Source organism: Panicum hallii, chromosome 4 (genome assembly GCF_002211085.1).
Source record: "Panicum hallii strain FIL2 chromosome 4, PHallii_v3.1, whole genome shotgun sequence".
Lineage (NCBI taxonomy): Eukaryota > Viridiplantae > Streptophyta > Magnoliopsida > Poales > Poaceae > Panicum > Panicum hallii.
The window spans coordinates 44559408-44701182 of record NC_038045.1 but is presented as its reverse complement, the minus strand read 5'-3'; the positions used below and the strand labels follow the sequence as shown (position 1 = coordinate 44701182).

The 141775-nt window shown below is 45.3% G+C and overlaps 9 protein-coding genes and 1 long non-coding RNA gene across 15 annotated transcripts; 6 read left to right on the top strand and 4 right to left on the bottom strand.

Moving 5' to 3' along the window:
- Nucleotides 1–14183: 14183 nt before the first annotated feature.
- On the bottom strand, nt 14184–17615 carry LOC112890530 (proline-rich receptor-like protein kinase PERK12). The gene is made up of 8 exons (XM_025957408.1): nt 16628–17615; nt 16059–16523; nt 15401–15487; nt 15231–15301; nt 15059–15135; nt 14798–14942; nt 14540–14701; nt 14184–14405 (listed from the first exon to the last, which is right to left on the bottom strand). Exons 1-8 carry the CDS (start codon nt 17613–17615, stop codon nt 14184–14186), a joined length of 2217 nt encoding a protein of 738 aa, XP_025813193.1.
- Nucleotides 17616–22959: 5344 nt separating this feature from the next.
- LOC112889219 (serine/threonine-protein kinase BLUS1) lies at nt 22960–33791 on the bottom strand. Of its 4 annotated transcripts, none has more exons than XR_003228048.1 (21): nt 33395–33791; nt 32248–32702; nt 30775–31029; nt 29406–29530; nt 29247–29291; nt 29055–29136; nt 28905–28973; nt 28660–28830; nt 28521–28586; nt 27995–28063; nt 27736–27873; nt 27561–27637; nt 26659–26919; nt 25647–25738; nt 25344–25444; nt 24600–24727; nt 24479–24521; nt 24358–24392; nt 24098–24159; nt 23976–24027; nt 22960–23535 (listed from the first exon to the last, which is right to left on the bottom strand). XR_003228048.1 is itself a non-coding variant. In XM_025955734.1 (21 exons), exons 2-21 carry the CDS (start codon nt 32416–32418, stop codon nt 23467–23469), a joined length of 2115 nt encoding a protein of 704 aa, XP_025811519.1. In that variant the 5' UTR covers nt 32419–32702; nt 33395–33788; the 3' UTR covers nt 22960–23466. The 4 variants fall into 4 exon arrangements, 2 of the variants coding, with proteins under 2 accessions (XP_025811519.1, XP_025811520.1); XR_003228049.1 differs by having other exon boundaries at nt 25344–25426; nt 33395–33788; XM_025955734.1 differs by having other exon boundaries at nt 24600–24731; nt 33395–33788.
- Nucleotides 33792–52470: 18679 nt separating this feature from the next.
- Nucleotides 52471–53811, top strand: LOC112890112. The gene is made up of 2 exons (XR_003228258.1): nt 52471–53022; nt 53438–53811. It is a non-coding gene; the product is annotated as an uncharacterized LOC112890112 (long non-coding RNA).
- Nucleotides 53812–80535: 26724 nt separating this feature from the next.
- On the top strand, nt 80536–84232 carry LOC112889888 (formate dehydrogenase 1, mitochondrial). Its single transcript, XM_025956677.1, has 6 exons — nt 80536–80702; nt 81063–81234; nt 81987–82527; nt 82609–82733; nt 83137–83249; nt 83861–84232. Exons 1-6 carry the CDS (start codon nt 80637–80639, stop codon nt 83972–83974), a joined length of 1131 nt encoding a protein of 376 aa, XP_025812462.1. The 5' UTR covers nt 80536–80636; the 3' UTR covers nt 83975–84232.
- A 1069-nt stretch (nt 84233–85301) lies between these two features.
- Nucleotides 85302–88570, top strand: LOC112890529. The gene is made up of 4 exons (XM_025957407.1): nt 85302–85316; nt 86347–86875; nt 87025–87100; nt 88326–88570. Exons 1-4 carry the CDS (start codon nt 85302–85304, stop codon nt 88378–88380), a joined length of 675 nt encoding a protein of 224 aa, XP_025813192.1. The 3' UTR covers nt 88381–88570.
- A 3267-nt stretch (nt 88571–91837) lies between these two features.
- LOC112890528 lies at nt 91838–94772 on the top strand. Its single transcript, XM_025957406.1, has 2 exons — nt 91838–91889; nt 94312–94772. The coding sequence occupies exons 1-2, from the start codon at nt 91838–91840 to the stop codon at nt 94770–94772; spliced, it is 513 nt and encodes a 170-aa protein (XP_025813191.1).
- Nucleotides 94773–94939: 167 nt separating this feature from the next.
- On the bottom strand, nt 94940–110010 carry LOC112889086 (ubiquitin-like-specific protease 1D). Of its 2 annotated transcripts, none has more exons than XM_025955576.1 (15): nt 109645–110010; nt 109052–109103; nt 108236–108295; nt 107959–108032; nt 107639–107892; nt 106928–106976; nt 105030–105097; nt 104678–104707; nt 104501–104596; nt 99891–100002; nt 98523–98617; nt 96755–96877; nt 96393–96507; nt 95653–95760; nt 94940–95552 (listed from the first exon to the last, which is right to left on the bottom strand). In XM_025955576.1, exons 1-15 carry the CDS (start codon nt 109912–109914, stop codon nt 95313–95315), a joined length of 1746 nt encoding a protein of 581 aa, XP_025811361.1. In that variant the 5' UTR covers nt 109915–110010; the 3' UTR covers nt 94940–95312. The 2 variants fall into 2 exon arrangements, with proteins under 2 accessions (XP_025811361.1, XP_025811362.1); XM_025955577.1 differs by having other exon boundaries at nt 99891–99990; nt 109645–110008.
- Nucleotides 110011–119133: 9123 nt separating this feature from the next.
- LOC112889620 (proline-rich receptor-like protein kinase PERK8) lies at nt 119134–121293 on the top strand. Its single transcript, XM_025956346.1, has 6 exons — nt 119134–119836; nt 119940–120010; nt 120126–120202; nt 120312–120459; nt 120569–120730; nt 120869–121293. The coding sequence occupies exons 1-6, from the start codon at nt 119134–119136 to the stop codon at nt 121061–121063; spliced, it is 1356 nt and encodes a 451-aa protein (XP_025812131.1). The 3' UTR covers nt 121064–121293.
- Nucleotides 121294–125291: 3998 nt separating this feature from the next.
- Nucleotides 125292–125971, top strand: LOC112888509. Its single transcript, XM_025954733.1, has one exon. It carries the CDS (start codon nt 125407–125409, stop codon nt 125752–125754), a length of 348 nt encoding a protein of 115 aa, XP_025810518.1. The 5' UTR covers nt 125292–125406; the 3' UTR covers nt 125755–125971.
- A 156-nt stretch (nt 125972–126127) lies between these two features.
- On the bottom strand, nt 126128–133242 carry LOC112888508 (putative phospholipid-transporting ATPase 9). Of its 2 annotated transcripts, XM_025954732.1 has the most exons (12): nt 131799–131955; nt 131032–131130; nt 129785–130955; nt 129592–129702; nt 129221–129497; nt 129030–129118; nt 128832–128940; nt 128437–128649; nt 128203–128328; nt 128019–128117; nt 127736–127927; nt 126128–127267 (listed from the first exon to the last, which is right to left on the bottom strand). In XM_025954732.1, the coding sequence occupies exons 2-12, from the start codon at nt 131063–131065 to the stop codon at nt 126620–126622; spliced, it is 3069 nt and encodes a 1022-aa protein (XP_025810517.1). In that variant the 5' UTR covers nt 131066–131130; nt 131799–131955; the 3' UTR covers nt 126128–126619. The 2 variants fall into 2 exon arrangements, with proteins under 2 accessions (XP_025810517.1, XP_025810516.1); XM_025954731.1 differs by having other exon boundaries at nt 129785–131130; nt 131799–133242.
- Nucleotides 133243–141775: the final 8533 nt, after the last annotated feature.

Below are 141775 nucleotides of genomic sequence, written 5' to 3'. Positions count from 1 at the left end.
AAGAAAGTATATGTTTCATGAACAAAAATATCATAGATTTCTTTGTTCAGCCCTCTCGAAAATCTGTTTTCAGTAGCATCTTTGCATTCTACCAAACCACATTGCAATATAAGAATCTGGAGATTTAGATAGTATATTTCAACGGTGTTACTATCTTGTTTCAAACTTTGTAGCTTAGCAAGCAAATCATTAGCATAATATTTAGGAACAAAGTACTCTCTAAAAATAGTTTTCAATGCATTCCATATTTTAGGTACCTTATCATGTCTACACAAGCGTTTCTAAACAGCCAAAGCATAATCAATAAGAACTCCAGCAGTAGCTAGAATTTTTCGCTCTTCTGACAAATCATGTTTGCAAAATTCTAAATGTACTGCTAATTCCCATTTAACATATCCTTTAGGATCAAACTTACCATCATATAACGGCAAGTGTTGAATGACATCCTGAATCTGAAGGTGTAGTTTTATTAGCTCAAAAATATCCATATCACCTACCATGATTAGTAGAAAATAAGAAACACAAAAATAATATGTATTCTCCTGTCAACTATTAGGATGTGTCGGTTGTAAAACTCTCAAACTCATCTTATTTAAAACAAGCTCTTACAAATTCTTACCAAGCCAAAACAGGACGGGTCGGCAACTAACAAGTCAAGCATCTGGAAAGAAGTGTATCAGTACTGCAGCAACAACATCTATTGAGCCGTAGTCGGATATGTGGAGCTGTAGGTGGGCTAAAAAATAGAAAGCACAAGGAAATACTAGCACTACATTAGTCACAAAAGCAAGCTGAGTAATCATCCAACAGTGGTAGTATGCTGGTTCTAGACTAGACCGTGCTAGAGGCGCGAGCCTAGACACAAAAGAAATCACAACACATCACCAGAATCAAAATAGAAACACAAAGAACAACCCCTTTCCTTTTCCTTTTCTCTTCTTTGTTTCTTTTCTTTTCTTTTTTTCTTCTTTTCTTTTTTTCTCTTTTTTTCAGGGGACTAAAATCTTTTGTTTGACAACCAAAAAAAAAGGATTACTACATACAACCTCTACCAACTCAGAATTACAAATTTTGTTTTACACAGCCACACGCGCAAATCTCCGAGTCGATTCTGAAGCGCTCAGATGGAGTTTGTGACCAAGGTCAGATCTGTTGGAAAGAGCATAAGTTAGGCTTTCCAGATTGTATTAAAACTCCCAAATCAGAGACTGAACATAGAAACTACAGCAGTTTTCTTTCCATGCTAAAATGAAACTCCGAAACAAAATGAGGTAACAAGAACTCGAAACTCTAAAGGACTAAACTAAGACCAGCAACTCAACACAACCGATGCAACCGAAGACTCAATAAGCCCTAACTAAGAAGTACTAGTAAAAGTCTCAAAAGGTCTATAGGATTGCAGGCAAACTAATCTACTAAAATTCTTTTTAGCTTTTCTGGATAATAGGGATTAAAAATAGTGAAGGATTGGAAGTCTCTCACTGAATAACCTTGCTTTGATTACCAACTGGTGTGAACCCGCTAGTGTTTATTCCCGATCTTTCGATCAGAGGGGATCGATAACACGATTAATGGAGGAGACAACGTTCACAGCCCGACTACAACCTTCTAAGAACGCTGCGCCTTAGCAACCGATACACCACCTCCAACGGCTGCCGCAATCTTGTGGAGCACAACATCCGTCCACTAGGGCACTCGTTCTGCAAGCAATTGAAGAATAAGAAAGACAAGTAGAACAAGCAACTCAATTGCAAATATGGAGATAACAACCAATCTGAAATCATAAAGGTGGGGTTCTATATCGAGTAGAACGGATGGTCTAGCCGACACACGCGTCTACAAGCAAGTAGCAATGGCTAAACTTTTAACAAAATAAAATCCAATCTATTTATGGCGGCTATGTAGGTATATGAGAGGATAGAGGACAACCAGAACATGGTGGAGGTTGAACCTAAACTATAGGACGTGCTCCTATTGGGCCCCACTTGATATACAGCCCATAGGTGACGCAGCACCGTGGACAGAAAAGATCTCTACAGTAAATCAACAATTACGGCCTTCTCGAAGAAGATATGGACATAATTCTAGATCCATACGAAAGTAAACTTTATAAGCTTTCTGTGAAGTCCAAGAACGCCCCAATCAGATTCCATATGAAGTCGTGGCAGCTGTTACAATTTGGTTCTGTCTTGCAGTCTGAGTCCAACGTTCAAAACGTGTTGGATTTGGACTCTTTCTTTCCTTACACCAAAAGTGATATGGTGACCTGGTGGAGAACATTGGCGATACTTGGGCTTGGTCCCCAATCAATTTTTTTGTCCTCCATGTTTTCCATGTAATTTCCACACACAGCTTTATCCAGTCGAGTAATTCTGAAAATAGGAATGCACAGAAATTATAGTGCAGCATTAATTATTCAAATGTATCAAATTTAATCTTGATATAGAGTTGATTCAACTTTGGACAAGAAGACACTAATATGATCATATCCATGTTAGTGATGTCCTCATCACTACGACCATATTAGTGATGTCCTCGTCATTTTCTTCACAAGCAGCAGCAAATGCATCACCTTCTTGAATTGTTTTTTCCTTCAACTCTGGACGTTCTTCAATGATTGCCTTAAGTTTTTTATGCACAAATGGAATAGTTTAGTTCAATAATTTTCTTTATACTACCATAATAAGCCTTGTTTCCTATGATAATGTTATCATTATTGCCGTTGTCAAAACTTGTTGACTCTGCACATACAACAACCCCACTATTTTGAATAGATCTACCCTCATCATAGGACTCTGTGTGGAAATTGAATCCATTTATGGTATAACTAGTATACTTGTGTGCAATCGTCATTGGAGCCTTAGCTAAAATTTTAATCTCAACTGGTGTTGTCTCATACATTTCTTCCACATGTGATTATGAATTACTACAATTAAAGTAAATGTGAAATCCATATCTGTTGACATGTGCTAAGTTTTTTGTCTTACATGCAACCTGAACCACTCATGAAAGGATTCATGTTGAGTGCGATTGATTTATCATTTATTTCGAAGATCAATGGAGGATAGGTAGTGAGAATGCTTGCTGCAAAGGCAATTTTATTAATTTAGCATGCAAGACAACGTGATCATGTGATGTCAAGAGATTTATATAACATACTCTAGGTAAGATGCAATATTGGCATAGTATGGGCTTGTAGCAATGTCTTGTGGTCTAAGTTGACTATGAACTTTCCTTCTAATCCTCGATCAATGCTACGGAAGAAAGGAGTTGTACTACAATCTTCATCAGCTCTAATTTGATGGCTCAACTGGGTCTCACCGTGTAAATAGCGAGAGCAAAGAGTAAGGCACTCAGTAAACATGGACCACTCCATAATTGATCCCTTAGGGTGACTTTTTGTATGGACAGAGCCTTTCAATCTCATTAAAAACCTATGCACAATAATAGGCACATTTGTAATGTTAGGAAAATAGTAGGTATGTAGCAGTTATTCACTATTCTGCAATATGACCAATCAAGTTACCTCTCAATAGGCCACATGCTGCGAAAATGGACTGGACCAGCTATTTTTGCTTGGGTAGGAAGGAGTACCATCAAGTATACCATAATACCAAAAAAGGATGGAAGAAATATAGTCTCAAGCAGGCTCAAGGTTTCAGCTATATCAGCCTCTAGACTTTCCATATCACTTATTCGAATGACAGGTGAGCTAAGTTTCTTAAAAAAGTTGCATATACGAATCACACCAGCACTGACAGTTTTAGGCAATATTTTTCTCACAGCAAGTGGCAGCAAATGTTGTACAATAATATGGTTCTCATGACTCTTTAAGCCCAAATATCTTTCTCTCATTAACATGTACATCATGTCGTATGTCAAATTAATAACCATCAGGAAACTTGACCCCTTTCAGTCGCTACAAGAAAACAGCGTAATTTTGTCGGCCTAAAACCGACGAAATTAGCCCAAAAGCCGTCGACGGAAAAAAATCGATGAAAATAAACGCGGCAACCGACGAAAATAAGTCTTTTTTCGTCGGCCAAGCAAGCCGACGAAGACAAAGTCATATTTTCGTCAGCTAACCTGGCCGACGAAACTAAACGGGTTTTTTTCATCGGTCCTTGAGGCCGACGAAAATAAACTGATTTTGTTTCGTCGGTCTTTTGAGGCCGACGAAAATAAACTGATTTTGTTTCGTCGGTCTTGAGGCCGACGAAAATAAACTGATTTTGTTTCATCAGTCTTGAGGACGATGAAAATAAACTGATTTTGTTTCGTCGGCTTCAGGCCGATGAAAATACTGGATACGCTCCAGTATTTTCGTCAGTATTCTGGCCGACAAAAATACTGGGCAAAATAGCTGCTCGCTGCACTTTCCATAGTTTTCCAGAATTACGAATAATAGTTTTCCAAAATTACAAATAACAGTTAATTAACATGAAAATAGCCATCCATAAGCACAATCATAAAATATATCATCACATAATCATAAAATACATCCAATACGTGCAATCATGAAATCCATACTCTAAATAACATATATGTGTCAATGAAACGTAAAAGCACATCAATGAGGGGTAGAATTATGTCCGCTGCCGCTGTGACATCCAGAAATGTAACGCGTTGTCGATGCTGGCGTGGACGGGCTGCCAGAAACTCCTCGATGAGGAGTACTCATCGAAACCTGATTATAGACAAAGTTAAATGTGTATATAGTCCTTATGTATAAAAAAAATATGAGCATTGCTAGTTATATGAAAGAATTACCACTTGTGGAGATGGTAGATGGACGTATGGTGCAAAAGTCAGCGGTGTTGGAGGAGGTGAAGGAAGAGGTGGCAAATTAAATTATGATCCAAGGGTAGCCGCTAACATTTTCTAAAGCCGATAATAAATCAGGTATCTTATAGTAATGAGAAAGTGCACAATAACTTAAAAATTACCAAACTTGCATAGTACCTGAAGCTGTCGTTGTTGAGCGAAAAAACCTTGCATGTACTGTTGCCTTGCCATTCCTCTTGCCTCTGCATCGCCTCTCTCTGCTGCCTTATCTCCTCCTGCAATCAACTTTCCCTTTCGTAGCCCCGAGAATTCTGAGAGGACTGAGAATACCTTGCCCCACTCAAAGCACCGCTTGTGTCAATAACGCCATTCAACATGCTGAACCTGTCACGCTTCTTGCCTCCCCCGCTTGAGTATAAGGCACCGACATCCACATCACTCCACCTCCAATTGTACTCCTCCCCATGACGTGCCACCATTTCATCACCATATCTCACCTACCATTCAAACAAGCAACATTAAGATAATATTCGTTTCATCGCTTAATTGAAATCAAGTTGTTGTACTAACCAGAGTCTGTGTGGCATTCTCACTGCAAAACAACTCTGGCTGTGTAGGATTAGCGTCGTGGTGGCCTCGAATGTATGTCTCAATATAGTTTGGGGCCACCCCACTTTGTGCCTCCTGCCAAAGAAGAAATTGTAATATTGCAAATAAGTACATAACAATCAAATTGAAATAATAAACAGCTACCGTTCGATGAGCCAAACGAAGATGTCCATCTGCCCCATATCTTTGTGTAACCCGTGGTCCTGCTTGCCGATTAGCTCTCTTCATTCTAGATGTTTCCACAAAGCTGCATGAAGCCCAATAAGCACAAAGTGCTCGCCAAGCATCTGGACACTTTCTCAGCCAAGGCAAACCGCTAATATCAACTTGAAGATACCCATCCTCTCAGAGATATATCTCAGAAGCGCCCAATTTCTTGTTCATGATAGTGATAAAGTAGTGGCCCCATGTATTGGTTCTTTTGATGACGCAAGCAGATCAAAATATTCTGGGACCTCAGCAGCATTCTCAACCTGCTCGACAAAATCATCCATCATTACCTCCATCCTATCTTCATGTTCCGCAAAGCTATCCACTAGGTTGTATGCCCCCTGCCTTTGTGACTCTCCATGCTCATACCACCTCTCGTAATTCGGTATGAAACCAAACTTGCAGAGGTGACGCTCCATATCAATCTTGACTTGATGAGAATAATTCTGACACTTGTTACATGGACACTTTGCCAAACCACCACCAAGAGACAATAAAAACACATGATCTACAAAAGCTTGTGTGTTGACCATCCACTCTTGCGTAGGCACTCCGTTACTTCTCCAACCATCATACATCCAACTTCGATCATCTCCCATTTTCTCAAACTAGCTACTTCATTAACGAAATTGAGAATGTTACTTTCTTAACGATACTAAGCAAACAAAAATTATCAAGCATATCTAACACAAATCATTTTAGATATCAGTAATGCTACATATTTTCTAAGAAATGAACCAGAAATCTTATAACAATCATAAATTTTATACCAACATAATCACAAATATAGTTACAATAAGACCAACCACATTTCTAATAGTATTAACGAAAAGACAACTACAGTCAACAGGTTAATACCTGAGCTCGAGCAGGGGACAGCCGAGAGGAGCGCGTCGGCAGTGGCTCGGAAGTGTGGGCGGCGGCAGCACGGGGGCAGGTTGGGGGGGGGGGCAGCAGCACGGTCATGGGAGGCGGCGGCGCGGGTTGCCGCGGGCAGGGGCGAGGGGGCGCGGGGCGCGCGCGGGGGTGCCCGGGCAGCGGCACGCGGGGGTGCACGGGCATGGCCGCACGGGGCAGGGGCGCGGGGGCACGGGGCACGCGCGGGGGCGCACGGGCAGGGGCGAGGGGGCGCGGGCCGCACGGGCAGGGGCGCACGGGGCGGCATAGGTAGGGGAGCACGGGCAGGGGCGCGGGGGTGCACGGGGGCGGCGACCGCGGGCAGGTGCGGCATGGGTGTGCGGGGCGGCGGGCACGGCTGGCGGCGGGCGCGGCAGGTCAAGCCCAGGGGCGGCGGTCGAGCGCGGGAATGGGACAGCGGCCGAGCGCGGGGCGGCAAGCGGCGCGGCTGGCGGGGCAGCGAGCGGCGGGCGGAGGGCGCGGTAGGCGGGGCGGCGGGCGCAGGCGCGGCCTCGCGCGGGGCGGCCGGTGGGGCGGCGTGCGCGGGCGCGCGCAGGCCGGCGGGGCGGAGGGCACGGCGGCGGCGCAGGAGGCAGGGAGTGAAAGGAATGAAGTCTTGACGGGCGGCAACGGGCGGCGGCGGCTGATAGGATAAGACCAATTTTGTTAGCCAGGATGCGCCGACGAAAATAACTTTAGTTTCGTCAGCTTAGGTCAAGCCGACGAAACTACTGAACAGTGTAATTTCATCGGCCAACTGGGCCGACAAAAAGAGAGTTACTTTCGTCAGTTGAGACCGACGAAAGTAGGCCATTATTTTCATCAGCCTGGCAGTGGCCGACGAAAGTTGGCCATTATTTTCATGGGCCTGGCAGCGGCCGACGGAAATAATGTATAATTTCGTCGGCCCAGTAAAGCCGACGAAAGTATATATTTATTTTCGTCGGTTTGGTGGGCCGACGAAAATAAATGAGGCCGACGAAAATGATCTGTTTTGGTGTAGTGAGTATTTGATAAAATAATTTCCTCTCATCAGGACTCATTGAGTATGGTGCAGGTGGCAAATAAAATTGTTCTTCAACATAGGGTGAAGATCACTTCTAATACCTAGAGCTTGAATGTCCAGCTGGCAATTCAGATTATCCTTTGATTTCCTATCAGTGCCCATGAATGTATTAACTAAGCTTTCGCTCATATTTTTTCCTATGTGCGTGAAGTCAAAATTATGCCGCAACATTAAATCTTTCCAATATGGAAGTATGAACCAAATAGACATCCTTTTGAAAATGACTAATGGCTGCCCTTCCTTATGTCTCTTGCTTGACAGTTTCTTTCCAGATGGATCCTTACCAAATATTGTATTAAGATCTTTAGTGCACTCTAAAATTTCCTCTCCTGAAAGTGGAGTAGGTGCTGGCCTAAACTTAGTTTTACCAAATTTATCAGCATCAGACCTAAATGGATGATCTTCATGCAAGAATCTTCGATGACCCATATAGCAAGTTTTGCTACCATTACTAAGTTGCATTAAACATGTATAAGAGTGGCAATCAGCACAAGCTGCTTCACCAGCTGTGATAGATCCGGACACATAACCTAGGCTTGGAAAATCTGTAGTAGTCCATAATACTACTGCCCGCAGCTGGAAGAACTCACCTTTCGAAGAATCATAAGTTCGAACTCCATTTTCAAACATATCTAGCAGATCATAAACAAGTGGTTGAAAATATACATCCATATCACTACCAGGACCATGTCAACTAGGAATCAACAAAGAAAGAATGAAATTTGATTGCTTCATGCACATTGAAGGTGGAAAGTTGTAGGGAATACAAATACCAGGCCAAACACTATAGCTAACATTCATGGTCCTAAATGGATTAAAACCATCTATGGCAAATGCTAGATGGATATTCCGACTATCTTCAGCAAACTTTGGATTCTTTTGGTCAAAGTCCTTCCATAGAGGTGAATCTGCAGGATGCCTTAGCAGACCATCATTTTTTCAGCCTTCATCATGCCATCTAGTTAAACTTGTTATTTTAGAGGTCAAGAATAATCTTTGGAGCCTTTTGTTTATTGGAAAATAGCGGAGAACTTTCCTAGGAACCTTGTATACATGCTTTCCATCTAAACTCTTCCTTACTGATTTCCACCATGAAACCTTACATTTTGGACAAGAATTCAATTCTACATTTTTCCTTCCAATAGAGAATGCAATCATTTTCACATGCATGAATATTAGTGTGTCCAATTCCTATAGATTTCACCAATTTCTTAGCTTCATGAAAGTTTCTAGATAGTGCTGACCCCTTAGGGACTGCATCATTAAGTAGATCAAGTAGCAGGTTGAAAGATCTATCAGTCTAACCTCCGAGAAGTTTGATGTGGAGTAATCTAACTAGGAAACGGAGTTGTGTATATTTCTTGCAACTAGGGTACAACTCTTTGCTATTTTCTGCAACCAACTTTGGAATGGCAGCTAACTCAGCACAAGGTTCCAGAATAGAACTGTTGTCATCAAAATCTCCTCTACTATCTAAACCAGCAGCTAAGTCTCTAAGTAAATCAGATATATCATCATCCTCATTAGACTCCTCTAAAACCTCAGCACCATCATAATTCCTATGATTAACTGAAGAGCTAATTTCTCCATGCAATTTCCATATTCTATACCCTTTTAGAATTCCATCACATATCAACTGCTCTCTTACTTCACTTGCCTCTTTCCAGAATGAGTTGACACACTTTCAACAAGGGCATAATATCTTGCTGCCTACTACTGAATTTCTAAATGCAAAAGCTAAGAAACTGTTCACCCCTTGCATGAATACCCTGTTGTGCGTACATGCAATTTTAAGATTAATTACCATTTTAATATAGATAGCACTTTTAGAATTTGTGAAATAATTGTTCTGTAGCTAGCATCATCATTGATCCATGTTTTATCCATCGATCTCTATATGGCTAATCAATCAGCTTGAATTTCAAAATGATCAAACAAAAGAAAAACATCACAGAAGCAATAAGATAGTTGCATACCAATTAGACAATTACCATGTAATCTCCTCACCAATGTTGGCTGACCGGTGGGCCTCAGGGTAAAATTTACGCGCGAGACTAGGCTGGCTACGCGCGCGCGCGCGCGGGGGGGGGGGGGGGGGTTGGTTGGGGGGGGCAGCTCATATGCCGACAAATAGTTCGACAAAATCATTAGGATATCCCAAACGATGGTTCAACAAAATATCTAAATATCTATACCGACTGATGGCCTGATGTGGACTTATACCGACCAATGGTTTAACGGTGATATAGTACTTTTAGCGACAGACGTCTGACGGCAATGTAGGGTTGTGGTATAGTGTATTCTCCCCTCACTATCATGGCCTTGCATGAGTAAAGCTTGTTGTGAAACTGATGACTGGGAACCTGCACAGGTACCACAGTCCTGATCCGAGTGAAACTGGTTTCCTCTAAGGAGGAATTCGTAAAACCATCGATGTGGCTACCTGCTTCAGCTTGATAAGAATCTTGCAGGTGTGTTCAGTTGAGTAAAACTTCATGGCGAGCTCGTCAGTGGCAGTGGAGGAGCGTGAGTAGGGTAGAAGCCATTTATTAGGATTCTATGTTTATTAGATTTTTGGTTAAAAGGTTAAATTGGCTAAGAATTTGTAAAATGCATATAAGATCACAGAAAAATGCTGAAACTGCAAAGTCAATTTTGTTAGCCTGTTAGATCTAAATCTACACAGGAAGAATGCTAGTTTTTGTGAAATGTCCTTTTTACCGCTGCTAGATTTTAGGTTTTGATAAATCAATTTTATTTAATATGAATGTTTCCGTTAATCCAAAAATCATGAAAAATTCACATTAACTTACTTGATGCATGTTTGTGCTTCTGTAAATTGTTCATGTCCACAAAACATAGCTATGAATTGAAATCATTTTATTTCTATGTTAACTTGTTTCTGCCTTAATAAATACTTTCTGTTAATGAAAGTTCTTGGTAAAATCATAAAAAATAGCTCAACGGTAGCTTAACCATAGTAGCTACTGTACATCATCAGAAAGTATTCACATGTTATATAAATGCATTTGTTTAGTTTCTAGCTTTAGATTCATTTTTTTGCAAAAATGCTAACTAATACTTTTCTACATGTTTGAATTCAGTGGCTTGAATTCAGCATGGTAGATCAGTGTATGGTTTACATTTAAATAACTTAAATTTATTTCATGCTAAATCACTTTAAATCATTTGTTAACCATGCTTTGTAAATGAACATGTTTAGTCGGTTTAGTGTGGTTTTGTGAGTTTGTTTTAAGGAGTTAATGAAGGAGAGATACTTCAAGCTAAAACAAATGTAAAACTAAATTCACCACTAACCAACACCAACCACTTTCTTTATGAGTTCCATTATTTTTAATACTTAGTAAAAGATTGCCAGTCAAGTAATTTAATAAAAAAATTGCATTGCATCATGTTAAACTTTTGCATTGTTATCCTTGCACTGATGTCTCTAACGCATCATTTCATTCATATAGACGCATGAACAACTTAGGGCCTGTTTGGCATGGCTCCAACTATGCCTGGAGCAGCTCCACTCCAAAACTCTAAGTGGAGCTAGCTCTAGGTGGAGTTGGAGCTATCTAGATTAGGTGTTTGGCTAGGAGAGTACCCAGGTCCAAAAGAGAGGGTCTTTAAGGTGGATTGCCATTATTACCCCCACTTGGCCTCACATGTCATCCTCTTGATCATCTTTCTTCTTCCTCAGGATGCTCAGGTGGCACAGGACTCACACGACCAGCACGGCAGCGGGTGGCGCGGTGCCGAGCACCGGGCTCGGGAGAATGGTATGGCGCCCGCGCGTTTGTCGCGGTGCATAAGGCGTGCTGGGCCAGCGGGTGCTACAACACCGACATCCTAGCGGCCATGGAGGCCGCGGTGGTGGACGGTGTGGACGTGCTCTCCATCTCCACTGGCGTGGATGGCGGCAACCTCACGGCAAAGAGGGCTGCGGGCGGTGGCGGCAAGGAGGGCTACGGGCGGCGGCGGCGATGGAGACCTGCAGGCGGCGCTCGGCGATGGAGAGCAGCGGCGATGGTAGGTGGCGACGGCGGCCAGGGAAGGAAGCAACGGCCAGGGGAGCGAGGGATTCGCAAGGGGAGGGATGTAGTGGCAGGAAGGAGGGAGTCGCGAGGTTGGGGGCGATGGGGACCCGGAAGAAAAGAAAATGAACCGTTTTTTGTGTAACGGATGGTATTGGTGGGTAATTACCTAGAACTCCACGTCTAGGTCCATATTTGAGGCTCTTGGAACTGCAAAAGAGGTGCTTTAAAATTCCAAGTTTATTTGAACTACAGCTCCAGAGTTTTGGAGCTCCATGGAATTTTGGAGTTAGGGTGTTTGGATAGAAAATTGGTTGGAGTTGGTGGAGTTGAACTCCAGAGCCATGCCAAACAGGCCGGTCTACGAGTTGGTCATTGAGCCAATCCAGGAGCAGCAAGAGGAGGCTCCACAAGAAGTTGCTAACCACTTCTAGATTTTAGGATTTTAGAAATCATAAACTTGTCCATTGTTACCTTTGGAGCTTAGCCGTTCTTGACACTAAAATTTGCACATGAGTACTGCATGCTTTGGAATAGAACAAAGAAAAATACGCGAGCTATATATCCCTAAACTTGTTTGTTCAAGAGTGTCACCTAACTCTTCCTCAAAAAAAGAGTGATCTAAATGTCTCAACTTTTTATTTGCAGATCTAGATTTTCCTTACTTATTAAGTGGTCAATTTAGGTCCAGACCTCTATATTCAGTGTTCATATATCTTCCTACTTGGCATCTTAGGAGGCATCCACATGTCAGCTAATTTTTTCCATATCAATGTTCACCATACATGACAACCAATGAAAGAGAGATAGAAGTTCCATTGCCACCGGCTAACATCTTCACCATCCTCTCTTGGGATTTAGGACAAGAGTTCTAAGTTGGTCATGAAGGATGGAGAGATAGGGCAAGGCACATAGTCAAGCATACGCCAATTAATAATATTGGACCACGTGTCATAATTAACAAGTTTAGGCGTTTAAATCTGTAAATTAATAGTTTGGAACCTAGGTGAGAACCTGAACAAGTTGGAAGCTCTCCGTCACTACTTAAAAAATGATTTGCAAGGGCGCCCCATTTTTTCGAGGGACGGCCCAAAAGGTAACCTGCTCCTACAAATGGAGCAGGGTTACTGTAGCAATTCACCCACCCTTAAAAAGGTATTTTTAGAGGTCGGGTGATGCCATCACCCGCCCCTAAAAATGGGCATCATTTGTAAGGACGCATGATGGCGTCACCTGCCCCTGAAACTGCATTTCTAGGGGTGGGTGATGGGGTCACCCGCCCCTAAAAATAATTTTCAGGGGCGGGTGATGACATGAGCCGTCCTACAAATGGTTCAACACAAATAAATTCATAATTTTTTATATCATCTCTGATGAAGTCAAACTTTATATCAAAATTGTATAGGTTGATGAGATATAAAACTTTTTAGTTGATACCTTTTTATTTAAGATCATTTAATATTATAAGTTCTCTAATTTTAAAATCTAGAAATTTTGATTTTTTTCAAACAATCTCGGATGTAGAGTAGCTCCATATCAAAGTTGTAGTAGTAAGATCTAAAATTTTATAGTTTACACATTATTCATTTAAGACCGTTTAGGATCACAAGATTATTTAATAGTTATTCTTTACACATAGCTATGACTAATATAGTATCTCATACAACTCAAATCATACTTTGAGGTTTCACAATCTTAACTTTTATATACACTGAAATATTCTTGGTATATTTTTTCTATATCTATAGTTCACAATAACCATAGTGTAGAAGTTTTATTTTTTTATTTATTTTGCTATATTTAAAGATTTAAATTAATTTTTGGAATAAAATAGAAAAAATATTTTTAGGGGCGGGTGGTGGCGTCAGCCGCTCTTACAAATTGATTTTAGAGTTAATATAAAATAATGGCATACCTTATATATTATAGAGTCATAAGTGACTTTGTAGTGTGGTGGAGAGTAGGGTGCGCGCGAGACTTGAGGTAAGCGGTTTGAACCCCGGTTAACACAAGTGTGCATATTTTGTAGAGGGGCTTGTGGTGGTGGCCAGTTGACTATGATATTTTTTATTTTGTTGTTTTCAATTTTTTTCTAAATTTTTCTATTTTCTAGAAATAGATTTGTAGGGGTGGGTCCTACAAATAAATTTCTAGGGGTGGACGTATTACCCACCCTTGCAAATAGCTATTTCTAGCCGCTAGAAGTAGAGGCAGGTAAAAACGTATTTCTAGAGATGGGTAGCTAGAAGTAACAAATTTTTGTAGCAGTACGGTACCCCGCCCCTGCTCTCGCAAAATAACTAGTTTTTTGGGGTAAAATAACAAGTTCTGGAACCAGATTTGCAAGGTCCAAAACACCCAAAAAAATCGAAATCTTCTGCTTCTGCGGCACACTCCTTTCCATTTCTGTTTCTTGAATAAACCCGTACGTATATTTCTTACTGCGTGATGACCTAGTACAGCACTGCTATATTCCTCCTAAAATATCTCTACTCCAGATAGCCACATCCCCCTCTTCCACTAATACGGAACCCATAAATAATTAACGTGTCCGGACAGTCGTCGGGTCGTCGTCGTTATCTCCGGTTGATCGGTTGCGTCTCGGAGTAGGCGCCACGGTACTCCCCGGACGATTGCTCAAACTCCCCGGTGTACTGCTCGGAGGGGAAGGCGGTGAGGCGGAGCTGCTGGATGGCGGCCGCCTCCTGCCCGGAGCCGTGGTAGTTCCGGCTCTGCCCCACCTTCACCCCGTTGCTCAGGTCCGACATGCTCCCTTCGTTGTCCAGCGCCCTCATCACCTGGTGACGAGGACACCATTATTATATTTCATGGGGGAGGACAGCATGTTCGTTCGTTGTCTTTCCCGTTGCAAAGATCGACCTCACTAGCTATTGCCTGCTATGTCCGACAGTTATTCGACGGGTTTACCTACCTGCACCATCCGGGGCCGCTTGGGAGCCGAGTGGCGGACGCACGCGGCCGCGGCCTCCACCATCACGATCATCTCGCCCCGGTTGTAGGCGCCCTCGAGCCGGGGGTCGACCACCGCGTCGAGGTCGCCCGTCTCGACGGCGTCGACGAGGACCGGCCGTGCCTGCATGGAGCACCGGCAGGACAAGCAAAGCTAGCTTCAGAGCAATTGGCTACAAATAAAGCAGCTCGAGAAGTTGCAATAATGTGGGTACTCTACCCATTCGACGAGGCTCTCCTCCCCTGGGCGCGTCTGGTCGACGGGCTTCCGCCCGGTGACGAGCTCCAGCAGCACGACGCCGAAGGAGAACACGTCCGACCGGTCCGTCAGCTTCCCGCTCGACGCGTACTCCGGGGCAAGGTACCTGCATTATTAATTTGCAGCATTTGCTTATTAGCTTAATTACTTGTTCCCATATATAGCATGCAGGAAGAGGGAATAATTAATAATCAACAAACAAATTAAACGTGGACGCCGCACCCAAACGTCCCCATGATGCGAGTGGAGACATGCGTGTGCGTGTCGTTGGAGAGCTTGGCCAGACCGAAATCTGCAACCTGCATGATCGACATGGAACCGTCAGTGACCAGCATTTCATTTAACATGTGCTCTGAAGCTGAACCCTAGCTAGCTCGTCGGTCAGTCGTCATGCCTGTGCTTCGAAGGAGTAATCGAGCAGAATGTTGGCGGACTTGATGTCCCTGTGGATGATCCTCGGCTGACCTGGAAGTGGAAAGTAAGCAAGGAAAACATGAGAATTTTATTCATGCCTAGAAGATCGAAACTAATAGTGGCCGCGCGCATTGTATAGATAAAACATACAATCTTCGTGCAGGTACGCCAAACCCTTTGCGGCGCCGATGGCGATCTTGAGCCTTGTTGGCCAGTCCATCACCGGCATGCCACGGCCTGCACCAAGCAAATAAAGATGCATTAATTATTCATCCATGGGAAGAAATCAGAAACTCGCTTTATTGGACAGATTTGCATCAGGATGTGTATACGCAGAAGAGCTACGGCTGTTTGGATGAAGGGTACTAAATTTTAGTCCCGTCATATCGAATATTCGAACACCAACTAAAAGTATTAAATATAGCCTATCTATAAAATCAATTGCATAAATGGAGATTAATTAACGAAATGAATTCATTAAACCTAATTAGTTCATGATTTGACCATGTAGTGTTATAGTAAATATGTGCTAATGATGAATTAATTAAGCTTAATAGATTCGTCTCGTGAATTAGCCTCCATTTATACGATTGGTTTTATAATTAGTTTTTATTTAGTACTTCTAATTGATGTCCAAATATCCGATGTGACGGGACTAAATTTCAGTGTAGAGGATCCAAAAAGCCCCTTAGTCATAGTGTTTGCTGCATAATGTGGAGACACTGGTACAGAAACCTTGTCCTGGTTGGGTAAATCCCGGTTTCCCAACCGGGACCGTCAGGGACTCCGGTGTTTCTTGCATACGTACTGTGTAGATGGTGCTCCAGGGTGCCGTTGGGGACGAACTCGTAGATGAGCATCCGGTGGTGCTGCGCGATGCAGTAGCCGACGAGAGAGACGAGGTGGCGGTGGTGCACGCGGCTGATGATCTCCACCTCCGCCTGGAACTCGCGCTCCCCCTGCCCGCTGCCGGCCTTGAGCTGCTTCACGGCCACGCACTTGCCGTCGGCCAGCCACCCCTTGTACACGCACCCGAACCCGCCCTCGCCGATCACGTTGTCCCGGGAGAAGTTGCTCGTGATGCTCGTCAGCTCCTCATAGCTGAAGGACGACTTGGAGCCCGGCGGCTCCATTCTGCCGGACTGGTAGTACCCTCCGCCGCCGCTGTCCGGGCCCGACGGCGGCGAGAAGCCTGCAGATGCTCCGCCCGGATAGAGCGCGCCCGACGGGTTGGAGACGCCGAACTGACCCGACGGCAAGTTGTTGTTGCCGTCTGCAGCGGCCATGTGCACATTGCTTGCATTGGTTACGAATCAACTAATAACTGGTAATGGCATAATAATTAATATGGTATGATGATGGTTCGATCGAGGTTACCGTTGTGGTAAACTAGTCCGTCCGTCGTCTTCCTCCTCCTCCGCGTGATGAAGAAAACGGCGAGCATGGCAAACATCAAACCGGTGATCGCTGCACCGGCAATGGCCGCAGCTACATGGCTAGTGCCTACTCCTGATGAGCCTAAAGATGACCGGGATGAGCTCCCGGCGGTGCTACCGTTGGTTCCTTGCGACGAAGGCGGCAAGTTGTTAGCAGACGTTAGGGTGCCAACGGCGGCACCAGGTGCAATGGACACTGGACTACTGTTGGACGATACAGGGACAGGAATTATGACAACTGATTGGTTCGTCGGCGGTGGCGGCGATGCAGAAGAAGAAGAAGATGGTGGACTACGCGAAGGTTGGGAATTTGTTGATTGATCATCGTTGCTCTCCTGTGGCAGCGACGGAGGAGATTCTCTCGACGACGATGACGAGGACCTGCCTGATGGGTTGGGAGGGACCTGCTGATTGGAGGACGAAGATGGAGGTTGCGGAAGCGAGGAGCCTTCTGACCGCCGCGGAGGCGACGATGACGATGACCTGCCTGGAGGTGGTGAAGAGTTGGAATTGTCACCGCTGTTTCGAGAAGATTCGGAAGGTGGAGTTGGTGGTGGTGAAGACTTTGAATTGCCGCCGCTCCAAAATGGAGAAGGCGGCGGGCTTGGTGATTGTTCTGACGATGGCGGAGGCGATGAATTTGATGGAGAGCTTCCTGAGGGTGAAGGAGGGCTAGAGGACGGTGAATCTTCTGAATCTGAGGGTGGTGTTGATCTTGAGCTTTCTGAGCTTGGAGATGGAGGTGGGCTAGACCAGCCCTTCGAATTAGGGGATGAGCTAGAGCCCGAGTCTGAACTTGAATCATTGGGTGGAGGAGCTCTGGAATCATTGTCGTTGTTGTTGTCGTCATTGTTGTTGCTGCTACCGCTGCCACTTCTATTTTCTTCACTTGATGATGAAGAACTCGGCGACGGGGCTATATCCGACATGCTTTCTTTCTCAGATGCACCTGCTTTACTAGATGATCCAAGTTGGTATTATGTACCTCTGTTGCGAAAATCATCAAGCTGCTTTTCCGGATCAATTTGTGCCCTTCCTTTGAATCCTTTGCCCTTGGATATGATCTGCAATCTACAAACTTCTTTCTCCCCATTCTCTGTTAGTACAGCTCGGCATCTAACATCTTCTTCAGTGTCTTCACATCTGTAGGGAGAATTGCTATGAGCTAAGCAATGGACCAACAGAAACTCAATTTCAGTCGGTAGCCTAGAAACTCCAGGGAAGAGATTTTGCTATTGAATCAAAAAAAATGAAACGAAAAAAATTGTAACTCTCATCAAGGGGCACGAGAAGATGGGTTCTTGTCATCAAATGCCTAAGAATAGGAAGATCCATGAGAGTTTAGAGCAATAGGACGACCCAACCTAATTAAAGAACAAGTGTTTATTTAGGCATTCCAGTTCTTCAACACCAAGGGACAGAATGGGATGGCTGGAAAGCAGGAGGGAAAATAGCTCCTTGCTATATTTGGCTTACGAGCACGTTTTGCGTATGCCTCCCTCCCCTGAAGTTAAGAGTAGTCAATACACGCCATTGTTCCTTAAATTTTCTTTGCATCGATTTCGATCCGCAATATGAATTCTTTAGGATCCATCCCCCAAAGGAACCGGAGGATTCACCAGGTCATTGATACAGATAATATCCAAATACCAAATACGCTCACTGTGTTAAGAGTAGTCAATACATGCCATTGTTCCTTAATGAGCCAATTTGGCCAATACTACATCTATACTTTAAAGTGACACCTATGTGAAAATGCCACAGCAAAATAAACTCATCTAGCTAAATTCTACTCAAATATGTAATCCACTTTTAAATTTCCATACATATACATATACTTGATACCAGGCACAGATGTATTGATCTTAGCTCAAATTCTAATAGAAATTGCTCTAGTTAATGGCGGTCCGCCACCGCCGCCACCGCGGGGGACACGAGCTGCGCCGGCGAAGGCGCCTGCTGACCGCGACGCTGCCGCTCCCTGCGGCACCGAGTGGGACGCTCCCTCCGTTCAAGATTCGCCGCCGCCGCGCGCCGCTACGAGGGGGCAGCGTGGCGCTTGTCTCCAAGACCCTCCGCCACTTTCGTTCATCTCCGCCTCAGGCTCTCCCTCGCTCCCGCAAACAGGTAAAACTTCAGCTAGCACCGCTTTCAGTTGCGACCTTTGCATATGGACCTGCCTGTGATTTCTTTTATTCAGTGCTTAGCATTTGCATCACTGTCCTGTCTGCAATGTTAACTGCTCCACGTCAGTAGTGGCGATTTGGTTGATATGTTAGCGTCCACAGCTAATACTTCAGGTTTACTTGACCTCTGAGAGATGACGAGCATGATTGATAGAGCAGCAATATTTATTAGTACATTCTGCTTTCTGTCTCTCATCCCCAAGAAGCAGTGTCTTAGTGAAGAATCTCTCTCACTTGCCTAGCTGCAAAACATGTGGTTTACATTTATTTTTCATGCATCGCTTTACGGTTGCATTATTTAGTCAAAACTGACTGCCAGTAAAAAGAAGAGTTGTGGCACAGTAGTTTTCAGGAGCTGTGGTATTCAGATCGTGGGCTACTATCCTGCTCTATGTTTTGATTTTGCCGATAAAATATTATATCAATTCCATCAAATAGGGAATCTAGAATTTTGAACATTCTTATTTGTTCTAATCAGTTGATGATTGGTTGTTATTCTATTCACTGCTCTTGTTTTATAATTATTTTGTGCTATAATAATTGTGTTTCATCCATAGTTCGTACTTATGTGCTGACTTGATTAATTTTTGTTTGTTGTTGCTTCATCTATCCTCATGATATTACCTAAAGGGTTGGATCGGATAAAACATGACCAACGTTTCATGTCTGTGCAGATAATGGATGTGCTACACATTCAAGGAGTTGGAGAAGCACAGTCAAGCAGTGGTACAAAGCGGAAGAGAACTCCTCAACCAACCAGTACTCCAATAGTTGAAGGAGTACATCTCAATACCAAGGCTCCGGAAGTTGTACAAGTGCAGGCCAGCAATGCAGTACAACCAAATGGTGATAGTGAGGTTGTTGGTCATGGCGATGACAACGAGAACATTGGTGATGGAGAGGATCAGGATATTGACTATAGTTGGGAGGATGAGGATTTTGGAGATGGTTGGGAGGATGAGATGGATGAAGAAGATAGGGCTGGATTTGTTGAGGGCCGAATTGAACCAGGAATGGTTAGTAGTTTCTTACATGGGGAGGAAAATAGGCAATTCAGATCCAAGGTTTGGAATAAGTTCAGCAAAATCCGTGTGCCTGGTATTGTTATAAAAGGACAATGTAGTCACTGCAGTGGTGAGATCAGCGCTAAGCGAGGTGTAGGAACCAGTGCTATGTTCACTTATTTGAAGAGATGCAAGGTTAGGAAAAGTGTGACAAATATGGCCTGTCAGCTTAGGTCAACTGACATGTCTCCTGAAGGAGTTTTTTTTGGACAACTGGAGGTTTAGTCAAGAAGTGTCTTGGAAAGAGTTAACCCGGATGACCTCGCTTCACGGGCTACCACTATCCATTGTTGACTATGAAGGCTTTCGACGGTTTGTCTCAAGCCTCAACCCTGTTTTCAGAATGATTTCAAGGAGGACTATTTCAGATGATTGTTTGAAAACTTTTAAAGAGAAAAAAAATACTTCAAGATGTTCTTAAAAGTAACAAAAGTCGAGTTTCTTTAACAATGGACATGTGGACGTCCAACCAGACAATTGGATATATGTGCATCACATGTCACTTTTTGGAGGATGATTGGAAGTTGCACAAGAGGATTGTCAAGTTCGCTTTCATGAAAACACCACACACAGGTGTTGCAATGTTCAATGAAGTCCTCAAGTTCATTCAAGAATGGAACATTGAAGACAAGTTTGCAATAACCTTGGATAATGCTAGCAATAATAATGCAATGGTTAAGCTCTTGAGAAGTAATCTGCTAGAGAAACAAAAGCTATATGGGAAAGGAAAGTTATTTCATCATCGATGTGCTGCCCACGTTCTCAACTTGATATGCAAAGCAGGGTTTGAGATTATCAATCCAATTGTGCACAAAGTTTGGGAAAGTATGAAGTTTATTGAAGGATCTACATCACGGAAGTAAAAGTTTGAAGAGATCATTAGCAGCTAGGGATAGAATACAAAAGGCGCCCTAACCTTGATACACCTACTCGCTGGAATTCTACCTACCTTGTGCTTAACTGTTTCTTGCAATTGAAGAGAGCTTTCGAGTCACTTACACAGCAAGACCAAGAGTGGGAAAAGGCACGAATGGTGTGCGTATTCCTAAAAACTTTCTATGATGCAACTATGGTCATCTCGGGATCATATTATCCAACAGCAAATCTATATTTTGATGAGATCTGGGAAGTTAAGACTGCCTTGGATAATGCAGATCCTAAGGTGAATGCTGACCTCTTTGAGACAATCCAGTATATGCAGAGTAAGTTTAGAAGATATTGGAAATTGACATGGTTGCAAATCTCATTTCCTGTCATTTTGGATCCAAGATTTAAGCTTGGATTCGTCGACTTTCGTTTGAAACAAGCATTTGGGAGTCAAGCTGAGACAAAGATTACTAAAGTGAAAAAGATTTTGCTAGAGCTGTTCAAAGATTACTCAAAAGTGAATATTAGCAATCAAGATATCGCACAACAAACTCCTGCACCTCAAATAGTTACAAATGCAAGTGATAGGTATGCTGATTGTGATCACCACATGAGCCACAATGTGCCCTCAACAAGTGAAATACCATCTGAACTTGAAGCCTATTTAGCGAATCCTCCAATCCCACGAAGTGATACTTTTGATGTACTCGCATGGTGGAAGAGTAACTCGGTTGAGTATCCCACTCTTTCTCGCATAGCTTGTGATGTCTTAGTTGTTCCTGCATCAACGGTCACATCCAAGTCAGCTTTCAATACCGGGAGAAGAATAATATCAGATTTTCGAAGCCGGTTAACTCCAAAAACTGTGGAAGCACTGATATGCTTTCAAGATTGGATGCGGACCTCAGGTACACTCTTTTTCCAGTTCTCAATTTTGTATGATTTAGAGTAGAAAAATATTTTTGAGATCTGACTTCAATCTAACTTTGATAGGTTCATCAAAATTTTGCATGGAAGGGATTGAGGATTTTGTAAAGTTACCTGATCAAGAATGACATGCTTAAAGGTAATAATTTATGAAACACTTTGTGATCATCTATGGGGTTATGGGGGCCTGTGATCAATTTTCTGCTCAGCAATCATGAGAAGCATCTGATTCATTGTTAGGCCTGGCTAGAGTGCTGCAATGTTTGCTGCTGTAACTCATTTCTTTTGTTTCATCCAACTATGTTTGTCTATTTTTGCTCATTGAGACAATCCAGTATACGCTAGAGAATGTCCCTTGATTCTAAACCTTAACGTGCAATATTTCCCTGTCCTGCCTATGTCCAATACAAACCAGAACATAGCATCTAATATTTGGGTCTGCAGTTTTTACTCGTTTTATGTTCATTTTAACTCAGTCTTGCTATAATCTTTCAGACTTTTGGCTTGGATTTCTGTAGCAGATCTGGTAGTTCTTATAATGGGCGTCCAAATCAGAAGGTCGAGACTCCGAATGTGGTGAAGCCGGTAGCATTAAGTCTCACTGAGAGGGTTCTGATTGTTGGATGATGAATTAGCACTCGCTGTGTGATCTTTTCTGAAAGTTAACTAATGCAAGTTTGTGGAAAAAATGCAATTCTGATCCTTGGGATTGTATGCGATTATACGATTTCTGTACAAGTTTGATCATAATTAACATCTTGTAAGAAAGGTCTTTTGTTCAAAGGTTTAACCACGGAGTAAAAATGTCAGCAAATCATATGTTTTATTGTTGGTCTGAAATAGCGTTGCTGCATCACTATACGCTTGCAACACGTGCATGGTGCTGCCGGCTGCTGGCTACATGCATGCGGATCCAGGGTGCTGGCGCAGCTAACTAGCATGTGGATCGATCCACGTGAACCATCGGAGCACCGGGTCATAGTACATAGTATACATTACAAATGGGATCAACCGGTGCTCCACGATTCGATTCCTCGAACAGGTCGATGGAGCCATCTATAAGTACCACGCTATCATACAGTCACCTAAGGAACAGCTAGTCAGCAAGCTGTGTACTACTTTCCAAATCAGATACCAAAACGTAATTGACGGTACTTCAAAGATTGCATACACAGCAGGCGGCTTAATGGCCCTACAAATATCACATAACCGTCACAACATTCTCGGAGTTTATCGAAACTGAACTGAGCCTAGTAAACCGGAGAAATATCACATGAAAATGACACATCTCCACTGCTGCACATCTGACAGTCCAAAAGGAACGCAGCTTGACTATCAGAACAATAAATAGGGAATAAAATTAGCGAGACTAGTTCTGGTTCATGCTATTTTTCCCTATGGCTATGCTCGGGCCCAACACCACTGCGGGGTGCCAGCGCAAGTACTATACTACAACCAACTCCACACAACATAATGCTCGATGCTCAAATGAACTTTCACAAACTATGCGCTAAACATTATCAGCACATTACCTTAAAAGAACGAAAACTGTTCCTCCCCGGTAAACCAAATAAAGCTGTACAAATCAAAATTACTATGATTTCACCTTTGCTAAATACTTACAACTTACAATGATACCGCGACCCTGATTGCAGACCAAAATACAAATAAATTTTCTAAACAAGCGCAAAATTGGGGAATTGAATTATACAGCGGGGGGTAGAAGGGGCATGTCATCATTGTTGGTCATCCTCTGTTTGCGACCTTTCATCATTTTTTGACAATGCACTGATCTGCTGCTCAAGCTGTCATGCAGAGAATCCATGCAACATTTTAGAATCTTTTTTCCGCATATATGTTTGTAAATCAAGGATTTAACATCTAAAGTCAAAGCATAAACACCTTTAGGAGTTAACTTATTTTCAAATATCGGAAAAACTCGCTTGGCCTTTCAAAAAGAAATCCACATATATGTTTGTAAATTAAGTATTTAATATCTAAAGCCAAAGCTCAAACACCTTTAGGACTTACTCAAGTATCAGAAACTCGCTTAGCTTTGCAGAAAAAATCCACGTATATGTTTGTAAATTAAGGATTTAATATCTAAAGTCAAAGCTCAAAAACCCATAAGACTTGAATCATTTTAAAATATCAGAGAAACTTGCTTGTTTCACTTTTTTGCAAATTTATCAACAAAATGCAGCTATTCAAAATCTATTTGCAGTCTTGCAGATAGTTCTGTTACCTGATTGTTTCGGAGCTTTAACCTTTGAACTTCGTCAGTGAGTTCAGTGATACTGCAAATTTTCAAAAAACATGTATCAAGTGTCTGCAAATATGCTGAACCATTATCACAATTTTTCATACCTTCGCTGCAATTGGACAACATACGACTGCAATTCCTTTTCTCTGACAGGCCCTCCAGAAGACTGCGAATAGATCAAACACTTAGTGTGCCCCTGTTTGTGCCACATAAAATAACTTCATGTTTGCTTAACACGAGAATTACAGACACATCATAGGTGTTTTGACTGATCAATGAGTGCTCAGCTCTTTCTAAAGTTCACATGTCAAGCAAAACATGAAAACAAAAGGGGTGATTAAAAGCCACACTCAATGTTACGCACCTGATATGAAACACTTGTACTTGCTTCAGAATCATCTGTTAAACAATAGACCCATGCATAATATTAGTACACATCAAAGTTTTCACTAAGGCACAAAATAAACTATTGTATTCATGCATACCAGATGTTTCCTCAATTGAAGAAATCAGCCTACTTAATACTTCCTGCCAAAACAAAGAATTCTGAAAATGCCGGAAATTCTTCCTTTTTAAAGTTAACTGATAAACATAGTGATTTAATACCTTTTGCATAGTATTTTGCTGCATCAATAATTGCAATGTTGGAAGAATCGCAGACGACTTGAGATTTGAGCGTGTTGCTCCAATTGGTAGATTTGACCTGCTGCTGCTGCTGCTGCAGGCTGATGTAGCTGCCTAAGGAAATTACAGTCAACAAACCAGTGTTAAAAACTACTTGAATCCTACTTACTAAAACCTAGAGTGTAGAGAGGCATTATAAAGAACATTTGGGTGGTTAGTTTTCCACTGGCTGTCCAGTGCCCATGCCTGTTGATCCTCATGTTCAAGCAGTATAAAGCACAATAGAACTGAAGCTAAAATAACACGCACACGAGAATTGTATCAAATACAATAGGAGCATTTTCAAACAATATTTATTATTAGCGTATTCAAAATCAGGGGAAAAACACTCATGGTTGCATAATTGTTACTTCTGGTACAGGAGATGTATGCGATTTGGAAAGGAAGAAAATAAACTATTATTCAGAGCAAGACATACAGAATATAAAGAATTTTCCAGAATCTGGGAAATGCAGGAGTACAATAGAGGGATGTTAAATACAGAACAAATCATTTAACACATTTATTTTCAGAACTTGAGCAATTAAAATTCGAAAGTCAGAATTAATCAACAACTCCAAGCTTTGTCATGTTCACTAGAACCAGTGGATAAAGAAGAAAAAGGAAATACAATAAACAATTTACTATGCTGATCAACTGTGACTTCTCATTTAAATATTTCAGTACCTTTTGAGAAATACTATCTGATGTAACCTGGAAACGCCCCCTTCGACGTATAATTTTTCCTTCTGATGGCTCCTCAGGTGCAACTGCACCCAAAAGTGGGTGTGATAAGCCAAATTGAGCGTCAACATAACTAACAAGTAAAAGCGAGATTATATGCATGCTTGCAGTTAATTCTAAAGTTGAAACCTGCAGAACTGGTTAGTTTCCAGATCATGCATGCTAGATTCGAACAGCCAAACACATGTGAAAACGAACACAGACAAATGAGACAGCAAGGGGTTGTGTAAGTCACAGTCATCTTACCAGATAGATGTGTGCGTGAATCCTTCATTTGGCGGAACAATAAAGGGCCACTACGGTTCCTGATGCTTGGATTTTTCTGACGAAATTCATCCCTTTCATGACAAAAGTGCAAGTGTTACCGGCCTAGAATAGCCATTTTGAAAGGCATAAATGTATATGAAAAACAATATACAGAATAAGGAACACTGCTGCCAAAAGATATATGGATAGATCCATGCTTCTTTATTTTGTTCTTCATTTCCAGATTCACTACAATACCCCAGGGGACTATGATGTACTAACTTTGTTGCCAAAACAAATGTTAAACAGTTTTATTTTGCAATTTCAAAGGGAACTTTGAAAGTGTCTTTGGACTAGGTCAGCGGTTTATTGTTTTAAGGAAGCTACACATAAAGATTTGAGGCTAACAGATCATTACACACAAAACCTGAAGATATGTACCCACATCATTAAATTCAATGCACATGTCCATAGAAAACATAGCTCACACCAAGCAGATGTTGAACCGATATGAAAGTCAGGGCCCAGACTAAAGACTACCTTCCAGTGCTAGCATTTTGCTACAATTTTTATTCTTTATTTCGTTCCGCCACCACCACACAAAAGCATGTATGACCAGCAACCATTCCTCTAAATGTCACATGGTACACCTATACGTGGCGCAGTAGTGATTTTCATAACAGTGCTTTTGGCAAGTGATATAATACAGAGTTAAACTTCCTTTATGGGCAAGTGAATAAAATAAACCAAAACACCCATTATTTTGCATATCAGATGAGAGTATTGCTAGGACAAAATATAAGTCAAACAAGGAAAATACAGAAAAACTATGCAAAACTATATACCCACACACCTAATACTGAGCATGTAGCACTTTCAGAACACAATGTAATACAGATTTAGATTTCTTTTAAACACGCACGAATAGAATCCACTTCAAAAGCCTGTTACAACAGACTAGAAAAAGAAAAATATTTGACGAGGAAAAAGATAAAAGTGAGGAAAAAATTACCTTTCCAAATCTGCATTCATGTAAGGAGAAAGAACTTGCTCAGGTATAAGAGAACCACTTGAATGTTTGTGGTATCCACTATTGCCAAGATTCATGGGTACAGAAACACTTCTTTCCAAACTTTCACCATTGCAGTTGGCACTTTTACAATGCTCAAGTTTTGGGAACGGCAGGGAAGGTACAGATCCGACACTTGGTTGCAATCTCGAATCAGAAGCGGTAGTGCCGGGATCATCAGCACCACAAACATCAAAACAAGATCTGTATCACTAGTTGGTTAAGATCCTTCATAATTCACTACTATTTTTACAATACAAAGCTCAAAACACGGTATAGAATAATAGTGATAGAGCAAAGAAAAAAAGTGAAGATAACGGTCACATTCTAAATTATGTTCCAGAAGGATTTAACATTGAGATTCACGGTCAACATCATTAAATCCTGTATGATAAACTGCAGACACCAATATATTTGCACCCAAATACTTCAAAAGACACTCTAAACAAAATAAGCCAAGACATGTATTCCTCAGTGTTGGGGAAAAAAGATGACTTGTTTCTATAGAATGCGATTTCTATCTTTACTAGATTAAACACTCCAACCAATTGCATACACAGACAACACAAACAGTAATGCAGGTATTTCACAGGTCATCCCCTACTCTAAAAGGGATTCATAGCATCAGAAAAGGTAAATCACCACCCCACCCCACCCCCCCCCAAAACAAAAAAAACAAAAAAAAAACCTCCAAGTTGGTAAACATAATTTAAACAAAAATCCAGGCAGTAACAAGTTGCATACACAAACAAAGCAATTTCGTAAAACAGATAATTGACCAAATCACATGTGGAGGAAAAAGGTATGTTCAACATGACGAGAAAGTTGCAGGGCGAAGAGCTTACTTTAGTGCCTCAAGGGGGCGGCTTGGAAAAGAAGAGGAGAGAGCATCATTCAACTCTTCAACTTCTTGTATCTCATCCTGACAAGTTGGAACCATGAGGCAATTAATGTATAAGTATGAAGTTAGTTTATGCATTGGGTTTCAGTCGGGTAATTATGATGATGAAAACCTAGTACCTCTTCCGGCCTTTCTGAAGCAACATGGTTGACCCTTTCCTGGTAAATATGTTTTGGATCATTGTAAGCATCTTGTGAGTCATCTTTAACTTTGGTATCTCTGACATCTAAATGGCAAGTGCCATTTGAACTGTCTATCTGCCAAAGAATACAGCCTCAATTAGAAAACACATATTCTTGGCAAACAGTTGCTCTCTTCACTGATTTATGTCAACCCTTAGCAGCTAGTAGAATCCAGCATCCAAAATTGAACTCTTACAAGGGCAGCTGCATTTTTCAAGTCCTCTAGATTGAAGTTCCAACCACTAATGCCTCGTATGTACTCTTTCTGAAAGGCAAATAATTGCATGTCAGTAACAACAAAGACACATCTGCATGCTTAGTTCACCTCTCAACCAAGGAAAGTTCAAATAGTAGTTTGTATTCAAAAAGATAAGGAAATTTGATAAACACAACAGGTGGTTGCTAACATCGCAGTTCCAAAAAACAAATCTACAAAAATATTTATGTTGCAGCTTTCAAAAATTCACAAAAGCATCTTTTGAATTGTTTGCCACATGAAAAATGGAATATTTGTTTCATTTCCTATGGAATAAGTCGGACCGACAACTATAAAGAAAAAATATGTTTCTTCCAAGGAGGCAATCTTCAAATAAACAAAGATCACATCCAACTATTTTAACTCAAACCTAAGACCATGGGAAATTCCAGCTGATAGGACAAATACCAATTTCTAGTAATTGTGAAGTTATACGCTATCGCATAACAAAAGAGCAAACTTTAACCTGTGATAGCTGCTCCTTGCTCTCTTGACCAAGCTTGTTATTGAGAAGCAACTCAGCTTCTTTGCTCTACAATGCAAGTAAAACAAAGGTCATACTGGTTACAGCAATGTCATGCCACCTCATAAACATTTATTTGCACCTTCAGTTCCCTAAAGCGTTCACCCAGTGGAGGGAGGCCATCAAGAATACTCCGTGCCAGATATTCAGCTGAGCGAGCATGCTTAAAGAAAGAATGCTTCAAGAGCTTTTCTGAAGGAGGACGCTTGCGTGGATCCTTGACTAAGCATGTCGCTACCAAATCCTTGAAAGACTATTAATAAAAAAAATGTGTATTAATATAAAATCTATACATTACTCAAAAGGAACTCAGTAAATAGAACCAACCTTTGAAAAGCGCTTGTCCCTCTCGTAGTCTAGACCTGGTGGTGCATTTTGCAAGGTCATAAGCAACACCTACAAAGAGAAAAGGTATCACTGTCAGTCTGTAGTCTGGGATAAATTACTGATGCAAAATTGATGTACTTCAGTGCAGACCTTCATTGGGGGGTACTTCGAAAAAGGAGCATGACCATGTGCTAGTTCTAATGCCGTTATCCCAAAGGACCATATGTCAGCTCTGTTTGTAAATCATAAAGACAAAATTAAAAGAAAAGGGGAACATATATAAACAACAGACTAACCAGCACGGACATTATTCAAATTTATAGGTGCTAGCCATGTACTTACTTGTAATCATAACCATGCAATTGTTGCATGACTTCAGGAGCCATCCTGAAGAAGCAAGGGATTACGTAAGATCAACAGTATGTACATTCAAGCAAAGAATGAAAATGACATTACACACCAAAATAATGATATACAAATTAGTAGGTACAAAATATTCACCAGCAAGGCGTCCCTACAAATGTATTTCTTGCCCTTTGCCTATTTCCAGTATCGAACATGCAGGCTGACACTCCAAAGTCTCCTAGCTTCACAGCTCCATTTGTATCTATTAAGATATTTCCAGCCTGTAATAGATTAGTAACGTGGAACATAATTTAGAACATGCACCCAATGATGATCGAAGAAACCAGAGAACTGAAACATACATCATGACATAGCCACATCAGAATATCCAGCAGTGGTGTTTTAGTTAAAACAGATACTTAGGGATGAGAGTAGTATCCTAAGTTTTCTGCCTTCCCCTTAGTGTTTTTCTTTATGCAGTTTAGTGTTCTTGCATTATGAGTTTAGCTGCATGCCACTAAGTTTCTGCTACAGAGGATAGCTTTGTACTACAGAATTTGTGCAAGTGTTGGAATCTGACACGAATGCTCGGCCTGTTGCTGTCCAAATCAGCAAACGGGGGTGAAGGGGTTCTTGAGCTCATCAAATATAGATGATTCTCGAAATATTTTAAATTATCAAGTACTATCTCCAGTCAACAAAGGTAAGGTACCATAAACACGCCTTCGACAACATGTTCAAAATAAATTATCATACTAAAGTATTCTAAAATGAATCTATGAGTGCCATTTTCAAATTACAATTCTAGATGCATATGAAGATATTATGGACACGATGAATTTAAAATTTGCTCACTGCACTCTCTCCAGAACAGTAAATATCACTTTATGTGACTTTAGAGGAGTGCAGTATATACAAACTACCAAAAAAATCTCAAATATCATGCCCCGTTAAAATTTACAGAAGGAAATACTCCAACATCACAGCAACAAAGCACACCATATGTAACGTGAGATATGCAAGCCATTGGCAAACCCTCTCTACTAAACACCTCCCTCCATCCACTAAAAGCCCAAGGAGGGTTCTTCCTGGCTTTCGTTCCTTAATTCATGCAACGACATTGCACAGCAATATGATAGCTACACTTGTGGCAGAAGATTTAATATGCATCATACCACATTGATTGGAGGAAAACCTATCATGGGGGTGTATGCACTGGAGAAAACATATGAACACAATCTGGTTCAGTTTAATGCCACGATAAAACAACCTGCTTTAGCTAAATGTCCCTTGCATCAACTAATTGAAACGGTGTCATCTTTCAGATTATTTTACCAGGAATTTTAAGAAATATCCCTACGCTTCACCCACTGTGTTTTCAGATTTTTTTCCACCCCCAAAATTTGAACAACTTCACCGTTCACAATTTGTAGCTAAATTTCACACAAGTCAATCCAAATTCTGGATGCAATGCTTCTGCTCTAATACATAACTGGAGAATTAAAGAACTACAGAAATATATTACCTTTACATCTCTATGAATATGTCCTTGAGAATGTAGATAGACGAGAGCTTTCAGAACTTCACGCAACAGAGTAGCAATGACAGGCTCATCAAACCCTTCTGGAAAAGAAGTTTTCATAATGTGGAGAGCGGATCCAGCAGCCATGTAAGGCATCACAACCCAAAGCTGATGCCCATTTGTAAATGAGCAATATGCACGAAGAAGGTTTGGGTGGTCAAGCAAACTCATTGTTTGCACTTCCCGTCTTATCCCATCCTAAAGAATGGTAATTCCAAAGGATTAGAAACACAAGTCCCAAAATAAAGAATAGCTCAACAAAGTTTGACATTATCATGCTCATAGAGAAAATAAGAAGAAACTGTCTTAAAAGGATAAAAGATGGATGTAGCTTAAAAGTTATCAAATACAAAGAAACATACACAAAAAAAATGAATTTTGTGGAACCTCCGGCACAAAATGAGGCATTTCCACCAATATTATTATATTACAAAGGATTATTTCACACAATCTTATGGTGTTGCCAGGAATGATGTTTACATTTCCATGGCAGTTCTGCTCAGCAAATGACTGCAGTTAACAAGTCCCCAAGAAAAATGTTGCAAGGTGCCATTTGCACTTTGCATGCAAGCAATACCTTACCGAGGCCTACAACACTGAACACGTTTAAACTTAGAAAATAGCTTTCAAAGTAAGGATCCCGCTTGTCAAGCCAGTTATAATGTTGTTATCCAACTACCAAGCAGTATGCCCTAAATTATTAAGGTAGAAAGGATAGCATAACATTGCATGTCAAGTCTCAACAATGTACTTCAATAAATATGAACACCCTTTTCAATGCCTGCTGGTTTGCATGCCGTATAAGATGATGCATGGACAAGGACAACCACTAAAAATTCGTCCATTGCAAAAAAAAAGATACTGTTTTAGCCTCCTAACACAGAACAAGATGGCAATCAATACATTCACTCATGACATATCTGACTCCTCTTATTGTTCCAACCTTCAATTAATGCCACTCAATCACCATGCGCATTAATGCAAACTCCGTTTTGCAATAGATGGGATCTTTAGCAAACACCACCTTTGAAACCTTAAGAAGAATCTCTTGAATAACAAAAACAAGTTGCTTATACACGTAGTCAACATCTCTAATCTATTTGAAAATTCGTAATATGTGTCTTCTAACCTACTACAAATTCCAGAATCCCATTCCGAAGAACCAGGCATCCAAAACCCTGAGGTCTAAGCCTACCCACATGAACAAACAAATCATCAATGCTCTGCAAGAACTAAAAGGGCCTTACAGTGACATAATTGACCTTTCCGTTTGCCTACATTTTCTTTTGTTGGAAATTACATCAGCTTATGCTACAAGAACCAGAATTTACATTTTTCTCCACAAGTAAGTTTTTGACAAGGAATAACAAATAGCATAACTGAATTAAATGAAATTTGGCACAGAACATAACTTACCAGGTCATTGTTGCATTTCTCAAGGTCCAGAACTTTGATGGCGACCATAATGTCAACTGGGACACAAAGAGCTCGGTATACTGTGGCACTGACACCTTCTCCAATTTCCTCATATAACTTATACTCATTGGGATTAGTTGGAAACCTTCTACTAAGCGGTGCATGCTCCATGGTCCAAATTTAGAGAACACTACAAGTGACATCAGCGCTCTTCAAATTTCCATAGCACAGAAACACAGCAGTAAATGACAAGAACACCATATAGGTGTGCCTGAGAAAAATTTCCAGCATTGTGAAGTTTGATAGGTGAATGCTTGGACCAATATGGGAGCCTTTATTTCATTGGGTTATCTTTGCTCCGGTGGCTTATATTGACAGGCACACAAGAATGAAGTAGATACCAGAAAGCTACCCAACCTTGCTTCACCAATAGTACTGTAGCAGAATAGTATAAGCTGTAAAGCAAAGCATATGAAAGCATCAGCAAGGTGGAGCACCAACGACAGGGAAAGGACATAGCTGCATTAAAAGGTACCCATATCGCAAACAGCATAGCACCATATCCAGACTTAACTAACATGTGCTAAAATTCTCTATGGAAGATACGAAACTGCATTACTCGACAATGCAACATAAATCCCGCATTAGAGTGAGACAGAGATACCTAGTTAGCCATCGTATAAGCTCAACAATTCTCAAAAGAGAAAAAATACAAAAGCATGAGTTGATCTCCTAATAACTAAGCCGTAGTGCCCAGTTACAACCTAACCAGAACTCCGAGTAAAAACCCCAATCTCAACAAAAGCATCAATCAACAGCATAGCTTAGCACTTATCTATCTCCGATCCCGTAGGATAGTGAAGCGCGAAGCTCAATAGGGTCCATGAACTACTAGCGCTTAGCAGGTGTGGCCAACACAGCTTCGATGAGCTCTAAACTCAGTTCATGCTTAAGCAAGCAAGCGGCCCAGCCGCCTCGCAGCAGCAAAGCAATCACTTCGTCCCCGAGCTAAACCCACGATCGCGTCGCACGAACTATCCTAGATGCCCTTCCCAGGGCACCTAAGCCTAAGATCGAGCTATCCGCAAGCTTAGCCGCTGCGCCGCGGCACCACAGCGCGCGATCTCCCCACGGGGAGCAGCGTTACCTGGAGACGGCGCGACGAGGTGCTCCGGGCGGTGGATCGCCACCAGAGAGTGGCTCCGGCGCCGGCGCGACGGTGGCGGATCGACGCAGCGGCGGGGCAGGAGCACCTGCGGATCTGAGGGGGCAACGAGGCGGGAGCCGTGGCCTCGCGGATCTCGACGGAGGAGGAGGAGGATGCCGCAGGCCGGTAGAGGCGAGGGTGCGAGAGCTGAGCAAGGCGCGCGCCGGCGATTGGGAGGCGGTGGCGGAGTCGGGAGGAAGAGGGGGACGGAGCGGAGCAGCTCGGAAGCGGCCCCGGCGGCAGCGTAACGGGCTGGGGAAGACGAAAGCGGAGAAGAGGAGAAGGTGGAGTGGAGGTCTGTCTTCCTTTTTGGGCCCGCTGATTTTCTGTGGCCGCCGCGTGACGGGGCGTCGCTGCCTCGCTGCGCTGCGTCGGACTCGGCCGCGGCAACAATTATAGGGGTTTTTTTATAAACTATAAACTATATGAGGAAAATAGACCCCTTTTCCTTATTCTTGAGGTCCCCTAATGTCGGCGTCTGTAGATTCTCCGTGTGATGATGCACCATACAAATATATACCCACCGAAACACACACCCTGGTTTTTTTATTTTTGTCTTCTACTTTGTTTCAAGACCTTGTACAACTATTATTCCAAACGAAACACGTGATTCTATTCTGTTTCGAAGCTGGAAGTAAAATTAAGCATCACAGTCTGCCTGGGTGCTCGCGTTTTCAAATGATAGTTGTGTTAATGGTAGGGTGAATTCATCAATATCAAGATTAATCTCCAATGTTCAGAGTTGTGTACATTTATATAGATGCGAGTCTCCATATGGTAAGCGTATAGAAATAATCGCGTGAGTAATTGTAACTACCTTTAAAACATAACACTAAAACAAGAAAACTATCAAGTTAGCATGTTATAGATTCAGCCCAACAAACAACCGGTTGAGCCTTGCCGATTGCTATGTACAGGCTTGGGTAGCGAGTTTCTGGCCTAAACATTAGGCACAACCCAAAAACATTATATATCAAGTTAATAACTATTCGATGTGAAATTTAGAGTGCCTAGATTTTTTCAAAAAATTTAGAGTGCCTAGCTCATGGCCTTTGTATTTTACCCACTGGAGTTCAGGACCTAAAATGAACTTGCGAGACCCACCTAACTAAAGTAAAATATATTTGTAACATCGAGTCGCGTCGACACGCATATTCACTAAAAAATATCTGGCTTACTCCCTCCGTCCTAAATTAAAGTATTAGTTATTTTAGTTTTTCTAGATACATAGATTCTATATATCTAGAAAAGCTAGATGTCTGCATAGCAAAATCTATGTATATAGAAAAAACAAAACGACTAATAATTTAGGATGGGAAGGGGAAGTATACAGTACCTAGGACATCTAAAATAGGTTACAAACTCATTAACTGACTTTAAAAAAAGAGAACTATAATGCATCTTCTAATGATTTGTCTTGGACATTATGGTGCATATAAAATGAGAACAAAGGCTGCGACTTGATGTGCTGAGTAGTTCAAGCTTTCCAACAAGTACTCAAACAATCAAAACTGGCTTGCTAGGAATTATGAAATTTCTAACCCATGTCTAATTAATTATGATATGCTGAGTCATAAAGTCTTTGAACCTTTTGGATCAGCGTAAAAGTCCCCGACTACATACAATAAAAGGACATACTCTAGGCTGCCCTATTCCGTGACAAGGTGATACAAAAGGTTACTTTTCAGGTGTGATCTAAATCAAATCGTTGGCCACAATGAGTCAAGATGGAATCTGACCTTCTATCTTAGGAAGAGATTCATCTAAACCCTCTTGTGTAGAAACTCAGTGAAATAAGTTATACATGAAACGAGAAAATAGTAGACTCATCAATGATAACACTCCATTTGCCTTGAACTTGGCTTGATGTTGTGGGGCAAAGGAACATTGTATGGCATGAACCTTTAGGTTCGGTAAGCCTTGATAGAGGCCCGCGTCGTACTTGATCAAAAACTGTTTCTAGGCCATAATTATGCATGAACATTCTACACACTTAAGAAGACTAGAATGTTAAGATACTTGAAGAGTTGATCTAGTACAAGTGAAAGATGGTCAGATCTATACCTAAAATCAACCGTACAAGATCCGCTAGTGAGTTTGGATGGATTTGATCATGTCAAAATATACCACGAGTGTTGAAGGCCTATTATTGATTTCTATTTAAAAGAGGAGGCATGGAGCGTTATCCTAAATGCTAAACAATAAACAGTTGATAATGTATCATTGAGCTATTTATTCGAACTAAGCAGCCATTTGAACGGGCTAAACAACCATTAAATCCAACACATATTGTTGTGGACACATAGTGTCAAAATCCATCACTACGAGAAAACCGTAAATTTCTGACAGTTCAAAATTTTCGTATCCGTTTTAATGGTAGGGAATAACCATCAGGAAACTAGTCAGGAGCGGAGCCACGTTGGCCCATGTGGGTGTGGCCGGGTCCAAAACGAATTTCGGTTATGGCTATCGATTTTCCACCCTATATGCACCCCCGAGCCCAACAAAATGCACCCATAGCCCAACAACGCGGCCCACAGTCCAGTGTTGCGTCCTTCTCATGTTTACTCTAGCTCCACCCCTAAAACCAACTTAGTAACTCCTATGGAACCACCACGAAGGTTTGCAAACGTTTTTCTAATCCTGTGTAACGGAAAGGTCAAAATAGTGTAAACAAACTAAATCATTCTGAAATTCAAACTAATTATTCTATGCATCTTGCTATTTACTTATATGTGAAATAATGGCGGTGATGAAAGAACTGAAAACTTCTATTTCCGTTCAAGATGTTGGTTTCTTGAATAAGGTTGATTTCAACGGACGGGCATAGTCGTGGAAAAACTCCCATTGTATACAATTTAAAATGTAATTGATGCGGATGCGAAGAAACAATCACAATTTAAATGCCAAGCTACTAAAGCTGAAACGAACCGGGTTCCCAAATCGAGAAATCCGACTCCCTGTATCATTATGATAGTCTCTGGATCAAGTGGTATCACATACAGAACTCATTTCAGGCATAATATCATAGTCATACTCTGCTTAAGGTCAAATATAGGTTTAAATATTACATAAATCCATAGGATTTGTAGTACGAAATTTATTACAAGCCTCTCAGCTAGAGCGGTTCAGACAGAAATCGTAAAGCGGTAGCTAGTCCTCGGGCCGCCTTTCATCTCCTGGATCCTCCTCCACAGGCAACTCGAGTGTAGCACGGTCTTCAGTCATACCAACCGTCATCGTTGGGGTCAAACTCCGGATCGGATCCTGCATTGTACCAGGCTATCCCCAAGGTATGGGATAGGTTCACATCACCATCCGAATGTAAGCTTTATTGTGGACTATACTATGGAGATAACAAAGTTCAAGGGGTACAGCTGGGGTTTCCTATGCATGCAATGTATATATAAGTATACACATCTTCTTCCATCCTCGACTCGGGCTCTTCCGGCATTCCGGACTCCCGGTCAACGCACACCTTTCAAACCATCAAGTCGATGCGAGAACTCCCTCTCCTCGCATCTCAACTGCCCCCTGGCAGAAGTTATTCTAGAGGGAGGTAAAAGTCACGAGTAACACTAACTAATAAGAGCAACAGAAGAGTAGGGATGTCCATGACCGAGGACGCGGCTATACGTATAGTTTACACCCTGTAGGGGTTGTACACCCGGACCCACTCGAATCGATCCTAGTCGGGGATCAACTGACTAAGAGACGAAACACTGGTCTACTGAAACAGAACTAGGAGCCACGGCACCATCCGGCTTTCCCAGATCTTGGGCGCATCCTCCCATAGGAGGTCGCCCCGGGACTGTGAAGCCTCCCATGCGTCTCGGGGAACGTGAGGTTAGCACCTTCTTCCCCTGCACCGATACTCGATCCTCCTACCACTTGGTACCGCACTTGCTAGCCCCGGACCGGGCTCACCCTCATAATGGGTAAGTGGTGTGCACGCTTAACATATTCCCACAAGTTATAGTTACTCTCACTCGGTCCTTAACTGCCGAACCGGGCATCTTCGTCATATGCATCTCTACCACGGTGGTCCGCGATTCCACCCTTGACGGGTGCCCCAACACCTCAAATGTATACCCAAAAAGTTGTACCCACCACAGGTACTCCGTAGAGTGTGCCAAGATACACACCCCAAACCCTCGATCCATGATTGAGTTAGTTTTGCCCACTCCCGGCCAAAGCCCTAAACACCGACTCCTAAATAGAATACCTTCACACACGCCAAGACTATCCATCCATTTCCATACATACATATTCAAGGATTGACAAGGTATTGCATATAGTAGACAAGTGTGATAGGATTGCAAGTAGTACGGGTAAACAAGATAGGCCATGCAGATTCATTTTGATAAAATTTACACAAATAGCGATAGCATATCTAACAAGCAATGCCTAATAGGTATTCAGATTATAGATGGGCATGAACCTGACGTCTCTTCGAAGTCCTCCTGGGCTTCCGGGTAGTCCTGGCCGTCGGTCAACTCCTCGTGGTCGGGTCCTATTCGCAAATACGAGTAAGGCAAGGACCAAAGTGCAAAAATGCACAAAACTCTCCAAATAAGATCCAAATCACCACAAAACCTACTCTAACGGGTGGTTTATGATTTTAGAGGAATTATGGAACTGATTTCATAATTTTCGAAGGTTCGGTCGATTTATTATGAATTTTCTAAGGAAAACCTATTTCTGAAATTAATAAAAGAATTTTAGAAAAGAAAATCATTCAGCAGTGACACGTGGCAGCACCAAAGCGTGCCACGTGGCATGCTGACATCAGCATGACATCACTGGGGTCAGTGCTTGCTGACGTCAGTAGTGGGCCCTGCTGACGTCAGCGTTGATCGGTCAACGCTGACCGGTCAACGGTCAATGGGTCAAGGGGTAAGGGGGTCCCACGGGTCAGCCTCACCCCGAGGCTGACGGGTGGGGCCCTCTGTCATGCCGGATATAAGGAAATGGAAAGGGTTTGGTTCGGTTCTGGGCCCAAAGGGGTTGGGCCGACTCGATCGGCCCAGCAGGGCTCGGCTTGGCTTCGCGGTCAGCTCGACCTGCGGTTCGGCAAGCCGGCTCGATTCTTGGGCTGGCTGGGCACGTAGGCCGGCTCGGCCTAACAGGCCGGCCCACGGCTCACTCCCCTCTCTCTCTCTGACAATACGGGCCCAGGGGGCAACGCCTCGCGCTTGCCCCGACAGGTGGGGCCCGCTTGTCAGTCTCTCTACGGATCTGGTGTGGCGGCCAGATCCGATGCGGATGTGGCCCGTGCGATCCTGTGTGCGTGACCAAGTGTGTGTGTGGGTGGTGTGCGCCCAGGACGTGTTCGACGGAAGGCCGCACTGGCTTGGCCGCGACGCGAACGCGATGTCGCGGCCGTGTCGCATGGTCATCGCGCACGGTGAGGCCGTGGCGGGGTCGTGGCGTGTCACAGTGGGGGCACAGTGTGGTCTAACGGAAGCGCGGCGAGGCGGAGGCACGGGTCGGCCTCGCGGCGCTGGCGTGCACGCATGCACGCGGGTCCTAGCTTCCCAGGGCCGCGGCGTGGCCGTGCCGTGCGCGGGGCACCGGCATCCCGGGCCCGCGGCACGACGCGGCGGCTGAGAGGCGATGGCGGCTGCCGGGAGGACGAGCGGCGCGACGAGGCTCCTGCACAAGAGTGGCACCAAGGCCGGGAAGGGAAAGGGAATACCCTAGGGCTGGCTACGGAAGGGTCATCGGCATCGCCGGCAGCATGAGGGAGACGGGAACGGTGGTGTTGCTCACCGGTGGGGCTGAAGGAGATGGTGCTTGGAGCGGCGGAGAGGCGGTGTCGTGGTGAGGCGGAGCAGGGCCAGGCAGCGCAGGGTCGTCGGTGTAGTCGATCGGGGCACCGGCTCGGTGAAGATGCTCCGGCAGTGGCGGCGTCCTCCTCCCCGTGCTGTCCTCCTCCCTCTCTCCCGGTCGTGGCGGCGGTGGTGGAAGAGAAACGACAAGACGGCTAGGGTTCTTGGTGGCGGCCTCGGGGTTCTAAAGGGGGTTGTGCTAGGGTTGTGGCGCGAGCCCGGACGTCGAGGGCGGTGATGCCCGGCGTCCGTGCCACGGCCACGCGGCACGCATCCGGCGGCTGCAGGCGCGATGCTAGGGTTTGCGGGGGCGCGCGGCGGTCGGGGCAAGGTGGAAAGGGGGAGCGCGGGCGATTGCGTTCCCCTGTCGCGGAGTGGGCGGCGCGCGCGGGTTGGCCGGTGACGCGAGCGAGCGAGGCCTCGTCGAAAGGAAAAAAGGGAAAGGGGCGCGACGGTTAGGGCCTCCTGTCGCGGAGCGGGGCGAGCGGTGGGCTGAGCGAGCGGAGCCGGGGGTCGCGGGCGACCGCGGGAGGAAGGGGGAAGCTGACAAGCGGGCCCCGCTTGTCAGCCGCCCGAGTAGGAAGGTGAAGGGGCGCGTGAGCGGGTGAGGCCGGTCGGTGGGCTAGGCTGCGCGGTCCGTGCCGTGCGGGGGAGAAAAGAAGAAGGCTAGGCCGTGGTGGCGCTGGGCTGCGCGGGGGAGAAAGGAAAGAAGAAGCTGGGCTGGGCATGCGCGTGTTGGGCCAGTTTGAATTTGAATGGCCATTCAAATTCAAATCCCACTCAATTGAATTAAGCAATTTGAAAAGACTCAAATTATTCACACTAGCATATGTTTGGTCCTTAGTTTAAAATGATGGGTTAATTTACTATGAGTTCGAGATAGAGAGAACTTAGACTTATATTTGGATCTAGCTAAACACATACACGAAAAGTTTTTTTGAAAATCTAAAATTTTGTACATAATAACGTTCCGGAAAAATCCAGCAGGTTACAAAAGCAGTCATGAAATGAAACGAACAGAGCTAGCTGCGGTTCCGGAGGTGGAAGTGTCAGACCCGGGGCCACGGGGCTGCGTACGTCAAGGAGTCCGTATTGGGCTAAGGGATAGGACATGTCCTGTACCTTATTTATGTTGTATTCTACCCGCATGCGGAGTAGAATTAGTCGATACAGAAGGAAACTACTCGAGTTGTACTTGAGTACGATTTCTAAGTTAGTATCAGACTAGGATTCATGTAACCCTGTCCCCCCGGATATATAAGGGCGGGCAGGGACCCCCTCTAAACCAAGATCACCAGATCAACATCAAGGCAATACAAACCATCATACAGGACGTAGGGCATTACGCATATTGCGGCCTGAACCTGTCTAAATCTTGTGTTGTCTGCACCTTCGAGTTCCTGATCTCAGCGCATCCCAACCGAAAACCTACCACCTTGGGTATACCCCTCGGTGGGCAGCCGGATAAAACCCGACAGGAAGGACTGAAGGAGGGATTGGCTCCAGCGAGCTCAGCCTCCGGCGCAGCTCCATGGCATCATTGTGCCACCGATGCTCACACCCAAGTGATTCCTCATCCCTGCATCATTACCTGAATTTCGTGGGAACTGGCGAGGGTGAGAGTGAGAGTGAGAGGTGTCAGATTTATCTTTCCTATCAGCAAGCATCGACCGAAGCTCGTTCCCGTCGCCTCCAATCGCACTGGCGGCCATGCTCGGGAACCCCACCTCGACGCGCTGCCAACAGCCGTGCCTTCGCGCCGGCGAATCGAAGCCCGCTGCCCACCTCTACTTGCCTCCTCCCAGTGGTCATTCGATTTGAGAAGGTGGCACGACCCCATTTTTGCAAGGCAAGAGATGGTTTGTTTGGTTGGGCGGCTAACCTCCAACGAGGCTTACTGAGGATACTCTTAAGCATGTTTGGTTGTCTGTCTAGCGCTTCTAGCCTGGCTTATCTAATTCAAAAGGTACCCCAATGACGCAGGCGGTTTCCGTCGGCACATTGTCGATGACACCTTCAAGCTAAAAACACTTGCCTCAAGGCTCGACGACTTTGTCGATAGTCTCGACGAGTTGCCGTTTTTTGACTCTGCCAGGGAAACCGAGGAAGAGTCTGTCTCTACTGTTCCTCTTTCCACGTTGGAAAAGGACCTGGACTCTTTGCTCCAGGCTGGAGGTTCCGAGGCCACCGCATGTCGGGGGGCTGAGGATCACCTGGCCACTTGTGGGCTGATGATCACCACCACCTCCGAAGGACGAATTGTTCATTGGAGGGGGATGAATCTGTCCGATCTACTCGGACATGAAGACCGCTTGGTAGACCACCTTGAGCCTTTGCCTTTTCAGGAGGGCAGGACGTTGGCTACCATAACCGAGGGCTCGACTGAGCTAGTCGAAGCCCCCTCTGAAGAACTCGCAACTCGCCAAGTCCTGATGGCGGAAGAAGGGGACGATGATGCCCTCATCCCCATTGGCGCACTTGATGGCATATCAGACGATGAAGACACCGCTGAAGCCGAGAACGAGAACGACGCCGAGCGCGACGCGCGACGGGCAAGGAACAGAGCTCGTGCGGTTCGCAGAAGGCGAGCCAACGAGCGCATACATTCTGCACAGCGCGAACTCGACGCCGAATTCGCCGCGGCAGATGAACGTGGCTTCAGGACTCCTGTGGCCAACATTGCTCGGGTAACAGCATTACTCGAGCGAAGCAACGACCCCAACGTCCGACAAGCACTCATCTACGCCAACGGGCGTGGGTCCAGTTGGACCAGCAGGCTCCGGCATCGCTTGTCAGGGACGAGCACATCGGAGACAGCCGAAGCCAGGCCCCAAGTCGAACAACAGGTAATCGCCCGTGACCCCAACGCAGCAACAACAATGATGGCGTGGGTGGAAGCCAGCTCACCGGTGGGAGGCGGCAGCCACCTCCGGCAAACAACCCGAGGCAGCCCAACCCTCCACGTCAACAACCTGATCTTCGCCAGAAGATCAATGAGGGGCGCGATGCCCGGTCAGTCCTTGACTCGAGGCGACGGGAACGTGAGGTAGCCGAGCGAGACGATGCTGACTGCAGCGATCGTTTCCCTGCGTTGACTGTGAGATTCAACAACTACAAGTACCCGGAGGGTTTTAAGCCAATTGGCATTACCAAGTACGACGGCAAGCAGGCCCCCCAACAATGGCTCCGCTGTTACTCTACTGCCATTGAGGTGGCTGGCGGCTCCAACACTACCAAAGTCATCTACTTTCCGATGGCTTTGGAGCCTGCACCGTTGACTTGGCTGGAAAGCCTCCCCAGCGACTCCATCGACTCCTGGGAAGGCCTCAAGAAGGTCTTCATCGACAACTTCCAGGGGGCGATATCCCGAGCAGGAACCCGGCACGACCTCGCCCCGTGCAAGCAAGAGCGCAATGAACTCCTCCGATCCTACACCCGCCGTTTCTTCGACGTGCGGGCCACCATCGCCAACATCTCGGAAGAGGACATTATCGACTGCTTCTACAACGGCCTCACTGACCCAGGTATATATCGTGATTTTGGGCGTAACAGGCCGAAGACGGTTGCAGGTCTACGCGACATGATGCACGACTGGTCTGAACAAGAAGAAAAGATGCGCGAGAGGTTTCCAAGACGTACGGACCTCAACCAGAAGCGCAACAACGACAACCGGGTTGACAAAGGCCAGCGGGACTTTTCGGGTTCTTCCCGAAAACGCAAGCGAGACGATCTCGTCGCGGCTGTGGAACGTCCTTCGCGGGGCAAGAAGTCGACCACGCAGGAGCAGTTTGAAAAACTCCTGCAGAAGAAGTGTCCGTGGTGTGTCAACTCCAAACACGCAGCGATCGACTGCTTTCAGCTCAAGCGCACCTTTGGCTCTCCTGGGAACGGCAAGAAGAACAAGTCGACAGGCAAAGAGCCCGAAGACGAGGAATAGGAAGACAAATCTGAGACGCCCAAGTTCCAGGATGCCTCCAAGACCGTCAATGTCATCTTTGACGGTGACGAAGATTTTTGCTCCAAGCGGGAACAGAAGTTGCTGCTACGGGAGATTCTATCAGTTGAACCGGCGGTACCACGACCACTCCGATGGTCGGAGGTCCCCATATCGTTTTCCCGTGATGATCAATGGACCAGCTTTTCCGAGCCTGGGAAGTTCCCACTGGTGCTGGATCCCGTGGTCGCAGAAGTCAAGCTTACTCGGGTTCTTATCGATGGTGGGAGCGGACTCAATCTTATCTTCGCCAGTACGCTGAAGAAGATGGGTCTGGACCTTACCAACAAGCTCACTCCGAGCAAAGCTCCTTTTTATGGTATTGTCCCTGGCAATGCCGCGCATCCGCTTGGAACAGTCGTTCTCCCAGTCACTTTCGGGACGAGGGAGAACTACCGAACCGAGTTCATCAAGTTCGAGGTGGCCAACTTCGAATCTTCCTACCACGCTATACTGGGGAGGCCGGCGCTCGCCAAGTTCATGGCGGTGCCGCATTATGTCTACTTGCTTCTCAAGATGCCAGGACGCAGTGGTGTGCTCACGCTCCGAGGCGACTTGAAGAAGTCTTATGATTGCAATCAAGAGGCCATCCAGTATGCATCGACTTCCCGCGTGCCAGATGCTTCCGCTGAAGTACTCGCGGCCGCACAGCAACTCTCTCAAGCCGAGCTGGACATCCCGATGAAGAAGGCGAGCCAATCGGGCGTCAAGTCGACGGGCGAGATGGCTCTCAAGATGATCCAGCTCCAAGAAGGCGACTCATCCAAGACAGCCATCATCGGCGCGGGCTTGGGTGACAAATAGGAACTCGCGCTCGTCAGCTTCCTGCGGGCTAACCGAGACATATTCGCATGGAAGGCATCGGATATGCCAGGGGTGCCCACGAAGCTGATCGAGCATAGTCTCAACGTGTACCCACAAGCTGTACCAAAGAAGCAACGACTTCGCCGTTTTGCCCCTGATAAACGGGAGGCTATCAAACGGGAACTAGCCAAACTCCTCGTGGCTGGATTCATTAAAGAAGTGATCCACCCAGAGTGGGTAGCTAACCCCGTCCTTGTATTAAAAAAGAATAAAGAATGGAGAACGTGTGTCGATTATACCGATCTCAACAAGCATTGCCCAAAGGATCACTTTGGGCTCCCTCGCATCGATCAGGTAGTCGACTCGACCGCAGGTTGTGTACTATTATGTTTCCTTGATTGTTATTCAGGCTACCACCAGATTGCTCTCAAGGAAGAAGAACAGATCAAGACCGCGTTCATCACCCCGTTTGGGACTTATGCCTACAAGACAATGTCCTTCGGGTTGAAGAACGCTGGCGCCACCTATCAGCGGGCAATTCAGATGTGCTTCGCTGATCAGTTACACCGGAACGTGGAGGCCTACGTGGACGACGTGGTCGTGAAAACCCGGAGTCCCGAGGGCCTGATCACGGATCTGGAGGAAACTTTTGCCAGCCTAAGGAAGTACCGATGGAAGCTTAATCCGACCAAGTGCGTTTTCGGTGTTCCATCAGGCAAATTGCTCGGGTTCATAGTCAGTAGCCGGGGCATCGAGGCCAACCCTGAAAAGATTACCGCCATCACTGATATGGAGGCACCTGCCACGATCAAAGATGTGCAGAAACTTACAGGGTGCATGGCAGCTCTCAACAGGTTCATCTCCCGGCTCGGGGAGAGAGGACTACCTTTTTTCAAACTCCTAAAGCGCCAAGACAAGTTTTACTGGACAGAGGAAGCCGAGCGGGCTCTGCAGAATCTCAAGCAGCACTTACAGTCGCCCCCGATCCTCACAGCACCATTGCCGGGTGAGACCCTTTTGCTTTACATTGCGGCAACTACCCACGTTATTAGCAGTGCTATTGTTGTTGAACGCTCCGAGGAAGGCCATGCTTTTGGCGTGCAGCGGCCCGTGTACTTTGTCAGTGAAGTACTCTCGGAGTCTAAGGTGCGGTACCCGGCGGTTCAAAAGCTTCTTTGTGGCATACTGATCACCTCAAGGAAATTACGCCACTACTTTGAAGAGTACCAGATCACCGTGATCACAGACTACCCGTTGGCGGATATCCTACACAACCAAGACGCCACGGGTCGTATTTCAAAATGGGCAGTGGAACTGGGGGCTTTGTTGATCGACTTTAAGCCACGTACTGCAATCAAGTCCCAAGCTCTAGTCGACTTCATGGCAGAGTGGAGGGAAAATCAAGTTCCAAATCCAGTTGACAAGCCAGAACATTGGACCATGTACTTCGATGGTTCTCTCAAGCTCGATGGCGGTGGTGCTGGAGTTTTATTCATTTCCCCAAGAGGCGAACAACTCAAGTACGTCCTCCAAATTCTCTGGGAGGTATCCAACAATGAAGCCGAGTATGAAGCCTTGCTTCACGGGCTTCGTTTGGTGATATCACTAGGGATCAAGCGACTACTTGTATATGGCGATTCACTTTTGGTCGTTCAGCAAGTCAACAAGGAGTGGGACTGCAACAAGGAGACCATGGAAGCCTATGTACAAGAAGTACGCAAGCTAGAAAACAAATTTTCTGGCCTAGAAGTTCATCATGTGCTACGGGAACACAATGTCGCTGCCGATGCCTTATCTAAGCTGGGATCAACCCGAGCACAAGTCCCAGTAGGGGTATTTGTTCAGGAGCTGAAGCACCCGTCCATCAGCCCTTCACCGCAGGTTTCCACCGCCACTGGCTCCGTACAGCCAGAACGGGAGGTTCTGCTGGTCGGTGAGGACTGGAGAGGACTGGAGAGGACCTTTCATCGACTTCATCCGAGATCTCGTATTACCGGCAGGGATGGACCCCAAAAGCGCTGCTGCCGCCCGCCTCACGCGACGGAGCAAGGGGTTTGTCCTAGTCGAAGACAAACTTTATCGGCGCGGCGCACGATCTGGAGTACTCATGAAGTGCGTCACAACAGAAGACGGTCTGGACATATTGAGGGAGATACACGAGGGCATGTGTGGTAACCATGCCGCGTCAAAGTCACTGGTCGGCAAAGCATACAGAGCCGGTTTCTGGTGGCCTACCGCCGTATCCGACGCCGAAGATCTGGTGCGACGATATCAGAACTGCCAGTTCTTCGGTAAGCAAACTCATGTCCCGGCCCACACCCTCATCACTATACCGCCTTCCTGGCCGTTCGCTTGCTGGAGCCTTGACATGATTGGGCCCTTCACAACGGCGCCAGGAGGTTTTACTCATGTTCTGGTGGCTATCGATAAGTTCACCAAGTGGATCGAGTTCAAGCCGATCGCCAAGCTTACTCCAGACAGGGTGGTCGACTTCATCTCCGACATCTTACATCGTTTCGGCTTCCCCAACACTATTATCACTGACTTGGGTTCAAATTTCACGGCCAACCAATTCTGGGAATTCTGTGAAAACTCATCCATCGAGGTTAAATATGTTTCGGTGGCTCACCCAAGAGCAAATGGGCAAGTCGAACGGGCGAATGGTTTGATCATCGACGGCCTTAAGAAGAGACTTTACGATGCCAACAGCAAAAAGGGCGGGAAGTGGGTTCACGAGTTGCCACACGTCGTCTGGGGGCTCAGGACTCAACCTTCAAAAGCCACAGGGCAGACCCCGTTCTTTCTTGTCTACGGTTCCAAGGCGATCCTCCCAGCAGATATCATGTGGAAATCCCCAAGGGTCGAGATGTATAAAGAAGGCGAGGCGGACGAAGCACGACAGCTGGAGTTGGATTCTGTCGAAGAGGCTCGCTGCTCTGCTCTCGTTCAGTCAGCCCGTTACCTACAGGGAATCCGGCGATATCATGATCGCAACATTAAGGAAAGGTCGTTTAGCATTGGCGACCTCGTCCTTCATCGCGTTCAGGACGAGTCAGGTTTGCACAAGCTTAACTCAAGATGGGAGGGACCATTCATCGTCAAGAGGGTTACAAGTCCAGGATCTTATCGACTTCAACACCCCGACGGTCAGGATGTACCCAATTCATGGAATATCCAGCACCTGCGACGGTTCTACCCCTAAGCAGATTCATCTCCATTTTCTGTATGTGTCAAGGGCAAGTTTTACTTTTCCGGGTCGATTTGGCGGCTTTGTGCCACACAACCCGAAATGTAAATTCTTGAATATAACTGCAGCGGCTTTGGCCACGCTCAAATTTTATACAAAATCGACTACTTGCTAGTGGCACATGGGTCGTCGCGATGCTAATCATGTTCTTTCAAACCGGTTAGGCCTGTCTGGCTCGGGTTCTATCTAACTTGTTTAAACACGTCCACATGATTGGCTACTCCTGCGGTGGTTACACCTCAGGGTAGTTTTCGACTGTTTGCCATGAGCATCCTAGTCGTCGCGCCACAGACCGCGCGTTCCGGGCACGAGTGGATCCCTTTTGGCGGGATCTTATCTAGCTCACCCGATGAGCTCTCACGAAGGGCTAAATCGACTATTCTCTGAGTCATTGCACTCAGAAGTCGCATGTCCCTACTACAGAGCGGATGGAGCTCCTAAACTTTATACAAGGCTACAAGAGAACAAAGGTAGTTCCTTATATTACAAAGTCATGTACACTGACGGTTCAACCTTGGACCATGTCTCCCACAATTTTTTCAGCCACTGGTTGGACCTCTAGCAAATACTCGCGGAAGTTTTCGTCAGTGCACTCAGCAGCTGCACCCTCCACGAGTACTTCTAGCTGAGCCTTTGGCCAGAAGGACTTCACGATGCCCAGGGCATGACCCACGTAAGATGTGGCCGCTTCGGTGACAAAGTTGAGGATCTTTTGTGGCGCCCCGCGAAGTCGATCAAGTAGTGGTGGCCCATCTTCAGCGCCGTCTTCCTGCGGACCCACCATCTCTATGAGTTCTTGAGCCGCCGTCTTCAAGTCATTAAGTTCCTTCTGGCGCTGTTCTTTCTCCTTGCCCAAAGTCTTGATCTGCTGGAGACAGTCGGTGAATTGCTTCTCCGTGTCGGCCATCACCTTCCGCAGACCTTCGACTTCATCTGCGCGGCGATACAGCATGTTCTTCAAATCAGTAAGCAATCCCTCTTTATAACATAAGAGTTGTTTAAGTTCTGCATGATAAGCAGGTTTCAGACCATGAAGTTATCGACTATGGGTATGATTTCGAGAGTCAAATTCAACGTACCTTGATGGGTTTTCCGCTGCTCCTTGAGTCGGCCTTGGAGCTCGATGATAGTCCGCTCGAAGCCGGCTCGCTCCTGCATCAGCTCGTCGATACGCCTGGTAGACTCTTCCAGCTTCATTGAAGTTTTTTGGTTCATGTCCTACACGTTCCTGGGCGTCAGAGACAAGCGACTTAAGCATACAGTTACCAGCGGTTTAGACAAGATTTACCAGAGCAAACGAGTCGATCGCCTTGATCATTTGGTGCAGGCGGCTCAGATCGTCCCCTGGGAGGTGCATCTCTTGGAGTATATCAGTGTTCTCCCCTCCAGGGGTTGGCAACTCGGTTGCCTCACAAGAAGTACCCGCACCCTCCAAGGCTGACGGCTGCGGGGTCTCTGCAAAGGACAAGTGTTAATATAGCAACGATTGTGGCAGAAGGCAGTGGGATCATTTAACTGCAACGTCGACGGGTACGGCAGTGGCGGCCTCGACTTGCTCATTGCCAGGGGCTTCGGGTTCCGCGTGCTGGAGCTCGGGCAGTGGCGAGTCAAGCACGATTACATCTGCCCTCCCTACTGGCTCCAGCGCGTTGGGTTGCCTAGGCGAAAGCTCGGGGGCTGGTAGAGCCAACTCGAGTTCTGGCGCTACCGCAGCGGTCGACCTGCTTAAGACAACAGCATAATACTTTTATTGTGATTTCATCGCATGGCTAAGGGCAGGGTCCAGGGCGTCACTTACACTCGGGATCGGATCATCGTTTGTTTTTTCACACCAGCTTTAAGGGTTTCTTCACTATTGTACTCGTGGCCGGTGGTGCAGGCGCGCAAGTCGATGAGGCTGGCAGCGCTGGCGTGGCGATGGTCGCGGCACCCACTGATGGTGACAGGGCCGCTTCAGTCGAGGGCGCGAGTGGCCCCGATGCAGGGCCCGCCACGGCAAATCGTTATGTCCTTGGCACGGGATGGTGCCGGTTTCACCCCATCGGCCTCTGTGGGTCTGGCCTCCAGCGCGTCATTCCCGGTGAGGGGCGTTTCGGCTACCTTCTGGCGCTGGGGGCTGGGCAAAGAAGACGATGGACTGCAAAGCAGAGTTGTTATCAATATTTCAACGAAACAACTTGACACTTTATAGTTTGACAGATACTTACCCGGCGAGGTCAGCGGTGCTGGCTTTGCGTTTCCGCATCTCTCGGCGCCGCCGGGGAACTAGAGGTGCGTCGTCAGATAACTCCACGGATGATCCGGAGGAGTTGTTTGCTTGCACCCCCTCCCCAGTTGCCTGGCTGCCCGCGGTTGATTCGCTGCAAGCAATTTTTTCCTTCTGTGCTTTGGCTGCGGCGCTGGGCAGCATATGGTAAGGCCGGGGCAGATCGGGTTGTGGTGGGTAACTCCGATACAACGCTGTTGAATCCTATGTTAAGACAATCAGTTAGTATTAACTCTTCAGATCGAGGGAAGAAGTCGAGAAGTCGAACACTTACTGCTGGTGGTCGATTCTGGGCTGTAAATCCCACTGGAACATACGGGACGGCATCCACATCTAGCAGAATTCGCTTGACGCGAACAAGTGCAGCATCGTCCCCAAGCTCTTCTGCGCACATACGGGATGGGTCTTCAGTACCCATGTACTCGAATCCTAAGGTATGGCGCTGCTGAATGGGTTGAACTCGGCGTTTGAAAAATGATAACATCACTGATGCCCCGGTTACCCCCATCTCTTTGTGCGCGGCAATCAACTCGAGCAGCTCTTTTACTTGGTCCATCTCGGCTTCATTGGGCTCCAATGTCCATTCGCCGCGCTGAACAGGGGGCCTGCCGGACCGCACAGGGAGTTGGGGGGCATGGTTCGCAATGTAGAACCAGTGTTGTTTCCACCAGGGGACATTTGAAGGAAATTTGTACGATATATATTTGTCACTAGCGTGTTGCCTAAGCTGGATACCAGCGCCCCCTATTGCAGAAGGATTTTTTGAGGTGGGCTGGGGCTTCACGCGGAAAAGATAGCAGAAAAGAGCCCAATGGGGCTCAATTCCGAGGAAGGCTTCGCAGAAATGGATGAAAATGGAGATATGGCAGATCGAGTTGGGGTTGAGATGTTGCAGCTCAATCCCATAGAAGAAGAGAAGGCCACGGAAGAACGAACAAGTGGGGAGGGCAAATCCCCGTTCAGAAAAAGAGCAGAAAGAAACGATCTCATCGACGCTTTCCATGGGAAATGGATCGCGAAAGGGAAGGCGCCAATTGATGAGATCCCTCTCCTGAAGCAGACCTCCCAACACTAAATTTGCTAGATTATGGCGCGAACACTTACTAATTGACCATTCGCCGGTTGCTGCTTGCGCTTCTTTCAAGTCCTTCTGGTCGGTCTTTTTCGGCGCCATTTCAACTCTTTTCAGCCACGAGTTGTTCGCTCAGCGCTCGGGGGCTATGGTGGTGGGCTCGAAGATTTTCGACTACGCTGGGCGGCGGAAGGGCTCAGGCAGGTCAAACTCTAATTGGGGTTTTGTTTTTCTCTGGTGGCGGCGTCAGATCTGAAGGCACAGGAAAAACCCTAATTGACCGCGGGGTTAAATAACCAGCGTTCAGGCAGTGGTTTACTGTGTGAAAGATGAAGCGTCGCGTAATGGGATTAATTGGATACAGGCAGTTTTTTGGCAGATTTTTTGGGCCGTTACTTGATTCACCATTTTTTCTGGGTTAGTTGTCCCGAAAAAAGAGGTTTTTTAGGTTTCGAGTCTAATTTCTGCTAATTGCCTCCTCTTGGACTTTATTTTTTCAAAAGGAACATTTTTGCCACGATCTTTAGGATCCTTTTTTCCAAAAAAATTTTGGATTCAAGGCTCGGGGCTGTGAGACACGTGGCATCGACTACCTATTTTTCAAAAGTACTCAAAGGATAAGAAGGAAAGATTCAAGGCTAGTTTGACCCTCAGCTTGATTCTTTGATTCAACCTAAGGCTTGGAGGCTACTCCATATGGAGTGCGATTATTCATCGCACCCCATATAAAAGAAAGAATTCGGGGCATGAGCACCTCATAGCTTCGATGCAGTCAGAAGAGTACTCGAAGAAAAAATTTCAAGACGGAGCTTCGAAAGAAGTCGAAGACTGCTTCAGAAGTACTCGAAGAGCCTGCAGTACTCAGCTACGAAGAGCTCGGGGGGCTTGTCGGACCCGGGGCCACGGGGCTGCGTACGTCAAGGAGTCCGTATTGGGCTAAGGGATAGGACATGTCCCGTACCTTATTTATGTTGTATTCTACCTGCATGCGGAGTAGAATTAGTCGATACAGAAGGAAACTACTCGAGTTGTATTTGAGTACGATTTCTAAGTTAGTATCAGGCTAAGATTCATGTAACCCTGTCCCCCCGGATATATAAGGGCGGGCAGGGACCCCCTCTAAACCAAGATCACCAGATCAACATCAAGGCAATACAAACCATCATACAGAACGTAGGGCATTACGCATATTGCGGCCTGAACCTGTCTAAATCTTGTGTTGTCTGCACCTTCGAGTTCCTGATCTCAGCGCATCCCAACCGAAAACCTACCACCTTGGGTATACCCCTCGGTGGGCAGCCGGATAAAACCCGCCGACAGGAAGGACTGAAGGAGGGATTGGCTCCAGCGAGCTCAGCCTCCGGCGCAGCTCCATGGCATCATTGTGCCACCGATGCTCACACCCAAGTGATTCCTCATCCCTGCGTCATTACCCGAATTTCGTGGGAACTGGCGAGGGTGAGAGTGAGAGTGAGAGGTGTCAGATTTATCTTTTCTATCAGCAAGCATCGACCGAAGCTCGTTCCCGTCGCCTCCAATCGCACTGGCGGCCATGCTCGGGAACCCCACCTCGACGCGCTGCCAACAGCCGCGCCTTCGCGCCGGCGAATCGAAGCCCGCTGCCCACCTCTACTTGCCTCCTCCTATTGGTCATTCGATTTGAGAAGGTGGCACGACCCCATTTTTGCAAGGCAAGAGATGGTTTGTTTGGTTGGGCGGCTAACCTCCAACGAGGCTTACTGAGGATACTCTTAAGCATGTTTGGTTGTCTGTCTAGCGCTTCTAGCCTGGCTTATCTAATTCAAAAGGTACCCCATAGCCGGGCTCCAGGAGAACGAGAAAAATGCCCGTTTCCAGCAAGCCAGCTTTGCGCTAGCGCATAATGAGCCGGTGAGTGAATCGTCTCACCTCCACCGGTCCTTCCCATCACCTCCACCGCTGCAACCCCTTCGTCTCCGCCTCCGGCCTCCGCCCTTCGCCTCCCACACTTCTCCCTTCGCCTCGGCCGCGCACGCGGCTGCAGCGGCTGGCGCGGCCGCGGCAGGCAGGACCGTGCACGTGGTCATGGCAAAGCTCGCCCGCGCACGAGGCTGGGAGCGGCCCCAGCGCAGCTGGTAGCAGAGCTCGCCCGTGCGGCTAGGGGCGAAGCTCGACCGTGCGCGTGGCCACGACGGGCGAGCCGGGAGCGGCCCCAGCGCGGCCGGCGGCAGAGCTCGCCTGCCCGCGACATCCACCCTCTGAACCCGACGTGCCGACGGCCCCCGCGCGCACGGGCTCCGCGTCCTGGGACACCGCTAGCCACCGCTCCTACTCCTCCGAGGAGCAGTACATGACGATGAGCCGCGAGTTCACTGGTGGGAGATGCCACCGCTTTCTTTTTAATTTCCCCTCTTTTTTTCTCTCTGATGAAGATTTCAGTAAGCAATAGCTGCTCATGAGTGCCTCTATTTCTGAATTCTTATGAGTCCTTGCAAAAGCATATGTGTGATTTCTGATAGGGAACTGATACAGAGGGCCATAGGTATCTTCAGATAACTCAGAAATATTCAGTCTCATGAGAAAAAAAAGGGGATTCAATTTGCTCCTGCAACTTAAATTCCATCAAGAAAAAAACTCCAATCATGATTTGCTTAATTTCCATCTCGATCGCAGTACACTTTTCAACAAATCTCGGTCGCAATATAAACTGAGCATTTAAAGCAACCTGTACGCATGCCAATCTCCTCAATCGTTTGGAGCACGGCTTACTGACAGATTCTTTTTTTCGAGGTCAATTCGGGGCGTCGGCGGAGAACAAGCGGGGGCTGAAGCTGGACAAGGTGTTGGAGCTCGGCCGCGCGGCCGGCGGAACTCGCTGGCAGAGCTCCCCAGCGCGGCCTCGTTGTTTAGTGCAGCTAGTTCTGCAGAAGCGCTTGGCAAATGTGAGCGGAGAAAGAGGAGGGTAACTTCACCAATATCCAATGCAAGGTCATCGTACCAACTTGTACAGCCAACCAAACATGAGCTAGACAATATCTAGCCATCCAACCAAACACAGGTGAATTGCATTTGCTAAGCCCGGTGAAATCTAGCCTGGCTCAGTTTTCTAGCCAGGCTAGAATGAACCAAACCAAGTAACCAAACACATACAGATCGGATGTGCTTATGAAGCTGACAACACGAGCCCGCGGCTGATGCCTCAAGCTCACACCATGATCCTCGCGCTCCGCTAAGACCAACAAAGTTCAGTGGCGGAGCTACGATTTTTGCGTGGCATGCTAAACCAAAATATTTATATGCAAACAGGTAAAATCCATTTAGCAATTCAGTAAAAATTTATAAAAAATACTCAACAATTCGGTACACAACTACTAAATGGCATAGTAAATCTTAAATTACAATACAGATAGTTTAAAACAACACACTAATAGTTTACAATCCAGATAGTTTAAAACAGCACACTTGGATCACCTGGAAGGTGATGGACATCAAAACCCGATGGTGGCGGTGGTGGTGGCGATGCCAGTGACGGTGACAATGGAGGTAGAGATGGCAACACATCTTCAACTCACTACTGGAAAACAAGCCTTTGGTATGGGATGAAAACCGGCATAAGTCCCAGTTCTTCAACCGGTACCAGGGAACCGAGACTGAAAGTCTCGGCTTTATACACCGGGTATTTTACGGTGTCTAAGGCACCCTTAGGTACCAAGACCAACCGGTACCAAAGGATTTTCTCCCTCTTTTTCATAAATTCTATTTATTTAAATTGTTTATTACTGTTTATGTTTGCAGAATTGCTACGCGTCCCTGAGCTATACACTACTATACATCCATTAGTCTCGTTCATGTGAAAATAATGTATGCAAATAACTAAATATCGTTGATAATTATGTAATTAAGTTATCTAGACATAATAATATTTACAAATATACAAATGTCACGATTACAAGTTCTAAGCCCTCACAACGAGTCGATGCGGATGCTACTCTATTAATAGGGCTATGGTAGAACTCGCCTTTAGGATCCAGGATTCCCTCATAATGAATCCTATCAACTGCTCCGACACGGCATCAATCGTATCCACATGTAGAACATGATTCTTTATTTGCATCATCTATCATTTTCAAAAAAATAAAGCTCGATATATTAGTTCATCCCGTCAGAATAATTGTAAACCTATTTATGAAAGGGTTGTGGGTACTCTTAGGTCCTCCGTCGTACACTTCTCAAAATCGATTAGGGTGTGCATGAAATCACATACATAGTACTCACACCAATTATTTCCTGGTTCTTGTCTGAGGAATAAATTAGGTATACAATATTTGTGTATGCGTATACATAACACCAGAAGAGATATGCAAAATGGTAACAACCCCACATACCGGAAAGTCCATTCTAACAGTCAATTCATCCTTCCATTCACCTTGGCCTCTGTACTTTTTCATAAATTTTCTCCACACCCTGCGCGTGAAAAATATATTCGATGTTTAATTGATCTAAAACTAAAAAGGATTTTTTTGTGCAAATTAAAATTACCTGTTCAATGGGTCTATGATGTATTGGATGTCCGTCTATGGTCTCCTCTTCGAGTAGAACACTATAAGTTTGCTACTCTCCACAGAAATTACGAGCAAAATCCAATGAAAGCTGCACATATAGATATATAAGCATATATACATGTATTAGACTTAACAAGTATATAAGAAAAGAAAAGAGTTACGAGTCGATCAAAACTTACTCGAAGTTGTAGGGTAGGAGTATATAGGGTTTGTAATGTTACTTATCTAGGGCATTGAACATGTTAACACATGTTGCATGATATCTTGACCATACATTTTCCTTGTTGGTAACCATGGGATTCATGAAGCCCACCCGATGTTGCCATCCTTCAGCTCGGCATCTTTGAAGCTCCATACTACACGATACAATATAATTTAGATAGTACACAAAGAATATTGCGCTGGTTAATAAATTGTATTAATCTGGAGATTAGTCGATACTTACAGGATCCAGATGGTGATGAGAGATATGTCGAGGGCATCTCAACGGTATATTGCATGCACATCTTCGAAGTTCACACTGAAGTCATCCCCCTAGTGAAGAAATCGTGGTCGCGATACTTAACTCCAAACATCTACTTTGGGTCGTTTTCCTTTGACATTCGCAGGTACCATCTATGGAATCTGTGCATCTGCGTGCCTAGATTGATCTCCTCATCTTCAGTGACAAAAAGTTTTTCATACTTGTATGGAAGACCTACCACTTGAGCTATAGAGATATCTTGTTGCTCGACTGCCTACACATATGTAAATCCCGCTTCTTGCATAAATTTTGCCGCGTGTTTCTCTTTATCCGTCTGCACCTGAAGGGGCTCAAGGATTTTCTGTCGTGTGCCAAGCTGAGTAACGGTCTTACCACATTTCTTTATTTTTCTGATGGGCCTTTATCAGCGTGCGATCGAAGTCCAAGGGTAGTTTTACCTATCTCTTGGCGGCGTTGCTCAAGCTGTCGTAGAACTTTGCTGCCAGCATTGCATCTATTGGCACCCTCTTCTCTGGTACTTTAGGTATGAAATGATCTATCACCTCTTGGCGTGTATGCTCCGCCAGTTCCTCGTTGGTCATCTCGTATGCTAATTTCTTCTTAGGCCTATTTTCTTCATGACAACCTTCTGCTTCTTGGGGTTTCCAGCCGATGGGAGGGATGAGGTATATTTTTTTCCTTTGACCGGTGCTGGAGGAGTCGGAGTGCTCCTGGCCCTCGGCAGGGATGATGGTGAGGGAGCCCATGGTGGCGAAGATGAAGGACTACAAAATTCACCATCATCATCATTATCCGGGCCTAGCGGTGAAGGAGGATCCACAGGAGCCGCTATATTCCCAATAAGTTTGATGTGGGCCTTGCGCCATAGAATGCAACCGTGGAGTGCCTCTCCCAACATCTGTTCTGCGTCCCCTCCAACAAAATCGAGCTCGAGCTTTTCATTTTGTCCGCCGGCTTCGATGATCTACTCCACGGTGACAACAGAGTAGCCAGGCGGTACCTGCCTACTATGAATCGTACCACCAGGAATCACCGGTAAGGCCCACCCGTAGGCTACTAGAGCGGTGATATTTTTTGCTTTCACATGTAGCTCACGTGGTGTCTACATGGTGATATCATCCACTGGGTATCTTTGGTTGTCGACCGCTGACACGTTCTCGTGGGGCTCATCCCTAGGGGCCACCGTGGATGCGCAGCTGCTACGTCGCTGAGAGGCTGGGCTAATCACAATATCCGTCTGCGTCTCGATGCCTTGCTGCTGACTTAGAGCAACTGCCACTACCTATTGGACCGTTGCGTCCATCTCACTTTCTAGCTGCACTTTTTTGGGCATGTCATCTTTTAAGGCACGAAGTTTGTCCTCCTGTTCTACCTTACTTTTGCAATGAGTCTTATACGTGCTATCTCCGGTCCAAGCAACTTTCCTTGGGACCACGCCGAGCCCGCACGCCGATGCCGCAGGCTCGTCCAGGGTATTCTGGGTTGTGTAAGACCCTGGTTAGCTCATCGTTCTTCCTGTGAGGCTCGAATGTTCCTTCTTTGGCCTCTTGTATTGCTATGACCAAATTCCGGGCCACTTCTTCCATTACGCGAGGCAACACCAAACTACCATCCTCTTGGTTAAGTGTGACACCATTAGCAAACAACCACTGCTTTGATCTTTCCGGCCAGTCCCAATTTACCGGCTGGATACCTCTATCCATGAGGTCCTGCTCCATCTTCTGCCATTTCTGAATTGCCTTCTTATATCCACACGGCCCCGAGGCGGTGGTTGTATTTCTTGGCGGCCACATTGACCTTGTTCTTTTTAGATAACTCCCGAGCTTCCTCGGACAACTTGTATTCCTTGAACTCCTCCCAGTAAGGTTTGGCCTAGGGGAAACTGTCCCAGTCTGGTTCCTTATCCTTCTTAATGTAGTTTCCAAATAATTTCTTCTTAAATGTTGAAAATGCAAGAGCCATCTTTTTCAGGGCACATTTCTTCACAAGTTCTTTATCTACTCCTTCAGGAAGAGTGAGCATATCCTTGAGTTCTCTCCATAACATCTCCTTTTGGTTTGGAGGCACGGCGTAGCGTTCTTCGTCTGGATTCTTCATTTTCCAGAGTCTTGTGGTGATCGACACATGTGCCCGAACAACAACCCCACACTGGGTTGTAAACCTTTTACCAACCTCCTTAGGAGCACATGGGCAGCCCTCTGCGTCCACTTGTGTGATGACCTATCTTCCCTCCATCTTCTTGGTCTGTCATCGTTTACCTTTAGACTTGCTATTCTTCAATTCGGAGGAGGACTGAAAAAAGATATATTAATAACAAAACTAATATTAATACAAAATATAAATCAAGTTTTTTTGTAAGCATATATATAAGATACGTACCCCGATAGGAATCTCGCTGGGAGCGGGCTACTCATGCCTCGTCGCAAAGTCATCATCATCTTCTTCCATGCTATCTCCGGACATATTTAGGAAAGAATCAACAGCCCGGGCCTCTTCTTCACCATAGTGCTCATAGACGGCCGTACTATCATAGTTGATTTGATCTAAAAGGAGCCATTCAGCGTCTGGACCATCACCATCACCGTCCATCTTAACTGAAATCCTAAGACCTGAATGATAAACAAATTAGAAAGTGTGTGTATGAGTATGTGAGTGTATGTGCGTGTATGATTTTGTGTGTGTATGTGTATGCGTGTGTACGAGTGTATGTGTCTATGTGTGTGTGATTGAGTGTTATTTGTGTGTGTCAGTGTATGTGCGTGTGAGTGTATGGGTATGTGAGCTAAATAAACTTAATTCAAACTAAACTTAAATTAACTAAAATAACTATGTAATTTCATGGAACACTTTAGCAAGAAAAATATTGTATATATCAATCTTTGAAAATTACATCATTAGAATAATACATGTACATGAAATTCACTATCTAAATTAACTAAAAAGCTAAGTAATTAAACTAACTAACTAAATTCAAACTAAACTAATTCAACTAAATAAACTAAATTTAAACTAAACTCGAATTAACTAAAATAGCTAAAAATTAAAGTACTAAACTAAACTTATTTAACTAAAACAAAAAAATAAACTAAAAAATAAAAATAAGAAAAGAAGGCAGACGGCCGGCGATCTCAGCCCGCGGCCGGTGCCGCGCGCTAACCTACTTTTGATCGCGTGCGGCGCCGGTCGGGGGCACCGTCCATCTTAACAGAAACTCTAAGATATCTAAGATAAATAAATTAGCAAGTTTGTGTTTGTGTGTGAGAGAGAGAGTGTGTGTGTGGGAGTGTATGTGTGTGTGTTTACATGTGAGTGTTAGTGTGAGTGTCTCTGTGTGTGTATGAGTGTAAGTGTGTGTATGTGTGTTTGTGTGTGTGTGTGTTTATGTGTGAGTGTTAGTGAGAGTGTGTGTGTGCGCGTGCGCGTGTGTGTGTTAGTGAGTGTGTGTGTGTATGTGTGTTTATGTGTGTGTTAGTGAGTGTGTGTGTGTGTGTGCGTTAGTGTGTGTGTGTTAGTGAGTGTGAGTGTATATGTGTGAGTGTTAGTGAGTGTGTGTGTGTGAGTGTATATGTGTGTGTTAGTGAGTGTGTGAGTGAAATTTCATGATTGAGGAACAAAATAAAAACTAAATTTGAATGTAAGCTAAAGAAAACTAAATAGGAACCTAAACTAAAGGTGTGCTAGTGAGTGTGGGTGTGTGTTTTAGTGAGTGAATGTGAGTGTGTGTGTGTGTGTTAGTGAGTGTGTGTGAGAGAGAGAGCATGTGTGTTTTTATGGTATTAACAACATAATATTACAAATACTTCAAATGTCAAGAGACAATTAATCATCTAATGGGATATTAATGATAGTTTTCTTTACAATTGTCCCTTCATTATGATTAGGGAGCGTCCTCTTGGGCTAAAAAGGATACTTGTGTCAACATCCACTCAGAACGGAGTCATGTCTTTAGCCTTATTGTATTCTTCTTTATCCTTGACATCGTCGACTCCAACAATTTTTCTTTTACCTGCCAGAACTATGTGGCGCTTTCGCTCATCATCTGTTGAGTTGTCCTCCGTTGATTTGCTAGACTTAGTCCTTCTTGGGTTTGCTGGACGTGTCCTTCACATAGAAATCTTGAGTAACATCTTTGGCTAGGACGAATGGTTCGTCTCGATAGCCAAGGTCTTTGAGCTATACGGTTGTCATTCCGTATGCGTCAATATCGATGCCTTTTCTAGTCAGCTTCACCCATTGGCAATGAAATAGAGGAATCTTCAAAGGCCCATAGTCGAGTTCCCGGATCTCCTCAATGTAACCAAAATATGAGTTGCTTTGGCCATTAGTATCTATGGCTTCTATACGGACACCACTATTTTGATTGGTGCTCGTTTTGTCCTAGGATCTTGTATATAATGTGTATCCATTAATTTCATATCCTTGGTTTGTCAAGATTGTATTGGATGGACTCCTGGCCAACAAGGCAAGTTGTTCATGAATGTACTCATCGGCCATAAGTTCTGTGCGTAACCAGGTGGCAAAAGTATCGATGTGATGCTTTGTAATCTAGGTTTGAGACTTCCAAGGTACTTACTTTGTATGTTCTGCTTGTGCTCCTCGATGTACGAAGCCACCAAGGCTGACTGTTGTAGAACCATGAAATGTGCTTTGCTCAACGAAGCATGATCATTGGCATTTATTGATTTCTTTCCTAGTGTGCTCTTTTTCCAATCAGCCTCCCTCATGCCGTGATACTGGAACCCCGATCGGGCAAAGTTCATCCACATAGTCAATACAAAACTCAATGACCTCCTCTGTCACATAACCCTTGCAATGTTTCCTTCTGGACGAGCACGGTTACGAACGTATTTCTTCAGGACTGCAAAGAATCGCTCAAAAGAAAACATGTTATGGAGGAAGACAGGCCCGAGAATACCGATCTCTTTGACAAGGTGAACCAGGAGATGCATGAATAATATTGAAAATGATGGAGGAAATATCATCTCAAGGCTAACTATATTTTGGACAATATTTTTCTGTAGCTTTAGTAGACTCGTCGGATCGATTGCCTTCTGTCAAATTGCGTCGAGAAATGCACATAGCTTTATGATTGTTGCTCGAACATAGTCTGGTAGAATACCTCTCAATGCAACTGGAAGTACTTGCATCATGAGCATGTGACAGTTATGGGACTTTACATGTGCGAATTTCTTTTGTTTCATATTTAGTAGCCTCTTTACATTCGAAGAGTAGCCTGACGGGACCTTGATACTGTTCAAATATTCAAACATACTTTTCTTCTCTTGCTTGCTTAGAGTATAGTAGGCAGGACCTAAGTAATGGCGTCCTTTATCCCTCTTCTCTGGATGCAGGACGGCTCTTTATTTCATACGTTGCAGATCTTTGCGCGCTTCCGGTGTATCTTTCGGCTTACCATACACACAAGGAAGCCTAGCAGACTCACACAAAGATTCTTGGTGAGGTCTATCACGTCAATTGCATTGCGGACCTCTAAGACTTCCCAATAAGGTAAATCCTAAAAAATACTCTTTTTCTTCCACATAGGTGCACGTCCTTCAACACTAGGCACTGATCTGCTACTAGTTCCCTTTCCGAAGACCACTTTTATATCTTTGACCATTTTGAATACCATTTTCCCACAAATATGCCTAGGCTTTGTACGATGATCTGCCTTTCCATCATAATGAGCATGTTTCTTTCTTAATGAATGCTTGACAGGAAGAAATCGACGGTGGCCCATGTATACAATCTTCCTATAGTGCTTCAGATACATGCTGTCTGTTTCATCTAAATAATGGTGCATGCCTTATAATTTTTATTGGAGTGTCCGGACAGGTTGCTAAGTGCATGACAATCATTGACGGTTACTGTCGGTACATACAGACAGGGGTACCTCCTGCTAGGGTGTCCAGGCCCTTGGCGTCTCACAATCCGTAATCTCCCCCTCGCCTTCTGGGGGACGTGGTATACGGCCCGGGCCTAACAGCTGGGACTGTGGTCTCCGGACCCTCCCTGTGCTATTCCAGGTCTGGGGCCTTCACGTCACCAGGAAGGCTGGAGAGCTCTTGGGGAACCCCCGCGGACCCGGTCTCCCCAGGGAGGTCCGGTGCCGCCACGTGCCGTCCTGCAAAGGGAGCGAGGCTGGCCCTGCCGCGTGCCTACGGCTAGAGGCCCTTCGCGGATCTCCAGCCCACCTACCAGCGTTTAATGCGGTAGCTGGGCTGGGTGCACCCAAGTCAAAAAGAGCGGCCTGCCACTGACACACGGGGCAGGTAGGCTGACACCACGGTAAGCCCGCCTGTTTCCAAGGCGGCTTGTCGTATCACCGTGTACAGTGCGCGGACTGTGTACAGTCCCGTCACGGCGCTGCGCGCGTGATGATGGCCTGTAATAGGCGAGCCAAGGCGTGCGCTGCAACAGTGCGCACGCAACGGGTCAGCGCTGTTTCACCGTCTGGCAGAAGGCTACATCCCAACAGTGACAGCACGGCTTCGCTGTTGGGCAACACTGACACCGGACACTGTGCAAGATAAGGCTGTACACAGCCATATCCTGGCTATGGATACGCACATCAACTTCCCGATAGAGAAAACTACGGAGAGGAGCTGGAGATGAAGATCTCCATATCTCTCATAGAGCAGGCTCCTGTTAGCCGGGCCCACCTGTCGGGGCCCCACACAGTGTAAGCACTCCCCTTGGACTATAAAAGGGAGAGTGTACTCGTTAGAAGGGGGGTTCTTACACACACACACACACACGCGCACGCGTTCACACTGCTCTCCGTTCAGGCTTGCTTAGACAATACAACACTAAAGTGGACGTAGGGTATTACGCTTCGGCGGCCCGAACCACTCTAATTCCTTGCGTCCTTCCTGTGGCCATCCGCACACCGATCGAGTGCTCCTAAGTCTCCTCCAAACCCATCCTAACTAGGATTAGGCGGGTGCATTCCGCCACCCGGCTGGAGAATTCCTCCGATATTTGGCGCGCCAGGTAGGGGTCTTAGGTTTGGTTTGCGCTCGGTCGACCTTCACGACCTCTATGGAGCAGGAAGATGGTCACAACGACCTCCTGTTGGGTGAGGAGGTGGCGTCCACGACGCCACATGATTCCCGTCGTCCAATGTCCAGGGCGGCGCGAGCAGCTCCGCAACGCGTTGCGGCGCGGGCCTCACTGGCCCAATCGGTGCCCGTATCGACTGGGCCGCTCATGGCAGCCAGGGAGTTACTCCGCAACCCCCCTGGTGAAGCGGCCTCGCCCGACGCACTGAGGCAATGGCGTGACGACGTCGACCGCCTCCTCAACCTGGCACAGGCTTCCCCGTGTTCCGCGGGGGGGTCTGCCCCCAGGCAACGCCGTCATCAGGGTGGCGCATCCGGCTCTGTGCACTCACCATCAGTGAGGAGTGCACGGACCGAAGATCTTTGGGCAGAGCTCAACCGCAGACGTGCGGGAGAGGACGCCCGTGTCTCCATTAAGCGGGCGCGTGGTCGCCGGCTCAGTATCGAGGGTCGCGACCTCGATGCCGATTTCGCTGCGGCGGCTCCGGCCCCGCAGGGACCTGCCCAGGCACCGGTGTCCGGGGTGGCCTGCGCTGCGCTCGCAGACCACCTTTGAGCAGTTGCCTGGCCATCCAAGTTTCGGCCACACCTGCCGGAGAAGTACGACGGGTCCTCCAACCCGTCAGAATTCCTGCAGGTCTACATCACCGCCATCACGGCGGCTGGAGGTAACGACGCCGTCATGGCAAGTTACTTCCATGTAGCCTTGACCGGGCCAGCCCGGATCTAGCTCATGAACCTTACCCTGGGATCTATCCGATCCTGGGGTCAGCTGTGCGCACAGTTCATAGCAAACTTTGCCAGTGCGTATCAGCAGCACGGTGTGGAGGCCCACCTCCATGCTGTGAGGCAGCAACCCGGAGAAACCCTCCGGGCCTTCATCTCCCGCTTCACCAAGGTACGTGGAACGATTCCGCGTATCTCCGACACATCTATTATCACGGCTTTCCGACAGGGGGTCCGTGATGAGAAGATGCTGGAGAAGCTGGCGACCCACCAGGTGGAAACCGTCACCACCTTGTTCGCTTTGGCGGACAAATATGCCAGGGCTGCAGAGGGCCGTGCATGGCACTCTGCAACCCAAGCAGGACCCGCTCAGACGAGCGGGTCCAGTGTCACTGCCCCTGGCAGCGGCAAGAAAAAGAACAAAAAGACCCGTGGCTTTGACAAGTCGCGGATCGGGGGACCGGCCGTTGCTGCGGCAACGACCGGGGGCCAGAACCCCCGTGGCAAGCGCCCTCGGCAACAGCGCACCGACCCCGGGTCATGCCCTATCCATCCTGGGCTCGCCACAGCGCCACTGAGTGCTGCGAGATCCAGAAGCTCGCGGAGCGCCTTAGCAAGAGGCGTGGCCAAGCCTCCAGGGAAGGCTCCTCCCCTCCGCGGCGTCTGGCAAGGAGAAGGTCTCTGACGCCGACGCAACCGCGACGGAGAGGGAACTGGGGTATCAAACCCCCAACAAAGACCTTAAGGGTCTCTTCCACCAGTCTGACTCCGAGTCCGGTGGTGACGAGCGTCGCAAGAAGCTGTACGTGATGTACGGCGGCAGCTCGGAGCTTGTCTCCCGGTGGGACGTCAAGACCCTTCGCCGAGAGGCCCTCTCGGTGAAGCCGGCGACGCCGAAGGCGGCACCGCACCAGCGGTGGAAGAACACCACCATCTCCTTTGGGCCGTCGGACTGCCCGGAGAATATGGCGGGAGCTGGTGTGCTACCGCTTGTCACGGCACCCACCATCTCCAACGTCCGCCTTCACCATGTGCTGATTGACGGAGGCGCCGGTCTCAGCGTCATCAGCTATGCAGCGTTTAAACACCTGCAGATCCCGGAGTCCAAGCTGGCTCCATCGCGCCCATTCTCCGGAGTGGGCTCGGATCCCGTGTACCCAGTAGGGACCATCACCCTACTGGTTACATTCGGGACAGAGCACAACTTCCGTACCGAGAACGTGCAGTTCGAGGTGGCGGAGGTTAACCTTCCCTTCAACGCTATCATTAGCAGACCGGCCCTGTACCGGTTCATGGCCATTGCCCATTACGGGTACCTGGTCCTGAAGATGCCTTCTCCGGCGGGCATCCTCACCATCCAGAGCGACCGGGCCGCTGCCGTTGTAGCAGTCGAAAAGCTCCACGCGCTGGCAACAGGACTTGCCCCAGCAGCTGGCGCCCAGGGGTCTGACCCCTCGACCTCGTGTGCCAAGGCTCTGCCCAAGGCACCGAAGGTCCGACCGTCCGACACGGACGATGTTCCCGTGAAGACCGTCCAGGTTGGAGCGGAGATCTCCCAGACTACCCGTATTGGTAGGAATCTGGGAGAGAAATAGGAAAGCGCGCTCATCGCCTTCCTCCAGGCAAATATTGACGTGTTCGCCTGGGAACCGTCATAGATGCCCGGGATCCCCAGGGAGGTGATTGAGCACCATCTGAAGATCCACCCCGACGCCAAGCCGGTCCGGCAGAAGCCGCGCAAGCAGTCCATCGAGCGGCAAAACTTCATCCGTGAAGAGGTCCGCAAACTGCTACAGGCTGGCTTCATCGAGGAGTTCTACCACCCAGTGTGGTTGGCCAACCCTGTCGTGGTCCCGAAGGCAAACGGGAAGCTTCGGATGTGCATCGACTACACCAATCTTAATAAGGCATATCCAAAAGACCCCTATCCACTTCCGCGTATAGATCAGATTGTAGACTCCACCTCCGGGTGTGATTTGCTGTCCTTCATAGATGCCTATTCTGGTTTTCACCAAATCAAAATGGCTAGTGATGATAGGAAGCACACTGCTTTTGTAACAGTGGATGGTCTTTATTGTTATATAGTAATGCCTTATGGATTGCTTAATGCTCTGCCCACCTTTGCTCGTGCAATGAACATCACTTTAGGTGATTTGGTTAGGGATATAGTTGAAGTGTATGTTGATGACATTGTTGTCAAGACTAGAGAGTCAAATTCCCTCTTAGAAAATTTAGCTCAAGTCTTCGACAAGTTACGAGCAACCTCTACCAAGCTTAACCCCGAGAAATGCGTCTTCGGCGTATCGGCGGGGAAGCTCCTTGGTTTCCTGGTCACCCACCGAGGGATCGAGGCCAACTCGGATAAGGTCCGGGCGATCGAGGCGATGAGACCCCCTGCGCGCCTCAAGGATGTACAGAGGTTAACGGGGTCCCTTGCAGCCCTCAGCCATTTCATTTCAAGGCTGGCGGAGAGAGCACTCCCCTTTTTCAAGTTGATGAGGGGGTCCGGACCATTCGCATGGACTGAAGAGGCAGAACGTGCCTTCCAGGAGATGAACCAATACCTCACCTCCCTGCCGGTCTTGGTTGCACCGGACCAAGGTGAGACACTGTTTCTCTATCTTGCAGCGACGGCCGAAGTGATCAACATGGTGCTGGTCACCGAGAGGTCCGAGTATCTCCCGAAGGGGGCCCTCGCGGACCCTCCTGCAGGAGGGGGAGGTCCGGCCTCCACCACTCCAACAACCGACCCTACTTCGGGGGGTCTGGCCGGGTCCCGACCCGGGGAGACACCAAGCGACCTAGGGTCCAACGAGACCCCAACTCAAGCTGAAGGATCCGGTCCACCTGGCAGAGTCAGGGCCGTCCAGAAGCCGGTCTACTATGTCAGTGAGGTCCTTCACGAAGCAAAGGCCAGGTATCCTGAAACGCATAAGCTCCTTTATGCTATACTCGTTGCGTCCAGGAAACTCCGTCATTATTTCCAGGCCCACAAGATTGTGGTGGTGACCTCCTATCCTTTGAGGGCCATCCTTCACAACTCCAACGCCACAGGCAATATCGCCAAGTGGGCAGCTGAACTCGCTGGATTCCAACTCAACTTCCAGCCGCGCCACGCCATCAAGAGTCAGGTCCTTGCTGACTTCGTGGCGGAGTGGACACCAGCACCAAGCGTCCCAGGGGGTCCGGACTATGGGTCGAACCCCCCACGACTGGAAGTCAGGGCTCCGGCGTTCACCGGACCTCACTGGACCCTCTTCTTTGATGGGTCCGCCCGCAGCAAGGGGGCAGGGGCTGGCGTGGTCCTCATCGACCCACATGGCGAGCAATTGAAGTACATGGTGCACCTCGATTTTGAGACCACCAACAACATGGCGGAGTATGAGGCCTTAATCTTTGGGCTCACAGCGACTCTGTCCTTGGGGGTCCGGGAGCTCCTGGTCAAAGGGGACTCCCAACTCGTCATCAGGCAAGTCCGGGGGAGTGTTGCTGCAACAACCCCCAGCTCGCAGCCTACCTCATTCATGTGAAGAGGCTGGAGAAGGACTTCGATGTGCTGGAACTGCAACATGTTCCACGCGAGGGCAATTCAGCAGCTGATGCCCTCTCCGTGAGCGCATCGACTCAGGCACCCGTGCCTGAGGGCGTCTTCCAGAGACGTCTGCTGAAGCCTTCCGCCCAGCCTGCCGACCTGGGCGAAGGGGGTCGGACTAGCACCTCGAAGCTAGCGGTCCCGGCGGTGTTCCATCCGTGGAGCCCGCCAAGGGTCGTGTGCTCCCTTGAGGGTCCCGAAGACCTCAGGGAGCCACGCCCAGTTTCTCAGGAAGGTCCCGATGCATGGATCTCTAAGGTCCGGGACTACCTGAAAGATAATTACCTTCCTGAAGACCAAGCATCTGCTGAGCGCATTGTCCGGATGGCTAGGCGGTACACAGTGGTAGAAGGGGATCTCTACCGCCGTGGCGCCAATGGAGTCCTCATGCGGTGCATCACCCAGGAAGAGGGCCGCGACTTGCTTGCGGAGATCCATGGAGGCGAGTGCGGAAGTCATTCCTCATCCCGCACGCTGGTCGGTAAAGCCTTCCGGCATGGCTTTTACTGGTCGACAACGCTCCAGGATGCAGCTGAGTTGGTAAGGTCCTGCAAAGTGTGCCAGTAGCATGCAAAGCAGATACACACTCCAGCTCAGGCACTGCAGATGATTCCTCCCTCTTGGCCCTTTGCCGTATGGGGGTTGGATATCTTGGGAGCTTTCCCTAGGGCCGTTGGCGGGTACCAGTACCTCTATGTCGCCATTGACAAGTGCACCAAGTGGCCGGAGGCAACCCCAGTGGTCAACATTACCAAGGCGTCAGCAACCGCTTTCCTCAGGTCAATTGTGTGCCGGTTCGGGATCCCGAACCGGGTCATCACAGACAATGGGACTCAGTTCACGAACCAATACTTCCAGGAGTACTGTGAAGACATTGGCATCCAGCTTTATTTCGCCTCAGTGGCGCATCCCAGGAGTAACGGCCAAGTTGAGCGGGCCAACGCTGAGATCCTCAGAGGGCTCAAGATCCGAACCTACTGTGATCTTGAGAAACATGGCGCAAGGTGGATTGATGAGCTTTCGAGCGTGTTATGGGGGAACCAGACCACACCCAGCCGGGCAACAGGGGAAACCCCTTTCTTCCTGGTCTACGGGGCCGAAGCGTGCCTTCCCCCGGAGATCACCATGGGCTCTCTACGAGTCCAGTCTTTTGATGAGGATTTGTAGGAACAGCAGCGCCGCCAAGACGTGGACCTCGTCGACGAGCGCAGATGGCGTGCAGCAGTCCGAAACGCACGGTACAACCAAGCGCTCCGGCGCTACCACCAACGGTTCGTGCGTAGTAGGGAGCTCCGGGTCGGGGACCTAGTACTAAGACGAATCCTAAACCGAGAGGGCATGCACAAGCTCTCCCCCAGTTGGGAGGGGCCCTTCAAAGTAACAAAGGTGTGCCGACCCGGGTCTGTTCGTCTGGCTGCGGAGGATGGAATGCAACTACCCAATCCATGGAACATTGAGCACCTCCGTAAGTTCTATCCCTAGGACCTAGTTGAGAGGAAAATTTTCCTTTGTAATTGGTAGTATCATAGTGCGGACCAGGGCGGTGGAGGTCCGTCCTCGTAAACCCGGCCCCTGGCGTACATCACACAATCTTTCTGTACCAATTCATTAAGGAAAAATTTACTTCTCAGTATGTCCTTGAAGTCCATGTGATTCTATCTTTCTTTGCTCCTTGTTACGCTAACCCCCACGTGTTTTTCGCGTCTGTGTCGTGCCCAAGGCCCTTCTTAAGTTGCTACGCTACGTCTCTGCCCGGGACCTCTGTTTCACAGGAGCAAAGGAACCGGACCCCAGGAACTGGCTTCAGGGAGACATACTCGCCCTTTGCTGGGGTCCAGGGTTGTGTAGTCGCTTAGCCTGGTTTCGTACCCTAAGCCTACATGCCCTGCCCTCCTAGGGTGAGTACCGTTGTACCTCGAACCATGGACCCAGGGGCCGGGACCCCTTTTTATCCCCGAACATAGGTCCTAGTGCTCCGGCTCACTATGCAACTTAGGAGGCTTTCGCTGGCCAGACCGGGAACCCGTGGAGACGTCTACTAAGTGTCGATCCTAAGTCATGTGCAGGACCTCAGTTCTATGGCAGCTAGCCCCGACCTATCGCGACTACCTCCCAGGGGGCCACGGGACCTCGGTGTGCTCAAGAACACTTTACAGATCGACAACCAAGGAAACAGCTAAGTCTTTCTTCGCAAAAAAGTAGACACACGAAATACTTAAATACATCACTGATAGTATACACAACATTACGAAGTTATTTTTACAATAACAAAAGTTATATTACAAAAATTGATAACAAGGCAGATGGCCCTATTGTCCTGGCTGGCTGGAGGTGTCCCCACTCTCTGCAGGTTCGGGACGACGCCGGAGGCGGGCCGCGACCATGTCCACCGCCTCCTGGACCCCTTCTCGCGCAGCGGCTGCTGTCGTCCGGAGGGGTCCGACCAAGACGGGAGTCAGCTGGACGGTGGGGTCATGGCTCCGGAAGCTGGTGAGGATGTACTCAGCCATCCCCCGAGCAAATGCTCGCCCCTCTGTCTCCAGGAGGTCCTGTATGCCGGCCTCCACGTCCTGTAGCCACCTGGCGGTGGAGTCCAGCAGCTGGAGTGCGGCCCCAAATAGCGAAGGAGCCTCCGGCACCCAGATGGGGTTGGCTCCGAGTGCTTCTAGCAGAGGGTTCACCGCACCAACCCATCTTGTTAACCGGTCGATGCCGGCGCTCCGCTCCGCTAGGAGTCCCTCCACCTTGCCTCCCTCTCCCGGAGGGCCGCCTCGCGCTCCTGGAGCCTCCGGGTCCCGGCTGCCAGCTCCTCCTCCACGGCCTCTTCCCGCTTCTGGAGCTCCTGGAGCCGGGCCACCTCCTCTGCTTCGTGGGCAGCCAGCCCTTCTTCTCTCTTTGCTGCCGCCGCTGCCAAATCTGCGAGGGCGGACTTTTCCGCCTCGACCACTGCCGACGCCTTCCTGGCCTGGACCGCCAGCTCTAGGGCGGTCCACTCCCTGTCTGCCGCCGCCAACATCCTCTCCTCCGCGGCGATATGCCGCTTAAGGGCTTCCGCTTCCCGCCGCGTGGCCGCCTTTTCTCGTTGGAGCGCAGCCGCCTCCCGGTCGCGGGCCTGCTCCATCTCCTCCCGCAGGAGCTCGCGCCCTAGCACGAGCTTGGCGCGCTCCTCGGCGTAGCGGGCGGAGACGGAGTTGATGCGGTCGCCCAGGCGGACCTCCCAGTTGGAGAGTCGGTGGCGCTCTGCCTCCAGCTTCTCCCACTCCCAGCGCATGCCAGCCTCCAGCTCCTGCTGAGCTTGGTGGCATTTGGCTACGAGCCGGGGGAGAGGGATCTCCGCCGTGCTTGGGAGGAGGCGCCTTCCCAGCACCACCTCTGTTTCCTCCTCCTCCTCCGCCGGTGGGGCGGCGCTGCTGGCAACTTCAGCGACCCCCGGTGCCGCCGCCTCCGCTGCCTCCGGTGCCGCCGCCTCCAGTGCCGCCGCCTCCGCGGCCTCCGGAGCCGTGATCTCCGCCGCCCCTGCTGCCTCTGGCGCTGCAGCCTCCGCCGTGGCAGCGGCCCCCTCAGCTGCTGGCTCAGCTTGTGAGGGCCCGGCCTCGTCGTCCGGAGCTGCTGCCGCTGCCTCCATCGCTGCAGCAGCTTCGGCGGCCTCCTTCTAGGGGGCAGCTTCGGGTCATGGCGGAGTGGAGGCCTCCGGCTCCGGACCCATGGGTCCGGAGGCTTCTGGAGCTGTTTCGGGCGGGGGTCCTGCTAGGGTCGGCGCAAAGGGTCCTGGTGCTGGCTGGGGGCCGGGTCCCCCAGTTGGAGCATCTGAAGATTGGGGCCTGCCGTACCACCAATATGGTTAAGGACCAGAAATCAAGAGGGATAATGAAAAACCCTGACAAGACTACTTACGGGAAGTCGCACCATTCCCATCTGCCCCGGGCAGCTGGGGGGACCTTCTTCCCTGTTGAGGACCCCTCGGACCTCTGGTGTTGGTCTCCGGCTGCCGATGCTTCCGGTGGCAGGGGTGGGGCTTGCGACCTCTGCTCTGTCGGTGACGACGGTTGCGTCGCCGGCTGCCGTGTTGGCGGTGGTGGTGGAGGAGTCTGCTGCCTCGGAGGAGGCCGCCGCGTCTCCTCCGGTCTCCTCTCCGGCTGCTGCTGTTGTGGCGGGGGTGGTGGAGCTCTGCTCTGCTCCTCTGCCCCCACCGTCTTCTGGCGTTTGGGCGCCGGCTCCCCGACCAGGGAACCGTCGCCGCGCTGGAGCCTCCGGGATTTGCTCCCTTCGGCTTGGCAGCTCCGTGCAGGTGCTGCCCCCTGAGCTTCGTCACTCCTTTGGGCCGGGGTAGCACCCGCACTGTCCTTGTGCCGGTGCTCCGGCACTGGCACCTTCTCCTTCCCTTTCCCGCCGGGGGGCCGGACCTCCGGGTCCCGGCTCCCCGGCACCTTCGCTGGTACGTTGCTGGCGGTCCGGTGTGGCGCCAGGGATCTGGAGCCCGCGGTTGGGGTCCCCTCCCAGTTGCCGGACTGCCAGTCCGCCCTCGTCCAGGGTCGGCATCGACGCTAGGACTGATGACCGCAATGCCTGGCCCTCGCACAGGGCCTTGACCCCGTTCGGGAGGACCATGGACTCTGGGATGAACACCTCGCCGGTCATCGCCCGGACCGCCGCCTCTAGCTCCGTCCTGGTGAAGTCGCCGCCTGGCCCGCGCGCGATCCTGCCGCAGTCATTTAGCCCCGTGTACACGTAGGCCATCCGGGACCGCTGCTGCAGGGGGCGATTCGCCGCTTCAGGAAGTCCCCCAGCACCATCATGGAAGTCAGGCCGCTCCTTGCCAGCTTCTTGATCCAGTACAGCACCGGGTCGAGCTCCGCTGGTATTGTTGGCCTGGCCTTCCAGGTGCTCCGGTCGCTCTGGGGACCTTCCGTTGGCAGCTCCAGACGGTCGTGGGGGTCGACTACCGCGATGACCCAGCCTTCGCGCCAGTCCTCCCACTTGGAGCTGGAGAAGGCGGCGATGTAGGAGCCCGCCATCCCGTGCCGGAGCTGGAAGTAATAAGCGCGGATCTTGCTGCGCTTAGTCTTCCCAGTCCCGACCAGGGTGTAGAAGTGTTTGAAGATGGTGGTGCAGGGGCGCACCCCCACGAACATCTCCATAAAATGGGCGAAGACCACCACAAGGAGGACGGAGTGGGGGTGAGATGGTGAAGTTGGAGGCCGAACTCCTCCAGGAGCAGGAGGAAGAAGGAGGAGATCGGAGGAACCAACCCGCACATAATGTACGAGTTGAAAAGGACGAACTCCCCCGCGGCAAGGTCGCAGAGGGGGATTTTGCCGGCGCTGACCTTCCCGGCTTGCGCCGGCGCGGTCCATCCCAGAAGGCGCCGCACCGAGTCCAGCTGGACCTAGCTCTGGAAGCGGTGCGGGAAAGGAAGCGAAGACATGGCGATGGCGGTGAGTTCGCTGGGGATGGATTGCAAGGGGCTGGGAAGAGAAGGAAGCCGAGCGCAAGAAAATTGATCGCGAGAAGGGATGCGGAGACGAAGGGGCGCTGCGGCGTCTGTTGTTGGCAAGAGAGAAAAGGTAGCTGATCCCTTCGGCGCATACTTTTTATGCAAAAGGCTGTTGCCTTCTCGCGCCCGCGGCGACCAAGGAGAAGTTGAACGGTTGCCTGCACCAGGCACCTTCTCTCACACCCCATGACCGGCGGGCCCAGGCCCACCAGTCATGGGTGCAGCCACTGGAGGAAAGGAGGGAAAAGTATAATCCGAACCGCCCAGGCCGCGGGACGGGCTCAAACAAGACAAGAATCTGAACCGTCTAACGCGCACGGCGCGGGCAGGGGACGGGCCCCTCGGGGTTCCCGCTCTGGCGGAAAAAGACTTCCATGCCTTTTCCCAGCGGGAACAAGCTGTCCACCCGGCGTGGTGCTGTGATCTGGCCCCACCTGCGGGTTCGTCCCTCTCCCGAGGTGGGCCCGGGGGCCTCTATCGGTACATACAAAAAGGGATACCTCCTGCTAGGGTGTCCAGGCCCTTGGCGTCTTACAATCCGTAATCTCCCCCTCGCCTTCTGGGGGACGTGGTATACGGCCCGGGCCTAACAGCTGGGACTGTGGTCTCTGGACCCTCCCTGTTCTATTCTAAGTCCGGGGCCTTCACGTCCCTAGGAAGGCTGGAGAGCTCTCGGGGAACCCCCGCGGACCCGGTCTCCCTAGGGAGGTCCGGGGCCGCCACGTGTGATGACCGGTTCATCACAGGCTAGCCCGCTCCGACCGGCCTCGGGGGCCTGGACCCCCCTCCCCCGGGAAGGGGTCCGGTGCCGCCACGTGCCGTCCTGCAAAGGGAGCGGGGCTGGCCCTGCTGCGTGCCTGCGGCTAGAGGCCCTTCGCGGGTCTCCAGCCCACCTACCAGCGTTTAATGCGGTAGCTAGGCCGGGTGCGCCCAAGTCAAAAAGAGCGGCCTGCCACTGACACACGGGGCAGGTAGGCTGACACCACGGTAAGCCCGCCTGTTTCCAAGGCGGCGCGCCGTATCACCGTGTACAGTACGTGGACTGTGTACAGTCCTGTCACGGTGCTGCAACAGTGCGCACGCAACGGGTCAGCGCTGTTTCACCGCCTGGCAGAAGGCTACATCCCAACAGTGACAGCACGGCTTCGCTGTTGGGCAACACTGACACCGGACACTATGCAAGATAAGGCTGTACACAGCCATATCCTGGCTATGGATACGCACATCAACTTCCCGATAGAGAAAACTACGGAGAGGAGCTGGAGATGAAGATCTCCATATCTCTCATAGAGCAGGCTCCTGTTGGCCGGGCCCACCTGTCGGGCCCCCGCACAGTGTAAGCACTCCCCTTGGACTATAAAAGGGAGAGTGTACTCGTTAGAAGGGGGGGTTCTTACACACACACACACATGCACGCGTTCACGCTGCTCTCCGTTCAGGCTTGCTTAGACAATACAACACTAAAGTGGACGTAGGGTATTACGCTCCGGCGGCCCGAACCACTCTAATTCCTTGCGTCCTTCCTGTGGCCATCCGCACACCGATCGAGCGCTCCTAAGTCTCCTCCAAACCCATCCTAACTAGGATTAGGCGGGTGCATTCCGCCACCCGGCTGGAGAATTCCTCCAACAGTTACAAAAAGCAATGCACTTAGGTCAAAATATTCCTCTGCATGCGCATCCCACACACAAACCCCCTCCTCTTTCCATAACAAAAGAAGATCGTCAACCAGTGGTTTTAGGTACACATCAATATCATTACCAGGTTATTTCAGACCGGGGATAAGCACCGGCATCATAACGAACTTCCATTTCATACATAGCCAAGGAGGAAGATTGTATATACATAGTGTCACAGGCCAAATACTATGGCCACTGCTCTGCTCACTGAAAGGATTCATGCCATTCATACTCAATCCAAATCTTATGTTCCTTGCATCATCTGCAAAAGTTGGGAATGTTCTATCCACCTTTCTCCATTGGGACCCATCAGCAGGGTGTCTCAACATATTATCTTGCTTCCTCATTTCTTTGTGCCATCGCATCAACTTTACATTGGTTTTATTCATTAATAGACGTCTCAAACGTGGTATTATAGCCTGGCAGGCACTCAACTTCCACATCACCTTGGCAGGCACTCTCTTCTTGGTACGCATCCCTCAACATAGCCTGGATCATCTCGAGGGATCTTATACCGACACACTTTGCATACCGGACAGGCATCCACATTTTCATACTCCTCACCACGATAGAGGATGTAGTCATTAGGACATGCATGTATCTTTTGTGCTTCCAATCCCAGAGGACAAACAACACGTCTTGCCTCATATGTTGTTTTGGGCAATGTGTTACCCTCTGGGAGCAAGTTTTTTTATAAGTTTCAACAACTCCTTGAATGCCTTGTCGGACAAACCGTTTGATGCCTTCCATTGCAACAATTCCAATATGGTACCCAACTTTTTGCGCCCTTCTTTGCAATCTGGATACAACAATGTTCTGTAGTCCTCCAACATACACTTTAGATCATTGGATTCCTTTACAGTTTTGTATACTTCCTCTGCTTCACGCAGCATCTGACCAAGATCATTTTCTGCAACCTATGCTTCAGCATCTTCTTCAGGCTCACCCATTGTAGTATCTTCAAAGAAGGCACCATAGTAATCATCCTCAAAGTGAGGAATAAAATCATCTTGTTCTTCATCATTCTCTAGCATAATTCCTCTTTCTCCATACTCGGTCCAAACATTGAGGTTGGGCTTGAAACCGTTTTTGAACAAGTGACTGTGAATTGTTCTTGTTGACAAGTAATCCTTCTCATTCTTATAGATTTGGTATGGACAACAAAAGAAACTGTCATGCTTGTGTTTCTTGGCCGCATCGATGAATTCGTGCACACCATTAATAAACTCCATTGAACGCCGGTGTTGTACATCCATTGCCGACTTACCTGGAAAAATAAAGAGTAAATCTACAAATTTTTATGTTCAAATGTATGCCATTTCAGTACAATGATAAAATAAATGAACAAAAAAGAATAAATTCTAATAATTACAATAACATGAATAATTATAAGGTCCAAATATCCATCACACACCATAATTAATTAAAAAGTCTAACTGACAATTACTACTATAAAAGTAAATAGTCTTCAATTTTTCTTTTCAACCACATCTCCATAAATAGACTTTCAGATATGACTGTTTATTTCTGAAAAGATTTATGTATTTCTTCCAACATAGCCTTCAGGATATTAAAATATTTTAGGCTAACAATAAAAAACCCTAGAGAATTAAAGATTCCATCAACACTGGCTGCAGCAGATCCAGAAATTGGAGAGCTCCTCCTGAACACTTCTTGGACAGAACAGAGGACATCAAATCAATGAAGGAGTTATGAACAAAATATTTACAAAGATACAACTTTATAACATCATTTATAAAGTTGGATCTTAACAAAAATTGTGTCGATCCCTAGTTCACTGAATTGGTGTCATCTCTCTTGCTGAGAAGGGTCCAGGAGAGGTTCTCCAGTTTCTGGATGTGCTGCAACCATTGTTGACGGCATTTTTAGTTCTCAATGGGTTATAGTGTAAGCATGAAAGGTTTTAATGTTCCTAAACTATGTTGGAAGAAATATAGAAATTTTTTGAGAAATATACCATATATACATCATTAGAGTGTCTAAATAAATTAATTATAATATGTACAATAATTACTATAACAATAATAAACTAAACCAATTGCTAACTACATCTAAATCACATAGTATCTACATCTAAAAACATAATTATCATGTGTCTAACAATTATTATATCAATAATAAACTAAATAGATAGCTAACTACATCTAAATCACTTGCAAACTAAAACTACAAAAATTAATTAGCAAGTGTATAACAATTATAAACTAAATCAAAAGCTAACTGCACCGAAGAAAATTAATTGCTAGCTCAAGGAAAAAATTCTAAATTTTTAGAAAAAATTGCAAAAATTCCAATCCCCTCCCCTCACACAGCTACCATAAATAGTGCTAAGTTCATTGCAGCTCGGGGAGGGGAGAGGGTCTGGTATTTATACACGGAGGCATTAGTACCGGGTCGTGGCATGACCCGGTGCTTATGGTCAATTATTAGCGCCGGGTCCTGCCACGACCCGGCACTAATGCTGTTGGGCACTAATGCTGCTGGGGTTATTAGGCACCGGATCCTAGCACAAATCGATTCTCATATCCTTTGCATAGGCACCAGGTCATGCCATGACCAGGTGCTTGAGGCCCCGCAAAGCCTTTGATACCGGGTCGTGGCACGATCCGGTGCCTAAGGCTCTCTCTAGGATAGCGGCCGTTGCAGCCGGTACTGTGTAGCAACAGCCGGTACTTTAGGTCTGGATCTTTAGCATGTTTTCTAGCAGTGACTGGTTCTAAAGATGGAGTAGGTGGTGTAAAAGTAGGACCAGCAACTTCAATTACTCTCTCTTCCTGTTGCTCTTGCTTTTGATTTTGCTCTTCCATCACAGGAGATGAAGCTCAAGCACGTTTCTTTGCAGCATGCTTCTGGAACATAGAAGCAATGTCTCCATCCCTCTTCATAGTTCACAAATCCTACAGCCAAATCGCATAATGTATAAGTAATCGACCAATACATCACTAATTTGGGGATAACAATAAAGTTAGGGTAAAGAATTTGGGAGAAAACTAAAGAAAATGTAGGGGACAGTAGAGGGGATCGAGTTCTCACCAGCTGGGCTGGGGCACGATCACAAGGGCAGCCCGGCGCAGCCTGGCTGGAGACGCCGAGACGACCAGAGGCGGGTTCCCAGGGAGGGGCTGCCCAGCTGGGGCCGGTCGCCGGGGACGAACCGCAGGGTGTGCCAGTCGCCCGCTGCCGAGGAAAATGGAGGGAGTCGCGCGCCACTACCTTGAGGTGGAGTCGAGGGGCAGACCGGCAGAGGAGTCGACGCGGTCTTGGGCAGACGGGCGTTGGCGCTCACGAGTCGCGCTTAGTCGCGCGAGGGCCGAGCGGCTGCGGGACGGAAGGGAAATTGGATTTCTTTTTTACAGACTATATGTATGCTTGTTGGGCTGGGCCTAGGGTATACACATCATACCCGTGCAGCCCGTTAGATCCGCTGGTGGCAAAGTTGTTCGTCATGGACATACGTGCTCATCCTCGAGGCGGCCACGCCGCCGGTTATCCCTCTTCTATGTTACAACTGTACTCGGCCTCCACTACTACACAGCCACCCTGGCCCCGTACCACGCCTCCCATTTGCGTTGGCGCCGGCCAAGGCAACGCCAGCCGCACTGCTCCTCCGCGCTCCTGACTTGCCAGCCCGCGGTGTCCATGCCCGCCTCGCCCTAATCTCACCCCACGTTGGTAGCTGCAGTGCACCTTACCACCCCGCACGGCCGCACCGGCAACACCGCCCTGCTCCACCTCGCTCCGCGCCGACCAGCGGCGATGCCCAGTGTGGTGCGGCCAAGGTTGAAAATGAGATTTTGTTAGCCTTGCATACTTGCACTGAAGAAGTGCTTTCAGCAGAGGAGCTTCCTTTTGATCCTGTGTATGGTTCTAACAATTTGCAAGAAATTGGGCCCATCTCCAACTCGGGAGATGAGCTGCCATGTGCATCGATGGATAACCAAGAAGACAAGCTTCTTCTGCCATCATTCCCTAAGGAGGCTCATATAGGTAACGTATGGAGTGCTTCAGATACTCGAGGTGAGTGCCATCAAGATCAAACGCAATTGTCTACTTATCATGCTACTAGAGAGCAACAAATAGTGAAAATCATTGCTGATTTGCCTTTGTTACATGGTGATTTGCTTGTTGATCCTTGTGATAAAGAGGAGTTGTGTGATCATACTTCACTCAAATCTACCACACAACTAGTACATGGACATGTGCAATCTGATTTGAATGATGAACATGTTATTTTTCCTCATGTTCGTTGCGTTAATAATGAGAACGAAGAGCTGAAACTCATATCATCTTTGAATACTTTGGATTACACTGAGTTTGATATTCTTTGCAATCTAAATTGTTTAGAGAAGAAATTATTTCAGAATTGCATTTTGCCATATTTTGATCATTGTTCATTCTATGAAATTGGAAAATATAACACTCGTGGAGAGTACATGGTGCGTCGGGTGTATATTTATTCAGATTTAAAACCTCATTTAAGAGTGTCTCAAAGCGATCAGCAAATAACTTGCATTGAAAGTAATTATACCATATCAAGTTTCTTTGCTATTGATAACATGTTGCAGGTCAATTTTCAAGAAGGGGAGCAAATCTTGCTACCTTGTATTTTGTTGGGAGTTTCAAGATTATATTTCAAAGAACTTGAAAAGACTCCATTACTGAACAACACTAATAACACCAAACCGAGAACGGTTTGCAGTCAAGAATGGGAGAATGATGAGGATATCACTAGCATGGATACGACCATATTAGTGCCTTCTTGCCCAAAGGTGAATCAACTCTATATCAAGATTAAATTTGATACGTTTGAACAATTAATGCTGCACTATAATTTCTGTGCATTCTCATTTTCAGAATTACTTCACTGGATAAAGACATGTGTAGAAATTATATGGAAAATATAGAGGACCAAAGAAATTGATTGGGGACCAAGCCCAAGTCTTCCCAATATTCTCCACCAGACCACCACGTCACTTTTGGTGCAAGGAAAGAAAGAGTCCAAATCCAACATGTTTTGGATGTTGGATTCGGACTGCAGGACAGAACCAAGTTGTAATGGCTGCCACGACTTGATACGGACTCCGATTGGGGGTTCTTGGACTTCACGAAAAACTTATAAAGTCTACTTTCATATGAATTTGGACTCATGCACATATCTTCTCCGAGGCGGCCGCAATCATTGATTTACTACAGAGACCTTTTCTGTCCATGGTGCTGCGTCACCTGATTTTAGCCTGATGGGGTGTGTATGAAGTGGGGCCCAACAGGGGCGTGTCCTAGGGTTTAAGGACGACCTCCACAATGTTCTGGTCGTCCTCTATCCTCTCATATACCTCCATAGCCAGCACAAACAGATTGGATTTTGTTTTGTTAAAAGTTTAGCCATTGCTATTTGCTTGTAGACGCGTGTGTCGGCTAGACCCTCCGTTCTACTCGATTCAGAACCCCACCTTTGTGATTTCAGATTGGTTGTTATCTCCATATTTGCAATTGAGTTGTTTGTTCTACTTGTTTTTACTTGTTTTTCGATTGTTTGCAGGATGAGTGTCCTAGTGACCGGATGTTGCGCTCCATAAGATCGTGGTAGCCATTAAAGTTGGTGTATTGGCTGTTAGGGCGCAGCATTCTTGGAAGGCTGTAGTCGGACCGTGAACGTCATCTCCATCCACCAATAAATTTTTCCCCCTCTTACTTTTTCGGAAACAAACTCCAGCGGTTCACATCACATTTGCACAATTAATTATAGTTAACTTAGGATTAACTTATATTTAATCTTCTTAATTAATATTAAATATTCAATGTGATCCGCCTTTCCGTGCATCAACCACCTCCGACTCTCCATGGACGGCGCGCTTCGTGCGTTTGCTACCCTCCCACCTCTCCATGGCGGCGCCGTTTCACGCTGCTTCGCTCTTGTGACGATAGGCGCGAAGCTATCGCCAAAAACTGAGTAGCTGGCCTAATGATTATCCTGAAGCCAGAGCCCGAGATACGCGCACCTAGCCTCAACTGACCCCGCCGAGTGTACTAACACAGACAGATGGACCAACGTAAAAGCTGGGCCCGCACGTCATCCAGCTGAACACGGAAGGCGTCCCCGTTTCCGGGACGGGCCTACCGCGCACGTCATCCGTGCAGCCACCCTCGCCCACCGACCCGCACGCACACGTGGATCGCGGCGGGGCGGCCCACCTTTCCCGTGACCAATGGAGCGCGGGGCCCACGCGACGGCGCCCCTGCCCAGCATTTATCTCCACCACCGCACTCGACTCGTCCGTCACTCCCCTGCTCTTCTGCCTAGTCCCTCGGCCGTCGTCACTCCCCCCCTCCGCGGCCCCGGTGGTTCCTCTCCCTCTCCTTCCGCGGATCCATGGCGATGTGGAGGGCGGCCGCGAGGCAGCTGGTCGACCGGGCTCTCGGCGCAAGGGCCGCGCACGTAATCCATCCGATCCTCTCCTTTTCCCCTTTCTCGTTGCGTTTTCGTTTCCGTGCTCCGCTTCCCCCTGCGGACTCCTCGCGCGGCCAGTTGTTGATCCGTCGCGGTACCCGAGCCGAGCCTCGGAAAAGAGCGCGGGCTTTCGCTTGCGACTCTGCCGCTTCAGCTCGGCGTGTGATCATCTGGGCGCGGGGGAGTTCCGTAAACCGCGGAATTTCACCCCTTCCCTCGTGAAATTTGGCAGAGAATTTTGTTCGCGTCAGATGTAGAATTCTGGACGCTGATGAAGCAGTCCGACTGCCTGATATGTGAAGACTCTGCTCTTACTGGCTTCTCTCTCTCTCTCTCTCTGTTCCGCAGACATCTGCAGGCAGCAAGAAGATCGTGGGGGTGTTCTACAAGGCCGGCGAGTACGCCGACAAGAACCCCAACTTCGTCGGTTGCGTAGAGGGGGCACTCGGCATCCGCAACTGGCTCGAATCACAGGGCCATCACTACATTGTCACCGATGATAAGGAGGGCCCCAACAGCGGTCAGTAGCTCCCCAAAGATCAATGTTTGCTTCTGTTATTTTCTTTTTCCCTTCTCAAGTCTACAGTACTTCTGAACTCGTAGAATTCTAAAATAGTCTGATGGAAGCATCCACAGTCCACGTATGGTGCCTCATGAAAAGCTCTAATGTCAAGGTTGCTACATAATGCATATATGATATAATATATCTTGCCAACGAAGACTGCTCTTCTTTTCTCTATTTATACAGCACTGTTTTTCATCCGTTCCAATTTCCATGGCTCATGGCAGAGGGAGAAATATTTTTCTTGATTAAATGATTGACGGCTGATGAGTAGTGGTTACCTCTGGCTTAACCCTACTTTGCATGCAATTCAGGGATCACGCTGGAATTAGCTTTAAGCTTGTCATACTCGCTTATACCAGTATCATTGTATATGTTCAGGAATGCCAATTCTGCATCTATGTTTTGACCTTAACATCCTTTTATGCTTCAATTCTTACAAAGCTGATGGTATACAACTTTTTTACATAGATCTGTAACTCTTACTGTTGTTATGGGGGGACAAAGGCCAGTTGCCTGGCAATGGGCCCTGCGCAGGTTATATGTAACCTACTCACCCACCATGGTTTGCGTTGCGACTTTGAGTCCTAGGACTATCTCCTTCTCTACTCAATGACATAACTGTTAAAAATTATTTTGTAACTAAAATTGCTGTTTTCATGGGACTCTCATTATTGTTTTCACTAAATGATTGCTGTTCTTGTTCCCAGAACTGGAGAAGCACATTGAAGACATGCATGTCCTGATTACCACCCCATTCCACCCAGCTTATGTTACTGCAGAGAGGATTAAGAAGGCAAAGAACCTGGAGCTTCTTCTCACGGCTGGAATCGGCTCCGATCACATTGATTTGCCAGCAGCCGCTGCTGCAGGCTTAACCGTGGCAGAGGTTACTGGAAGTAACACAGTCTCCGTGGCAGAAGATGAGCTCTTGCGCATTCTGATTCTGGTCAGGAACTTCTTGCCTGGGTATCAACAGGTGGTTCAGGGAGAGTGGAACGTCGCAGGCATTGCCCACAGAGCTTATGATCTTGAAGGAAAAACTGTTGGAACTGTTGGGGCCGGTCGGATCGGCAGGCTCTTGCTTCAGCGTCTTAAGCCCTTCAACTGCAACCTGCTTTACCATGACCGACTTCAGATCGATCCAGAGCTTGAGAAAGAAATTGGTGCCAAGTTTGAAGAGGACCTGGATGCTATGCTTCCAAAGTGTGATGTGATTGTGATCAACACACCACTTACCGAGAAAACAAGGTTTGTGTTTGTCATGTACTTGTCCTTTCCAAATCGTTTAACATATGACTTTTCTGAGTTTTTGGTTGCTCCTTTGTTCAGAGGCATGTTTAACAAAGAGAGGATCGCAAAGATGAAGAAAGGTGTAATTGTTGTGAATAATGCTCGAGGAGCAATTATGGATACTCAGGCAGTTGCAGACGCTTGTTCCAGTGGTCACATTGCTGGTACCTACATCTGTTCATTTATTTTCTTTAGCTTTTTACATTCTAGTATTTCTTCGCATGTCAGCCTAATTCTACTGATGGGGTTCCTGAAGTATATAAGAAGCTTATCATGCTTGCATTTTTTGAAATCAGTATTAAAACTTCAAATCTGTAGAATATAAGCCAATGATGCGACTTTTTGATATTTGTTCTAAAAATTTGCTGAGGTACTATCATATGTACTCTGCTCCTATGTGAGTGATGAGTATTCTTGCTGTGGCCTTGTTTTCTTGGATAAAAATTAGAGCCATTATGCTTCACATATCATTACTACATTTTATTTGAAGAATAGGGAAACAATGCAATATTTATTTTCACACGCCCAGAATTTCCTCACATGTAACATCTCATTCCCATTTCTCAGGGTACGGTGGCGATGTGTGGTTCCCCCAGCCAGCACCGAAGGATCACCCCTGGCGCTACATGCCTAACCATGCCATGACCCCCCACATCTCTGGGACTACAATTGATGCTCAGGTTAGTTTCTGAGTTTTCTTTACCACCTGAGTCTAAAGTCTAATACGTTGTAGGAACTTGGCACCTGTGTTTACTGCATCAGTTTAGTAAGGGAGCAGCATCATTGCAACATCTCATCACGGTTGACTGATCATGTCCTACCATAAGCTGACTACTTTATGTCATTCATTTAGCCATTTGAGTGAGTGAACTTCAACTCTGGATGTGGTTGCTCATATTTCTCTGTAGCACAATAAAAACAATGCACATTGACACCAAAAGCAAGGCAGCCAGCACTTGGAAGTTGTGGGTACTGGCGCCAAATTTCTTGTTAGAATGGCGATCACCTTAAGGATTATCTAGAATATGAATCATACTGAGAAATCAGTTAATCTATGCGATCTAACTAAAGCAGAGCGATAATTTAAACAAGTTAATTTACGACAAGTTCAGTACGCATGTACCTGTATGCACTATTCTGTTTTCTATCTATTCTCACACATGCTTCTGACCATATCTGCGACAAGTTCAGTACGCATGTACCTGTATGCACTACTCTGTTTTCTATCTATTGTCACACATGCTTCTGACCATATCTGTGATGTCGGACGGCTAACAAACAATTCGTGCAGCTGCGGTATGCTGAGGGTGTGAAGGACATGCTGGACAGGTACTTCAAGGGTGAGGACTTCCCCGTGCAAAACTACATCGTCAAGGAAGGCCAGCTCGCAAGCCAGTACCAGTGATCGCGCACGCCATAGGCCAGAGCTGTATCCTTGTTTTTCTGGTGAGATTTGCGAGGAAGAAACTGTTGTTCTGTCGCTGTATGAGTAGTAGTTGTTCTCAGAGATGCCTTTGCTGGCATGGCATCGTGTAGATGAATAAATATTTCTTGCCTCTCATCGTACTAGACTTGCTGTGGTTAGTTTTGGCTGGGAACGTCTGTTAAACATACCATTTTAAAAACATTTTTTCCTGGAGAAAAGCATATATGTTTCGAGTTCCGATGGATGTGTGGTCGAATGCTTATAAAATTCCCCCTAAAAAATGGTCGACGGTTTGGAGATAGCTTTTGTCTCCTATTCGTGGTCTACCAAAATATTCTTTTTCGTATATCTTTATCTTACCCATTTTAAAGAGACGACTATCTCTATCTATTTTTAAAGAGCCGGCTGTCCCTATCAAATTCTAAAGAGTTGACTGTTTCTTTAGGACTTTGACTTTTGGTCCATCATATATCGTCAGGTGAACCCGGTTTTGAAGGACATAAGAACCTGAGCTGAGGGTTTGAATTAGCGCTTACTCAATTAGAGCTTGTGTTGAGGGAGGGTCTGTTTGGAGGAGCTAAAATTGAGTGCTAAATTTTAGCACACGTTAGCACTCATACACAAGTGATTTAGCACTTTTACCCATTAGCATTTGGATCCAAACGGAGCCTGAAACTGGAAAACACTGAAGTCCTCAGCTAACACGACGATGGTTCCAAACTCCCTGCCTCATTTCGGGATGGGAGAAATCTAACACAAGGCCATGAGCATGTTTGTAGCAAACATGTAGAATTCATCCTATGTGTACTCTAGATAATGAATCGATGGTCTAATAACCATGGCGTGGTTATTTATAAAAAAAAATTGTGTTTTTACTCCACCCTTCATATGACTACATAGCAATAATTTAAAATAACCAATTTTATCCGGGAAAGAAGTAAAAGTTACCTACATAACGTCAAGTTTCTTTAATCCTTGCTAGCTATTTGTATTAAACTCCAGACATCATTTGTTGGCTTGAAACGTACATAACATGTATGAGTAGTTCAATATGCAGTGGTGTAGAAAAGTGGCATAGGGCAATAGAAAGCGCCGGATACAGCGTAGGGTTGGTGTGAGCCATCCGCATGTTGGTTGCTATTTGACCTGAGCGACGGGCACATGCTTACTAGCGCAGACTACGTTTTGTAGAAAAGTCTCCTACATTTGCGTGAATCAACCTGCACGTAGTCCTTTACTCTATGGTCACTACACCGCAACACTAAATTAACAACGGATATCAGTTGGTAAAAGTCCAACATTGGCAATGAACAATCAGTCGGTAAAGCTTCTCGACATGCGATCAGTCAGTAAAGATATTTATATTTACCAATCAACGTTAGTCGGTAAAGAGTTTTCTCCTAGATGGATTCAGATGAAGAACACATGTATGGTTCATCATTCTCTTTTTCATCTGAGATTAAATTTTATATCTAGTATTTCTTCCTCATATGAACTCTAATTCAATGAATCTTTTCCAGATCTATCTTAAAATCACAATCTTTCATTTAATATCATTTTTTAGTTAATTGCTATTAATTTGGATTTTATCATATAACTTGTTTTTTTCCCACCCAAGTGGAGAATAGAAAAATATATTTTTCACAATAGTTAGTGAAGTAACTTCATATTTTCTAATATTATGGTAAATGTAAGGTTGCGTCAAATTTTGAGATGTGTACGAGTTTAAAAAAAATTATGATGAACTCAAATCTCAAAGTTTAAATTGACTTATAAGAAACTATATGATAAATGTATCCTTTTTTGAATAATGTATGGTCCCATTTTATTAAAACTGATTAAATTTTTTATCACAAGCTTACGGACCAAAAATATTTTGTCATGTTAATTTTTATAATTTTTTGACTTAATTTAGATATTATTTCAATTATTATATGGTAATCAAGATTTAAGTTTGAATTGTCCCAAGAAGACAATTGACTTTTTTCATATATCTCCAAGATATGGACGTGATGAAGATATGAGGCTAAATATAATTTTTGTCCAATTTTCCAAATCTTATCAAAGGTACACGTTACTTTCGATAAGCATGCAGAAATTCATTTAAATATTATAAAATATAAAAACTATTAAAAAATTCTCAAACTCCTACGTCACTACTTAAATATTATCTGCTGCATGTAAAAACTATATTAATTTATATAATATAATTATCTTTTTATCTTACTTCATAATGATGCAATAAAATAAAATAAAACGTTAATCAGGGAAGGAACGGAACAAGGCCCATTTCGGCCCAAATACTTCAATAATTTTTGACCGTCCATCGCTGATCGACGGCTCCGATCGAGCTCCCATGCAACCCCACCTCCATTCCCCTCTGCCCTCTCTTCCTCGCCTCGGCCCACAGCCGCTCCGACGCCCCAACGGTGGCCGTGCTCCCTCCTCCCCGCAGGCCACAACTTCCTCAGATTCAGATCCAACCCCTTCCTGGCTCCCTCCCCTCCGCGCGTCACCCCGACGGCTGCCTCCCCCTGTCGCTCGACCCCGACCCCGACCCCGACCGCCTCCTCCGTGGCTCCGCCCGTCGCGCGCGAAGCTCCTTCCCTCGCCGCCGGGCGGATCTCTCCCACGGCCGCCAGCGCGCGCAGCTCCTGCCCGCGGCTCCGAGCGGCGCTCTCCCGCGGCCGCTCGCGCGCGCGGTTTCTGCCCACAGCGCCGAGCGGAGCTCTCCCGCGGCCGCTTGCGAGCGGCTCATGCCCGCCCCGCCTAGTGGAGCTCTCCCGCTCAGCCTGGCCTTCTACCAGGACCGCTCGACCAAATGGACAGCAAGGGCAAACAAAAAAGCAGGATTTCGTGGCCACGGTCTTTTCACCAGCGGTTCAGATCCCCTTTTCTGTTGCTTGATTTTTCTGATTCATTCATGGGCGATGCAGCTTGAGGTCAAGAGAAGGATGAGATGGGGAAATAAGAAGCTAATCTATGTTTGCCTACTTTCTTTTTCTAATGCTGCTGCTTGATTTGGACAGGGATTCCGAGAAGCAAGTCTTGGCATGGAGTGGATCATAGCTGTTGTTCATGGTGCGTGTATATGCCTCTGAATCTGTAAGTACAAGCTCCACTTGTTCATATGTCTATTTGAGGTGGCGAAATGCTATTAGTAGTACTAGGTTTGCATTCGACAGCAAATATTTTGACAAAAATGTTAAGTGTAGTTCTTCACTGCTTCTCGAGCAAACTATGTTGGTAGAGTGCTGATTATCTTGGCATGATAAACTGAACTTTCTTATGCTGTATTTTTGTAATAAAATCAAACATCGAAGTACTCAGAGCCATGATTTTGTAGTTAGGTCTTAGTACTAATATCCGCCACGCCATGAGCTGATAGTAGTATGAGTATTTCTACCTTAATGTCTATGTGCATATGAAAGAAACATGTGGTCTGTAGATGCAAAATGAGCTGCTAGAATGATAACATGTAATATATATGTCAAGCATAAATATCTATTCTTCTGTTCTAGGTTAGAAGATATAGATTTATTCAGAGATTAAAAGTGTCCAATTCCCTAAGTTAAAAAAAGAAGTATTTGACTTTACATGCTGATCACTTAATTGTAGACTAGTGTAATACTGATATATATTCTCATATTATGGATGTCTTGAATAGAGCTCATTCCAAGTCTTACTATCTGTGTGAAAACTATATGCTATGGAAAAAAAAGTCAGATCACTTATTAAAGTTTCCGATCTATATAGCCTGTGTTGCATTTGGGAGAATGTTAACTTAGCTTGGTTGATTAAACATGTCGTACTCTTGTGTTTTGAGAAATAGCATAACCTGAATTTATTGAAAAAGATCACAGCTGTGCAAGCATAAGTTCATAGAAAGCTCGAGTGTATGCTGTCAATATCTAGTATGTCGATTTCCATTATGCTGCCATTATCTGGTATGTCGATTGGCTTCAGTACAAGTATTGGTATGACTAGTTAGTTTTTTGTTTCTACCATCTATTTAGGGCCTGTTTGGTAGAGCTCCAACTGATCCTGATTCTCTGAGAGAAGTGATTCTGTGGCTGAAGGTGATTCTCTTTGATTCTCTAGCATAAACTCTTAAAATCAGGATGGAGAATCACTTCACAGAATCAGGAGAAGCTACTTTTTTCAGCTTCTAGCCTCTTAGTTCATTTCAGAGAATCACTCCACAGAATTAGCAGAGAATCACTTCTCTATGAAAAATTGTTTGGCAGAGCTCCTGCTGGATTCAGCAGAGGATCAGCTCTGGGAGCTCTACCAAATGCACCCTTACTATGGTTTGATTCTTTCTGTACAGGTCAACAGGAGAGAAATCTAGTTCCTGGAATTGCGAGCTTTTATCTATACTTTGATGTCTTCTATAGGCAGTATGGGCTATGTTTGGCTAGGATAGAACGGTACTGTTAAGAGTTTGATGTTAAGTGAGAGTATGAGATGAATCAATGTTTGTGTGATTTGACTGATTACTTATGTCATGCTGAATGTTTGGACTTCCTTATGGATGAATCAATGTTTGTATAGCTAATGTGGAATTGCAGCTAATTGTTTTTTATTTTTTTATTCATTTTAAATAATCCCATTGAACCATCAGTCAATAAAAACTATTTATAGCTTCGAACTGTCCGTGAGTAAAACTTGTCACGGACTGTCTGTCGTTATATGTTGGTCCGTCGGTATATTTTCGTGTTGTGTCGGACTGTCCGTCGAGAAAAGTGGAGTCAGTCAGTAAAACTTTTTACTGACGGGAAGTGTTTGTCGGTATAACTTTGTAGCGACTGACTCTCCATCCCTAAAGCCGCTTATAGCGACTGATTGTCCATTGTTGTTGTGGGGTTGTGGTGTAGTGGGTTTAAAAACCCATATCTTTTACATTTAAGCTCTTAAAACTTAATTTTTATTTATGTTTAAGCCCTTGTGACCTTTAAAAGCTCGTATCACAGAACATTTCGGATCATTGGTAAGTGTGTTTTCTGTGCGTGTGGATCAATGACGCGGCTCAAAGATGAGGTCGCAAAGCCAGCCGGCTTGGACTAGGTAGGCTGGCTTGGGTTTTCATCAATTTTTGGTCTCTTTTTGCTCCCACGTGTTCCTACAGTCACTACTCATTAAAACTTGTGCAACTTTATTAGTTTAAATGAAATACATAAATAATGATATAAAGTCCATTTTATTCTTGAAAAAATGATGGTCAAAATGGGATCGCAACAGTTCAGTTCTATTGTTATGCTTATTGTGTGTTGTTATTGTTAGTAAATAAACTACCGCTATATTTTATTCTAAAACAAATCAATGATCAAATACTCAAGTGGTTATGGCGACAAGAGGTTGTTTTGTTGGTTATATACCAAAATTTGAAGGCCATAACTAGTGGCTGGGTTGTGAATTAATTTGCTTGAGATCTATCTTCTTGTTCAGTGGATAGTATACAAACAAACTGCCACTCAAAATTGAACAACATAAACTAAAGGTATATCAACAAGATTCTTTCCAAACAACAAGAAAAATGATCTTGATTTGGACAGGACGCAATAAAATAATTACAAATTTGGTAAAGATACAGTATGAAAGTTACCTTGAAAATCACTTCTTTCTATAATGTCATAATTAGCAAATTTCATTCTCTCTTAACTCCTAATTTAAGAGGTAAGAGACTTGAAACAAACTCAGCCGTTTGAATTTTGTGGGAAGTAATAATGTAATTAGTATAAAAAATTAACAATCTACTAGCTCTAAGATTTCACATGGAATGATGGAAAGTCCTTATCAGAGCTCTTTCACCTAAAGAAACTCTTTACGCGGACTGATCTCTCTTCCTTCAATTCCTACCTCTTCTTTCAAGGTGGTGGTGTAAATGGAATTGTGTTGCAGTTTGCCAAAACTGCGAGGGAGAAGCGCAGCAGTAGAAGAGATGGAACTGTACTCTCTCCATCTACAAATATAAGTGATTTTAACATTCAAAGTTTATCCAAAAATATATAAGATATTTTGAGCCATTCTCAATAGGAGTTTCATCCTCATTAAATAGTGTTATGTTAGCGTTTTTGATGATGTGACAAAAAGTTAATGAAGAGGTGAAATGAGTTTCATGGGGTAAAATCCTATATATACTGTTTCCAAGATAGTTTGTGACTTGCATGTAGTCTAGGAAATAACAAACAATGAAACAATGAAATAAGATAGGTGATATACTTATTATCACCGTCGACCCGTGTTACAGGCCGGCGGTGATAACCCTTTACCGAGCCAGCTCAAATTTCACAATTAAACCGCATTTCAATAATTTAATATGGTTCATAAACAATAAACAATATTGTGCATTAGAGAACAATAAACCATGAAAGCTCATCAAATTTGCATCAAGCATTACAAGTGGTGCATTATAGATGATGACGAAAAAGTGATATAACCAAGATCGGAACAAGAATATTGGTGATGGATTCCGTTTTTACCACTGTATTGGAACCGGCGGTGAAAATGTTTCAGCCCCGGTCTTTGCGAAACCGGTGGTGAAAATAGCGGTGGTGAAAATGATTTCTATAATAATTATAGTTCCGTCTCTATGTTTCCCACACGGATCGGATCGATCCATGTTGCCCCGGAGACCAGCGTCATTCTCATGCCAGATTGGCACACAGGTACATACCCTCCAGAGTCCATACCGACATGTACATTGCATGTCCCGGTCGGACGGGTGTACACCCAATAGATCACGTCGACAGTCGACTAGTGGCCCAGTTGGACCATCCTAATCGGAAATCATAGATGCGTTATTATCATCTATCGTACATTTGCAATTAGGTTGCTAAAAAGCACTCGCCGCGGAATTGCGGATTATTCTCTGGATCTAATTTCTACTTAGGGCTTGTTCGGTTAATTCTTTTCCTAAGAAAATTGACGGGAATTGTAACTTGCAGGTATTTAATCCCTCTCAATCCCCTCCAATCCCTTCTAATCTGAAAAATTTCTCTGGTGGAGTCACGCTCTCACGCCTCAGGGTAATCTCAATCCATAGTGTCTATGGGTAGTGTCATCAAGACATCACCTTTAGGAAGTACACTCTACAACCCATGATGTCTTGGTGCGGATTTCTATTAAACTCCCTCTCTTTATTAGAAGGGTTAATTGGATCCATGCCATTACAATTATCCGAGTTTACTGATCTGCCATTACAATTCATCATATTGGAATCGTGCCATTACAATTATTTCAGCTCTTCGAAACACACCACTGCTTACTCATTCGATGTGTTTCTTAAAATTTCTAGACCAAAATAGCCCCAGACTTCTTCTTCCTCTTATCCCCTCTCTCCTTCCTCTCTCTCCATGGCCCGCCCTGCCACCCCTGCTCCAGGCCCGCGCCGCCGTGCCCCTACTCCTCTGCCATGCCAGCCGCGCCAGCTCGCCACCGCCCCTCCTCCCCTCCCCTCCCCTTCCCTCCTCTACTGCTGCCGACTCCTCTCCATCTCCCCTCCCCTACTGCCGACGACTCCTCTCCTCCCCTCGCTACCCTTCCGCGGCGCCACCTCCCCTCCTCTCTGCGGCGCTAGGCGCGGGGCAGCGGTGCGGCGCAGCCTCGCGGGCATCGCGGGTGCGACAGCACGGGCCTCGTGAGCATGGCGGCACGCGTGCAGAGTAGGCGCGGGCCTCGTGGGGGGCATAGAGGCGCGGGTCTCATGGGCGGCACGGAGGCACGGCCACGCGACCACGGGTCACGTGTGGCACGGCGGCGTGGGCGTGGAGCAGGGGCGGCGGCGCGGGCGTGGAGCAGGGCACAGTGGCGCGGACGTGGAGTAGGGGCGGCGGCACGGGCATGGAGAAAGAGAGGAAGGAGAGAGGGGATGAGAGGAAGAAGAATGCTGGTGGTATTTTGGTCCATAAATTTTAAGAAACACATCGAAGAGGTAAGTAGTGGTGTGTTTCGAAGAGCTGAAAAATTGTAATGGCACGGTTCCAATATTATGAATTGTAATGGCAGATCAGTGAACTCAGACAATTGTAATGGCATGGATCCAGTTAACCCTTATTAGAAAGACACTACCTGACTTCCAATGCACAACCCGATAGTGTCTGGTGCATAGGTTCTCGTGTTGACACCGGGTCTCGCATGAGATGCGGTTTCTTCCTCTCCTCACGCTCTCTCATTTATTATGGTGCCACATAAGCTAAAAATTTTATGTGGTAATGTAATTAATGTTATGAAAACCATCCTACATGGAGGGTGTTGGGATGCTCATAGCACACAAAGAGTTGGATCACCCTCCGATTTATTTGCTCACTTTTATATCATATTTTCAATGCCCACAGATAGTGGGCCACGGGAATCAGCATTAATAAAACCCGTTTCCCTTTATTAAATAAAGGGTTTCGGGAAAAACTTTTGGTGAGTGCCAGAAAACGTCCGGTGATATATTCTAAAATGCATAAATCTTTGTTATGTGCATTAAAAGTTGATGGGTACAAACATACAGTACTATGCAACTAGTATTCAAATAAAGCAATAATAAGGTAAAAAACAAAGCGTCGTAAGGTACATAACTTTGTAACACAAATAAAAAATTACTTCAAAGTATTATAACTCACAATGCAAATGTAAATGATGTGCCATGACTTCACTTCTAGCCAGATTTCCTAACCAGGAAGTGCACGCTGCGACTACATTGCAACAAATCGAAGTGTGTTGCTGTACTGGTACGGTGGTACTTATTATATGGGATCCGCCCATGGTGTCCTCGTATATGCATATCAGCCACAAGAGTGTAAATGCGGCTTTGGTGTATTGTGTTCATCTGCATATTAACGAGAATAATGTAAATGCAAGATTGTATGCATTTCATATACTTCCGAGTTCATAACACACAGTAGTACTACAAGTTATGCGATGGCATACTTCAAGATAAATTAATAAATTCAATTTTTAAGTTAAACATCCGGCTCGTGTGAGGTACTAAGAGTGGAGGCAATTCAAATAATAAAGAGTGGAGGCAATTCAAATAATAAAGTTAAAGCTTGTAGACCATAACCCTGCGTTCACTTGCCTTCACTAACATTCAAGCAAAAGAGCTAAGTAGGCACCCCCACCTGATCATAAGCAAATCTAAGTACCAACAAAACAATTCAAATACAAACAAGAAATAATGAGTTCTTTCGCCCGAACCCGTTGTTTAAGCAACTATGATGTACTACAATTCATGACAATAACATTATTGCTTCTCATTCCCTCAAAAAAACATTGTTGCTTCTCTTTTCGTATCTTTTAACCCCGATGACTAAAAGTTCTTGTATTGTGTTGTATGACATACAACTTCAAAATTGACAACTTTCTACTGATCACAAACTAGAGGAAAAATAATCAAGATGGACTATTGGTGGAACCTTAATCTGACAATCTGCTAGACCTTGCAGATTAGCGATACTAAAACAGCCATAACTGGATCCTTACCAAATTGGAAAGCTTATGATGAGATTTTCTACAACTATGTAATAGATCCAAAACCCCAATTCAATGATTTTTAAACCTCAAATGAACAGATACTGCACAAAATTGCAAGATTAAAGTACAACCAGAAAGAAAACTTCAATTTCTCCTTGCCCTTAAAACCTGAAGTGATCTTTATGGCTATGAAAAACTCTGCAAATCTTCGGGAAAAACTAAAATAGAAAACTTTAACATAAGTCTACTTCCTAAGCATTTCTAGGAGTTTTAGAACATAATTAAGGAGGATGAGGAATGACTATGCTAATACTACATAAATGATAAGTACGCCTGCCCTTTAAGCTAACCAATCATCAAGATTAAATTAATGGTGGGGGGAGTGGAATAGTGGATTATGCAAGAAATGCTTACACTTGTGGGAAAATTATGAATGCTAGAAATACTTATATTTGTGGATAGAGGGAATTGTAATATTCATTTGCAGCCACTCTCAGACATATACCAACATTGATAAATTTTTGTCATAAACAAAATTTTACAAATTCTATCAATATTCTTCTTCTTCTTACAAGGGAACATAAACATTTTCATGTGCCGAGTATTCATATAGATTCTAGTAGAAGCTAAAATGTTTGGTTGTCCAAAACCAGTAATTGTTTTTACTGGAGAGAGTAAATGAGATTTTATTTTTGAGGGCATGAATCTTCAAAATCAAAATGTTGCAGGAAACATAGTACGCAGTCAAGGCTGCTTAATTTGCCCCCTTTTTTCATTTGGGCAAAAGCAAGCTTCTCAACAGAAAAGCAGAGGAAGATTTGCTCCTTTACATATACATTTTTTTTTGCGAGCAGGAAAATTGTATGTTAACCTATGTTTGTGCGACCAGGGCTCGTCAGACCTGCCCAGCCAACTGGCACAGGCGACGACCTACATCAAAGTTCTTCGAGAAAGAGTAGAAAAGCTGAAGCAAAGGAGAGATGAGTGCTACGCAAAGGTCCAGAAGTCCAGCAGCGGCAACGCAGAAAATGATGCAGCAGTAGAATCCTGCTCACAGGATGTTCAGGTACAATCCACAGGAGCAGCTCATTTTTTACGTGAATTTGACGATAAACTAAAATGCATCCAAGAGAGCAAGCAGGCAACAAGCTCTGAGGTTCTCTTGGATGCACCAATGGTAGCAACGAGACTCAGAAGGTTGCTTACGGAACAGCGTGCGAAACTTGAAGGCCTTGGTGCCGAATCCAGCTTGTGTAACACTCGAAACATACAGAAAAGAGACTATTACATCCAGTTCATTCCTTTTTTCATTTGACATTTGATGGTTGCATTACGTTTGTTAACTCAACTTGTATATTCCTTTGTTATATGATATCAGTTATAAAAGGATAATTGAATTCAGAAAGGAGTGCCTATCGGCCATCTGCAAAATCTGAGCAACACCCAGTCCACAACGGCTGTACCTGATTCCCATCAGAGACGTATGAACCAAAATCCAGATGTTTAAATACACAATTACGAGATGCAGTCAGGATGCCGTAGGCAAAATTTGCCACGGCACACACACATCATGTGGTCAGCTGTCAGCAACAGATGTGAGAAGACACTGGCAACAGGTGTGTGCGGTTCATGAAGCACTGGGCAACTGGGCTTCCAGTTTTTGGTAATGAACTATACACAATACGCAAGGCATTTTCCGGACACTAGAGTACAGGATTATATACAAGCACCCTCAAGTTTCCTCCTCACATAGCACATAAGCCCACGACCTTGCGACTACGATGTTCATAGGGGCGATCTATCCCCTCTACAGAAAAATCCAGAGTCAGCAGTTGGTTAGCCTGTTCTGCCAGCATCAGTCACTCCTGCAGGTTTCTTCAATTTCAATCAAAGCCTGGTCTTTTGCTGTGGCAGCATCTGTCTCTTGCAGGTGCTCTGATGTTGTTGGCTCGGTCACATCATTCTTGGGTTCAGCTTCCCCAAACAACTCAGTTGCACAGCTCTTAGGATCGGCTTCCCAGCACTTCTGGAGTAAATGGCGGATTTCATCTCTAAGCTGAGATGGCTCTTCAGGCCGAAACCACCGTTTGCCAAACTAACAGAAAGGAGTGAAGAAAGAAGCGAGTCACATCCATGGGCAGGCCAGAATGCTATCCGCAAATAAAATGAGAGACAGTAATAAAGTCGTGACTTACCATAGAAAGATCTTTCTTCTGAAGTCTTTTAGGCGCCTCCTGAATAAACCGCTGCATATAGTACAGCACAAACAGGCCACAATCGTAATCGTTTTCCTGCTGCGGCACCTGGCAACAAAAGGTGAGCTTGTTTGTGTCATTATGTCTGCTGATTAAATGGTATATTAGTATATTACAACTATCAACCTGTTCCATGCCACCGGACATAGAGACTGGAAATACTGTATGAGCTACCCTCTGATTTACAGAAAAAGACATTGTGAAATGATAAATCCTGATGAAGTGGACAGCAAATACCCAAATTGAAGGGTTATACCAAAACTAAAAGGACGTGAAAATATTAAACTTTGAGCATGGAAAGTGGATCCAATGCATTTTTTCTCAAGAGAAATGTCCAGACACACTTACTCTACACGTGCTTGTGTTTTGTACATTTTATATCCATCCATTTCTGTATTTTGTATATGTCACAACACATATGAGTTCTCGAACACCCACTACTCAAACTAAAAGTGGACATGGAGAGGATAGGTGGTGGAAAACACAAGGGGAGGATAGTCATACTATTCAGACATTCCATAGATAGCCATCCCCAGGTCTAAAACATTGCAAACTGCTACAGAATACACACATTTTATCAGTTTGAGCCTCTAGCACACGTACTGCAGTAATGCTTTTCAAGGACCTCCCCTCCAGTATTCCTTGACAAAACAAACATTTCGAAGGGAACAAGGGATCACCTCAATTGTTTTCTTTTCAATTTTACGAGGAAAATTCTTCCACACCGTTTCTCGTAAGGGACATTCTGTGGATGAAACATTCTCCTTCAGGCAGTTCCATTCTTCCTTAAGGAATCTGAAAACAAACATGTGAGTTACAAATAGAATGAAAATAAAAAAACAAACATAAGTAAAAAACACAAATGTCTTTACACCTATACAAGTGAAGTTAATGGCAATACTGCCTATATTCTAGAAATCAGTAATTCAAAGATAACACCAAAATCATCACATTTGTGTTTGTACAAATACAGGGTAAAGCAAGACAGGTACAAAGAAAAGACTAGTAAAATACAACTGAACAAAGTCTTCAAGGTTATTACCTGCTAACAACACTGAAAATCAATCTGCTACTATGAAACTTCAGAGAATCCAAATGAAGTATGATGGGACCTGCTTGATCTTCTTTTGTTGGCATGCATATAATTACAAGACTCCAATGTGTTCTAACAAATTGGGACCATAAGAGTAAAAGTTTAGCATTTCTTAACAAAATATTATAACTATTAAGTTACTATCATATAGGTAGGAAATAACTGATGAGACCATTCATGCCCCTATAAATGTCATTATACAACCATTTCTTTTCTATCAGAGCATTTGATATTTCAATAACTACACCCTTGGTCATGAGAGTGGAAAAATCACAAAAACTAAACCCTATATCCTCGGTGGACAAAAACTGTGGAAAGATTTCTCCCAAGCCCATGGACAAAAAAGTGACGGAGGGAGTATTTTAGTCAATTGTGAGAAGAACTAAATGAGTCTATATTTGGACTTAGGGGGAGTATATATTAACTGGGTTATCAGCATAATAAACTAGTCAACACAAAGGATGCAGAAATTTTGTTTCTTAACTTTAACATTATGAATGTACATGATATCTACAAAATCTCAAAATGTAGGTAAAAAGTATGACTACTATAAATTCAGTTTATTGGGTTATACGAGTTTGACGAAATTCAAAGACGAGCTACATCATTTCTTCTTGAATAGATGAGCTACACAAATTAATTAAGTTTTATCAGATTTTGCTCATTCCTACATAAATCTGTCATCATTAACCTGAACATGCTAGTCACCGGTTCAATGAAGTCCCAAAAACATGAGCAAGTAGACATAGGAGAGAATCTGGAAAAGCCAATTATTGCCGATGATTAGGTTTCAGGAACATCTTAGTGAATAGCTATGTAGTGGTAGTGGAGGTCAATAGATATGGTCTGAAAGCCAAGATAACCTTTTCCCCATCATGTAGAAGAACTCAAAATAAGTATCACCAGTTCACTATCCCAATTCTAATTAAGTTGTGGTTATGACAGGTTTTCAAATATCACTAGTTCATTACCGCAATTCCAATCAAGTTGTAGTTATGACATAGGTTTTCAAAGGATTAAAATATATCAGCAGTCCTTAAACTTGTCCCATGGTGTCATCAAGGTCCCTAAGCTTCTAAAATGCACACCTGGGTCCAGTAAACTAGTTAAGTGTGCCACATGAGGTCCAAATCACTCTAATCAGCACAAACATATATATGTGGCATGCAAATACTGGTATTTAGTAGAGCATGGGACATCTTAGGCTCCTCATTGGAGTGCCGCTTTTAATCACTTGCTGATTATGGTAATTTGGACCTCAAGTGACCCACTTAAATAATTTATGGACCTGGATCTGCATTTTAAGAGTAGGAACCTAGATGACACGACAGGACAAGTTTAAGGACTGCCTATGCATTTTACTCTTGGGAAAGCTGCACAAACTCTGGCTCTGTGGAGTAAAGATAATTTGTTTGAATGTGCCATGCTGTTTAGTTAACCCACACGTAGTTTTTGTTATTGACAATTTTATGATTAATCTGAATTTACTGGAAGACCAGCCGGTTAGACTGCTTCATGGCATTTCACAAGCAAGGTTAGTTGCTGTATCAACCCAGACCAGACCAGGCGCTTCCAGCTTTTCTTTTTCCTGGTAAAGCAGGCAGTCTGGTTTTCTCTAAAATTATAATTGGAGCACCTAGTGGAAAAAACGTTGATTTCAATTATATCAAGCGAAACATAACTATGCTCCTGAGCAAGAGAAAAATAAATTACTTACTCTGCATGCACAGGCAACAACATATATGCCTTTTCAAATATATCTACACCCTTCCACCATCTTCTCAACTTCAAAAAATAAGTGGTCTTGTCCTCCTTCAAATTAAGAAACAAAAGGCAACCAAAATTAACATATACATATGACATAAGATATGTTTGTACATGCATCAAATTTTGATTTTCTCATGAGACAAATAAAAATGAATTGTTCCCAGAGCATCACATGAAAAATTTATCTAGTGTGGCTGGGACGTTCCCATTATCTCCTAAACCACAGTTTAATGTGCACCCCCTCCCCGAAAAGTGGCATGTATTCTGGGAACTAGCTATACACCTTGGCAGTAAGTGGACTTAACTGCTACTCCCTCCCATTGGAAAATAAGTCCATTAGGACATCGACGTGTCTCCAATATGACAATTTGACTAGCGAAGTCCATAGAAATATATTATGTACTCGCAAAAAAAAAAAAAAATATATTATACCAAATGAAAATAGTAATTTATTATGAAAATATTTACTATAATGAATCTAGCAATCCCAATGCTAAGTTGTCAATCAATATGAAAATTTCGATATTAATATAGTCAAAGATAAAAAAAAGGTTTGACTTAGAACAAACCTAAATGTACTTATATTTGGGATCGGAGGAAGTATGTTTGAGTGGAAATTAAAAATAATTTATTTAGGCATCATAAACCCAATAATTTCTGCAATTGGCCAATGAAAACTGATTATTCCATTCATGAAGAAGTGAATGCAGCCACGGGACTGGAGCGCGGCGGCAGGAAGGCTGATCAGAGGTAGGACAGCCAGGTGGTGACAAGAAGATGGTGAGCAGCGCCAGAATTGGGCAAGCGAAGTGTCTGGCCACATTATCAGAAATCTCGGTGGACCACGGATCGGGGTTGAGGGACATGGGTGCACGTGTCTGGAAACATGGGTCAAAGGGCCAAAGGGTGAGTAGTTCGGAATCAGTGACCCCAACAAATCCAGGTCAATGAACTATTATAGGCCACAGATAAGTAAGTTACAGGCCCATTCAGCTCATTGCCCACCTAATGTAACATTAATAGCCTCCTCTCTGCTCAGGTAAACCAGCGCTACCAGCCACAAATCAATCGCCACCAGCCAACACCTCGCACCATCCACCAGGCCTATCCAGCAGAGACTATACTGGCCCATCCAGCCCATTACCCACCTAATGTAACATTAACCTTCCTCTAGTCTCATGAGTCACACGAGATTGCAATACATTTGTCTTAGATTTAGGCATTCATCTCATACACTATCAAACATAGGAGTTACAAGATAGATTTTTTGAATGTTGACAAGCAAGTAAAGCATCAAGAGTTTCATACAAAAAGTTACCTTTGATGTCATGGCTTCAAGCTTGCTAAAGAAGTACGTGTTGAAAATGTGATACTCACCTCTTGGTCTACTAATCGGTGACATTGGTTCCTGTAGATACCTACAAGGAAGTCTAGTTATGATTGTCATGAAACAAGTCATGAAAAGGTAACTTGCAAACCTCAAGCAAAATCAGAGCATAGAAATGTAAATTCCCCAGACTGTCAAAATCACCAACTAACTACAGTCAGATGTCATATCTGAAAATGTTTTAATTACTACCTGTCACACCCCAAAATTTCAATTTTGGGTTGTGAATATCTTTTCAAATAAATTTAACCTTTTTAAAGACTTTATGAGAATTTTCAAGATTTTGGTGGTTTTATTCTCAAACTTTTTCTAGAGCTAATTCAATTTTTGGAACCTTCTAGAATCTTTTTCACCAGCTCCGAGTATTTTATTTGGACTTCTCATGCCCAAACCGTCTCTGAGATTTTTTTCTCCTAAAAATTTTAAGATTAAACTTCTCATCATTTTCTCCTTGCATTCCTTCTCTCATTTTCCCTCTCTTTTTTCTTTCCTTCTTGGGCCAAATTCCTCTCTCTGTGTTTCTAGCGCTCTAGCGGACCCCAGCTCCTCTCCCAGACCGAGCCCAACTTCTCCCCTCAGTCGCCGACAAGTGGGCCCCACTCGTCGGGAGGAAGAACCTCCCCGAGCCGGACTCGAACCCAAGTCCGGGTCCGGTCATGCTGCACCGACCTGGGCACGAACGCCCAGGCTGAGCCGCGTCGCCCTTTTAGCCTAGAGCACCGGTCCCTGCGCTCCCGAAAAAGGGGCAGGCCCGCGAGCGTCGCCACCCCCACACAGCGCCACCGTCTCTCGCCCTCTCGCTCTGCGCAGCGCCGTCACTGCAGTTCAGCCGAACCGAGCATTGCCGTCCCCTTCGTTCGATTCAGCCGCCTCAATAATTGCCCATCCAATCCAGCGCCGTCTCGAGCTTCTTCCACCTCAGCTGCATCTCTCACGCTGGTTGCTGGACTTGCCCAGTGGACGGAGCAACCCTCTCCACGTACAGGAATAGAATCGCTGGCAGCCACTGATCTTGGGCCGAATTCCGGCCGATTTGGTTGTACTCGACGAAGATGGCCACCGCCCGGACGTTCCCCTAGCCGAGCCGCACCTGCCCCGCCTCGCCTCGTCGCCAATCGACCGCCAGAGGCTCCCCTAGCATGGAGCAGACCGCCGCCGCCACTACCGGCCTCGATTCCGGCCGATCCCAAGCAGCCCCGACGCCGGTGAGTCCCTCAAATGGAATCCCCTCGCGCTCCTCTCTCTTTTCCCCACCTCGCCATGGCCTCCCGTGCGCCTGAACTCCGGCGAGGAGAGCCCCCGAAGGAGCCTGTACGCCATGGCCAGATGCTCTTTGAGCTCTTGCAGAAAACCCTCTCAAGAACCTTGCAATCTTTTGTTTATTTCTTGTGTCTTGGCTAATTCACAGAAAACCCCCTAGAACTATTAGGAGTTTTTCAGTCCAGCCCGAGCCCATCCTTTTGCAGATCCAGACCTGTCTTTTACCTTATTCACGAGCACTGTTTTGTGTGTCTTGAGAATCTCTTCTACTAGCCCCTGAAATCTGCAGTTTATAGCAAATAGGTCCCTGCAACCTTGTTTCTTCCATAGTTTCCACATTTTAGCTCCGTTTAAGTTCGTTCTTGTTGCATTAGTTTTGTTTTAGCGTGAGCTACAGGTTAGTAGCGCTGTTCTACCTTAGTTCATGTTTTATAATTAAATTTAGAATTAATTTGATTAATACCTTTTTCAACTAGCTTTTCTAATTAAAAGCAAATTAGAGTTCTACATCGATTATTCATAATTAATGTTAAATTGATTAATACCAATATAAATGTGTCTTTTGGTACAACTTGTTTAGTGCAACACGAATCATAAAGTTTTACGCTAGTTGCTCTCACCTGTCTTTTATTTGCTAGTTAAATAATTAATTGGCTTAGTTTGTACATAATAACCTTGATAAATAAAACTTGACTAAGTTTATTTACAAATATAAATTGAATTGAGTTTGATTGTATCTTTACATCTGTTTTCATAAATAAAATAAATCAAGCCTATAGTTCTTGTTCTTTTCCCTTATAATACAAATCTTTCGATAGCTGTATCTTTTCAACCGTAGCTTCGTTTTCGGTGTTTCTTGCGCTCTTGCGATCGTAACTTTGAGCCATACTCCTTTAGTGTGCTCTTTTAATGCTTTCTACTCTGTTCTTAGTTGTGCGTGTTTGCTTGTTTCTTTGTATGTTTGTGCCTGATGCTTGTCGCAAGTAGAAAGGAATACAGTTCGAGAGTTCTGAAGATTAAGAGATGCAAGAACAAGTATTGAAGACTCTGAGCAGCTATTCTCTGGAATAAAGGCAAGTATATTCCTTGATCATGCTTTTGTCCTAATAACCTTTATTTATATTTACGCTTGCTTGCATTAATATGACGGGAACCATTTATTTATCCTTTGTTATCCATGTCCTTGAAGCCGGGTTTTATCTTTAATTGTTGGGTAGTTTGCTTAGTCGCTAAACTATGGTTATGGGTGGTTTATGAACACAATACTTGATACATGACTTACATCTTTTGGAACCACTATGATGAATTGGTGACAATAATTAATTTAAAACATGGAGAACCACCCGGGAAAATAGTGCAACCACAAGGACTACATGGCTCTGGTCTTGGCTAAATAATTAGATTTCTCTAGCTTGTTAGTAGCTTACCGAAAGGCGCAAGAGGGGGGACTAGGTTCAAGAGGGGTACTCGGCCCGCCAAAGGGGTTGATACGCCTACAGGGTGCACTCGCTTTTGGGGAGGGTGCACTCACCTAGCGGCTAAAACCTTAGCGAGCTACTACTTGTTAGGAATCTTTGTAAAGACCTTGTAATGTATCCATGCAGTCATACCTCGGAAGTGTGGTGATAGTGCCTGATCAGCACTGCATGACGGGAAACACGACTTGTGGGTTAAGTATGCGACCTCTGCAGAGTGTAAAACTGATATATCAGCCATACTTACGTCAAGAGCGGCCTGGACCCTCACATGACTTATTTAAATTGAATATATGAATTAATTCAGTTATTTAATTGTTTCAAGTTTATTTATTACTCAGTTATCCCTTTATTTCATAAATGTGGGCAATATTCATTCATGGCTTAGTAAATAGGTTGCTAATTTTCAACTGTTTATTTAAAATGCTTACTGCTTTATTCAGACAGCCTTTCTCCTTGTTTAAGCGTTGCATGTCATTTATTTCCAATATACTTGTTGAGTACCAACCATAAATGTACTCACACTTGCTAAAAATGCTGCTCAGAAGAGGAAGTTGCTATGAAGTTTTCTGAAGATGTTGCTGAGTTTCAGGCGTACGCAACCCCCGGTCGATTGCCTGTGAAGTTGGAGCCTTCATTTCCAGAATAAAGTTGTGTATCTCTGATAGACTTTTAGTTGTTGTAAGTCTTTTTTTTCGTGACATTGTTGCTCATTATTCCATTATAACGTCACTATATGTATGGAACTTGATCCTGGCATACATATAGTTATGCATTCGGTTTTATTTTAAAAACTGGGTGTGACACTACCACTACCACAAAATAAAGCATGTCAAAGATGTTACATTAATTCAAGGAAAAAAAGTTACATTGCACGCTTTTTTTTTCTTAAATTACACCTTATTTTTCTTAGAAGACCATTTTGAAGGTAAAAAGGTCACATGACAACTTGAGTACGATAGTCACATACTGCAATTACATTTTTACAATTGTAAAAGCAAGATGTATAAGTATGAATGCTTGACATGGCTAGCTCATGAACAATTAAATTTGCCTCAAAATTTGAGGTATTAAAGGAAAGAATATATATAAAATTTTGATAATTGAACAGAGCCACATCACTGTTTTAAACTCCAAGCAGTTTTGGTTTTGCATTATAAAATTCAAAAAAATCAAAACTCTATTCATTTCTGGCCGTCTATATATTATGTGGCTTCAGATAGTTGTAATCATTACACGAATCATGAAACTTGATAATCATGCCTACGACCATAGTAAAGTCAACCTGTTTCCAGTCATTTTAGTATGGATACCATCTTTCAGTTGAGTATACAATATTACCATTTTGCCATGTCAAAATTAAACTTGTAGAACGAGCTTATGGCTTGAGCTAGATACCATTTCCGAAATAAACTAGGCCATTAACTATCTTCTATGCCACAGCTCATTAAAAAACATAAGCTGATTATTTTGAGGCTTCACTATGAAATGCTTGGCAGGTTGACATTGTACGGCAGCAGAGTAAATCTAGTGTAATAAATCATCACAAAATGTTGTATAATAAGTTCCAAAACCCTGTGTTTTTCAATGTTATCAAAACTAAACTACTATTTAGGATAGGCTCCATGTTGCTGCATATGCCAAAGATGAAAATAAAAAAAATCAGTCCTACGTGTATCAGCTCATGAATACACATGAATACATCTTTCAAGCTCAATATGAGTGACTGAGTTTTTTACCCCCCATTATTACTTCTTGAACATACAAGAACAAAACTTTGTGGAGGAAAAGGAGAACAGTGCTTACATAATGTAGAAGTTCATTATAGGTGAGGACAGCAATGATTCAGGTTGGAGACATCTGATGTCATCAGAAGATATCTCAACAGCATTCGGGTGTTCCCTGCGGATAAGGCAGAAAATAAAATAGCGATGAACTATGTATCAAAAGATGGTCAAAGAATCTATAAGTTAAACTGCCAACCTTGAAGGATAGTATAGCTTCTTTGCATCCCTAAAAAATGGTGCCAGCATGTCAGAGAAGTAATTAACTTACAAAAGATACTTAACGGCCAGTAATGACGTAATGTATGGTGTATTCTCAATTATGATTATTCTGACACGAGCAAAATGACTAGTTTCATCTAAACAGTTACCAGATATTGTATAACTTACAGAAGATACTTGCCGTAAGCATAGTTGCATACATCAAGACATCAACCAATCACGTAAGTATACATTTGCGACACATAGCTCACAGCCGCTGATGTATGATGTATATATTCACAACTATGAGAATTCTGAAAAGAGCAAAATGACCTAGTTGCATGATTTACCAGTTATTGGATGTTCCTTCAGCAGAATCTGGATGGGGTGTGTCTCCATCCAGGAGAACCACCTCTTCCTGAATCGCAAATTCACAATACAAAAATCATATCACAATTGTGTAAAGAGTAATCTAATAAATAATAAAGAGTGCAAGAAAAAAGGTTATCTATCAGTAACAGTGTCTGGACATTCACATGGGAAGGTCTCTACTTACAGATACCACAGGATTCATTTTAAGAATCAAGCAGAATTGCAAGAAAAAAGGTTATCTAACAGTAACAGTGTCTGGACGTTCACATGAGAAGGTCTCTACTTGCTACTTACTGATACCACAGGATTCATTTTAAGAATAATCAAGCAGAAATAAAATAAAGGGTAGAAGTAAAGCATTGTATCATATAAGATAGCACGTATTATAACTTCTATTATCTCTAAAATATATTTTAGACTGCTGATACATTATCTCCAAATATTGACATGTTAAAAATATATAATGCTGATTTTGCGCTCATATGTGCAATGACCCAATATCTAGGCTATTAAAATTGATTGTAGATCTGTCCTCTCCAAGAGGGTTTGGCATGCAGCCCTGGTACTCCATTGACATGACATTAGCATCCTAACTGGCATCTTGGCCAGCTGATACAGCAGTTTCACAGGTTGACACGGCACTACAGCAGTGGTATCCCTCTCTACCCTTCACTTTCCACTTGTGGCTGGGATGCCTCTTTCTTTGAGATGACTATATAAATGCAGAAGCAAATGACTACATAAGTGCTTAGCTGGCGGCTATGGTGCATTAGCTCTAAGATAATGCTGGAATGATTTCCAAGATTTATTTTCATATTTTTACGAATCATCCTTTGTTCAGGGAGATAAACGATTTATATCTAGTAAACCAGTGTTTACAATTTTTTCACTAGCAACATCTGGTGGAGATGTCTGTTGGATTTAATTGATGCCCCTAGTGTTCATTGTGTTCTGTTCCTCCATGTGTTCACAATCAAATATAGCACATTCTACAGTGCACAAAATTCAGTTCATCAAAAAGCTTCAGGAAAAATATATAATATGCAATATTTCAGAATTGAGGAGCAGCACAAATTCTGGCAATGCATGTGTGTAGTGCAGTACTCAAGTTACTGCACCATGAATATTTTTAATTTTTTAAAAATGTAATATATACAGCATGCAGGGCACCATATGTACAAGTGGGTAGCTATCAACATGGGAAGCATATCACAAGCGCATTACTTGCATATACAATCAATACTTGTTTTGTTTTCTTCTCTCAACAAAGGATGAATTCAAGATTTTTTAAGTATGCGCTTCACTACTATGCGCATGAAATATGTAACATATTGAGACCAGCACGTGTACAAACTTGAAATTTCTTTTAGACAAAAGGGTAAAATCAAATTTACACTCAACACCTATGTCGTCAAAGTCGGTAATATTAAAGTTGCTCCCACGCAAAGGTTTATCATGTTTAATGTAAAGGTACATCAACATTTCTTATTGTCCCATGGCGATCAAATTAAATATCATCAATACAGAAGAAACAAGCATGATGGCTTTGATTATATAGAAGCACTCAGGGACCTAAAGTTGAAGGTTCCAGGACCATGAGCGAAAAGGTGACATGAACATCTACAGACCAGTATTTCATTACCACAATTCGAAATCTAGTAACCATTTCCAAGTTATCTATAGCATAAGAGGCAAACACAACCAATTGCCTAATCCACTTGCAAAAACTGAAACATTTGCGGATCTGCCAGTTATAGTACAGTGCTCTGAACTAAAATATTTGACATAAATGCAAAATAAATATAGTAGTCTTCTGGACAAAAAGAACTGATGTACAGAATCAAGATGGCAAGAAATGTCGAAAGTCCATACTAACCTTTCTTGATCTCAATCGCATTGAAAAGTTAGCTGGATCAGCTCCCTTCCTAACAAAAGTCAGTTAGATAGCTCAATGCGACAACAAAATCCACAGGATGAAAAATAGATTCAGCAGCTAAATTACACTTATAAGGCATGCATGAGATGAGGTCATATAGAAATAATTTACTGTAACATTTCCATTAACCAATAATGTTACAACTGCATAAAAAGGCATGCTATCACCATGTCTCCCATATATAGTCCTTTACAACACATGACGGATTAGGACATTTAATCATGTGTTGTTATCAACCTAGGCAGGGCAAGCTCAACTGTCCCACAATGGCAAGTTATGATACCGAATTCATATAATTGTTACATATTGGTTGTCTTTAGACTAGCGATACTTCATTTTCCATCTGAATTCGATAATATTCACATAACAATACAGGGAAGATTGAAAAATGATTATGGTCTAGCAACTATTCAAAATGAATGCAGAAATATTTCGAAGAATGAATGAGATGGTGGATAGACTTATTTCAGGAAAGCAATGAAAAAAAGCTGGGCAATCATCTTTAAGCAAGCAGGTAACTCTCAACGTCATGAGCAACAAAGCAACTATGCAGTTTCCTTTCTGAGGATGCAGTGTTACTTAATGAAATGTAATTCCAAAACAAAAAAAAAAGATTGTATAAAATTAACACAAAAGCATATAAATACAGACCTTTTACGAGAGGGTGTAGGAGCCGCTTCACATATCCTATTGTGGTCATTGTTATTAGATGCATCATCAGAAGATATCTTCTCCGTATTGGATGAGGTGTCGACAGGCAACTCTTCATGAAATAAATCTGTAGGCTCTGAAGAAGGTTTACAAGAATCTTCCTCTTTGCACAACTTTCGCTCATTCTCTACTGAAGTGTTAGGCTCATTCCGGCTCCTAGTTGTAATTTCCAAACTAGATATGTCGACATCTGCCTAATGTACAGAACATAAACATTTGCAGAAAAAAAGATGTTAAGCACCACAGAATAAAATATTCACCTTTTCATCCATCCCGAATGAAAACTGGAAATCAGCCTTTGATAGTTTAGCTCTATTGGGGTCACTATGCAAACCTGCAAGGGGATACGAAATACAAATTGGAACAGCAGAAAAACAAACCATGATAAACAAACATATATAGAAGATAAATTGTAATATTGAGACAAATGTTACATTTTCCTCACTGTACTGTTTTTGCACCTATCCTTCCATGTGGGATGGACTTTTGGGTGGTGAAAAAGATAAATTGATTCGAAGAAGATATAAAGCCACGCACCAGATCCAGGCTTTCTCCCTACTTGATCCATACACTGGCGATGACTTGCCTTCCTTGTATCTAGTAACATGGCCATAACAGTGAGTCAAAAGTGTTGGCTTCCAATTTGACAGGTTTGAGTTCACCTGAACTGCAGGCACTTTCAAGCTATTTTTAACTATTTATATATTTAGTCAACTGATCAGCTACATGGAAAATCTTACAATGCTTATCAAATGTTGAAGAGAAAGATTAACCAATTAACTAAAAGATGTGTAATTACTCTTCAAGATAGCATTCCAGTGCAAAAAGATAGCCATACATGCCAGTTTTCTTATTCCAGTTGAACTATACAAACTTGCATTGCATTTTCATGTGAATTTGTTTGAAAGTACAAGGTTCATGTTTTAGTTAAAGCCTTAGAGGGTTAAGAACAGGGAACCCATATCTTAAGGAAAGAAAAGCACATGGAAAAAGCAGTCCTAAATTAGTTACATATGGACAGAACAAAGTGATAGTTACAAAAATAAAATAATGAGAAACAATTATAAAGTCTAAAACTAATAGAAACCATAAAAAGTTATAAACAGCCAACACTGGTACAGTAAGCAACAGAACTAACTGTAGAATATAAAAAAAACTTGAAGTTGATAATCATCATGCATCAAATATTGATATAAAGACACTATAAACACAGGTAAAAGCAGACACGAAAGAATGTCTTGCATTTTGCCTATTTGAGAGCATGAACCATGTTATGAACAAAGAGTTTATACAACATGGTCTGTTAAAACTCCCAAGTCCAAACAGTGCTAAAACCAGATATCAATAACGTACCAGATGATTCAGCACATTTTGATAGGACTATCCTTTCACATCCATCACCACTCTGCAAGAAAGAATTCAAAAATAAGGCTTACCAGGTGTGCAAATCTACTCATAATGTTTACTGCATACATTCTCGAAAAAAAATAATGTTTACTGCATTGTACAATTATGGTTTCCAGATTTCACTTGTCAGAAGATTCCCACTGCCATAATTCCACGTCAATATATTGCAAAAGACATCATGTTAGCTTTTTACATAGCTATGCTGGACACAGTTAGCGCTATATATGCTAGCCATAACCAGACAGTACGACAAACTGATCATATACTCTAGCAAGATACAATTTTGATGTCAGATTCTTTTTTCAGTGACAACACCTGTACACGGCCAAGATTGCATAGCCAGTTTGCGTCACTTCTGCATTGACTGCACACGGTTTGCAGGCATTTCATCGAACAGGAGCTTGAAGCGACGAACTCCCAACCTCCCCCCAATCCGGGTCTTTTTACATCAACTCGGCGCAAAGGAACCAGAAATCGAACCTCTAAACTCACTCCCGCACACGATGACTAGGGACTACGAATGAGGAAAAGCGACTCACCGGCTCTCGTGCCCCGCCGCCGGGGCCCCGGCGGCGATTGAGCTCCCGGTGCGTGGCATCGAGGTGCAAGCGCAACTTCTTGCCGCGGTCCGGGAGGCGGTCGCCGAATCCTCTGTCAAGCATATCCTGCGTGCGCTGGACCTTCTCCCGCAGCCCCTGGTCCGATAACAGACGCACTTCGGCGTCGACCCCCTCCCTCTCCCACATCTCATCGTCAGCGGCCCCCGCCTCGCGGGGCAGCTCCACCTGTGAGGCCGCGGTCATCGGCATTGACGGGGGCGCCGCGTCGCGTCCCCAGTGGAGGCGGCGGAGGCGGAGAAAGGGGAGGGGCAGGATGTGGGGGAGAGAGAGAGGGGGGGCCAAGAAGAGAGAGAGAAGACGGGAGAGGTGACGAGGATGACAGGTGAGTCCCACGAGCAGAGAGAGGAGACGGAAGAGGTGACGAGAATGACAGATGGGGACACGCGGGCCAAGGAAGCTAGGAGGGGTGGGGACGAGAAATCGAGGGCGAAATCGAGAATGTCGTTTTTGTACGAGTTTAGAAATTAGATCATCTCCAACGGATTATTTTTAAGTTTTTTATAATAGTTGCCGCAGTAGATTATCAAAATTCAATCACTAAAAATAATAGAGTAGAGAGATAAATTCCATTCATTTAGGGTTGGGCGTTGTGTGTTTTGATGATTAATAAAAAAAATTAGATATTAAAAGTTGGATTGGTAATCTACTAAAGCATCTTTAATTATCAAAATATTAATTTTTTATATTAGGAAGAGAGATGAATAATTAAAAAAAGATGCTCGGACATGTAATCTTTTTTAGGATGGGATGCTGACTCGGGCTGGCCGAACCAAATTTGGCACTCCAGTATAAATATTTGGATCGTTGCCAAATTTTGGCACGCCAAGGTACGGCTGTTGGCGTATGACGCGAAAAGCACGCCCACGCGCGGCTCGAATCGGCCGCCAATAGCCTGCCAACGCTTTGGCAGGGCTACCCGGCGGCAGCAAACAAGTCCTCAATTTGTGTGCAGAGGGTTTCTCTGTTGGAGAATGCTGAGCTAAATGGCGAGATAAAAGGAATCAAAATTTGTCCGGGAGCTTCCAGCGTGTCTCACTTGCTGTTCGCTCACGATTCTCTGATACTATGTTGTGTGCAGATAGAACTGTCACATTCGGAATTACGGAACTGCGCACGTAGCATACTTATTTTAAATAAAGGGTAGGATATGGTTCATAACTACACTACTTATAACTAACATAAGTAGAACTATATTCGGAAATAAGAACTATATTCGGAATAAGGAAACTACCCGAGTAGAACTCGGATAGAACTCCTGACCTAGTATCGGGTTAGAACTTCCATATAACCTTATCCTCCCAGACTATATAAGGGCGGCGGGGATCTCCTCTAAAGATTATATCATCTAAGGCAATACAAACCATCACACAGGACGTAGGGTATTACGCTCTCGGCGGTCTGAACCTGTTTAAAGTTTCGTGTTCCTTGCACACTTGAGTTCCTGATCTTAGCGACACCCCACCTACAATCTACCATCTCGGAGTATCCCTCGGTGGGTTTGGAGGTTAAACACTGACAGCTGGAGCGCTAGGTAGGGGTGTTCATCGAGCGTCCACCGGACAACTCAATGGCATCTTTCAACTTCACCAGCGTCATGCTCGACGAGAGTACAACTTTCATCTTCGGCTCATAGGTTTGCGTCGCTGACGGCGCGGGCAGCTTCTGTCGGCACCTCCTCGACGACATGAAGCCGGAGGCATCTGCAGCAGCTCAACGCAGCGATTTTGACGAGTTCATCGACAATCTCGATGAGACACTGCTCCCTGACTTAGCCAGGGAAATCGAAAAGACGTCTGCTGTTGACGCGACTTTTCGACTCGTGCTGCACCAGGACTCCTCAGGTCGGATTCAATCCGATCTGAGGAAGAGCGTACCCGACTTCTATTCGGGTTACGCAATGCGGCTTCTGTCTACCAGAAGCTTACTCAATCCGAGTTCCTCTCCGTATTGGAAGAGGACTTGGATAATCTACTCAAGCTCGGGTATGTGGGAGCCACCTTCTGTTGGGAGGCCCCTGTTTTCGACAAATACACGGACTCGGATGATGACTCTGAAACCTTCTCGGGTTGTCATCTAGGCCTGACTATAACCTCGACGCCACAGGGCCGCTTCGTGTACTGGAAGGGCATGGAGCCTCTAAGCTATTCGAGTTCGACTTCTGCCTTGTGGCTTTCACATAAGAACTGCCTTTTCAGAAAGGCGAGCCTCTCTCTTACATGAACAAGGAGGGAGAGGGCAAGACAGTACTCGTCGACTACAGCTCGAGCAGAGAGTTTTCCACGCAATGTCACGTCTACATGGCCTCCCTCCACGAGCATGACGACGATGACGAACCAGGAAGAGAGTACAATGAAGAACTACTCGCGGACGTCTCCACCAACGAGCACACGACGAACGCTCCTCAAGATGAAGACAAGGATCACAGAAAAATCCGCAGGATCAAGAACGCCAAACGTGCCAAGCGTAGGCGGAACATAGAAGCCCGCGCAAGTTACCTACCTTACCGCAGAAACCTCAACAGTGCCTTCGCTGCAGCCGATGATCGCTAGTACAACATGCCAATCGGGATAGATCGCTAGTACAACATGCCTTCGCTAAACCTTTATTACATAGATCGCAAAAATCTCCTCCAGAAATCTGTGTGTTATATTTACCCTGAAATATCTAAAAATATATGCACATTTCAGCAAGTACCAAAAGTGTTTTCCACACATTGCACGCACGCTTTTGAGTCTACTTGCAAGACTTTTTTTTTGGTCATCTATTATGTAGTATGACAGGAATTACTGTGGGGTGTTTGATAAATTGTTAGGTCATACCATGCAGAACACGAGTTTCTTGTTGGGAGGCGATCTATAGTTAAAATATTCTTAAGTCGATGAAGTCAACAAACCAGTCAAATCACATCCTGTAAGTAAGATATGCCTCGCTCTATGTTTCATTAGAAGTACTTCACTAGTCAAATTAAAATCTCCTAGAGACAGATGGTAACTTTCCTTGTGTTGGTACTGAATTTGTCTCATCGCCTTCGTATATACTTCTATAAGTTTGAGCATCTTACAAATGATAGAAATAATATTTTAATTTATACTTGCTGATCGTCTTCACTACGCGTGCGTACGACTACTTCGCCTTCATCAACCATGCACGACTAAAGGTGTTGGAGATCAATCACAAATCATTCTCAATTCAAGCACAAACACATATAACATGTTGGTTCCAAGTTTTCGTAAGGTAAACTCACAAGATGGTGACCATTCTATGTTTGACAATGCAAGTTATAGTTGATCGTAAGTGTTGAATAATGTAATACTACGTTACAAAACATTGAGCCAAACCTTGTCTTAATACATATATGGTACATCAATATATAATGTGGCATTGCAAAATCGGCATGTGCACACTTGCAAAATGTTTAGTGTTAGAAAAAATGTGTTCCACTGACTTGTATTGTAGTCACATAAGGTGTGGTGATTGGTGAATAATGTGTGATACATTTTGATCTTAATTGTTTGACAACGATGAAGTTTCATTTGATGATTGGTGGATTAGGGTAGAGACAAGGGTGAAAATCTGACCAGGAAAGGGCTTAACTCTCTCATTATCCTTGGGGCTTGGAAGATATGGAATCATCACACAACTGGTGTGTGTTTGACAGTAATCCTCCCAACCTAGCTGGAGTCTTGCTGCTTGCCGGTGAGAAGATGGAATTCAAGGGCCTGGTCTGCTCGCGACTAGTAGGAGGTGCTGGTAGTTTAGGCCTAGCTAGAGATGGCAATGGGTACCCGACACCCGAAACCCGGCAGATTTTTACTCTATTATGGTACAGGTACGGGCTAATATCTATACCCATGGGTTTCTTAATGGGTGATAATATGTACCCAGCGGGTACGCGGGCACGGGTATGGGATCGTAGCACCCGAACCCGCAAACCCACGGGTTTTTTAAACCCGACATAATATAAAGAATGCACATCATATACTCATTTTATTATGGTCCAATAAGTTTATTTTGGAACTTTAATGTCTAATGTAGTGAACTAGTGGTGCCATGCTACGGATGGTGGACAGTAACTGGATATTAATCTAGCTGTGAACTTGTGATGTCTGATGTGATCAATGGTGTTATGATTTGTGAAACACTCTATCAGTCTTATGATTGATATTTATCATGTATTATTGTCTCGATTTTATGTATGTGTCTATTAGCTGATACATCTAAGTGGTTGAGTATTTAACAGATTGTCGGGCACGGGCAGCCCGCGGGTACCCGCCACCCGCGCGGGTACGGGTTTGGGACATAATATGTACCTGGCAGCGGGTATGAATTTCTTAGCGGGTGTATTTTATCCTGACGGGCACTGGTATGGGCAAGCAATACCCAGCGGGCGCGTGCGCGTTGCACGGGCAGTTCCGTTGTTTTATTAGCCAAAGGTGTGAACGTATTCTAAAAAAATATGCACATGTGGGTGTTTTCTGTAATGGTTATTGTTCTATTCTTTTTCTTAATACAAAGATACACACCTTTCGTACTTGTTCGATAAAAAAATCCATTTCTCATAAAGTGAGTGGATTTAATGGGAACGTGAGGTGCTCTATCTTCCATCAGGAGGGTCGAGAACGCGACATAAACGATCCGGCTTCCGACCAATGAGATTCAAACCCACAACCGAAACACTACGTCGTCTCTTGGTTATCAACCATATGTTGTCTGTTTTTCCTCGTCACGAAGGTTAATCGTTGCTCCGCAAATCGTGGAACACAAGTAAGAACAAGAAAGAACGTAACAAATTTGCAGATGAATGCTTAAGCTCACAAAGTTGGGAGTTTCACAATCGATGCTGGCAAATTATTCAAGAAAGATGGAATCTAAGAAACACCTAGTGGCGAATGCAACACAGATAGTTTGGGGGGAGGGGGGGGGCTGAGCTCCTTCTTCCTCCTCCAACTCTCTATTTTTCTTCTTTCCTCCTCGCTCCCATCCTCCCTATCATCTCCATTGATGCACCAGCGCGGGGGGGGGGGGGGGGGGGTTGCGGGGCTGAAGCTCATTGGCAACACCTAACCCTAACTTAGATGATAACTGCTGAATACAAAAATTTAGGGTCTGCCAAGGTATCCTAGATTTGTCGCTAATAGGCTCCAACATGGTACATGGTCCAACGGCCTAAAAAATAGTAGCATAGAATCCTGACAGATTCTCGGCGTTCACTTATTTCGATGATTTCTGTTGACTCAGACTAGATAATTATTAGGGATTGGTGGAAGTGGAAAGCTTATGTCCTTAGGATGTATATGGCCTGGTTGTCGATTTTTAATATACTGCTCCTAGATTTTGGCCCTGTTTGGCACAGCTGAAACTTGTTCAGAAGCCAGCTGGTGGCTAGCTGGCCAGAGAAGCAGCTGGTTAAACAAGCAGCTGGTCACGGACCCTGTTTGGCACAGCTGAAACTTGTTCATAAATTATTAACAATTAATATATCATACAATTAATCATAAATTACTCTTAAATAAGATAATGATAACTTAATTATAAATTAGATAACATAATTTGAAATTAGATAATTGATAGATCATCAGTGTATACACGTGAACTGTACATAGCGCTCCTTAGTCGAATAACAGAGACTGATTAGCCAGGCCTGCCGGCGCTCCTGGCCGGTGCGCTCCTGCTCAATAGCGCCTTCTTCCCGTCCGCGTCCGCCGCGTCCTCCTTCCCCGCAAGTAAGCTCCTTTCGGCCTTGCTGTATCATTCCGTTTGCTTGGTTGGCTACCTTTCCGCCTGCACCTACTGATTGATTCGCGTCGGGCGGCAGGGATTGCGGGCAGGATCGTGTCCACCACGGCGTCGGCGGTGGCTAGGCAGCTCTGGTCGCTCAAATCGGCCTCCACCAAGACGGGTAATCGCAGGAGCTGCGCAGGGAAGCGGCGCGGGGGGCACGGCGCGGGGGGGCGGCGCGGCGCGGTGGGGGGGGGGCGGCGCGGGGGGCCCGACGCAGGGGAGCGGCGCGGGGGGCCCGACGCAGGGGAGCTGCGCGGGGAGGCCGGCGCAGGGGGGCGGCGTGGGGGGAATGGATTGGGGAAGCGAGAAGCTGCGGAAGCTGGTGCGGGGTAGCTGCTCGTTTCATGAAGGCGGTCGGGAAGCGCTTGGGGGGGAAGCGGCCCATAAGCGAAGCGTTTGGCCAGCCCGCGGCTTAAACTTGCTCACAAGCTAGCCCATAAGCTGTCCCAAACAGGCCCTTCAAGGTGGACTCAAACTCAGGATGTTGTGTGCCTTCTACTTGGCTTGTACGCTCGGGCTGATCTTCTCCTTATGACATCCCGATCCAGGACAAAATTGAGCCCACTAGTGGCCCACATGTGTGTGGTATGGCATGTGTGGAAAGTTGTCCTAGCTTGCTAGTTGAGGGTAAGGCTCACCAACATATAAATCCAAGTGCCAAGTGCATTTCAACATCTGGGTTAATCCTTTTACGCGAAGTGAGGATGAAAGCGTAAGCAGGATTGATGTGACTGCGTATTGTACTCAGCGTGCAAGTAGGATTGAGCCATATTTAAGACCAGGACGTTGCACTCCTCCAAGTATTTCTTCAAACAGTTCTTATTCTTATCTATTATTTCTAAATATAATAACATCATTAAACAGCCTACCATTCTCACAATTATCAAATGTATATAGGAACAAGCTTACCTGCTATTGATATAGTCGACGTGCTCGAATTCTAATGATTGTCGGATGATGTATTCCAGGTATTGTTGCTGAATCACCCCGCTTATATCAGTCAACAATACCTGTTGTTGTATGATCTCATTCTGGACAGGATGTAATGCCTGATTCACGGAAAAAAGTGATGTTTTCATCAGGACTCCTATGTACCTACAATTTCTGTTTTACATGTTGTTATTCAAAGATAGATATATTTATGGACTGATGTACTTCCTATCGGATAGATTGGTATACGCCCACCAGATTGAATTGTCCTAATTTAAAATCTCGTGGGCTAGAATTTAATAAATAAACGAAAGCAAATGTGGCCGCCCTTCCATCGCTGTACGCTTTCCCCCATCCAATACGCATTCTGAGGTATACGTTCTCCTCTGTGCATGACAGTTCGTATGCATTCGTCTTCACGTAGCTGGAGCACCGCCAACAGCTCATCATTTCTCCTCAATCTTCCACTCTTGTTTAGAAGGAAGCAGTGCGTAGTAGAAACTGGCAGGGAGGCGACTACTTCGTCCTTCATTCCCCTCCGCCTCACCAGCCCTTATTTGCATAGATATAAGTTTAACAAGCCATGCATCATTGCATCCATGTACACACATACATATATATAAAGTCATAAACTCCGGTCGTCGTGTTCCAGCAAGCACGCACAGCCCAGCCACAGAGTCGTCGCCGCCACGTTCCTGAGCTCCCCTCAACGGCGTCGCTGGTCGCTGGGTGGTGGATGGCAACACGCTCTTGAAATATCTGCAGACCTCCATCAACCTCTGCTCTTCTTCTCCTTCCTCTTCTCAAGCCATCCTTTGCTTCTCCGGAGCAAATGCGGCATGGGAGCTGAGCTGCATTGCCTCGTCGATCGGCTCGCCCCGGTGCCGGCGTTGGGCGCGTGGTTTCCGGTCTGATCTTTGGAGGCGGTGCCGTCTTCCTGATCGTGATCCAAGGTACGGTTCCATTCCATGGCTCCTTATGATCTGCTTCCTGCATTGTTCTTCGCAATTCTTGTTTGGCCGGCCTTACCGGAGGATTGTGAGCTTATTATTTTTTAGAGTTAAATAATCATGTTTGTATCAGATTATTTCACCATTCTTCGTTATAATAGAATATTGCATTCGTTTACTCGTTTAAAAAAAGTATCCTATTTCTCCAGTGTTTTGTTTTTGGACCTGAAAATGCCGCCCCAATAATTTGCTCGGAAAGAAAGGAAGGAAGTTTCCATGAAATTTAAGCGAGCCAAAAGAATCTTCTCTTTTTTTTTACTTTAAGAGATGTAATTTTTTAAGGCCAGGAATCATGTTCTGATCTGTAGATTGGAAGATTTGTCAAAGCTCATATGCTGCGGTGGCTTAATTATTATTATTTTCATGTCCAACACCACTTGGATCATCTGTAAACTGTGGCAATTCTAATTTATTCATGGTACAACCTGATGGCCTGATGGGACTCCATGTCTGGAAGCAATGCTGCTTCCCAAGTTTCCTTTAGCAGGACATTGCTGCTAGTTCTTGATTGGAGCTAGCGGCAATGGCGGCCGAATCCTCCATTCCTGTGTTGATCTCTTGAGGGACATAAATACCGCATAATTTCCGCTCATGATGTTGTCATGACTGAAACTGAATAATTGTGCCTCAATCAGAAGTTCAGAGCTCAACCATGGGACATGGACACATGGTTCCATTCATCCTTGTTCCTCACAGCGCGGAGGGGATCAAAGGGATTCTTGAGAAAAAACTTAAAATGATATCGAACAGTCGATCTTGTTCATGACGTTGATGTTGTTTGAACCCATGAATTTCTGCTTCTGAGTTGACTTTGAACTAATCTGATGAAGATGAGCAATCATGACAGGATGATCTTAGGAACAATGTGGCTCTAATTGCTTCCCTCCAATCTCAGCTCTTGCAGAAGTAGGACAAGAGAATGAGAACTCTGCTCCAGGCTCCGGCCGCTGGCGCGGCCGCCGGCGCCGTTGGAAGCGTACCAAACACGCTGGCAACCCCAGGCAGCGGCCTTCCTCCATCCTCATCGTCGCCGCTGACACCGACCGGCTCCACGCCGCCACCTACTGACACGTCGTCCACTCCTTCCACCCCTCCACCGTCGCCGTCCTCTAATCCACCACCACCTTCTCCGTCTTCTCCAACTCCGCCGCCGCCTTCTCCTTCGGAACCGCCGCCCTCACCGCCAGAGGCTGCACCACCTCCGCCTGCACCGGTTGCCTCCCCTCCGCCGCCGGAGGCATCGCCTCCGCCTCCACCGGCCGAATTGCCGCCCCCACCACCGGCGCCGGTGCCCACGACCTCCCCGCCACCTCCCCCCGCCGTCGCACCGCCCCCACCGGACAATGCCGCGCCCCCGCCTTCCTCCACGCAGGCGCCGCCACCACCCTCCGCTCCCCCTCCGCAGCGGTCCCACGCCACGCCGCCTTCTTCAAGTCCGTCTCCTCCCCCACCCGCTGCGCAGCCAACCGCGTCTCCCGTGGCCGCCACGCCGCCGCCGCCGGCGCACCCCACCGTGGATTACGCCCCTCCTCCGCCGACCCGGACGAGCTCAACGACCGCCACGCACTCGCCGGCGGCAGTTGATAGTGGCGCCACGCCACCGCCGTCCAGCAGCAGCGGGCTGAGCTCCGGAGCCACAGCCGCGGTAGCGGTCGTGGTGGTGATCGTCGTCCTTGGGTTCGCTGGCATGTTCGTCTGCCTGTCGAAGCGGCGGAAACGGAAGCAGGCCGCCCGTTACTACGCCGGCTTCGCCGTGCCATCCTACACGCCGCAGCACCTGTCCGGCGAGGCGCCGTTCCTGCGGCCGCCGTCGGCGCCGGGGTCGATGAACTTCAGCATGAGCGCCGGGGGAGGCCCGGGCATGTCTGCGCCGATGAGCCAGGGGTACGGCCAGCAGCAGTGGGCCCCGTCGGCCAACTACAGCGCCACGATGGGGAGCCAGGGCCCGGCGCGGAGCGTGGCGACGACGGCGTCCGGCGACCTGAGCGTGGGCAACACCAAGGCGTTCTCGTTCGACGAGCTGTACGACATCACCGGCGGGTTCGCGCGCGAGAACGTCCTTGGCGAGGGCGGGTTCGGGTGCGTGTTCAAGGGTACGCTCGGCGACGGCAAGGTGGTGGCCGTGAAGCAGCTCAAGGGCGGCGGCGGACAGGGCGAGCGCGAGTTCCAGGCGGAGGTGGAGATCATCAGCCGCGTGCACCACCGCCACCTCGTCTCCCTCGTCGGCTACTGCATCGCCGAGGACCACCGCCTCCTCGTCTACGACTACGTCTCCAACAACACGCTGCACCACCACCTCCATGGTAGGGGAAGGCCGGTGATGGACTGGCCGACGAGGGTCAAGATCGCGGCGGGCTCGGCGCGCGGCTTGGCCTACCTGCATGAGGATTGTAAGAAGGATTATTTCATCTTCTTGGACATCGATTCCTTTGTCTTTTGAAGTGTTTCTTCGGTAGGAAAATGTAGCCAATTTTGTTGGTGTTTCTGTTGCAGGTCATCCAAGGATCATCCACAGGGACATCAAATCCTCGAACATCCTGCTTGATGACCAGTTTGAAGCTCAGGTTTGTTCCTCTTCCTCGCAGCAGAATAGCAACATTTTTCAGAACTCTAGACACTTCTCTTTCTGGGAAACGCATGTTCAGCTCCTGATGACACTTGATCCGTGTCCATGGTCAGGTTGCCGACTTCGGGCTCGCAAGGCTAGCAGAGAACGATGTCACGCACATCTCAACGCGTGTGATGGGCACATTCGGGTAACGCATCTCTGCATGCTCATTCATATCAGCAAGTAGTAAAAAACAACAAAGAGGATGGAATTGCATCGATCAGTGCCAATCATGCATCTCTGTCTGATGCACGCAGGTACTTGGCTCCAGAGTACGCGTCGACGGGGAAGCTGACCGAGAAATCAGACGTGTTCTCCTTCGGCGTCGTGCTCCTGGAGCTCATCACAGGCCGGAAGCCTGTCGATTCGTCGCGTCCCCTAGGCGACGAGAGCCTTGTTGAGTGGGTAAGCTACTAGGCTCCAGCACAGTGCTGCTACCACTACTACCAACACCAACCTGATCACTGATGACAACATGCTGTTCTGAATCGCAATCCACCTTACTTTACTACAGTCTAGACCGCTACTGAACCGGGCAATCGAGAACCAGGAGTTCGATGAGCTCGTCGACCCCCGCCTCGACGGCAACTTCGACGACGTCGAGATGTTCCGTGCGATCGAGGCGGCCGCGGCGTGCATCCGGCACTCAGCTGCCAGGAGGCCCAAGATGGGGCAGGTACCAACTACTGAGTGCTGAAAAAGCCTCATCGACCTTGCACTTAGCAAATCCGAAAAACTGAAAGTGCACAATCCAACACTTACATGACATGTTGCTCACCACCAAACTGAGCCTCTCTCACCGGTTTCCCTCCAGGTCGTCAGGGTCCTCGACAGCCTGACGGACGTCGACCTCAGCAACGGCGTGCAGCCGGGGAAGAGCCAGATGTTCAACGTCGCCAACACCGCGGACATCAGGCAGTTCCAGAGGATGGCGTTCGGGAGCCAGGACTTCAGCTCGGAGTATAGCCAGCAGTCCAGGTCGAGCATAGGCAGCAGGAGGGATTTCTAGTCATGAAACAACCTGTAGAGTTCCTCCACCTGCTCTTGTTCTAGTTTCCGTCCGACGATTTTTGCTGTGACTATGTATTCATCCTTTGTTGTTTTTTCTACAGTGATCACTACCATGCTGTTTCTGATTTTTGTTTTTTGGTCGATGTGTAAATTGAGGTAAAAAGAAAATATGCACATGAGAATGTATTCATTGGCTATCATGAATGGTAGTTGCGGTTTCTTCTCGTACAACAGTTACTTTCTGCAGAAATATCTGACCAGTTTCCTTTGTACAGTATTACTCAACTGTCTCCTCTGCTTTTAACACTTTCTGCGCTATTGTCCGGGAGTACAATTGTGCATTGACATCAAAGATTGATCAGAGCCAAACAACACCTACACTATTAAAATCTACCAATCAAAACTCATAAGACGAAACAAATGGAACCCCAGCTACCTGCCACCAAGTACTGAAAACCATTTGCAGGCACGGAGTTCCAAAAATGCATACCTGTGGGAGTAAAAGTGCCACCAAAAATAGTTGCTTCTCGGTGGATCACCCAGCATGACATGGCCAAATGTCAAATACAAGGAGCATGGTCGTGTATCGATTTTTAACTCCACCTCTTTCAAGAGGATGCTATTCTCTCGGACATGGTATGATCTTTAAAGTAGCATATTTAGATTCTAGTTATTCTATATATATTGGAAAGAGCAAAATGCACCAAAGGTCCACCAACTTGTAAAGATGTATGTTTAGGTTCATGAACTCCAAAAATACATTTTAGGTCCATCATCTTATAATTTGTGTCACTTAGGTTCATAAACTTTGAAAACACAGGTCCATAAACTCTGAAACTCTGAAAGTGTATTTTTAGGTCCATAAACTTATAATTTATGTCACTTAGATCCAAGTGCATTTTTAGATCCATTAACTTCATCCATGAGCGGTCGTTTGGCTATAGACGTGCCCACAATGGTCGTCCCGATATCGCTGTCCATGAATATCTTTTAATCCCTTACCGAGAAACACTCTGGGTTAACCCAAGTCTAATCTTGTCACGAGATTTTTCACTACAACACCTAGCGCCACCATATCCGGTCACCCACGCCACGGAAGATATAATATCCCCTACCACGGTATACATGTTGTTGAGTCCCTCTGTGACCTCCTCCACCTTTCTCAAACCATCACCCCCTCTTCTCCATCCATATGACGAGGTTATATCTAGCTCCGGAACTCACCAATGGCAGTCTGTAAGCCCCATTTGAATCCTAATACATGTCAATAACCTCCAAGATAAATCTTTCATCCCTCCTCTCTCCTCTCCCTATGCACTTGATTCGAAATCGGGGCTCAAATTTGACCCTTCTAGCGAAACTCCAGCAGTGTGCTAGCACAGTGTAGATTTATGTTGGTGCGATATCAGTGCATGAAGACTAGCTGGTGGGGTATGGACCTGGGTCACACAAATTATAAGTTTACGGTAGATCTAAATGACATAAATTACAAGTTTATGGATCTCGAAATGCAATTCCGAAGTTGATGGATCTAAATGACCTCTTTTATAAGTTGATGGACCTCTGATGCATTTTACTCTATTGGAAAATTACGGCAAGATTTAACGCTTAGGAATATCAATAAATGGAGAGTGAAAGATTTGATACGGACATAAATTCAGGTGACATTCTTTGAGGCTTCGTGTTTATGGGGAAGGCTGAAAGGAATCCATGCTTGTATCCTAATAGAGGGAGAAGGTGAATTAGGTAATTCCAAAATTTTAACCTATGCCTCAAACTAGTTAGCATAAAATATAATCTAAAATATATTATCTAGATGTGCAACTAGGATTCAATTGGTATGAAAATTTTATCATAAAAAATTTTGCAACCTATAACCAATCCTAGCAAGATACTACACTAAAAATGCAAAGCCATACAAAATTTGCAATAAGAAATACGGAAGCTTAAAGAAGAGGATGAGGGGAAGCAAACTCTTGACGCGCGGATTTATCCCGTGGTATCGGTAGGCACAAAGCCACCCCTAATCCACGTTGTTGAAGCACTCACGAGTATTGCTTCCCGATCACCAAGTCTCTTCCGGGACTTTTCTTAACTTGCCACAACGGCTTAGCCACCAAGGCTCATGTCAAGTTCCCGATCACCTCGATATCGTCTCTACTAAGAAACTTCTCCATGAAGGAAAGGGATCTCCACGTCCTCCTCACAAAACCGTCATCGCCGCTCACACCGAGTTGGAGGGCCGATGACTTGCCGGTGAACCACCAAGAACTCCAAGGGGCCGGCACACCGAGATACAAGCTTTGGTTCACTCAAGAATCAGCACACAAGGCAACTACACCTTGCACTCTCACTCTAACTAGAGCTAGCCTAGCACTCTCACTTACAAAGCTTGTGCTAAATCTAAGGATGTGATCAATATGCTCTTCAATTGCTTGGAGAACTTCTTCGAAGTGTAAGAGGCTTCTCACGAACTCCAGCAATCTCAAATAACCCGGGGTGAGACCTTATATAGGCCAGAGGGCAGTTTATTGTCGTTGCTTGCTTTTACCTAGAAAAGCATAAAGCGTCGGTTCCACCGTCGGTTTAACTAGTTACACTCAGCCTGCCTACTAGCCGTTGAACTCCAACTGCCATCCTCTGCTGACCTCATTGCACCCACGTAATGCACCGACGACCATCGTTTTAACCGGTGCTGAAGACTTTGCTGGGAAAGCCTTCTGGAACCAAAACATGTGTACTGACAGTACGCTTGCACCGACAGCTTCTTTTGCATCGTCGGTTTAACCGGTGTCTCCGTTATTTCTTCACTTGATTGCCATGTCATCTCCTCATTGCACCGACGCCTCCATTCTTATAGCGTCGTTTCAACCGGTGCTACTGTAATTTCTTCACTTGATTGCTGTATCAACTTACCAAAGCACCGACCTGTACATGCCATATCAACTCACCAAAGCACTGAACCTTGTCCAAATCATGTCGGCTATCATTTGGACACCCCTAAAATATTTTATCTCTGCATTTCACTACAACTTGGATATCTTGGCAGCGATTTGGATCATTTTGTATATGAATTGGACTCCATCCATAGGACTAAAAATCCTACAAATTTAAACTTATAAACTCGTTAGTCCCATTGACTATATTATCACACAATCACTAAAATCACAATTATGATCTAATTGGACCATGTTCCTTTACAAAAGGCTAGATAAAAATTCCCACAACATTTTTAGCCTTGAGATGCATTTGGTGTTATTCTTTGGTGGGTATCCCTGCTAAAAGGGCCAGAGATCATGACACTGCTGGTTTTGGCAGACTTGTGCCTACTAAAATACTCGTATACCCCAAATATAATACGAGTGCATGATTGGAAAAAAAAAAAGAGAAAGGCGGGTAACCTTGCCCACTAAGCAAGCAACATGCTATGATGGCATATATCTGAGCTTTAAGCTTTAGAACAAGGCTGGGTTAACCCTCCTGCTGCGTGGAAAAAGCTTCAGGAAAGCGCAAACCTGATCGAATTCAGTGTCCTATTCCATCTGCCAATGAAATGGAAGAGGCGAACGAAAAGGAAAAGAAAAACTCAAGCTTTTTCTCTCTCTGATTCAGCAAGGCGGCCAATTGCAAGTTCACATGGAGAAACGGTTGTCAGTGTGCAGGAGAATGTATTTCCGGCGATTGATCATCACCATCCGTCGCAAGCTGAAAATGATTGGGGTCCAGACGTCAAAATTCAAACATTGACTCGCAGTTGGGATGAAATATAGTTCCTCTCTGTCCCTTTGATTCTTCTCCATCCAATTATATTGTTATTGGCATGCACAGCCATGGAGGCTGGAGCAGATCAGATCAGAGATGTTCTTTCCCTTTTCCTAGATACACACACACACACACACACACACACACACACACACACACACTCAGAGACACCATCAAGCAACATGGCATGAGAATGAGATAGCAGTAGCACCCCCATCATGCTTCTTTCTCCTTTTCTTTCCATGTTGGTGCCCACTCAGTAGTCCTTCCACACACACACACACACACACACACTAAAGCTGACCTCCAAACCCTTTATTCATTTTTCTCTCTCTTTGGCTTAGTTTTCTTCCTCCCCTATCCTCTCCTCTCCTCCATCCATCTCACCACTACAATACCAAGCATTAGTACCACTAATGCTACTACTAAATTGCAAAAAGCAAGGGACACTTTTGCCTCCCTCACTGCTCCCACCCATGCTCACCTCATGGGCATTGGCATTGCCTCCATCCTCAGCTCAAGCCAAGCGCTGCGCATTCACCACCCACCAACCCTGCCTGCCTCGGCGCGAGAGCAAGAATGGCGGCCGGCATGCCAGTGACACCGACCACGCCGACGACGACGATGCCGCTGCCGAGCTACCAGGTGTCCGGCGCGGGCGCCGCCCCGCGGCACGCCGCCTCCGCCGGGTCGTCGATCGGCGCCTTCTTCGGCGTGCTGGCCGCGGTGCTCGTGCTCACCGTGCTTTCCTGCGTCTTCGGCCGGGTGTGCGCCGCGCAGGCCGAGCGGCCCGACGAGTCATACGACTGCACCAGGCTGGCGCTCTGGCGGCCCCGCCGCGCGCCGCGGAGGCGGCCGCCTCCGGCTGCGGAGGCCAAGCAGCAGCCGGCCACGGAGGGACCGCCGCTGCCGCTGCCTGAGCCGTGATACATGACGCTCAGCTTCTTCATCTTTTGCTGCCCTTAATTGCAGGTTAGTATGGTAGTAGGAAAACTGAAAATAAAACAGAAATTGTAAATCGATGTAATGTCTTTTTAACCTTTGATGAGTTCTCTTCAGGTCACTGTTTAAGCTTGGTTTACCTCATGGCTGTCACTGTCATTTCCATATAGCAACATCATAGTATTATAATTCTTTTTTTTTTGCCATACTGCCTCACAACCAACTTTTAATCTACTCACGTAAAGTGTACTTCCTGCAAAATATATTTTGCCAATCTTTCTTCCACTTTTCATCTGACCAACTTGAACAGAACAACAATTACAAAGGCAAAACACAGAGCCATATGGCCTCCCCCAGATTAGCAAAGTCATGCAAACAAGTGCAATTTACATAAATCTCTTAGACACAAGTGTAATTACATCGGAAATCATCCATTTAGGATTCTTTCCAAATAATAAAACATGAAAGCCACTCAAATCAGAAGCCTTACCATTATTGTTTAAAATACAATTGAGATAGGACAGGCAAGGGGGGTAAAAGGAAGACAACGCAAAACGAAATTCTACCAATCTGGTTACAAGCATCTACATGTGTGAGAGAAAGGCGAAAAAAACCCACAAAGCCTTGAACTGCTAAAAAATGAACTTTACAGCAGGTATTCTCTTGGCCTCCTTGTGATCTATCTAAGCAATCTGTGATCTTGCTCTATCATCTGAACTGGAACTGCTCCCACGACAAACATCATAGAAAGCAGGAATCCAGGAATCCCCAGGTTCCAATCAGTTCAGCTGTCATCTTTCCAGAGACAATATCCTATAAGCTGTACAAAACGCAAAATCTACTGAAAATGCTATTCCCGAACCTCTAGCTCTGTCTCCCTTGTTATTTGCATAGCCTTGCCGTCTCGACGAGCAGAGATACCGACCATCCTCTGCTGTGATGATGTCCGATGCCGTGATGACAACTGCCTTGCTACTTCCGGATCTTCAGCCTTCCCTAAGTACCTTTTCCACTGAATCTTGTTGTGGAACATCGGGAAAAACCGGATCTGGATTGCGGCGTAGCTGAAGTAGGGGACAAGTGTTGCCATCACGACGAAAAGTGTCACCAACCAAAATGAAAGGGCCGGGGCCAACTGTTCAATGAAGACCATGTATGCTGTTGTTGAGAACCTCGGGTTTATGGCACCATAGACCAGGAGGAAGAGGTACCAAAATGCGATGCTGCCCCATATAAAGATGTGCTGGATTATGGTGAAGTAGTTCACAGAGAGCGCCATTTGACAGTTCACGACCCATACAATACAAGTGTACATGATGACACCTAGGGCATCCAAGCCCGCAACTTGACCATCCTGACGGAATGCCTGATCCTCAAAGGCAGTGATGCAGAAAAAAAAGATCAAGACAGCATTCATAACACCATTAAGCATCCAGCCAAGTATCCGACGCCAACTGAATAATATATTTTGCACTCCTTCTTGGTAGAGCTGCGGATACTGCAAAGGAACAGAGAGAACATGAAGCTAAGTAAAGTAGGTGGGTAAAACAATGGGAAAACAAGCGTGCACAACTCAAGCACTTTGGACCTTCAAATAACTTGAAAGATAGTGTTTTCTTGATTTGTCTAATATGGCAATGAAACTGGGACTTCAAACCCCAACAATAGGACTTATAAAGGCATTTCTAAGATTGAATAAAAATGCTTGGACTAAGACATAGTACTTACAATGAAAAACTCTTCTAATCAGCAGGATCAAAAGTAAAAAAAGAAAAGGAAATCTTAGGCCTAGAGAAACAAAGCAAAATTATGTAGCTTGCACTAGCCCCAAGGGTAGAAAGCAAACTTTCTTCAGAAAATATAGGGTAGAACATGTTTCCATGATGTACCAGATTTGACATAGAATATATCCAATTTGTCAACTACTCCAACTGATTTTATTTGCTCTCCGCACTGTTTAAATTACCTGTATGCACAGCCTGGCAGACACATCCTGGTCAAACACCCCCAAAGCAATGACAGGAAGGGAAGTGAAGAAAACATTATAGAGTGACAAGAACCAATCATTATAAGCTGGCTTCCCGGAGAAAGATGCAAACGCTTCGTACAGAAAGATGGTGACACCGAAAGTAACATTCTTGTAGAAGAAATAGCATATCTGCACATTAAGCCCCCAAAATGTTATCAGAAGACCTGAATTACAAATCCTGATTAGTATATATCATGATAAACATAAATGGCAACTATACCATCACTGAGATGCGCCGGTAACACCAATGTCCATGCACCAGAAGTAGCCGTTCCAGAAAGCGGAATTGGGCAACGGCAACATCACTTGCCATGACAGCCTAGAAAGTCATAACCAGAAACAAAGAATAAGAAAAGAAACCATGGGCACAATTAATAAAATTTACAAAGCATCAAAATAGTAACCTGCATTCCTTCAGCACCACTAATGCCAACCCCTATGTCAGCTTCTTGAAGCATCCCAACATCATTTGCCCCATCACCTATTGCTAAAGTCACTTTATGTGTTACTTGTTTAACAAGTCTTGTAACCTGAATAGTTGCACTATGTTATCGTTTTTGCAAGTATACTCTAGAAGAAAAACACTTAAGAAAATATATTGAAAAGAGAGGAACTTAAGAATAGAAAAATAATCTGACCAGTGCCTTCTGTTTTGGTGAAGATCGGCAACAAATCACTGATGCACACTTGATAGCAAGATCCAAGAACTTTAACTTGACATCATCTTCCAAAGCATAAGTTAGTGATTTACCATCAATGATTAGTGCGAATGATTCAGTGCTAACTTGAGTTGAAGGTGGAATCTGTTTGATCCCAACCTCTATCTGATCCATAACCCTTTGCTTTGATGCCTGGTGAGCCAACAAAAAGGATGTAACCATCAACTGACTAGGTCAATTGGGAATGTATGCCTTTGTTATTTTTTTTTTCAAACACTAGGGGAGCTATCACTGTAAACATAGGGCATTCCAAAAGTTGACAGTGTTTTATATGTAAAATGCCTGAAACATGCCTGATGTAATCAGTTATTCACCTTAGTAATTGCAAGTTTGTCTCCATTTTTCTCCAATGCGATGATGTCAGATTGTTCCAGTGTGATGATTATCTGTGTCATGCCTTGCCTAAGTAGGCTGCATGCAAACCTGCAGTTGGAGAAGCACATGAATCAGAAAAGGAAAGAGTCCGGTTGAAATAAAATGTTCCTATTTACATGCATGAACATAATGCATACCCAATATTTATAGCTGTCTCCATCTTGTCACCTGTCAGGACCCATATCTTAATTCCAGCTTGTGCAAGCTTGTCTATGCATTCAGGCACCTGAATATGTAAAGCACACATGAGTACAGGAACAGGCAAGGTTCTCTAGAATGCATACAAATAAGGTGTGGAACAGAAAGGCTTATCCACGAAAAGGCATACCCCTTTCTGGAGCTTGTCTTCAACAGCGGTGGCACCAAGAAGAATCAAGTCCGTTTCAATGCTATCAGCAGCCTGCTCAATTTTTTCATCTCTGTCAGCACTTACAGATATTTTGGCAGCGTTCAATTTTTCATTGAATTCCTTGTACTCTTTGTCATCCAAGACACGGTATGCTAGAACCAAGGTTCTTAGACCAGAGTCAGAATACTCATTTATGTGTCTTCTTGTAACTTCTTCAATTTTTCTTCCATGTGGTGCAAGTCTTCTGAACATCACACTGTTCACATAGAGACGACAATTAAAAAGCAAGGAAACAAACAAAAGTCTGACAGTGACCTGTGACTAAAACATGGAAATCATAGAGCACTAACCTATCAGCGCCCTTGCTGAGAAGTAATATCCTTCCCTCTGGTTCCTTGACTATCACAGACATCCGTTTCCTTGAGCTACTGAATTCCAATATATTTAGGAGCTCATACTTTCTGTATCAGAATGTGAAAGGAAATTAGGTACTAAGGAAGTAATGATAATCGATAGAGGAAAGAACAAAGAAATGTGAGTTACCTTTTCTCAACAACATTCTGACTTGGATCTCGTTCACGAACAATTATAGTTGTCAGCGACCTCTTGTAAAACTCAAACCCTAACTCTCTCGCTGCGATAACAAATGCAGCTTCATCAGGGGACTCAGCTTCATATGAAACCTTCCCATTTTCATCTTTTTCAGCTATGCATGTGTGGCAGATGGCTAAGAGCCGGAAAAAATCTCTTATCATATCTTTATTAGGCTCATGTATCCAGTTTCCATCCATTATTCGCGGATCCTTGAAATTGAACCCTTTAACATGAGGACTGTCGTCAATTTTCTTGTCCTTGTGGCCTCCATTCTCAATGTCATCATCTAACCGGGCCCCTTTCCTCATAGCCATAGCTCTCTCAACTTCAGTGACACCCTGACCATAGGCAGTGCCAGCAATTGAGCACTTAATGAACTCCATCATGTTACACGTCAATGTCCCAGTCTTATCAGATAGAATTGTATTGACCATACCTAGTTCTTCATTTAGATTTGACGTGCGAGCATGAGTTGGCTTATCTGATTCTTCATGATACATTTCGATATCCTGATTGATGAATAGAGCTTGCAAGAGCTTCACCATCTCTATGGATATGTACAAAGAAATTGGTATGAAGTAGCTATACAGCATCAAGGCCGTCAACAAATGGAAGAAAGATGCCACAGTAGCTCGTTTTGGATCATAGAATATAGTACTAGCATCTGGACGAAGATACCACCTTTTGAGCTTGCCATCTCTTAGATCCTCTTTGGTCCAAATCCCAAAGAAGACAGAACCAAGTAACGCAATCATGAGTAGAGATGACATCAGAATGTAAATAATTTTATCCATTTTCTTCTCAATCTTACTTCTTTTAGATGGTGGATCAGTAGCATTTTGCATCACTTTAGTATCATGACCTGTGAAGATGACAGCCCCATATATGTAGTCTGTGTTCCGTAGTTTTGAGTCCCGAAGAAGAAGCTGTTGGGGTGACAGAGGATACTGCTGGCCTTTCCATTCCATTGAACCGACAAAAGAGTATAGGTTTGCATTTGGGTCTTCGCATTTTATTGTTTGTCTGACTTCTCTGAACTTTATGTCCTCTTTTAAATCCAATGTCACCTCGAGAGCTTGTTTAATTTTCAAATTTGTTTCACCATCAAGGTTCATAGTCTCTACATAACAGATTCCATCCGGATAGTTAGATGAAAGCAGAATCATATCAGCGGGAAAGAAATTATCCTTCTCCACCTTTATTACACCTCCAACTTTGATGTTCTTCCATTTTGTCTCTTCAAAATTGCCATTGCCCCTATGCACTTTGACTATCCGGTTATTGAGCTCATGATCCTGGGTAATGTAGTTGCACAGATCTATTTAATATACCAATAGCATGGAAAATTTACATTAAACATTCAATTTAACTGAATTACAGTAACACAGTCAATTACAACTAATATTGGTGTAAGCAAACCATCACAAAATGTCTACAGCATGAACTATATGAGTTTATATCAAAGTTAATTATGTTACACCTTATTCCTGCATAAGCTCAGCATTTATACATAAAAAGGAAGATGACTTCTTGGAATATTAAGTGCTAAACTGAGACTACAAACTATTTCTACATCACGATGCACAGACACAAGTAGAATGGACCATTGTGAGTATAATCCATAATGAATCGCATGGTCAAATCACAAGCATGGAAAATAATCGAATTAAGAATTTAAGTTGTGGACACCAAAATGCATGGTAATATAGCTCAGTGAATTGTTCAGAGTGAGAACTCTTTGTTTGTGTAATTAAGGAATACATATTATTTCCCCAAACCTAGATGTATAGAGAATGGACGCATCAATCCCGACACCAAAAAAGGGGGGGAAATTATTTTTTAGCTTATTAACATAATACGAGCTGTTTGAGTCCTTTTGAACTACAGTGGTTATGTCATGAACAAAAGTCAATAAATATTATAGCTAGGATGTGAACATACTACAGATCACAAGAATAATTACCTGTTGTTTCCTCCTCCAGTCCTCAACCCCTTCTTTGGCCATGGTGGCCACAATCACGACACAGAGTGGGGCAAGCGCGCTCACTGCCGTGTAAGGCGCGAGGGGGGTCAAGGCAAGGATACCCGAGACAAGGAAGTAGAAGTTGGCTACCCTCCTGAACTGCTCGAAGAGGGACTTGGGCAGGAAGGTGCCCAGATTGTACTTTGTTGTGGACACCTCATTCAGCTGGTATCTGAATCCCTCCTCCCCGAGCCTATCCGGTTCATTGACGTACACGACCCGAGAGAACCCCACCGTACCAATCCGCGAGTGATCATCGCTGGGGCCCCTGTGACAGCGGATGAACGTCAACAATGCGCTGAGCTTGAGCTTCTCCAGCCTCTTGATCCGGTGCCGCGCCATTCCTCCAGACTCAATGGAATCACTGCACCAAAGCCACTCCCCGAACGCCCCTGAGAAGCCGACAGGGCCACAGATTCAGGGTTCTTGGCCGCCACCGCCGTCAAGCAGCCACCTTGCTCCAATCTTGTTGAACAGTGGGGGCAACAGAGCTCCAAACCAATCTTACTGCAGAACGCAATCGGCAATTCCCTCAGAAGGAGAGGAGCTCAGATTCGAGCTGCAATGACCTCCAAGGAAGCCCCCCGCAATCAATTCCAGCTCCCCTCCCACCCAACTCCACCCCCCCCCCCCAACCTACCTAAAAAAAGCAAATACGCCACGCACGCACAGAGAGAGCTGCGCAGCGCAGGGACTGAGCTGGGCCGAGCCGCCTCGGCGGCGGCGAAATCACCTCTTTTCCAAGGAAGAAGGAGAAGAAGAACACGTCAACAGAGCGGGTCCTCCGAGATCCCGCCCTGCCGCCTCGGCGCCGCCGCCGTCCTCCTCCGCCCCGCTTCGCCGAGACGCCAAAACCGCGGCTTGAGGCGGGCACACCGGAGGCCCCGATCCATGCGGCGCCCGGCTTTCCCGCGGCGCTGCGCTTGTGTCTCCTCCAAGAAAGAGAAGGGCCCTCTGAGGAAGGATTAATAGGCGGCGGGAATCTCCATTCCCGCGGGTGCGGCAAGGCAAGGCAACAATGCGCCCCGCGGCGCACGCACCGGGCACGGAAGGCACCCAGAGACGGACCCCGCCCCACCGCACGCGGGTCGGGCCGGGTTTGCCTTGGTGTGTCCGCCGGCGAATCAGGGTACGCGGCGAGGGGAAGGAAGGTCCCGCTCGGCACGGGAAAATTCCAAGCTTTGGCCTTTGGGAAGGAGGAGAAGTGAGAGAGAGAGAGAGAGAGAGGGAGGGAGAGGCGAGGCGAGGTCAATGGAATGGAGTAGGCGACGGGGTGTGCAACCGCCACGCCGAGGGAGGGAGGAGAGTCTAGTCTAGAGAGAGAGGGGAGGGAAGGGACGTGTGCGATGGGTTTGGTAGGTGGTGGCGTCGTCGTCTCCCCCCTCCCTCTCTGCCTGTCCTCTTCTCTGCTCTACTCCCCCCCTACTATAATGGTGATGGCTGGATCTGCTGCTCTGCCTACGTGGCATGTCTCCCTTCGTCATTTCCTTCGCTGCTTGTGTGTATTTTGCTTCCTCATGAAATATAAAAATTGATGAGCCCATCACTTTCTTAATAAAACAACTGTACACGTAATCGTTTAAAATTAATTGTTACAGTTTCCTCTCTATTGAATTATTGTAGCTTTCGTGAATCTTTTTTAATGATTATTATTGATTACAATTCCGCATAAAAATTGTGTCCGGACGTCTTTGAGTCTTAAAGATTGCATAGGGTAAAGATGTTTTACTTGTAATTATTGTAATTGTTAAATTTACCTTTTCTGGTCTTTATGTTTTGTAGTGTTTTTTGGTTGGTTTGATACCATAGTTCTCGGAACCTCCATTTATTTATCTCAAAAAAAGTTCAATTGTTAATCATGCAGCTTGTTCATTTAACCTCTGTTAACTCTATTTTGTATCTTAATAGCCCTCTAATCCTCTGGTACCGGGTCACTTCACCTCCTAAATGCAATTTTGTGGCACCATTTCACTTGCCTAGTTTTGACAAATACCAAGTCCACGTTATGGGTTTGGTGGCTATTTTTGTTTTGGAGGAAGGGTTTTTGCACTGCCATCCCTCTTGTGTCATAAGCAAGAGTGTAAATCAAGAATAAAGCACATATATTGGACGGAAACCAGAAAAAGGTGATGTGGATTGTAGTTATGGGGGGAAAAAAGACGATGTGGCTATCAAGGTGGCATGCCGCCCTCAAATAAGCAGTTTGCGAGAATATAGTTCTTCCCTTAGCCCATTGCATGATGAAAAGAATCTACATGACAAATTAGCATAAGATGCACATGTTGACATAGACTGCCATCATAGAGTGATGTATCTCGCAAATGTGCAAAAAGAAAAGAAGTTTTGATACATAATAACATTTACAAACTTGGAGTAATGTTTACAAAATGATATATTTTTAGACAGTAGAATAAAATTGATATTTTTCTCGCAAAAAAATAAAATTGATATTGTTTCTAGTGTTTAAGGTTAATGATCGAGTACTGCCCTCAAGTGCCATCCTTATCATTGATTATGTTAAATCTGCCGCCAAATGAAAAAGAATAATGCGTGCCATTCATGATAGAAAAAAAAAACTTTGACAGATCATAAACACCTTAACCAAGACGTAGAGCTCTAGGTGCTCACCTTCTCGACCTTATCGATCCATTTGTGTACATGCATCTGCAACTTTCAGGAAGCTTACCTGCTAAGAAACAAAAGGGCTTTGCTTCTTAGCATGTAACTTCTAGAAACCTGAAACCTTCAAGAATTAGGATATGTTTATGTAGGATATATGACTCACCTCTTTCTTTCTTTCTTTCTATTCTTTTCAAATATATTCATCTCCATTTTTCCAGGGAGGTTCTTTGAAAAAAGAAAGAAATCTCTCCAAGGAAGGAATAATATTGTCTAACTATATCTTTTTGCTATATTCCTGAGAATATGACGAGATCAGTGCGGAGATATCCAGATTGATCTCTAATGGCTTTAATATGAATGTGTAGTCCTTTCTATAGAATATCACCTCTAAAAATTATTAAAAATGCACAAGGAAACACATTTTATTTTTTTTATTACAGGAAAGACACATGAGCACATCAATGCATCACATGCGAATGTGTCCTCTCTTTCTCACACACACCCGCCCTAAAAGTAAAATTATTATCTGACAAACAAATGCACTTAAAGCAACTAACACATGCATTTACCACTAAATTTTTACTGAATTGTCCAGGGCAATACAATAAATAAAGTATCTTACTATTGCTAATTGGAGGTTCCTTTTGAAGCCTCCACGTGAAGTCACATGGACACTCTAGAAAATGAGAGAAATTATAAGAAACCTCCACGTGAAGGCACCTACGATCCTAAGTGGACAGAATAAGAGAAACCATAGAAATTCTTAAAAGAACATGTGGCCATCAGTTGGTATAATATTATTATAATAGCTTTTGGATCTACTGTGTTTAAAAAAATTATCCACGCGTGCCATTACATTACAGGGGAAAAATATCCCATATCCTACGATCCTTCCACCAAAATTGATTTATTGTTTCAGTTAGGATATCACGGCTAACAAATATTGTATCTGACAAAGGTTCGGAACCAAAGCTGTTACAACACGTACTCAGATATTTTATAATATAGAAACTAACTTAACAACTCCAGGCTTTTTAAGACTTAGAATCAGATCATATAAAAGCAAACCACCGCCCGTTCTCACGTCGTATCGACTCTGCTGGTAGGAACAGACGTCGGCTGTTCTCGAGTCGTATCTATTCGGGCTTCCGCAATCAACGCCCTCATCCCTAACCAGAACCAAGTATCAAAACCGAAAGAAAGACTTATACCATTAGTTTAGTGTAAACTAACATAGCTTGCAGTTTTAGATCCGTTTCATTATCTCAAGTTCAAAAGCAAAAAGGATTTATGCAACAAGGGTAATAAAAAGGTAAAAGCACTAAGATTTACTACTATTTTATCTCAAAGGAACGGTAGTTAATCCAGCTAAGAAACTAGATACGCGTCTGTCCATATATAAAGAAAGTTAGCATCCTGCCAACTGTCTGTTGTTTTTGACTTCTACTTTCGGTACCTGCTACGGGAGAAGAAATGAACCATAGTGATTGCTCCTTATAGTCGTTTCAAACACAGTATGCACTACAAATTTCAAATTGTATTGACCTCGCTACCGAAAATAAAATAATTATAATATATTATTTACTATTGAAATATTATGAATCTATGTTGCAAATTTGTGTAATCCGTCTTATGATGCCATAAAAGTAAGGAAATTAACACGTGCAACAAGTCGAAAATAGCAAATTCGATCGATTGTTCATCGTGATGAATTTAAAAACAAATTCTAATGCTAATGTCACCAACAAATGCTAGCCCGTGCGGTAGCACAGGATGGACTAGTATCAGCTTAACTAAAAAGAAGCTGAGAATCCTCTACGATGAATTGCAAGCATGTAATACAAAAAAGACTTGAAGACGACACTTTTGGTATCTGTTTTTTGATTGAGGGATCAATGATCCTTGCAAACTAATCCAATTATCAAAACATTCAAAAAGCTTCTGACTTCCTGTTTAAAACCGAACATATATTTAAAATTCTGATTTTGATGGCACCTATGGTCATCTGCTATGAAAATACCATAGTACCATACTTAGGACCCGGAAATATTTGATGCCTCAAAGCTATCACCCATGATTTTTTTTTTGACGCCCCGTGATTGTTTACCCCATGAGCAACTAGATTTCACTTTTTTTACTGGGATTAGTAGTTACTTTTGATAAGGGATACCTTTAAAACCTTTCAAATACAAAGAGTCGCTGATTCCGTGGTTATTTAATTCTTTTGACTGTTCCGGTGTGAAGTCAAGTCAAGCCAGTAAAGCGACTAGAAGGCATAAAAGTCTGCTAAATATACTTCGAGCCAATAATGATAGCAACTTTTGTGAAATAGGCGGCCCTGTGATATCTTATCAGTCCTCTGTCACTCTTGGTGTCTCAATCCTTCTAAATTCTTACACCAAACTAAACAACTTAGGAACGCTTTCCTTTGTCTAAAAAAAACTTAGACACCATTATCTGCTTTGGTATCTTTGCGAAATGGTAGAATAGAAAAAATAAGCAAATCAATGAATTTCATAAGAATGCAGTGAAAAGACATAAGATTGCATAACAGAGACAATTCCCAGGAGAAGCCATATAAATGCAATAATGTAAAAGGGCAAAGGTTGAACGACACAGAATATAGTTGATGTTCCACCTCGCGTTATAGTTCATTCAAATACCTGATCATCCGTCGGGTCAGGTCAGGTTCTGATCGGGTCAGGTTCAGCCCATTGGTTTTTTGCTTCAGCCCATGCCCGACCTGACCCGACTAACGGGCTGGATTTTTCAGACCGAGCCCGACCCAGCACGTGGTCGGGTTGGGCCAGGTTTGGGTTGGATTGGGTAAAATCCGATTTTTCATGTGTAATTTTCGGGTTGGGTTGGGTTTTAGGTCAAAAATTCCGTCCCGCACCTGGCCCGAATTTTATGGCGGGTCAAAAATTTCAGCCCGAGCCCGGCCATACATTCGTCAGGTCGGGTTTTTTTTCGGGCGGGTTGGGTTGGGCAGCCCATGATTAGATCTATATGATCAGGCCTATCTGTATCCGACACTGTCTACAACTGTGCTCAGAATAAATCTTGGATCAGAAACTAGTAGGCAACACCGGATTGAATCAAATGCAACCCAAGTGCACCCATGCATATGACGTTCATGTAAAATGAGTGAATTTGAAGCTCAAATTATCACCTTTTGTCAATAAATGCCACATAGTTAACAATCATGCGTTCGGTACACTTGACTAAGTTCAGCAAATTTTCTTATAATTAATTGTATTTTGCAATGTTTCAATTTTTCACGCCATCTCCAGTGGAGGTTTCATAGTGGTTTCCACAGGTACCAGCATCAAACATCTCCAATCTTGAATGCACACCACCATGTCTTAGTTTGGGTTCTGATAGATGCAACTTTTTTCCCTTTGCAACAACCTATCTAGGCCCACCTCTCTAATTCAAAAATAAATGTTGTTGATAAGATCAATCGGTATTATAGTGCCCAATATTTCTGTGAGGTATGGAGTCATTGCTGTTGTTATAGTTAACACTGACAAAAATAAGGAACAACCAAAGGCACCGACAATGACAACAGACCAGCGGACGATTATCAGCTCAGAGAGCAAGTTGCCACCAAGAAATTAAACAGATCAAACTACATCATCTAAAAGCAGTTAGTTTCTTTGAGGGGATCATGGCAGCCTTATCCAATTCTATGCGTGCATGCTAAGTGAAATTGAGTGTATTTGTCAAAAGGTAGGCAGCAGGTCTCCCAGATTCTCCAAGTATCACATCAGATGGTGATATAACCTAATGATGCCTGCTCACTATTTAATCAGCAATTTAATTCTTGGACTATCATGTCTATAAATTGAATTCATTTCCTACAATGATATTTATATATATTGCTGGTATAGAACATCCTATTGTATATGTACATGACTCTAACCTTAAGTACCTTGTATAGAGCCGTGGTACGGAAGATGTGCATAGAAGCAAAAAAAAAAAATTATATATTAGGAGTGTTAGACCACATTAGGAGGAAAAGAGCACATTATGAGCGGCTGAAATCGCGGAGACTTTAGGGGAATTTTGACTGTTCAAATATGATAGGATTTTGCTCAATTTCAAATATTGCCCAAACAATTCCAAAATATGTTACAAGAAATTTGTATTAGAGTCTAACTCAGTAATTCTCCCACCATTTTGTTATCTTCATATACTGGTTTCTTCATTCAGTTTTTAACTGAGGTTTTCCTCTTCAATATCCCATTGTACGCATGCTGGTACTTGAAATACGGAGAGATGTCCTTTGCTAACTCATGTGACCATTGATAACCCCCACAGTTTTGTCGATGAACAGTGCCACACAAGTGGCATTCTTTGTATATATTTTTCCAAGGGCATATGGGGAAAATTAAAGAACAAGTTACTGCCATGATTCTCCAGCGCGAATACAGTTGTTATGGCAGTAAATTAATGGCAATATGAAGTGCTCCATAGAACTGTCTCCCAAAGGATGAATGTTGTCAACAGACTGACAGATATCCCCTGGCCTGTCCTTGTTCTTCTGTCACCTGCAAGCGCACAGCTCAAAATGCCAAAGTGCTAGCTAAAAATGATCTGAGAACAGATTGAACACAAATTGACACGTAAGTTTATTTACAGCTCTGGTAATTGCTTCTACCTAGAAGAATGTTTTTTTATTTATTTACACTTAACATTCTTTTGTGAGAAGTAAAAAATGTGAGAATTCCCAATTAAAAATACGGATCGAATCGACCGAGTATATATTTACCACAAGTTTCAGTAGCTTTTTATGTACTTAAACACGGCATGCATGATGATATGCAGGTCATATTATACAAAAAGAAAATCTTTTTTCCAATCAACCATGCAGGAAATTTATGCGCCAGTAGTCTCTGTACGGTGCTCCTAGACCATCACCCCTACACAGCATCTGCGGCTCACATGTCCATGATGAGTCTGCAGATCGAGTTAGCTTGGAATATTCCAAAGCTAGAGAAACAACAAGAAAAACAAAAAGAAAGAATCAGCCAAAAAAAAAGGAGATTCATGTGCTGAGCACTACACCGCAGGATCTTCCCGTGAGGCCGCGTATTTGCCGGATCTCCGGGGGGCTAGCTGGGCGTGCAACCTGTCGCCATCACCCGATCTTGCGTGACGTGTTTTCATTCAGCTTTCGATGGGTGAAGCAGTTTTCGGACACGTACGCATGTGACCAAAAAGGCCACAGCCCATTGCAAAGTTTGTTCCGTGTTTCCAAGATGGACGCAACTGCAGCTGCAGCGTTCCGGGGTGCCAAATGCATCCTCGTCAATGGCCATTAATGTTAGTAAAATGAAAGGGAGATGGGTTGCTATTGGATAGTGTAAACAGGCAAAACTCTTTTATCAGAAATATGGTAGATTGTGCTGGAAGCCTGCAACTATACTATATTAAGGAAACTAAACAGCAGAAAGTGTGGTTAATTTGGGGAAATTCATGTTCTGACCCACACTAGTATGTTCTGTTTTTTTTTAAGGAAAAAAGAGGTGCTCTGGTCCTTCTAGGACCCCAAATAAGATCCTTGCATGTGCCCCTATCCTGTCATTGTTAGGGCTCACCTTTTACCTTGGCCACAAGTTGAGGAAAGGCCGCCTGAAAAGGACAATGGCCTAAAATTGGTGGATCACCTGTAAGAATGAGAAAAAAAAAAAGATAGCAACTTCTCAGGAAGCAGGAGTGCCAAATCTCTGTACCATTTTGTCAGGAATTCAGCGGAACTTCCGCTTCAAGCGGGTCATGGACTTGTTACCAAAATTGTAACAGGAGCAGCTTACATTCATCTTGATACAGTTTAAATTAAGTGCTCAAAAACCAAAAAAAAAAATTGTTAGGAACACAAGCTACGTTTTGCACGCTGGATCATGCCTTTTGTTTATCAACTCAACCTTCAAACTGAATAATGATGCTCCTATTTAAGTTCTGACTTAAACGTTATTCATTCGATGGAGAATTGCGCACATTAAAAATTAACATAAACATAAGGCGCGAGGATATACCTTGGTATGTTAATTTTCATTTCTGCAATGAAAAAGAACATTTCTCTCTTAAATGAAAAACGTGCTTTAGCACTATTGCGGAAAAAAAAAACAAGAACGCACGAAGGATTGACCTCCAGTACTACACTTAGGTGTTAATATCTAGACTGTAGGTGGTACTGGTGATGGTATTTAAGGTGAAATAGACAGCCGGGGACCACAATGCAGTACACAATGCCTAGTACAGGTCAGTGATAGCCTTGCAGAATAAAGGCGTGGACCACGCAACCGCATGAGAACAAGAGAGGTAGAATCATTGACTGACTTGGCAAGGATACGGCCTGGATGGGGTCATCTAGACTCGGGAACTTCCATGGCATTTTCACTTGGAAAGATAGCTGCACTCCAAAAGCTCCCAGGTGGTTCAGAGCTCAGACCACCTGAATGATTATGCTTTATTTACAGGATCCGTTTTAAGGTCTTTAACATGTTTTTCTGTGTCATAGAACTTTGTCAAATCGTTCTCTAAATATAACAGGTTTTTATAAACGGTTCAAAGAAATGCTAATGGAGGCTTAAACGATAGTTTTAATATGAAACAGCATAGTCCTTTCAGCAAAAACAAAAAACTTTTTTTTTCCGGACACTTGCACATCTTTATATTATATAGAGAAAAGAAAGGGACGAAGAGCCCCATACAAAGCAACCTTCCTAGAACTCTCCTAAGAGGTGAAAGGAGGTTGCAATACATTAACTGAGAGACAGATCATCCATTATATCGACACAGGAAAAAGGACAACCTGTATATATAGCTGCCTCACACCAGATCCTCTAGACGACCCATAACCAGGTCCGAGCTGAGCTTTGTAGCTCCAGCCATACACCAAAGTCTTGCCTCCTCCTCGAAGAAATTTAGGACCCAATCCGCAATGAAGGAGAGGCACCATCAAAAACGCATTTGTGATTATTTCCGGTCTATTATAATATATTCATAAAGTCAAATAGATTTGTAAAGCTGTGAAAGTACTTCTTAAGGCAAACCTCTACACATGTATTTCATATTTCTAAATTTCGAAACTAAATATTTAAGAGTTACTGACAATCAAAGTTACAAAGGTTTGATGAGATAAAGTCACCGACATTAACTATCATGACTTAAAGGGATCGGATCTAGCCTCTCTGTTTTACTACACAGAGTATTTCATTTTTGCGAGGACAAGATTTTAACCAACAATTACTCCACTACTTTGTAATTTATGTGATACAAAACAATAA

What these genes read in the sequence shown, in the direction of transcription:
- LOC112889086 (XM_025955576.1), bottom strand. Translation starts at nt 109,914, where the DNA reads ATGCCGATGACCGCGGCCTCACAGGTGGAGCTGCCCCGCGAGGCGGGG. An exon ending in GAAGGAACATCCAATAACTG is followed by an intron (nt 104,708 to 105,029) that starts GTAAATCATGCA and finishes ACCATTTTTTAG; the next exon opens with GGATGCAAAGAAGCTATACT. An exon ending in ATTTTCAGTGTTGTTAGCAG is followed by an intron (nt 96,508 to 96,754) that starts GTAATAACCTTG and finishes GTTTGTTTTCAG; the next exon opens with ATTCCTTAAGGAAGAATGGA.
- LOC112890529 (XM_025957407.1), top strand. An exon ending in CCACGGTCTTTTCACCAGCG is followed by an intron (nt 86,876 to 87,024) that starts GTTCAGATCCCC and finishes TGATTTGGACAG; the next exon opens with GGATTCCGAGAAGCAAGTCT. An exon ending in GTGTATATGCCTCTGAATCT is followed by an intron (nt 87,101 to 88,325) that starts GTAAGTACAAGC and finishes CTTTCTGTACAG; the next exon opens with GTCAACAGGAGAGAAATCTA.
- LOC112888508 (XM_025954731.1), bottom strand. Translation starts at nt 132,200, where the DNA reads ATGGCGCGGCACCGGATCAAGAGGCTGGAGAAGCTCAAGCTCAGCGCA. An exon ending in GAGACAGCTATAAATATTGG is followed by an intron (nt 128,941 to 129,029) that starts GTATGCATTATG and finishes CTCCAACTGCAG; the next exon opens with GTTTGCATGCAGCCTACTTA. An exon ending in CACCAAAACAGAAGGCACTG is followed by an intron (nt 128,329 to 128,436) that starts GTCAGATTATTT and finishes GCAACTATTCAG; the next exon opens with GTTACAAGACTTGTTAAACA.
- LOC112888509 (XM_025954733.1), top strand. Translation starts at nt 125,407, where the DNA reads ATGGCGGCCGGCATGCCAGTGACACCGACCACGCCGACGACGACGATG.
- LOC112890530 (XM_025957408.1), bottom strand. Translation starts at nt 17,615, where the DNA reads ATGTCGGATATAGCCCCGTCGCCGAGTTCTTCATCATCAAGTGAAGAA. An exon ending in GGCGTACCTGCACGAAGATT is followed by an intron (nt 15,302 to 15,400) that starts GTATGTTTTATC and finishes TTCCACTTCCAG; the next exon opens with GTCAGCCGAGGATCATCCAC. An exon ending in AGGAGAGCCTCGTCGAATGG is followed by an intron (nt 14,702 to 14,797) that starts GTAGAGTACCCA and finishes TGCTCCATGCAG; the next exon opens with GCACGGCCGGTCCTCGTCGA.
- LOC112889620 (XM_025956346.1), top strand. Translation starts at nt 119,134, where the DNA reads ATGTTCGTCTGCCTGTCGAAGCGGCGGAAACGGAAGCAGGCCGCCCGT. An exon ending in GGCCTACCTGCATGAGGATT is followed by an intron (nt 119,837 to 119,939) that starts GTAAGAAGGATT and finishes TTTCTGTTGCAG; the next exon opens with GTCATCCAAGGATCATCCAC. An exon ending in ATGACCAGTTTGAAGCTCAG is followed by an intron (nt 120,011 to 120,125) that starts GTTTGTTCCTCT and finishes GTCCATGGTCAG; the next exon opens with GTTGCCGACTTCGGGCTCGC.
- LOC112889888 (XM_025956677.1), top strand. Translation starts at nt 80,637, where the DNA reads ATGGCGATGTGGAGGGCGGCCGCGAGGCAGCTGGTCGACCGGGCTCTC. An exon ending in TCGGCGCAAGGGCCGCGCAC is followed by an intron (nt 80,703 to 81,062) that starts GTAATCCATCCG and finishes TCTGTTCCGCAG; the next exon opens with ACATCTGCAGGCAGCAAGAA. An exon ending in GGACTACAATTGATGCTCAG is followed by an intron (nt 83,250 to 83,860) that starts GTTAGTTTCTGA and finishes CAATTCGTGCAG; the next exon opens with CTGCGGTATGCTGAGGGTGT.
- LOC112889219 (XM_025955734.1), bottom strand. Translation starts at nt 32,418, where the DNA reads ATGGAGCATGCACCGCTTAGTAGAAGGTTTCCAACTAATCCCAATGAG. An exon ending in TGAAAAATGCAGCTGCCCTT is followed by an intron (nt 27,874 to 27,994) that starts GTAAGAGTTCAA and finishes ATTCTTTGGCAG; the next exon opens with ATAGACAGTTCAAATGGCAC. An exon ending in TAAAGCTCCGAAACAATCAG is followed by an intron (nt 23,536 to 23,975) that starts GTAACAGAACTA and finishes TCTGCATGACAG; the next exon opens with CTTGAGCAGCAGATCAGTGC.
- LOC112890528 (XM_025957406.1), top strand. Translation starts at nt 91,838, where the DNA reads ATGGAGAAAGAGAGGAAGGAGAGAGGGGATGAGAGGAAGAAGAATGCT. An exon ending in GAGGAAGAAGAATGCTGGTG is followed by an intron (nt 91,890 to 94,311) that starts GTATTTTGGTCC and finishes TTTTGCGAGCAG; the next exon opens with GAAAATTGTATGTTAACCTA.